Raw genomic sequence first — 140,589 nt, 5'->3', positions numbered from 1 at the left:
TACATGTCACTTATCACATGAAACTTATCACATGACACTTATCACATTACACTTATCACATTACACTTATTACATGCCACTTATTACATGTCACTTATTACATCCCACTTATCACATGTCACGTATCATGTGACACTTATTACATGTCACTTATCACATATCACATGACACTTGTTACATGTTACTTATCACACGACACTTATCACATAACACTTATTACATGACACTTATTACATGACACTTATGACATGACACTTATCACAGGACATTTATTACATGTCACTTATTACATGACAATTACTTATCACATGTCACCTATCACATGACACCTATCACATGACACTTATTACATGTCACTTATTACATGTCACTTATCACATATCACATGACACTTATTACATGTCACTTATCTCATGACACTTATAACATGGCACTTATCACATTACACTTATTACATGACACTTATTACATGTCACTTATCACAAGTCACTTATCACATCCCACTTATCACATGTCACGTATCACACAACACTTATTACATGTCACTTATCACATATCACATGACACTTATTACATGTCACTTATCATGTGACAGTTATTACATGTCACTTATTACATGTCACTTATCACATATCACATGACACTTGTTACATGTCACTTATCACACGACACTTATCACATAACACTTATCACATGACACTTATTACATAACACTTATTACATGACACTTATCACATGACATTTATTACATGTCACTTATTACATGACAATTACTTATCACATGTCACCTATCACATGACACCTATCACATGACACCTATCACATGACACTTATTGCATGTCACTTATTACATATCACATGATACTTATTACATGTCACTTATCTCATGACACTTATAACATGGCACTTATCACATGACACTTATTACATGGCACTTATCACATGACACTTATTACATGAAACTTATCACATTACACTTATTACATGACGCTTATTACATGTCACTTATCACAAGTCACTTATCACATCCCACTTATCACATGTCACGTATCACACGACACTTATTACATGTCACTTATCACATATCACATGACACTTATTACATGTCACTTATCACATGACACTTATTACATGTCACTTATCACATGACACTTATCACATGAAACTTATTACATGACACTTATCACATTACACTTATTACATGACGCTTATTACATGTCACTTATCACAAGTCACTTATCACATCCCACTTATCACATGTCACGTATCACACGACACTTATTACATGTCACTTATCACATATCACATGACACTTATCTCATGACACTTATAACATGGCACTTATCACATGACACTTACTACATGGCACTTATCACATGACACTTATTACATGAAACTTATCACATTACACTTATTATATGACACTTATTACATATCACTTATCACAAGTCACTTACTATGTGTCACCTATCACATGACACTTATTACATGTCACTTATCACATATCACATGACACTTATTACATGTCACTTATCACATGACACTTTTTATATGACACTTATCACATGTCACTTATCACATCCCACTTATCACATGTCACATATCACATGACACTTATCAAATGTCACTTATTACATGTCACTTATCACATGTCATGTATCACATGACACTTATTACATGTCACTTATCACATGAAACTTATCACATGACACTTATCACATTACACTTATCACATTACACTTATTACATGCCACTTATTACATGTCACTTATTACATCCCACTTATCACATGTCACGTATCATGTGACACTTATTACATGTCACTTATCACATATCACATGACACTTGTTACATGTTACTTATCACACGACACTTATCACATAACACTTATTACATGACACTTATTACATGACACTTATGACATGACACTTATCACAGGACATTTATTACATGTCACTTATTACATGACAATTACTTATCACATGTCACCTATCACATGACACCTATCACATGACACTTATTACATGTCACTTATTACATGTCACTTATCACATATCACATGACACTTATTACATGTCACTTATCTCATGACACTTATAACATGGCACTTATCACATTACACTTATTACATGACACTTATTACATGTCACTTATCACAAGTCACTTATCACATCCCACTTATCACATGTCACGTATCACACAACACTTATTACATGTCACTTATCACATATCACATGACACTTATTACATGTCACTTATCATGTGACAGTTATTACATGTCACTTATTACATGTCACTTATCACATATCACATGACACTTGTTACATGTCACTTATCACACGACACTTATCACATAACACTTATCACATGACACTTATTACATAACACTTATTACATGACACTTATCACATGACATTTATTACATGTCACTTATTACATGACAATTACTTATCACATGTCACCTATCACATGACACCTATCACATGACACCTATCACATGACACTTATTGCATGTCACTTATTACATATCACATGATACTTATTACATGTCACTTATCTCATGACACTTATAACATGGCACTTATCACATGACACTTATTACATGGCACTTATCACATGACACTTATTACATGAAACTTATCACATTACACTTATTACATGACGCTTATTACATGTCACTTATCACAAGTCACTTATCACATCCCACTTATCACATGTCACGTATCACACGACACTTATTACATGTCACTTATCACATATCACATGACACTTATTACATGTCACTTATCACATGACACTTATTACATGTCACTTATCACATGACACTTATCACATGAAACTTATTACATGACACTTATCACATTACACTTATTACATGACGCTTATTACATGTCACTTATCACAAGTCACTTATCACATCCCACTTATCACATGTCACGTATCACACGACACTTATTACATGTCACTTATCACATATCACATGACACTTATTACATGTCACTTATCACATGACACTTATCACATGTCACTTATCACATCCCACTTATCACATGTCACGTATCACATGACACTTATTACATGTCACTTATTACATGTCATTTATCACATGACACTAATTACATGTCACTTATCACATGACACTAATTGCATGTCACTTATCACATGACACTAATTGCATGTCACTTATCACATGACACTTATTACATGTCACTTATCACATGACACTTATCACATGACACTTATCACATGAAACTTATTACATGACACTTATCACATGACACTTATTACATGTCACTTATCACATGACACTTATATAACACTTTTCAAATGTTACTTATTACATCTCACTTATCACATGTTACTTATTATATGTCACTTATCACATGTCACTTATTACATGTCACTTATCACACACTTATCACATGTCACTTATTACATGTCACTTATCACATGTCACTTATTATATGTCACTTATCACACACTTACCACATGTCACTTATTATATGTCACTTATCACACACTTATCACATGTCACTTATTATATGTCACTTATCACACACTTACCACATGTCACTTATTATATGTCACTTATCACACACTTATCACATGTCACTTATTATATGTCACTTATCAAACACTTATCACATGTCACTTATTATATGTCACTTATCACACACTTATCACATTGTCACTTTACCAAACAGATGGTGAACAGAAACCAACCAAAATCCATGGCATGCAAAGTGAAAGTCTGTGTCAGAAATTCAATAGTATGCCCCTAGATACACAAGCGAATGCTTATCTGTGAGGGCTATATTGGAGGGCCACCCATTCATGTGGTACAATTCTAATCTCCTGGTTGGGGGCTTTGTGGCCCTCTTAATGGGTCCAGGGTTGGCCCTGTGATGAGGTCAAGAGCTGGCCCTAAATTTTGTAGACACAATTCTTGGGTGAAAACAATGGTCTCTCTTTTATACTCTTATGGAGAGGCACATTTGCATGGTAGTCACATATTATTCTGGCAGAAGTCTCTGTAAAGGTGCCTGGGAGGGCACATGCCCCCCCCCCCAGATGTACTTTCTGTTGTCTGCCGCTAGCAGTGTAGGGAACTGCTCCCAGTGCCTTTCATAGTGCCATAATGCAGTTCCCTACTCAGCAGGCAGAGTGCACCACTGGGCAATGTAACTAAGAGGGCCATTCCATAAACAATTTCTCAGAGGTTTGCCTTTCCTCTCCCAAGCCATAAAATAATGGTCTACTAAACAAATAGTTGTACTTTTATAAATGACAAAAAAATGAATAATTGACAAAATAGAAATAAACATGCAAAAAGTAAAAAAAAAAATAGCACAAAAGCACACTGCTATAACAAAAATAACAATTAGGAAAAATAAAAACTTGTGATCTTAATTTTCTTGGCTAGATGGATACAAAGGGGAATGATTACTGCTGGCAAAGCTTCACACCTAAAAAACAGGAACTTGCCAGACTACAATTCCTTTACTAAACAACAAAGGACCTGTGGTAACGACTGACCTCTGACATACCACGAGATGAAAGGAGTACTATCGTGCAGGACAACTTATCCCTTATCCAAAGGATAGGAGATAAGTGTCTGATCGCAGGGGTCCAACTACTGGGATTCCTTGCCGTCTCCTGCACAGCACCCCTGCTCTCTGCAGAAACGGGACGTGTCGACTCCCGCATGAAGCTATGGCCACTATGGCCCTCTCCATGTATCTCTATGGAAGAGCCGAAGATAAAGCAGTGTAAATAGATTCGGGTATCTCCGGCTCTTGCATATGCAAAATCAAAAAATGTTGCAGTATCTTGTAATACCTTTTTTATTGGACTAACAGAATTTTGTAGAGACAAGCTTTCGGGATTCTTCCCTTTATCAAGTCTAAAGCAAATCTAAGCTCACAAGCAGAAGACACAGGTTACATCTCACAAATATGCAGGGGTTAAGACAATAGATGTGGAGAGGAGTCTTCTTCTCTTACAGCTCTCACATAGAGATACAATACAGACCAAAAGTTTGGACACACCTTCTCATTCAAAGAGTTTTCTTTATTTTCATGACTATGAATATTGTAGATTCCCACTGAAGGCATCAAAACTATGAATTAACACATGTGGAATTATATACAGAACAAAAAATTGTGAAACAACTGAAAATATGTCATATTCTAGGTGGAAAGTGTCCCCAAGTGCAGTCACAAAAACCATCAAGAGCTACAAAGAAACTGGCTCACATGCGGACCGCCCCAGGAAAGGAAGACCAAGAGTCACCTCTGCTGCGGAGGATAAGTTCATCCGAGTCACCAGCCTCAGAAATCGCAGGTTAACAGCAGCTCAGATTAGAGACCAGGTCAATGCCACAGAGTTCTAGCAGCAGACGGATCTCTAGAACAACTGTTAAGAGGAGACTGTGTGAATCAGGCCTTCATGGTAGAATATCTGCTAGGAAACCACTGCTAAGGACAGGCAACAAGCAGAAGAAACTTGTTTGGGCTAAAGAACACAAGAAATGGACATTAGACCAATGGAAACCTGTGCTTTGGTCTGATGAGTCCAAATTTGAGATCTTTGGTTCCAACCACCGTGTCTTTGTGCGACGCAGAAAAGGTGAACGGATGGACTCTACATGCCTGGTTCCCACCCTGAAGCATGGAGGAGGAGGTGTGATGGTGTGGGGGTGCTTTGCTGGTGACACTGTTGGGGATTTATTCAAAATTGAAGGCATACTGAACCAGCATGGCTACCACAACATCTTGCAGCGGCATGCTATTCCATCTGGTTTGCGTTTAGTTGGACCATCATTTATTTTTCAATAGGACAATGACCCCAAACACACTTTTTATATTATGTATATAATTCCACATGTGTTAATTCATAGTTTTGATGCCTTCAGTGTGAATCTACAATTTTCATAGTCATGAAAATAAAGAAAACTCTTTGAATGAGGTGTGTCCAAACTTTTGGTCTGTACTGTACATGGAGGGGGCGTGTAGGATGCTGCTTCGTGCGAGGGTCGACACGCTCCTGGGGAGAGCCGGGGTGCCATGCAGAAGATCGTCGTGGTCCGCAATAAGACACTTGTCCCCTATCCTTTAGATAAGGGATACATTTTCCTGCACAATAACACTCCTTTAAACATTTTTTCCTCTTAGCTTGTAAATATTTGAGCAAACCTTGGGAAGCAACATTTACTGCCTTACAATCTTTACCATATATTGTACGTCATCAGTTCAGATTATTATGTTATTATTGTTTATTATATATAGCTCCTTTGGTTTCATGGCAGCCACAAATAATGAGAGGGGGGCAGTGGGAGCAGCAGTTAGGCGGATGGTGCATGAGGTTTGAGGGGTTGTATGGTATTGGGGAAGTCAGTGACAGGTGGGGGCTATGTGATGGATGGGGTTTGGTGATATGGCCCAGGGTTAGGAGAGAGGTCACCATCAGTAAAGAGAAGCAAGGACAGGGACAGCAGGTGTGATTAGGAAAGTTTTTGAGAAGGATGTGAACATTTGGAAACAAATCTTTTGAGGGACATCTGTAAGTGACCCCTTTAAAGGAAATCTGTCGTCAGTGTCACCTGCACTAACCTGTAGGTAATGCAGGTGGCACTTATGACAACTATACTTTCCTGGTCCCATTCAATGTTCTGGTTCTTCTGCAATCTTCCGCTGTATCTTCTGTTCCAGGGGCCGACTTGGAGCAGGGGCGAAGCTTCGTGATGTCACCATTGCCGTTCTCTGCTGGGTCACAAACTCCACCCCTGCTCCAAGTTTGCCCTGGATGAGAAGATAAGGCAGAAGATTGTGGAAGAACCAGAGCACAGAACGAGACCAGGTTAGTATCGTTGTCATCAGTGTCACCTGCACTATTTGTCATGTACCGAAAGGTTAGTGCAGATGAAACTGATGACAGATTTCCTTTAACCCCTTAACCCTTTAGTGATTCAGCCCATTTTGACCTTAAGGACCTTTTTTGCAATTCCGAACACTGTCACTTTATGCATTAATAACTCTGGAATGCTTTTACCTTTTTTTAATTCTGATTCTGAAACAGTTTTTTCGTGACATATTCTACTTTATGGTAGTGGTAAATATTTGTCATTACTTGCATCCTTTCTTGGTGAAAAATCACAAAATTTCATGAAAATCTTGAAAATTTAGCATTTTTTCGAAATTTGAAACTCTCTGCTTGTAAGGAAAATGTATATTTCAAATAAATTATATATTGATTCACAATGTGTCTACTTTATGTTGGCATCATAAAGTTGACATGTTTTTACTTTTTGAAGACATCAGAGGGCTTCAAAGTATAGCAGCAATTTTCAAAATTTCCACAAAAAATTTAAAATCCGAATTTTTCAGGGACCAGTTAAGTTTGAAGTGGATTTGAGGGGCCTTTCTGAGAGAAATACCCCACAAATGACCCATTATAGAAACTGCACCCCTCAAAGTATTCAAAATGACATTCAGAAAGTGTTTTTAACCCTTTAGGTGTTTCACAGGAACAGCAGCAAAGTGGAGGAGAAAAATAAAAATCTAAATTTTTTACACTAACATGTTCATGTAGCCCATTTTTTTTTTCCATTTTTACATGGGGTATAAGGAGAAAAAGGCCCACAAAATTTGTAATCCAATTTCTCTCGAGTAACGAAATACCTCATATGTTGACGTAAAGTGCTTTGCAGGTGCACAACAGGGCTCAAGAGGAAACGAGCAACTGTGGGATTTTAGAGGGCAAATTTTGATGAAATGGTTTTTGGGGGGCATGTTGCATTTGGGAAGCCCCCATGGTGCCAGAACTGCAAAAAAAAAAACAAAAAAAAACATGTGGCACACTATTTGGGAAACTGCACCCCTCCAGGAATGTAACAAGGGCCTTAACACCTCACAGGTGTTTGATGGGTTTGCGTGAAAATGAAAAAATGTGATTTTTTTTTGCACTAAAATGATGGTGTTACTCCAAATTTTTCATTTTCAAATGGGGTAATAGGGGAAAATGGACCCCTAAATGTGAAGCCCAATTTCTCCCGAATAAGGAAATACCCCAAATGTGGACGTAAAGTGCTCTGCTGGCCCACTACAGGTCTCCGAACAGAAGAGCACCATTGGGCTTTTGGAGAGAGAATTTGTTTGGAATGGGGCCATGTGCATTTACAAAGCCAGAACAGTGGACCCCCCCCCCCCCACATGTGACCTTATTTCGGAAACTACACCCCTCACGGAATGTATTAGGGGGTGCAGTGAGCATTTACACCCCACTGGTGTTTGACAGATCTTTACAAGTTTGCTGTGCAAATGAAAAATTTTATTTTTCATTTTCATTGACCACTGTTCAAAAAAATATGCCAGACACCTGTGGGGCATAAATACCCCTTATTACTTTCCGTGAGGGGTGTAGTTTCAAAAATGGGGTCACATGTGGGGGGGGGGGGGCACTGTTTTGATTTTATTTACTGTTTTTATTTTTTATTATGTTTAAATATTTTTTTAGAGGGAATTGGGGAAAAGGGGGGTGATTTAAACTTTTAAAATGGAAGGGGTTGATGTTTTTTAACCCCCCTCCCATAGACTTGCATTGAGGGGGCGGGACGTTACGTCACACGGGGGCAGAGTCATGATGTTACGATACTCCGGCCTCGTGGTCATCGCGCTGCACACTCGGAGCCTCCAGCGCTGCGGAGAGCTCGCAATGGTGGGTGCTGAATGACTCCTTTAGATAGGGGATAAGATGTATTAGGGACGGAGAACCCTTTTGAAGGTCCCTTTGGACGCCGCTGTAAGCTTTGACAGCAGCGATCTAAAGGGTAAATAGCGGCCGCGGTGATCGCCGCATGTCGGCTATTAACAGTGGCCCCCAGCTACAGGAATCAGCTGGGGGTTAGCTGGTATGGCGCGGGCTCGAGTCGGGAGCCGGCGCCATACACAGTTAACAGCACAAGGACGTGTATACAGGTATAGGAAAGCATAGTCTACATTATATAATGTTCTTCGGACTGCCGGGAGGTGCATTTATTCATTATACAAGGTGCCACAGCATTATTTTCACAGTTTTCCAAATGTGTACCTCCAATGGGGGAAGGGAGGTATGTAAATATTAACTGTTAATACTTGACTGGAATTCCTTTTTTCACAATGGCCACTAAGCTTTTACTGCATTGTATTTTTGTCCAGATCCCATACAAGAATTATTTTTTGAAGAGTGCTCAGTGTGAAGGACTTTGTCTGCAGATAGGAAAACAAACATTAAAGGGGTACTCCGATGGAAAACACATTTTTTTTAATCAAGTGGTGCCACAAAGTGAAACAGATTTGTAAATTACTTCTATTTTAAATCTTAATCCTTCCAGTACTTATCAGCTGCTGTATGCTCCAGCGGAAGTTGTATTCCTGTCTAGAGTTCTTTTCTGTCTGACCACAGTGCTCTCTGCTGACACTTCTGTCCATGTCAGGAACTGTCCAGAGCAGGAGAGGTTTGCTATGGGGATTTGCTCCTACTCTGGACAGTTCGTGACATGGACAGAGGTGTCAGCAGAGAGCACTGTGGTTAAACTGAAAAGAATTCCAGAAAGAAATACAACTACCAATGAAGCATACAGCAGCTGATAAATACTGGAAGGATTAAGATTTTTAGATAGAAGTAATTTACAAATCTGTTTAACATTTTCTGGCCCCAGTTGATTTTAAAAAAAATGTGTAAAAAATGGGAAAAGAGGAATATTTTACATTTATTAGAGGAGAGACTTATGCATATTAAAAAAAATATATATATATATTTGTTAAGAAGCTGAATGTGGATCCTCTAACCTGTGTGGCTGATTACTTGGACCGTATTGGGAAGCGGAGTCTAAGGTGCCGCTGGTCTTCACCAGAGCCCGTCACAAGGCAGGATGGGCTTGCTGCAGCAGGCGACACCCAGTTCGCTACCTCCGACATGGCTCGACCACACAGGTAGCTGTGCTAGGCGAGGTACCAGAGGATAAAGCAGTAGCGTAGTCAAACATAGCAGAAGGTCAAGGCAGGCGGCAAAGGTGCAAAGTCAAATAACGTAGCGGGAAGGTCTGGATACACGGGTAAGGCAAACAGTCAATATGGGATGCTTAATCTTAGGCTAGGGGCACTGAAGATCTGGCAGGCAAGTGTGGAAGGTGCATGGACTTATAGAGGGGAGACAGGTGCATGACATGATTATGGGTGTACTGGCCCTTTAAATTTTAGAGCTCCTTTTAAAGGGGTTGTGCGCTGCCCTGACTTTTGGAGCTCCGCTCAAAGCATCCGGAAGTTCATTACTCCGAACGCTGTGTGCGGTCTTCCGTGTTCGCAGCCGCCGGGCGTGACGTCACGCCCGGCCCCTTGCGATGTCTCGCCCGCCCCCTCGTGACGTCTCGCCCGCCCCCTCAACGAAATTCTATGGGAAGGGGGCGCGAGATCACTTTCCTCCCTCCCACACATCAGCCACCCCATCCATTGAAACACACCTGTGATCCCTTCAATGCAATACACCAGTGTTTTCTTATCAGGGTGCCTACAGCTGTTACAAAATGAACTCTCTCCCACCCAGCAGTAGCTCCACCCATTCAAGCAGGACAGACTCCCTCTGATCACCTGATTAGTGATGTCAGGTCTCAACGCACTGCAACCTGGGAAATCCCCAGACAGGAATAAATATTGGGGCAATAATGACAGAAGGATTGTGAGACCACCGTCACACACAGGTAGAGACACTATATTATGAACTACACTAACTTTACAGCCCTGTAGCATAGTCAAACAAAAAAAAGATCCTGGAATACCCCTTTATACAGTGGTCCCTCAACATACGATGGTAATCCGTTCCAAACGGACCATCGTTTGTTGAAACCATTGCATGTTGAGGGATCCATGCAATGTAATGTATAGACAGTGGTCTACAACCTGCGGACCTCCAGATGTTGGAAAACTACAACACCCAGCATGCCTGGACAGCCGTTGGCTGTCCAGGCATGCTGGGTGTTGTAGTTTTGCAACATCTGGAGGTCCGCAGGTTGTAGACCACTGTTAGAGGAAGTAGTACTCACCTGTCCCCGCCGCTCCGGACCGTCACCGCTGCCCTGGATGTCGTCTTCCATCGCTGTCACCGCGTCCCCGAGGTGTCCCCGACGCTCCAGCAAGGCCTCTGCTTCCCCGGCATCTGCGCTCTCCGTCGCCGCCATCACGTCACTGTGCACGCCGTTCCTATTGGATGACGGGATGGCGTGCACAGCGGCGTGAAGACTTCGATGGAGAGCGCCGACGATGCAGGGGATCCCGAAGAGGACGTGCCGGAGCCCAGAGGACAGGTAAGTGATCGCCAGCAGACCACACGGGGCACCGTAAACGGCTATCCGGTGGCAGCTGAAGCAGTCTGCGCTGCCGGATAGCCGTTTATGCGATTGCCCCGACATACAAAAGCATCGTATGTTGATGCTGCCTTCAACATGCGATGGCCTCTGAGAGGCCATCGTATGTTGAAATGATCGTATGTTGGGGCCATCATAGGTTGAGGGGGTCACTGTATACTCATAGGGGACTTTTACATGTGATCAATAAATTTACATGCGATCATTAGACAGAAAAATGCTATGCTGCTGCACTCTGCTGATAGAGCCTGCCTCAGCAGGCTAATCAGTAGATGAGAGCTGAGACCCCTATGGTGGCGTGCTCTCAAATGGGCAAACAAGCTGATAGATCCCCTGCATATGTGTTACAAGGCTGCCAATCAGTCATTGCTGCGCTTAAATTCCAGGATCTATTGATTAAGGAGTAAAAATGTAAAGAAGCTGATAGCAGCCATAACTTACAGTCTATAAAGACGTAAATGTACCAGGGCACCAGAACGTACATTTACGTCCACTATTCATATGTTTACGTCCATTTTTTTAAACTTATTCTTAGGTTCCAAGAGCCATACCTCTTTTTTTTTTTATCTTTCTGTCCATTTTTGGGGTACATTTATTATTTTTCCTAAATTTTTGGGAGGGAAAAAGGAAAATAGCAGTTCCCCAATTTTTTCGTTTTTTTTTTTATGTTGTTCATCACGCAGAATACATTTTTTGTTTACTTTAAGGGATATTCCAGTTTATATGCTGAGGCTGTAAAGAAATGAACATAGAAGCGAGCTCAGGAGCTGAGCTATCAGCAGCCAGCAGCCTCTGTGCCGTCTGATCTTTAGTTCTGCAGACTAGAGAAACAGAGGATATAAGTGGAAAACACAGCACAGCTAAGTGTTTTATTATCATTAGATTATAGCAGTTTCAATTCCACTGCTCACATCACATAGCTCTAAGTGCAGTGAATGACATAATAGTTTGTTGTATCAAGTGATACAGTAAGCTGGGAAGAAGAGCTGGGAGGAATGTAAGATTTGGTAAGGGGAAATGTGGTAACACTGGTGGGAAAACACAAAGGAAGCTTGGAATATAAGCGCACTTTGGTATAAACCATAACTCAATGCCACAACAACCATGAACCGAGTAGACCAAACATATTCATACACAGGAAGTTTTTGCATGCAAATTCAAACATCTGAAAAAGGCTAAGTTTCCACTTGGTAATTTTTCTGGCAGTTTTTGGAATACTACCACTGCAGTTTTTGAGCCAAAGTCAGAAGTGGATCCATAAGGGAGGAGAAGTATAAGTCCTTCCATTATATGTTCTATTCCTTTTCAATACACTTCTGGCTTTGGCTCAAAAACTGCAGTGGCGGTATTCCAAAAACTGTCAGAAAAAAAAACCCAAGTGGAAACTTAGCCTTAGCTAAATGACTTCAAAGTTACTAAACCAGTCCATATGCAGTATTTCCCATAAGTGAGTTCACTCATTACTTTACATAGTAGCAGAGGGTCATTTCTTCAGTGTTGTCACGTAAAAATATATAATAAAATATTTACAAAAATGCTAGGAATGTACACACTTATGGGAGATACTGAATCATTAACTCTTATTTCAAGAAATAAATTGGGAATATCCATTTTTCAAACAGGACAGCCTGCTTTACAGCAAATAATGACCGACCCAACAAATGACTGAAATTGTGGTAAAGTTGGCCGGTTTTACAGTGATTGTGAAAATCACAGTGAAATGGGACTTTTCTACCTAGCTTCCGCTTATATGCTGTAAAACTCAATACATGCAGTAAATTGTCGCAGTACCGCTAATAAGCCGCAATGTTTCCTCATACAGGGGAAATCTAGTATTACATGTTGTCTGTTCTTATGGGTCTACCAGAGTAAGACCGGCTCTTTGTTAGTGGCTCTCTGCTTGGCCTCATAGAGAAGTCCTGGAGGGAAACACAAGGGGTATGGCAAAACAGGCGTGAGATAAATGCGCTACATTGGGCTGAAGTTTTGGCACCAAAAATTGGTCTAAAGAATGCCAGCCAAATAGTAGCATTTACATAAATAAATAAAAGTGCCTAAAGAGGCTGCAAATTTAACATTCATTCCAAGCCAATGTGATACATTTTATAAATCTTGTCTTGTTCAAAGCTGTTTAAATTTAAGACAGTATAAATAAACTTCCCCCCTCTTACTTACTTATGCCTTATAAGACCTGTAAAAAGAAGTTGACTTGTTGAGACCGTATGTTTATGTAGGTTTCCCTTTTTGCAGAATATATAATGTATCATACTTCTTTACAGTTTATGGTAGCTGCTCAATAAAATGTATGCTACTGTTTATACCTCAGTTCACTCTCACCAAAGTTGGGCGTCCCCATTCCTGACTTAGCTTTGGGGACCTCAAAACTCAATGGCCCTTATTTACTAAGAGTGTTGTGTAGGTTTCTTTGTGGGTTTTAATTCCCTACAATTTATTTTCCACGGTATTTACTAAGGTTTCCCTACAGTTTCCACTTTCCCTACATTTTGCTTTTTTTACACATGTTCTGATCTGTCTGGTTTTCCTCAGCTCAAATCCACCACATTTTCTGTGGAAACCTTAGTAAATATGTAGTTTTTTTGTGAAAATGCCGGGAACACGCCCTCTTTCTGTGACCACGCCCCTTTCCCCAGCAGACACGCCCCTTTTCAGGGTTTCTTAGCAAAATGGAGAGTTAGTCGGGGTTTTTTTCAATTCTGGCACAAATTCTGGCACAAAATCTGCCGCAGACAGAATTTCTGCCGCAATGTGCCAGAATCTGGCACACAACCCGACAATACATGTCGGGTTTCCAATAGTAAATGAGGGCCATAGTGTGTATGTGTGTGTGTGTGTATGTTCCAGCATCACGTCCAAACGGCTGAAGATATTAACATGAATATATGTTATGTCAACAACAAACATAGGATAGGTGATTTAACCCTTACTCATCCCTATTTATCAGGGTCGGGGTTTATGTTTAAAGTCCCATACAAGTCTACGGAAAATATATGTTACTGCATAACTTCCAAATGGCTGGAAATATTTTGATAATACTTGGTCACATGTTACTTATATGTTCACAATATAGGATAGTTAATTTAACCCTTAACTACCCCCATTTGTGAGGGTCTGGGTTTTTGTTTAAAGTCCCATGCAAATCAATGGGAAATGTATGTTCCCACATAACTTCCATACATCTGGAGATATTTCAATAATACTTGGTACACATATTACTTATATGTCAAATAAAAGGATATGATAGTTAAATTAACCCTTACCTAAACTCTTATATAAAAGATGGGTTTTTGTTTTAAGTCAAATGCAAGTGTATGGGACTTCCAGTACCTTACTCCACAAGTCCACTCTGCATCTTCTGGTGAATGTGTCAGTCTGGCTTGCAAGCCACACTCCATCTCACAAAGACGGGACGGGATATCGGGATGGGATATGAGGTCGGGATATGAGGTTGGGATATGAGGTTGGGATATGAGGATGGGATATGAGGACGGAATATGAGGACGGGATAGGAGGTCGGGACATGAGGATGGGATATGAGCTCGAGATAGGAGGACGGGATATGAGGACAGGATATGGGGACAGGATATGAGGTCGAGATAGTTTGGGATAGGAGGTCGAGATATGAGGATGGGATAGGAGGACGGGATAGGAGGTCGGGATTGGAGGTCGGGATTGGAGGTTGATATAGGAGGTCGTGATATAAGGACGGGATATGAGGTCAAAAGCTTCCTCCTTTGTAGATTTTCCTCCCCAACAAGGATTAGGAAGGAAAACTGTGCAACGCCGGATACTCAGCTAGTCTATACAGTATATATAAAACTCAAAGTGTGTGTGGTGTGTATGTTCCAGCATCACGTCCAAACCGCTGAAGATATTAACATGAAACTTGGCACACATGTTACTTATATGTCAACCACAAACATAGGATAGGTGATTTCACCCTTACTTATCCCTATTTGTCATGGTCGGGGTATTTGTTTAAAGTCCCATACAAGTCTATGGGAAATATATGTTACTGCATAACTTTCAAACGGCTGGAGATATTTTTTATAATACTTGGTCACATGTTACTTATATGTCCACTTAAAATATAGGATAGTTAATTTAACCCTTAACTAATCCCATTTTTGAGGGTCAGGGTTTTTGTTTAAAGTCCCATGCAAATCAATGGGAAATGTATGTTCCCACATAACTTCTGTACAGCTGGAGATATTTCAATAATACCTGGTACACATATTACTTATATGTGAAATAAAAAGATATGATAGTTAAATTAACCCTTACATACACCCTTATATAAAAGATGGGTTTTTGTTTCAAGTCCCATGCAAGTATATGGGACTTCCAGTACCTTACTCCACAAACTCCGCTCTGCATCTCCTGGTGAATGTGTCAGTCCGGCTTGCAAGCCACACCCCATCTCACAAAGACATGCCCACATTTAAGCCCCACCCCTTTTATTCTCTACCCTTTTTGTGTATCGGTCTGGCTTGCCCAGTCCCACAAAGCCACGTCCCCTTCTATTTTCAGCTTATAATATCTTCATCACAAATCAGTCCCACCTGAGGACAGGATATGAGTATGGGATATGAGGTCGGCATATGAGGTCGGGATATGAGGTCGGGATATGAGGACGGGATATGAGGAATGGATATAAGGACGGGATATGAGGACGGTGTTAGGGACTGACCAGGGGACAGGGAGAGTGAGCCCTAAACTGACCCTAAGACCACTCTCCCTGCCTACTTGCCCATCCACCCTAACCGGTGGATCGACAACTAGGCGCCGGTCCCTTCCTGAACTAAAATGCAGGGGCCTAATAAAAACACATACTAATAAATAGATCACAAACCAGAAACATAACAGGAACATACAACTCTATATTATATTAAGTTCAGAGGACACAGATCAGTGAGCAGCACAGAGGACACTATCAGCGGACATGAACAGAGGACACTATAGATCATCGGACATGAACAGAGGACTCAGTGGTCGTGAACAGAGGACACTATAGATCCTTGGTCGTGAACAGAGAACACTATAGATCTGTAGTCATGTACAGAACTCCAAATAAATAACTTATAAACATAGAGTTCAAAACACCAGACAGGAAAACGGATAAGTCAACAGACTTTAGGAACAGACAGGAATATAGCATAATCCTCCAGAACATCCAGAAGACACAAAGTCTCCATGGACCAGAAACAGGGATCTATCGCAATCAGGAATATTCGCATTCCCTATGCAAAACCTCCAGTAGACACAAAGGGGGACATTTATCAATGTTTGCTCATGCTTTTTTTCTTACTATTTTTTTTGCTTATGTGCGACTTATTTATCAACTGCTTTCAGCCTGTTGATAAATTTCTTTCAAGTAAGCAAATTTTCTTTTTTTGCTTTGGTAGTGGCTTTTTCTGCTCCAGGTCTGAGCTGGCGTAAATTTAGTAGGTTTTTCCATGTAATGCGACTTTTTTGTGACTTTCGCAGTTGATAAATCTCTGACCACTGCAAGTCAAAAATCACTTTTTGCTTTGGTAAGCAAGATTTTTATTTTTTGCTTAGGGCAAAAAGTGCGACTTTTTTGCGACAATTTTAAGCAAAAAAAACCTACTAAATGCTTTGATAAATGTCCCCCAAAGTCCCCATGGACAGGTAATAGGAATGCCAGATACACACGATATATTTATAGAACACTGTTCACACTGAACACAAGACAGAAATCGCAAACCCTTCAGAGCACCTCCAGTAGACAAGGAGTCCCATGGAGCGGAAACAGGGATGCCAGATAGGACACTGTTCACACTGTACACACAAACTGGACACTCCACTCCGCTATAGGAGTAGCCATTAATAATAAATCCAAATAGACTACTGGCCAGCGGCACACTCCACCGAGGTCACTATGCTGGCCCAGTAGGAAAACAGAAATATAAAACACAGAACTTCACATAAACGGATACAAGAGAAAACACAGTGTGAACAGACACATAGCAGAAAGGATAAACAAATCCTAAAACCGACTAAACAAACACAGCTTAAAATCTACTAAGAGCATGCCACATAACATGGCTAAAACCAGAAAATACAAAGTGCATGCTAAAACAGAGATAGTAGATTAAAAGCTCAAATAAGAAGGGTTTCACCCAGCCTCCATTAGCAGCAAGTCAGGATATAATGAGGATAATCACCAGTGCTGAGGCTAGGCTGGGCTGACTATAAATAGACACACTCAAAAGGCTATTGGCTAACAGAGGCTGAAGCAGAAAAAGCCAGAGACATTAACTCTTCCCTGACCAGGAAACATAAAACTGTTCACACACAGCAAAACCAATAGGCTGTGTGTGAACATAAACCATTACAGACATGACAGACAAGCTATGAGGTCGGGATATGAGGTCGAGATAGGAGGATGGGAAATGAGGTTGAGATAGGAGGTCGGGATATGAGGACGGGATATGAGGTTGAGATATGAGGATGGAATATGAGGACGGGATAGGAGGTCAGGATAGGAGGTCGAGATTTGAGGATGGGATATGAGGTCGGGATATGAGGACGGGATATGAGGTCGAGATAGGAGGTTGGGATAGGAGGTCGGGATAGGAGGACGGGATATGAGGACGGAATATGAGGTCGAGATAGGTGGTCGGGATAGGAGGACGGGATAGGAGGATGGGTTATGAGGTTGAGGTATGAGGATGGGATATGGGGTTGGGATATGACAACAATATATGAGGATGGGATATGAAGTCAAAAGCTTCCTCCTTTGTTGATTTTCCTCCCCAACAAGGACTAGGAAGGAAAAAATGGGAAACGCTGGGTACTTAGCTAGTGTGTGTATATGCACCGTGCAAAAATCTAAATAATTAATTGAAGCACCAGCACTAAAACATAACTTTTAATTACAATTATTTAAAACTGATAATACCCCTTATGGTAAAAAAATACATGAATAAATAACAGATGGGTTCAAGAAAAAACAACTGCTTCTCTTAGCAGTAGATATTAAGATAACTTTGTGGTAAATAATTGATGATAAAGCAGTTCCTCACTGTATCCACATTCTTATAATCCCATTACCCAGCAGAAAAAACTGATGGTCAAATTACATCAACCTATAATAGTTATATACCACTCTCCAACGCATTTCACCCTGTTGGTGACCGGGATCCTCAAGGGACAAGCTGGGACAACAAAAATATACTAGAAGCCAAGTAGCATCAGGCCAGGACATTCCATTATGGTGTCAGATGCTCTCTGCTGACACCTCTGTCCATGTCGGGAACTGTCCAGAGTAGGAGCAAATCCCCAAAGCAAATCTCTCCTGCTTCGGACAGTTCCTGACATGGACAGAGATGTCAACAGAGAGCACTGTGGTCAGACTGAAAAGAACTACTCAACTTCTTCTGTAGTATACAACAGCTGATATGTCCTGGAAGGATTAAGATTTTTTTTATTAGAAGTAATTTAATAATCTTTTGAACTTTCTGGCACCAGTTGATTTGAAAAAATAAAATAAAATAAATTCCACTGGAGTACCCCTTTAACACACACAACCTTAGAAACTCTATACACACTGGTCTAAATGCAAAAAGATAAATACAATTGGCTCCATGTGGAGCATTTCAAACCTCCCATGCCTGTAGGTAACCACATCTGTTATTATTTGCTTGAAGATAACAAGATAAGTGTTTACGTGTGTGTGTGTGTGTGTGTGTATGTGTGTGTGTGTCTGTATGTGTGTGTTTGTCTTGGAAAACCCCTTTTACCTTGTTTAAACGGTTGATGATATTTTACTAGGATAAGCTGTCCCTGTCCCTATATAATGAGTGGGCAAACTGAGTGAACAATATGCCAGAAACCACATCTCCAAAGTAATTTTTTTAAATCTTTCCTCTCTTGAAAGAATGTCCAAGCTAATTGGGTGATTTGAGAGCACTTGCCTTGGTTCTTAAAATCTGTTAAAACCTAATAATAATAATTTATTAACACATAAAAGTTTACCTTTCAACTGTTAATCAATCAGCTAAGAAGTTGTCTAAGAGGAACAGAGAAAGGCTGATAAGAATCTCAAAGAATTGCTTCTCTTACAGTCTTTACTGATAAAATAAGCAGTGAACCTAAACAATAGTACCACCACATAGTGACCATGTTGTGATATCTACCAGTTTTACACAAAGTTATTTTATTTTAAGACCGATGGATAAAGTATATTTTTTCCATAAAAGTACAAAGTAAGGAAATAAACTGTTTTTCAAAGGTGTCCATAGCCTTCAATCATTTTTATGTGCCCCTGCCTTTTTAAGACTACAGCAATGTCCTTGTGAGCCCTATAAATTAGTGCTGGAATTACGGTAGTACTGACTAAATATAACTGTGCAGGGAAAACTTAGAAAGGGCTGCAGAACTTGCTCATTATCAGGATCAGTGAGGGTCTCACAGTACCATATCTGTGCTATATGCTATTACATTGTAAGATTGAAATAACCTTTTAAAGTTCACATTATACATTTAATAAAATATTTTCTTTCAATTCAATCTTGCATTAAATCTTCCAAAGTAACAGTCTCATATTTAAGAATGTTTACACTTTCCCCTAGATATGTATTGCTAAAGATTTATACCCACTTGGCAGTAAAACACAATTATTGTTTAATTTCTTGTCCTGATGCACAAGAAAATAGTATCTAAAATTATTGTGGGGGTGTCCTAGTCAGAGTTTAAGAGACTTAGCATGTACATTGGAATTAGTTTGGAAGTCTTTCTCCTAGAGGCAAAACTTTCAATAACCCTGTAAGCTGAAGAGGAAATGCAAACATTTGGAACACAACAAATTTTAGCCATTCCTGGCCAACATATGAAAGCAAGCAAAACAAAAATTTGGCCCCTTCCTACTACAGGGATTTTATCAAGTAAGTTTTTTATTCACTTTTGAACATAAAGATGCATAAGTACAATGAGATGAAAATGGTTCCATAGAGAGCATATCAACAAAACAGTCAATTACAATGCTATACTACAGTGATTTTAGGCAAAAAAAATGTCATTATTTTCCTCTTCACTTTATAAAGAGACATAGGGGGGGCATGAATCATGGGCTATGACTATGACTTTTGGTGTTTTACACAAACTTTTCGCACCGTGACCTCAAATGGCTGTCGGGAGCAAACTGACAGCACTTGGAGCCCTTGGACCAAATAAAGCAAGTGCCCCCTACTAGACTCTGCCCCTGGACACACCTCTGTCATGCCCCTATCCCACCCAAATCCCTCCTCATGCCCCACCCCTACACACAAAATAAAAAAAATACACCATATAAGTCAGTATAATATACAGATCAGAATCGCCACTGTGAATAAACTCCAGGTCCAATCGGGTGCTCTGCAACTCAAGGCCAGACTCAATGCCCCTTCTCACATATATCCAAAAGCATAGAAGCGGCACTCCAATAAAGTATGCAAAAAGGTTTTTTTAGTCACCAATCCATGTGACATAAAATTTCTGTCACATGGATGGGTGAATAAAGAACCTTTTTTCATGCCTTATTGGTGTGCTGCTTCTCTGCTTTTGGATACACCATATAAGTGATTACAGTTACATCTAGGAACTTCTTTTCTGATCAGCGTCTTCTTCTTTCCTTTTCTTCTCTGTCCGGATCAGACCGCCATGTCCACTTCTTCCAGCCAAAACTCATCTCTTTGCATATGCAGGAAAAACATGTTAGATTCTGCATTTTTCCAGTGCCGTCCCCTCCTCTACTCAATCTTCCCATCTATAGGCCCTGAACTGTTAAAATGCCCTCTTTGGTGTCCTGCGCAGAAAAGGGCAGATATGTAGGTAGCTAGCTAGGTAGTTAGGTAGCCAGGTATGTAAGTAGGTAGTTATGTAGCCAGGTATGTAATTAGGTAGCCAGGTATGTAGGTAGGTAGTTAGGCAGCCAGGTATGTGGGTCAGTTTAGGCAGCCAGGTATGATGGCCAGTTTAGGTAGTCAGTTATGTGGAGGCAGCCAGGTATTTGGGGGCAGCCAGGTATGTGAGGGCAGCCAGGTATTCGGGGTCTTCCTCCCCTTAAAAACCAAACAAAACAAAAACAGATACTGACCTGTCCCATGCAGCGATCTCCTCAGCTCTACCTCCTGCCAGGTTCTTCAGCCTCTAAAGTGCAGGCACCTATGAGTGACGTCATCAGCACCTGCACTGGGCAGAAGTCACTTCTCTTCTCAGTGTAGGCCCTGGATGCTGCTTACACTGAGAGGAGGCTTTAGGGTGCGTTCCCACATGGTGTATACGCAGCGTATTTGACACTGCGCAAAATTTACAGCAGCAGCGGGAAATAGGCTGTGTATTCCTTGCTCACTATACACACAGGGCTTTCCGGCGGCAGCCCTATGTGTGTAGTGAGTTTTGGAGGCGGGGCTGTGTGCCAGCGTGACTGTGACGTGCGGCTCCGTCTCCAAAACTCACTACACGCGTAGGGCTGCCGCCGGAAAGCCCTGTGTGTATAGTGGGCAAGGAATACACAGTGTATTTCCCGCTGCTGCCGTAAATTTTGCGTAGCGTCAAATACGCTGCGTTTATGCCGTGTGGGAATGCACCCTTAAGCTGTATGCGCATGAGCAGTGCATAAAGCAGCGTTAGTCTGCCTGGGGATCCGGGACAAGGGTCCTGGATTCCCAATAGCAGTGGCGATAGGCCCTTTACCTGGCCGAACCCTTGAACATGTCGGTCAGTCCGCCCCTTGCTGGCCGGTATGTGTCAAGAGACATGTGGTAAGAGACATGTAGTAAGAGACATGTGGCAAAAATGCTAATGCTTACACTGTGACTTTTGGATTGCCTGCAGCTCACAGATTTGTGCTGCAGGGTATCCAAATACACTTGGTCGGGCGTAAGCATGATAAATGTATTAGATGCAGTTCACCCGCCACACCTATCTACCACCAGTACACTATCCTTTTAATGCCTCAGCCAGTTTTCATTTTTGCATTTACATTTTTTTCTCCCCTCTTTCTTAAAGCCATAACATAGGTTATTAGGAGTAAGAGTATATACATATTATGTTATTCTACTGTATATTTCTTATGTATGTTTAACTTTTTATATGTACATCGCTTGTATCCCTATTCCCTGTCCACACGTATTGTAGTGAGGGCAAGGGGCTAGACCAGGTAGGGTTGGTCAGGTCAGGTTACTCACCTGTATCCCACACCCCTCCCCTGGATTGGTGTTGATTATTTAGTGTTATTTATGATTTGACACTTTTTGAGCACTTTTTTGTGAGGCATTGTCTTCCTTTTATTGTAATCTTTAATAAAAGTAAACATTTTAGCCTAGTGTGTATATATTTGTGGCCTCATTGGTAGATTCCAGTTGATTTACTACTTTGCTAATTATCTCCAATTATCTCCGTGTATATTATTGGTTGAATGACCATATATTTTCTCTTCTTGACCTTTTGTTGTTAAAGCCATGACCCTTTTAATTTTCCATGAGGCTTGTTTTATGCAGGACAAATAGTAGTTTGTAATGATATCATTCGTTTTAACACAAGCGAAACCAAAATAAAATGTGGGGTAAATGTGGGGTAAAATTGAAAAAAACAACACAATTTTGCAAAGTTTGGGGTTGTTTTTTTTCCTTCCGTTTATATGCAGTGCACTTTACATTTAAAATTACACATGTGTAGGGTTGTATTCGTTGTATGTTTAATAATCCATGCTTTTTTTCCTTATTTATTTACTCTTCTTTGTGTATGTGTGGGTTTTTTGGTGCACTCTGGATTTTTGGCGCACACAGAAAAAATAATAGTTGTATATACATTTTAACCAGGCAAAGTCACTTAAAATTAAAACAACTAAAATTCCCAAGGGTCAGAAGTGAATAGATTATGTAATATGGTTTTGTAGTGTTATTTTCAGACCATCTTTATTTTGGTCATAAATTCTTCCCACAGAATTCATTTTTTTTTTTGTTGGAAACCTTAAGGGTACGTTCACACGTACAGGATCCTGCACAGATTTGATGCTCAGGATTTGTAGCTGCAGATTAGAAGCTGTGCTCAGTCATTTAGTTTACATTGAAATCAACAGCAGAAAATCCTGGGCATCAAATCCTGTCGTGTGAACGTACCCTAATAAATATGTAGGGTCCTTATGCAAATTTGTTGCAATGCCCCTTTTGTTGGGTTTTAGGGCCCAAGCAGATGGAGCAGAGCAGTGATGCAGGCCGTCAATCACCCTGAGGGGGCATCGCTATGGCCGGAGCGACGGGACCAAGTAAGTACAGCTTCCCACCCAGGGGACTACTTAGGGGGTGGTGGGGGAGACTTTATAACTTCATATCCTCACCACCCTTGGGGGCAGGAACATCCCCCAGGGATGGTGCGGATGAAGATTTAACCATATATAACGCATTGCCAAGCGTTATATATGGAAAAATCTAAAGCTTGGGAAAAGGGGGGTGCTTTAAAGTTTTATAATCTGTAAGGGGTTAACAGTATTATATATTTTTTTTATAACACTTTACTAGTCCCCCTAGGTGACTTGTATGAGGACTCATCAGATTCCTTTTTCAGATAAGTGCAGCACATCTGAAATGTACGGTAGATTGTAACCACTGTGCATTGAATGATAAATGCCATGCACAGCTCACTGTGTGGCTTTTAAACAAATTTTTAACAGATGCACATGATAAATCCTGGCATAAATATTATGCCAGGACTATAATGCCCACTGACCACTCCCCGCCCATAAAATGCCTTCTGGATTAACCAGCACAGAAAACAGGGGTTAGGGGTAATTTTTTCAGAAGACTTAGAGGTAGGCAGACAATGTCATAGAGCAGCAGGAAATGCTAGCATAATGCTTGGATGTACTGTATAGGGAGAGGTATTAGCAGTACAAAAAGGGAGGTGCTCATGGGTATATAGGAAGAGGTATTAGCAGTATAAAGAGAGAAGTGCTCATGGGTATATAGGGAGAGGTATTAGCAGTATTAAGAGGGAAGTGCTCATGGGTATATAGGGAGAGGTATTAGCAGTATAAAGAGAGAAGTGCTCATGGGTATATAGGGAGAGGTATTAGCAGTATTAAGAGAGAAGTGCTCATGGTGCTGTGCAGAGCACTGGTGGGACCTCACTTTAAGAATTGTGCGCAGTACTAGACACCAAATCTCCAGAAGGATATAGATACTCTGGAGAGAGTTCAGAGAAGAGCTACTAAACTAGTACATGCAGGGGCGTACCTAGAGCATTTGGCACCCGGGGCGGACACTTTGTTTGGCACCCCCCCCCCTTAATTACACCCCCTCCCTCCCCTCCCCCAGGGGCGGACTGACAACACTTGGGGCCCCTGGACCAAAAAAAAAGGCAAGGGCCCCTGCTAGGCTCTGCAGCTCGTCAATCTTCTGCCACGCTCCTATTCCATCCAAATCCCACACACAAGAAATGAAAATTTATATATGTAAGAAACACTTTAACGTAGGTAAATTTCCATGACCAATAATACTGGTATACAAGGAGCAAATATATACCACCACACAATAACTGGATAATACCGCCATAATGTACTGAATAAAATCACTATACACAGACCAGTATACTATAAAGAATCTGTATACAATAAAAGTGATTATATACAGGACCATATGGCGGTTGACGAGCATATCAGCTGTACACAGGATGTGTATACCATATAAGTGATTACAGTTACATTTTGGGACTCACAATTATGTATTTTCTGATCAGCGGCATCCTCTTTCCTTTTCTTCTCCGTCCGGATAAGACCTCCATGTGGATCTCTTAACATCTGCAGGAAAAACATGTCAGACTCTGCATTTTTTCAGTGCCCTCCCCTCCTCTACACAATCTTCCCATCTATAGGCTCACAAACTGTAATAATGCCCTCCTTGGTGTCCTGCACAGTAAAAGGGCAGGTAGGTAGGTAGCTAGGTAACCCCCTCTTTCCCATAGGTATATGCAGAGTTACATCACCCCTTCTTTCCCATAGGTATATGCAGAGTTACATCCCCCATCTTTCCCATAGGTATATGCAGAGCTACCCCCCTCTTTCCCATAGGTATATGCAGAGTTACACTCCCCCCTCTTTCCCATAGGTATATGCAGAGCTACAACCCCCATCTTTCCCATAGGTATATGCAGAGCTACACCCCCCCTCTTTCCCATATGTATATGCGGAGCTACACCCCCCCTCCCCATAGGTATATGCAGAGCTACACCCCCCCTTCCCCATAGGTATATGCAGAGTTACACCCCCCCTCTTCCCCATAGGTATATGCAGAGCTACACCCCACCCTCTTTCCCATAGGTATATGCAGAGCTACACCCCCCCTCTTCCCCATAGGTATATGCAGAGTTACACTCCCCCCTCTTTCCCATAGGTGTATGCAGAGCTACACCCCCCTCTTTCCCATATGTATATGCGGAGCTACACCCCCCTCCCCATAGGTATATGCAGAACTACACCCCCCCTTCCCCATAGGCATATGCAGAGCTACACCCCACCCTCTTTCCCATAGGTATATGCAGAGCTACACCCCCCCTCTTCCCCATAGGTATATGCAGGGCTACACCCCCCTCTCCCGCCCTTTCCCATAGGTATATGCAGAGCACCCCCCCTCTCCCTCCCTTTCCCATAGGTATATGCAGAGCACCCCCCCTCTCCCTCCCTTTCCCATAGGTATATGCAGAGCACCCCCCCTCTCCCTCCCTTTCCCATAGGTATATGCAGAGCACCCCCCTCTCCCTCCCTTTCCCATAGGTATATGCAGAGCACCCTCCTCTCCCTCCCTTTCCCATAGGTATATGCAGAGCACCCCCCTTTGCCATAGGTATATGCAGACCACCCCCCCTCTCCCTCCATTTCCCATAGGTATATGCAGAGCACCCCCTCTCCCTCCCTTTCCCATAGGTATATGCAGAGCACCCCCCTTCCCTGTAGGTATAGGCAGAGTAAAAAAAAAAAAAAAAGGATGCTCACCTGATAACCCACGCAGCGATCTCCTCAGCAGGGGCCCGCATCTTCTCCCCTCCACAGTACAGGCGTACTGTGACGTCATCGGCGCCTGTACTGCGTGCTGCGTGGGGGCGGAGGTCACGTCTCCTCTGTGTAAGCTGCAGATGCGGCTCACACAGAGGGGATGCCTTCTCCTGTATGTGCGTGTATCGCGCATACAGGAGAATGTAGCGCTGTCTGCTGGGGATCTGGGACCTCAGCAGCAGCGGCGGGTCAGTCCGCCCCTAGCACCCCCCTTGAGAGTGGCACCTGGGGGGGGGGGGCCCCCGCACCCCCCCCCCCCACCCCCTTGGTACGCCACTGAATACAGGGATTGCAGGATAAAACTCACCTGGAAAGGTTACAGGACCTTAACATATATGGCTTGGAAGAAAGATGAAACAGAGGGGATATGATAGAAACTTTTATATACATAAAGAAAATCAACACAGTAAAGATGAAGAGGATATTTAAAAGAAGAAAACTATCACAAGAGGACATAGTTTTATATTAGAGGGGTAAAGGTTTATGCAGTAATATCAGGAAGTATTACTTTACTGAGAGAGTAGTGGATGCATGGAATAGGCTTCCTGCAGAAGTGGTAGCTGCAAGTACAGTGAAGGTAAGTGTTTAAACATGCATGGCATAGAGATAAGGCTATCCTTTATATAAGATAGGACCAGGGACTACTCATCATATTCAGAAATATTGGGCAGACTAGATGGGCCAAATGGTTATCTGCCAGCAAATTCTATGTTCCTATGTTTAAAGCTATCTGCACCGGCAAATACAGGGTTATACATGCGGTGCACGCTGTGTAAAATATTTTATTTTTCAGTTCACATAGCCATATGAAAAGCTGTGATTTTTTATGAAACCCTTCATTTCACCATAGAATGTACCATATTTGTAACCTGTAAAAGACCAAGGGCGTACAGGTACATCCTTGTATCCTGGTACTTAAGGACCAAGGGCGTACCTGTATCCCTGAATCCTTAAGCAGCTTTGAATTGAATACAGGAGTTGCGCTAGCTTCAGACAAGTGAGTGTTGGCTACTATCAGTAGCGATCCTGCGGTCATTAACCCTTTAGACGCCTTGATCAATGCCGATCACAATATCTAAAAGTAAAACATCTGCAGTTACTCAGAGGAGCTCACGGAACCCCTGCAACGTGATTGCGGGGGTTCCGTGAGCTAAAAAAGGAGTGTCCCCTTACCTGGCACCGATCACCGATTCACTGATGTATCCTAGCTTAGCCAGGCTATATCAGTGGATTGCAGATCACACTGTATAATGCTATGCCAAAAATTAACATATTTGTGATCACCGCGTGCGTAAATGTCCAAACTATTAAAATATATTGTTTATGATTCCGCACGATAAACGGCATTAACGTAAAAAATCAAACACCAAAAATACTGATTTTTTTTTTATCACATCATATATAAGAAACAAAATGTAAAAAGCTATGAAAAAGTCCCATCAAAGCTAAAATGGTACAAATAAAAACTACAGATCAGGGTGCAAAAGATGAGCCCTCATACATCCGAGTATTCAGAAAAATAGAAAAGTTATAGGGGGTCAGAAAATGACAATTTTATGCATATGAATTTTGTTTATAAAAATGTTAGCATTTTTTTAAAATAGTACAATAGAAAAACTACATACATTGGGTATTGTTTTAATCGCATTGACCTACAGATTAAAGATAATGCATCATTTTCACCATAAATTGCACTGCGAAAAAACAAACCCCCCAAAAGTAGCAAAATTGCAGTTTTCTTATAAATTTCCACCCACAAATATTAATATTTTGGTTTCATGGTCTATCTTATGGTAAAATGAAAGATATCATTACAAAGTACAATTGGACATGCAAAAAACAAGCCCTCATAAGGGTCTGTAGATGAAAAATAAAAGAGTTAGGGATTTTAAAAGGGAGGAGGAAAAAACAAAAACGCAAAAATAAAAATGTCCCTTACCTCTTAAGGACGCAGGGCATACCTGTACGCCCTGCGCCCGATCCCAGTATATAACCATACCGGGTCGGCTAATGAAAGCCGAGACCCTGGGCTAATAGCGATCGTTGTGCCACGCACTATTAACCCTTTTCCCAGCAGCAGCAAGTCCATCCCACTTTGCGGCGGGCTCTGGTGAAAACCAGCGGCACCTTAGACTCCGCTCCCTGGTACGGTCTGAGTCATTTGCCACACAGGTCCAGCGGATCCACATCCACCAGGGTTCCTGTCTTCAGAAACGTGAGTGTCACAAACATAAAAATGGTACCGATAAAAACAGATCACGGCATAAAAAATGAGCCCTCAAACTGTCCTGTATGTGGAAAAATAAAAAAGTTATAGGGGTCAGAAGATGACAATTTTAAACGTATACATTTTCCTGCATGTAGTTATGATTTTTTTTCGAAGTTATACAAAATCAAACTATATAAGTAGGGTATCATTTTAACCGTATGATAAGATGTAATTTTTACCGAAAAATGCACTGCGTAGAAACGGAAGCCCCCAAAAAGAAATTCTCCGCTTCGGCGGGGATATTTTGGTAAAATGACTGATGTCACTGCAAAGTAGAATTGGTGGCGCAAAAAATAAGAAATAATATGGAATTCTAGGTGCAAAATTAAAGGGTTATGATTTTTAGGAGGTGATGAGGAAAAAATGAAAATGCAAAAATGGAAAAACCCTGCGTCTTTAAGGGGTTAAGGAAATAATATACATTGGTTAAGAAATGTGTATATTTTTGGGTGAAAAAGTTCTGCCAGCTATTGCCATGTCATAATGTAGTAAGATGTCAAACTAATGTAAGATAACATCATAAGTATGTTGATAATAATTATGTGAGATCATATCATAATAATAATGTCACAAAGTTTTTAGATGATGTCATAATAAAGTTAGATAACGTAATAATGTCTGGAACGCCCCAACGTGTGTGGACCCGCTGTGTCATTTACCGGTTTGGCTATGGGCCAAACTTGGGAGCGGAGACCTGTCATGTGGGTTTAGAGTATTAAACTACTAAAACCGCATTATGTGTAATAAAATCAGTACCCCTACCTTGTCTTGGTTAATGATCCCTGTTACATGAGGGTAGGAATATGGCTGCAGGAGTGTAGGAATATGGCTGCAACTAAGGACAGAGCTTTCACTGTAACCTAGCATCTCCAGGTCAGAAGACTTCTACCTCACTCGCTTGCAAATTTCTTGAGCATGACCTTGATTTTCCTTTGTATAAATTGTCGACCTTGTTTCCTGAGACCATTAAAACAACGTACTAGTATTTATTAAGAATATTTGGTAATTTGCATATATATATATATATATATATATATATATATATATACATATAGTAAATTTGAGTAGACGTATTAGTCCAATGATGCAGATGCAAATCAAAAAATGTTGCAGAATCTTGTAATACCTTTTTTATTGGACAAACAGAATTTTGTAGAGACAAGCTTTCGGGATTCCTCCCTTTATCAAGTCCAAAGCAAACCTAAACTCATATGCAACAGTATTCTGGTTGTGAGCTTAGATATTCTTTGGACTTGATAAAGGGAGGAATCCCGAAAGCTTGTCTCTACAAAATTCTGTTAGTCCAATAATAAAGGTATTACAAGATACTGCAACATTTTTTTATTGGCATCTACATATATATATAGTACGACTAAGGCCAGCACCTGGCCGAAACACGTCACTTCCTCTCTGTACCTGTTGCCTCAATGATGTGAATAAAGCCACATGTTCCTGAACCGTGCTGGAGTTTACTTTCTTCATTTCCATTGTTCTGGGTGAGGTCCTCCTTGCTCAGGGTCCAGACCAGGGATAGAGCCGGAATATCTCTATTTTCATACCTTTTTTATTGGACTAACAGATTTTGTAGAGACAAGCTTTCGGGATTCCTCCCTTTATCAAGGGAGGAATCCCGAAGGCTTGTCTCTACAAAATTCTGTTAGTCCAAAAAAAAAAAAAAAAGGTATTCAACATTTTTTGATTTGCATATATGTATATGTATATATATATATATACATGTAATTTTCATATACATATATTGCTGAGGCAGAGAGGGAGAGAAGTGCATGGTTTACAGACAAGAGAGTGGAAAGATGCAGAGATAGAGGGAAGGATGGAGGCTGAGTACATTGGGCGTGCATACACATAAGGTAAGGCACTGGGGCGTGCATACACAAGGGGAATGATACAGGGGGCGTACACAGATACTGAGGATGGGAAGGAGTGATACACCGGGTTTATGATGATGTCACCTCATTCATCTCCCAGACAGTGGCCATATTTACTACTGGAAACAATGCCGATATTACGCTTAAACATGTGACAGAGACTGTTCTTTACTAAAGTTGTTCTTGTTTTTTCTTGCTATTATATAGGCTATAACGTGATAAACCATATTAGTCTAACTGAATAAAACTAGTCGCTCACTTGCTTCGTTTATACCTAAGCAAAGATGGCGGCTGCATAATCTTTTACTCAATCCTTTGTATCCGCCCTTAGAATGTCGCCATCTATTGGTCGGAGGATGGAAGCGGCAGCCTTTCTGGACATCACTTCACTGAAAGGGATAAGAGGGAGGCTGCAGGGTAAGGTCGCTGATGTTTCTTTGCATACATTGTTCTGCTGCTGTGCATGTCATGTAGGGGAATAGCAGGACTGTAAATGATCCTATTAATTTAATGATCATATTGTCTCCTGGGCATGTCTGCAGCACCTGTGTGATAGGGATGACAGCTGGGAGGGCATGCTGCAGCATTGTATTATCATTGGGAAGAAGGAGAAAGCATTATATACTGCCCAGTATCTGTGCCCAGGTACTGTATATGAGGGCACAGGCAATGGCTCTGTATTGTGTATGATGGAGACTGGGTGTGTTCTGCACTGAATGACTAAGACACTTATATATTCTTACTATTCATCTAATCTCCTCTACATCATGGGCAATGACATGATGATTTGTCCCTGTCCTTGGTGAAATCCTATAATAAGTGATCATTGATATTAAATATTGTATAATATAATGTATGATATAATGTATGCACTGGTCGTGGTACTGAAAGTAACCTCCATGCAGCAAGATGAGTGTGTGCTGCAGCATGACCAAGTGATTCCCAGCCCTGAACTCTGCTTCATGAATAGTGCAGTGTTTCCCAACCACGGTGCCTCCAGCTGTTGCAAAACTACAACTCCCAGCATGCCCGGACAGCCTTCGGCTGTCCGGGCATGTTGGGAGTTGTAGTTTTGCAACAGCTGGAGGCCCCCTGGTTGGGAAACACTGGAATAGTGAATACAAGTTGTGGCTGCAGTGATTTCTCATCTACGTGTTACAGTATTTCTTCCTGATTTATTATTATTATCATCTTCTCTGTTATGTATCACAGTTTGATTGTAATAAAGATGGAGTATTTACAAATAATTGTATAAGAATATAAACTAAACAAAATGTATACAATATACAATGTGGACATGATTGGTAAAATATTTATCCTTCTCATTGATAGAATAAGATAACAAAAAAACATATCCTAAGTTTAGGGCATGTACCTACAGACGGAGTACATATATATTATTCTTTCACGTGCTTTAAAAATGAGTTCAGAAATGACACTATGAAGAAATCGTCCTTATCTTATTGGAGAAGACAATGGAGCAAATCATAACTGATTCTAAGGGCAACCAAAAGACTTTAAAGGGGTTATCCAGGAAAAAACTTTATATATATATATATATATATATATATATATATATATATATATATATATCTATCTCAACTGGCTCCAGAAAGTTAAACAGATTTGTAAATTACTTCTATTAAAAAATCTTAATCCTTTCAGTACTTATGAGCTGCTGAAGTTGAGTGCTTCTTTTCTGTCTAAGTGCTCTCTGATGACACGTGGCGTCTCGGGAGCTGTCCAGAGTAGAAGCGAATTACCATAGCTAACCTGTTCTGCTCTGTGCAGTTCCTGAGACAAACATGTCAGCAGAGAGCACTGTTTCCAGACAGATAAGAACAACTCAACTTCCGTAGCTGATAATTATTGGAAGGATTAAGATTTTTCAATAGAAGTAATGTACAAATCTGTTTATCTTTCTGGAGCCAGTTGATCTTAAAAAAATAGTTTTTTCCTGGTATACCCCTTTAAGAAGCAGCTGGGTATATTAATAGAGTAAGGGTGGGATTACACACAATGTTAGTTTTTTTTTTTTTGGCCAGGAAAAAACAAAATACTTTCTAATTTTTCATTCCCAAAATATAGTTTTTGTGGCTTTTGAAAAAAAAAATATTGTGTTAGTATAGAATTTTTTTTTCTTTGACATTTTATTCCCTGCTTTTATTTTATTTTTATTTTTTTTATTACTATAAGTCATGTGATTCTTTCATCATGTGACTCAAGGATTTCTTTTGAAGAATTGTGAGGAAAAACCCCAACATGAAATACACATTGCATTTTTCTGTCTTTTTCTCATCCCATAGAAGTTCATGGGTGAACAAATGGCAAAATTTCATGACAAAATGCTGTACTTTCATCTTGACAGAATTTTGGAAAACTGCCCCTGAGCCTAAAAATGCCACAAAATGATGAAAAAGCACTGTAACAACCCCCCTTCCCTGTCATGTGGGTATGGCATTTACAGAAAAAATTGCGTGCAACGAGTATGGCTTTTTTAGGGGGGCATCTTTTTGACAAAAACACCAAGTGTGATCCCAGCCTTATTAATTCAGTGTACATTACACGTGCAATACAGAAATTTAGGTGCACTACTGTGATAAATGTATAATGACATTGGCTATCCCTCAACACTGATGTTAAAATTGAGACATTAGCCAGTAAATCCTTATATGAAGGACAAACCAGAGCCCGCACACCAACGCCAAGGTTTCTCAAAATGGCGCGGGACCTACGCTAATCCAACCTGTGCGTGATTTGCTTATCATTTTCTTAGTTTAACCCTTTAGGGACATGCGCTGTAAATGTACGGCGCTGCAACGAGTAACTTTGCACACAGCGCCATATATTGCTATGACACAAGCGCAGGGGCTGCGGTCGCTTCATGCACAGCAAGTCAGCAGCCGTGGACCCACCAGTAATGGCGTACATCAGCATTCACACTTATGTGCGCCATTAACCCTCAGATGCTGTGATCAATACAGATCACGTCATCTGCAGCAGTGCAGCACTTAAAATAGCTGATCTGATTGCCTGCGACCCTGCGGGGATCAGATCAGCCAAGATGGCGGACGGAGATCCCCTCCCCTGCCTCCGCCGCTCTCCCGGGGTCTTCTGCTCTGATCTGCCTTTCAGCAGACCAGAACAGAAGATCGTCAATAATACTGATCAGTGCTATGTCCTTTACATAGCACTGAACAGTATTAGCAATCTGATGATTTCTATAAAAAAGTCCCCTATGGGAACTAAAAAAGTGTCAAATAAATTGAAAAAAAAAAAGTTTAAAAAAGTGGGAAAAAAATGTGAAAAAGCCCCTCCCCAATAAAGATTTAAATCACCCCTTTTCCTCATTTTAATGAAAAAAGTGTAAAAAAAAGATAAATAATAAACATATTTGGTATTGCCAGATATCTTTAGTATAAAAATATAATGTTAATGATCCCGTACGGCGAACAGCGTAAACGTAAAAACAAAAAAAAAAAATCCAAAATTTCTGCTTTTTGGTCACATCACATTGCAAAAAAATAAAAAAACTCGATAAAAAGCAATCAAAAAGTCAGATAAGCAAACGTGGTATTAAAAAAAAAGATAATGGCGCAAAAAATTAGCCCTCACACATGCCCGTATACGGAAAAATTAGAATGTTAGAGGAGGTCAAAAAAGGGCAATTTTAAATGTACTGATCTTGTAAAAGAAAAGTTTGATGATTTTTAAAAGCAGAACAATAATAGAAAAGTATGTAAGCATGGGCATCATTTTAATCATATTGACCCACAGAATAAAGAAAACATGTCATTTTTACTGTAAATTGTACAGCATGAAAATTAACCAAACCCCCCCCCCCCCCCCCCCCCCATTAGCAAGATTGTGATCTTTGTTTAAATTTCCTTACACAAAAAAGAATTTTTGGGGTTTAGCATACACTTTAGGTAAAATAAGTGATGTCATTACAAACTACGATTGGACGCACAAAAAGCAAGCCCTCATATAGGTCTGTGAATGGAAATATAAAAGACTTATGGATGAACGCGGAGAGGAAAAAACGAAAATACAAAAATAAAATGGACTGTGTCCTTAAGGGGTTAAAGTAGAAATGCGCTTTTAGTTTTGGCTGGAGTTTTGTTGACCCTCATTCTAAGGCCATGTTCACACAGAGGAATTTCTGAGCAGATTCCGTTGGAAAAATTCAGCACGGAAATTTCCCTGCAATAGTTTCATTGATTTAAATATGATTCTGCTGCTCTGTGCACACGACAGAATTTCCGCCGCAGAAACATCTTTCGGTTCCGATTTCGGCGCCCACAAAAACAATGAACAAGGTAATTTCTGCTGGAAATGCATTGCCATCTATAGAGACAGTGCATTTCCAAACGGTCCCAGCCCGTGTTTTCTGGGCGGACATTTCATGAATTTGACCCTATATGAACATAGCCTTACTGCTCCAGGTGCTCTTATTCCTAAAATAGAGGATAAAGCAGTGTGACTGAGCATTACTGGGGCTTTGTATTAGGCTACTTTCACACAAACACTGTCACACGGTAGTGTGATGGCCGTCGGGGCCGCCGGGGAGAATAGCGGGAGAAAAAATACTTCTTGCACCGTCTTTTTCTCCCGCTACTCCCGCTGAAAAACAATGGCGTCTGACGGACCCCATTGACTATAATGAGGTCCATCAGGACCCGCTGTTGCCCGTTGCGCCCCATCAAAATGACGGCCGTCAAACCCCCCCCCCCCCCAAAAAATAGAGAGTTTGACGATTATTCTTGACGCGTGCAACAGCAGTGTGATAGAAGCCTAAGACATAAATAATGTTTCTGAACAACTGGCCATGAAAACCCCTATTTGGACATTAAACATGGTCACTTATGTAGCCTTTAATAATGTAGATACCATATGTGATTCTTTCCAGTAAATCAATACCTGCAGGAAACACATATGTTTCAGGTCAGTAATGGAAGGTCATATCATATGCATCGCCTGCACTTATAGCTGCTACTACAGTGACAGTAGCTTTGTAGTAAATCAATACAAGCAAAGCTTTATGGAAAAGATGCATATACAGTATATATATATATATATATATATATATATATATATATATATATATATAGCCATTATGTTGCCTTTTCAGATCTGATAAGTTTAAGGTATACATCTGATATACAATATTAGATAAAAGAAGGTGTAGCTCACTCAGTGGGTGAATATACCTGAGGTTAACTGGTGTTACCTTCACCCAAAGGTCTAAATAGTACAGAAAAACGATTTAGTTGATAAATCAACTAGGTACCAGTCCTCAAGGTATATGTAAAAGAAAGTTAGTGGAATGTAAAGAATAAGAATAGATGGAGATCCAGATATTAATTGAAAAAATATAATATATTTATTAAAGGTGATGTTATTCGCTGGTATCTAGTGTCCCATGCAAGGGCCCTGCAGGGACACTAGATACCAGCGAATAACATCACCTTTAATAAATATATTATATTTTTTCAATTAATATCTGGATCTCCATCTATTCTTATTCTTTACATTCCACTAACTTTCTTTTACATATACCTTGAGGACTGGTACCTAGTTGATTTATCAACTAAATCGTTTTTCTGATATACAATATTGTATACAGCATCATGTTTTCTAAATCTGGGGGAGATTTATCAAAGGATATAGACTGGTTTTTCCTGTCTAAAATTGTCGCGCAGAAAGTCACAGTCTAAATATGTGCGACTTTTCTGTGACTTTTGCTTTAGAGGATTTTTAGAACATGATGCATTCTAGTCTATTTTAGACAGAAAAATGCATTGGTGCTGAAATAACCATAGTGACTTTTTGGCGAAAAGTCGCATCGGCTGAAAGTACGCTGAAATGTCAGATCATGCTGGAGCAGGTTTAAATACAGTCTAAAGCATAGATCCCGAAGTCCGTGCGCAGAATTTATCAAGAGCTTTGCGATTTTTGATAAATTAAGCATACAATAGACCGGCCTAACCCTCTGTAGTTTGGTCTATATTGATGTGGGAAATAGACAGCTTTGATAAATACCCCCCCCCCCCCCCCTCTGTCTCCAGCTGTTGCAAAACTACAACTTCCAGCATGCCTAGACAGCCAAAGGCTGTCCGGGGCATGCTGGAAGTTGTAGATTTGCAACATCTGGAGGCACACTGTTTGGAAAAAAAACTGCTTTGAAAACATTGCTTTCTAACCTGTGACTCTTTGCTGGATATAGTTTTTCCACACCTTATAGGCCATTGTGCAAAAAAAAAAAAAGAGTTGCAAATAATAAATATGTTTAAAATATATGTTGCTCCAGTTAGGCAATACCACCAACATCTACCAAAAAGTAAAGCCATTGAGCAAGGTGCTAATTTCCCCCCCTAACATTGTACAGTTATATAGTTAATGGCCATGATAATGATTAGGTATTAGAAAATGGCACAAATTATAGTAAAATATAGGTGCAAGAACCATGGTCAATTCCCCTCATGGTAATTATGCATTTTTTTTATTATGAACACTGCTCAAAAAATAAAGGGAACACTAAGATAACACATCCTAGATCTGAATGAATGAACTAATCGTATGAAATACTTTCGTCTTTACATAGATGAATGTGCTGACAACAAAATCACACAAAAATTATCAATGGAAATCAAATTTATCAACCCATGGAGGTCTGGATATGGAGTCACACTCAAAATCAAAGTGGAAAACCAGACTACAGGCTGATCCGACTTTGATGTAATGTCCTTAAAACAAGTCAAAATGAGGCTCAGTAGTGTGTGTGGCCTCCACGTGCCCGTATGACCTCCCTACAACGCCTGGGCATGCTCCTGATGAGGTGGCGGATGGTCTCCTGAGGGATGTCCTCCCAGACCTGGACTAAAGCATCTGCCAACTCCTGGACAGTCTGTGGTGCAACGTGGCCTTGGTGGATGAGAGAGACATGATGTCCCAGATGTGCTCAATCGGATTCAGGTCTGGGGAACGGGTGGGGCAGTCCATAGCATCAATGCCTTCCTCCTGGAGGAACTGCTGACACACTCCAGCCACATGAGGTCTAGCTTTGTCTTGCATTAGGAGGAACCCAGGGCCAACCGCACCAGCATATGATCTCACAAGGGGTCTGAGGATCTCATCTCGGTACCTAATGGCAGTCAGGCTACCTCTGGCAAGCACATGGAGGGCTGTGCGGCCCCCAAAGAAATGCTACCCCACACCATTACTGACCCACTGCCAAAACGGTCATGCTGGAGGATGTTGCATCAGCAGAACGATCTCCACAGCATCTCCAGACTCTGTCACGTCTGTCACACATGTGCTCAGTGTGAACCTGCTTTCATCTGTGAAGAGCACAGGGCGCCAGTGGCAAATTTGACAATCTTGGTGTTGTCTGGCAAATGCCAAACGTCCTTTACGGTGTTGGGCTGTAAGCACAACCCCCACCTGTGGACGTTGGGGTCTGTTTCTGACCATTTGAGTGGACACATGCACATCTATGGCCTGCTGGAGGTCATTTTGCAGGGCTCTGGCAGTGCTCCTCCTTGCACAAAGGCAGAGATAGCGGTCCTGCTGCTGGGTTGCATGCCTATGGCCTCCTCCACGTCTCCTGATGTACTGGCCTGTCTCCTGGTAGCGCTTCCATGCTCTGGACACTATGCTGACAGACACAGCAAACCTTCTTGCCACAGCTCACATTGATGTGCCATCCTGGATGAGCTGCACTACCTGAGCCATTTGTGTGGGTTGTAGACTCTGTCTCATGCTACCACTAGAGTGAAAGCACTGCCAGCTTTCAAAAGTGACCAAAACATCAGCCAGGAAGAATAGGAACTGATAAGTGGTCTGTGGTCACCACCTGCAGAACCACTCCTTTATTGGGGGTGTGTTGCTAATTGCCTATAATTTCCACCTGTTGTCTGTTCCATTTGCACAACAGCATGTGAAATTGATTGTCAATCAGTGTTGCTTCCTGAGTGGACAGTGTGATTTCACAGAACTGTGATTGATTTGGAGTTACATTGTGTGGCTTAACCCCTTAAGGACCAAGCCCATTTTTACCTTAATGACCAGAGTATTTTTTGTAAATCTGACCACTGTCATTTTAAGCATTAATAACTCTGGGATGGTTTTACTTTTCATTCTGATTCCGAGATTGTTTTTTTCATGACATATTCTACTTTATGTTAGTGGAAAATTTTCGCCAATACTTGCATAATTTCTTGGTAAAAAATTTAAAAATTTGATGAATATTTTGAATTTTTTTTTACTTTGAAACTTTCTGCTTATAAGGAAATTGGACATCCCAATTAATTATATGTTGGCATCATAAAGTTGACATGTTTTTACTTTTGAAAGACATCAGAAGGCTTCAAATTTCAGCAGCAATTTTCAAATTTTGCACAAAATTTTCAAAATTGGAATTTTTCATGGACCAGTTCAGTTTTGAAGTGGATTTGAAGGGCCTTCATATTAGAAATACCCCATAAATTACCACCATTATAAATACTGCACCCCTCAAAGTATTCATAATGACATTCAGAAAGTTTGTTAACCCTTTAGGTGTTTCACAGGAATAGCAGCAAAGTGAAGGAGAAAATTCTAAATCTTCAGTTTTTTACACTCGCATGTTCTATAGACCCAGTTTTTGAATTTTTACACGGGGTAAAAGGAGAGAAATCATCCTAAAATTTGTAACCCGATTTCTCTCAAGTAAGAAAATACCTCATATGTGGATGTTAAGTGCTCTGTGGGTGCACTAGATGGCTCAGAAGGGAAGGAGCGACAATTTTGGAGAGTGAATTTTTCTGAAATGGTTTATGGGCAGCATGTCACATTTAGAAAGCCCCTATGGTGCCAGAACAGCCACAAAAAAAAAAACACATGGCATACTATTTTGAAAACTACACCCCTCAAGGTACGTGACAAGGGGTATAGTGAGCCTTTACACCCCATGTGTAAAAGAAATTGTTTTTTTTTCACTAAAATGCAGTTTTTTCACCAAATTTTACATTTTTACAAGGGGTAATTGTAGAAAATGCCCCCCAAAATTTGTAACCCCATATCTTCTGAGTATGGTAATACCCCATGGGTAAAGTGCTCTGCGGGTGAACTACAATGCTCAGAAGCAAAGGAGACACATTTGGCATTTGGAAATCAAATTTTCCTGAAATGGTTTTTGGGGGGCATGACGCATTTAGGAAGCCCCTATGGTGCCTGAACAGCAAAAAAATGGCATAACATTTTGGAAACTACACCCCTCAAGGAAAGTAACAAGGGGTACAGTGAGCCTTAACACCCCACAGGTGTTTGATAAATGTTCATTAAAGTGGGATGTGAAAAGGAAAAATTAGATTTTTTACACTAAAATGCTTGGGGTTACCCCAAATATTTCATTTTCACAAGTGGTAATAGGAGCAAATGCCCCCATAAATGTGTAAATAATTTCTTCGGCGTAAGGACATACCTCATATTTGGTCGTAAACTGCTCTGCGGGTGCACACCAGGTCTCAGAAGAGCAGGTGCCATTCAGCTTTTGGAGAATTTTGTCAAGGGCCTTGAGCATTTACAGAGCTACCATGGAGCCAGAACAGCGGGTCCCCCGTCAAGTGCCATAATTTTGGAAACCACACCCCTCAAGGAACATAACAAGGGGTACAGTGAGTATTTACACTTCACTGGTGTTTTGAACAGTGGGCCTTTAAATTGCAAAATAGGTTTTTTTTCATAAAAATGGCGTTGTTACCCCAAATTTTTCATTTGCACAAGGGGTAATATGAGAAAATTTCCCCCAAATTTTGTAACCCCATTGCTCCTGAGTATGGAAATGCCCCATATGAGGACGTTACATGTTGCGCGGACGACAGGGCTCAAGAGTCATAGAGCTATGTTTGTATTTGAGGCCTATGGCATATCAGTAGCTGACGGTTACATACATTCATCGGAAAAATAAAAGGGAGGAACACGCACATGTGACCCCATTCCACACAGTAAACCCCCTGGGGAAGGTGTATACGGGGGAACTGGACATTTGGAACGGATGGGTGTTCCCTAAATTTATTTTCCTGGAATGGATGAAGTGAACTTACTATGGGGGGGAATGAAAATTGCAATTTTACTACTGATATGCCAATTATGTTCCCAGAATGATGACCCAGAGTATAGCCAAAAGTAAAAAATATGCCCGCCCCAAACCCTATGCTCTGAATCATCATTCTGGGAATGTGATATGTGTGGCCGTCCCTAACCTGTTGCCTCAAATGCGCACCTCGCTCAGGTGGAGAGAGAGCGCTGCGCATTTGAGGCAACATAAAAAAGTCCTCGATGATAGTGACTCAGTGACCCATGACTCATTTTTGGAAAAAAATTCCCCCAGAGGTCTTATCAGGTTTTTTTTTTTTTTTTTATGAAAGAGGGGTTAAAACTTGGAATGTACTCTGGACTTGGTACAGTGGGGTCAAATTATGGGAAATGAAAATGAAAAGGGAAAATGTAGTACTGCATGGAAGTGTGAAACTCCCTGAAGCAGTTTTTAATGCCGAGGCCTGGATGATCGGGGCAAGTGTCGCACTGAGTGGTGGTATCCTTCCGTATCCCACTCTGCATTTTTTCTGGGATCGTCCCTTCTTTCCAGTGTGGGGGACCTCACCTGGAAAGTGTTGGCCTGGGATGATCCTGGCACCTATATTTCCAGTTCCTTGGGAAGTCCGGCCTGCTCTTTCCCAGTCAACAAAGATCAGGGCCTTTAGGACTTCTTCTTGGAACTGGAGGAATGTCCTTGTGTTGCCAGCGTACTGGGACAGTACAAAAGAGTTGTACATGGCAACCTGTAGCAAGTAGAGCGCAACTTTTTTGTACCATATTCGTGTTTTCCCATTGGCCATGTATGGCTTGAGGACTTGATCAGAGAGATCAACTCCCCCCATATACCGATTGTAGTCCAGAATACAATCGAGCTTGAGGAAGTACAGGCTAAATTTATAGGGCCTAAATATGTTTGTAAACACCCAGAAACACTGATTAAGTTTTGTACAACTATTAAATAATTGTACAAGGTATTTTGGCAGAAATGTCTTGTACCAGCAGAAATTTCTTGTACCAGCATCAAATCACCAATCACTCGGTAACCAGCAAAGTTGATAACATTTAATAAAACATTAATTAGCTAAAACAAATAAGACATACATGCAAGCATTAATACAATAGTACAGTGATCCCTCAACATACGATGGTAATTCGTTCCAAATGAACCATCGTTACTTGAATCCATTGAATGTTGAGGGATCCATGCAATAATAAATATATTAAGTTATACTCACGTGTCTCCGCCACTCCAGACCATCACCGCTGCCCTGGATCGTCACTCTCCATCCCCGCCGTCACGTCCCCGGGGTGTCCCCACCGCTCCTGACTGTCACTGCTGCCCTGGATCATCGATTTCCATCGCCGTCATCATGTCGCTGCGCATGCCACTCTTGGATGAGGGAACAGCGTGCGCGGTGACGTGATGACGACAAAGGAGAGCGATGGCCATGCAGCGGAGCATGAAGAGGATGGTCCGGAACATCGGAGACAGGTGAGTGACACTCACTGGAGCACATGGGGCACATTAAACGGCTATCCGGCAGCAGCTGAAGTAGTCTGCGCTGCCGGATAGCCGTTTGTGCGATGGCCCGACATATAAACAGCCCTACATATTTGTAAATCTTAATCCTTCCAGTACTTATAAGCTGCCGTATACTACAGAGGAAGTTCTTTTCTTTTTGAATTTCCTTTCTGTCTGGCCACAGTGCTCTCTGCTGACACCACTGGAGAGGTTTGCTATGGGGATTTTCTCCTACTCTGGACAGTTCCTGACATGGACAGAGGTGTCAGTAGAGAGCAGTGGGGTAAGGCAGAAATTAAATTCAAAAAGAAAATAACTTTCTCTGCAGTATTCAGCAGCTGATAAGTACTGGTACTCGAATAAGTACGATTTTTTATAGAAGTAATTTACAAATCTCAAACATTTGAGAGAGCATAGAAAATAAGCGGCACTCACCACAGGCAGCTAACGACAACTTCTTTATTTCTTAGGCGTGCAGTTAAAACATGCAGGTTCAGGGAGACAAGGACGCCGGGGAATCCGGCTGACTGGTCACAGCCGTATCGTGCTTCCGCACTTGGTCTGACGAAGTGCGGAAGCACGATGCGGCTGTGACCAGTCAGCCGGATTCCCCGGCGTCCTTGTCTCCCTGCACCTGCATGTTTTAACTGCACGCCTAAGAAATAAAGAAGTTGTCGCTAGCTGTCTGTGGTGAGTGCCGCTTATTTTCTATGCTCTCTCAAATGTTTGACTCATGACTCTGTCCTAGCTGAGCACCCCACAAGCAGCGACACACATACACACCTGTTCCACCAAGAGCGAATATCAGGCTGCACGGTTGGCTGTGCCGAACGCTGTTTCTCACTACAAGCATTAATTTACAAATCTGTTAAACTTTATGGCACCAGTTTATTTGGAAAAATAAATAAATGTTTTCCCCCGGAGTACCCCTTTAAAGGGAATCCGTCAGCTGTTTTTTCTTCTAAGACCTGCAGACAAGATTGGATAGCTGTCAGGTATAAAAGTAAACTGGACCTTTCCTGGAGCTGATGGTGGTTGCCAGACTTTACAATTGCCTTTTTATTTTTCAGCCAAGTGTCAAGTTTGTGGAACGCCTCCCTGCTTTCCCTCACATTCAGACCCTCCTTAATTGACAAAGCCCTGTATATGATTCAGAAAGGGTCTGGGATATGAGGAGGAGCTAGAAGACGCACCAGGCTGTGACACTTGAGCAGCATGGCGCCACCTTCTTGACACTTGACTGAGTTTGGAAACCACCATCAGCTCCAGGAAATATACACTTTGCTTTTACACCCTAACAGTTATCCAATGGCATCTACAGCTCTTAACAGCAAATACAGGTGACAGATTCACTTCAATCAATGCTCTTCACTTCCAAGTTTTGCATTAGAACAAATCCAACTTTAAACTGAAATATATAATACGCAATACACAAATGTATCTAACAGATATATGACAATAACAGTAGAACCTTGTATCATACTTATATCTCAGGAACCTGTATATGTAGACTGACACCTAAATGTATACCTGTCGTTAAGTACTTTTGATATACAGTAATGTAGATAATACCATTATATGTATAATTGTAATATACATTGATTAAAAAAATGTGTATATTTCTGGTTGAAAAATGTTGTCACTGCAGCTATTGCCTGTGTGTCTCTATGAGGAGACCAAATACAGGAAGTGAGGGCAGGACAAGCAGGACTCTGTGCAGACTCATCCTGATGTGTGAGCCAGGAGCATGTCACAGAGCCTCAGTGTATGGAGCCCTACTTGTCCTTAGTGCACAGAGCCCTGCTTGTCCTCAGTGCACAGAGCCCTGCTTGCCCTCACTGCACAGAGCCCTGCTTGTCCTCAGTGCACAGAGCCCTGCTTGCCCTCACTGCACAGAGCCCTGTTTGTTCTCAGTGCACAGACTCCTGCTTGTCCTCATTGTACAGAGTCCTGCTTGTCCTCATTGTACAGAGTCCTGCTTGTCCTCAGTGTACAGAGCCCTGCTTGTCCTCAGTGCACAGAGCCCTGCTTGTCCTCAGTGTACAGAGCCCTGCTTGTCCTCAGTACACAGAGCCCTGCTTGTCCTCATTGCACAGAGCGCTGATTGTCCTCAGTGCACAGAGTCCTGCTTGTCCTCATTGTACAGAGTTCTGCTTGTCCTCATTGTACAGAGTCCTGCTTGTCCTCATTGTACAGAGTCCTGCTTGCCCTTAGTGTACAGAGCCCTGCTGATCCTCAGTGCACAGAGTCCTGCTAGTCCTCACTGCACAGAGCCCTGCTTGTCCTCAGTGTAAAGAGCCCTGCTTGTCCTCAGTGTACAGAGTCCTGCTTGTCCTCAGTGTACAGAGCCCTGCTTGTCCTCAGTGTACAGAGCCCTGCTTGTCCTCAGTACACAGAGCCCTGCTTGTCCTCATTGCACAGAGCGCTGATTGTCCTCAGTGCACAGAGTCCTGCTTGTCCTCAGTGTACAGAGCCCTGCTTGTCCTCATTTTACAGAGCCCTGCTTGTCCTCAGTGTACAGAGCCCTGCTTGTCCTCAGTGTATAGAGCCCTGCTTGTCCTAAGTGTACAGAGCCCTGCTTGTCCTCAGTGCACAGAACCCTGGTTTTCCTCAGTGTACAGAGCCCGGCTTGTCCTCAGTGCACAGAGCCCTACTTGTCCTCACTGCACAGAGCTCTGCTTGTCCTCAGTGTACAGAGTCCTGCTTGTCCTCAGTGCACAGAGCCCTGCTTGTCCTCAGTGCAGAGAGCCCTGCTTGTCCTCAGTGTACAGAGCCCTGCTTGTCCTCAGTGTACAGAGCCCTGCTTGTCCTCATTGTACAGAGCCCTGCTTGTCCTCAGTGTGCAGAGCCCTGCTTGTCCTCAGTGTACAGAGTCCTGCTTGTCCTCACTGTACAGAGCTCTGCTTGTCCTCACTGCACAGAGCCCTACTTGTCCTCAGTGTACAGAACCCTGCTTGTCCTCACTGAACAGAGCTCTGCTTGTCCTCGCTGCACGGAGTACTGCTTGTCCACCCTCATTTTCTGTATTTGGACTCCTCACAGAGACACACAGACAATAGCTGTAGGGACAAAAATATACACATTTTTAACCATTGGATATTACAAACATACATAGAATTGTATTATCTACATTATATAAAAAAAGATTTTGATCTATTCACATGTACAGTATTCTGCGCAGATTTGATGTGCAGGATTTCAAGCTGTGTTCAGTCATTCAGTTTACATTGAAATCTGCAGCAGAAAATCCTGCGCATCAAATCGGCACAGAATGCTGTACGTGTGAATAGACCCTTAACGACAGGTACACTTTAAGTTCCACTGATCAAGTGGGTCATACTTGTCTAGGGTGGCTTTAAAATGATTATCTACTCTTATGAAATAATGATACAACACCCAGAACCCTCTTCAGCCTTCTTCTTGCCGGAGTGCCCCCCTCTTAGAGTCAGTTTACACTACTGTCAAGCTTTTCTTTTTTTTTTGCTCCACCAAAAAGAGCCTAAAACGTAAATGATGTAGTGCCAGATACTTAGCATGATTGATTTTATTCGTTTATAACCTCCCATGGGTTGTGTTGTGGTTTCCATAATTTTCACAAGAAGAATATGATTGCATGCTGTGCTATTGTTCCCATCAAATATGATGGAATTGCCACTGGAGGCTTCTGATGTGTGTGAGAACACAGCATGGCGAGTGTCCAATTAACTAAAGGTCTAAACAGGCCGAGTCATTTAGGGGTTAAGAAGTAAATATATATTATGTGTCATACCCTGTAATGCGTTATTCAGATGGTGCTGATTCAAGTGCCAAATAATACACCCTTTCAGCTGGATTAATGTGTAACGCTCTGGGAAATCTGTTTGTTGCCAAGATAAAGCTGGTTCCATGACACCCCCCTTGCCTATATCTCCACTCCCTATTTCATGTTCGGAACCTGGTGTGGGCAGAAGAGACTATCTTTGATGTAATGGTGGAAAGTTTGGTAGAGTTCTTCTTCATTGAAGGAAAGCTCTGTTTAAGCAGTTTAGCATAAAAATATTTATTAGGGAATATAGAGGACCCCTTAGTAATGTTATTTTTTATGGTTACTAAAGGCAAAGAGGGGCACCAGCAGTAGATTTTGTGCCTCCCGGATTTACTATTAGTAAGGTCAGATTGAGGACTTTCATAAAGCAGAATGACAGCTGAAAATGACTAAGATTTTCATTAAAAGATCATTTTATACAGTCTTACATAAATGTGATTATTGAAGCTTTATTTTAAATAATGATACCTTAATTTAGCAATAGAGCATTTGACAATGAGATCATTGTTATTACCCTAGTTTCCTTATAGACTTCAAAAGATGCCAGCTGTTTTGGGAAAGAAGAGAGCACATGAGTGGCATCTCTAACAAGGCTGTAGTTAAGGAAAATGGCTCAGAATGGGGTCAAGGAATCAGCCACCCACTGCTGAGAACAACTATGTTATTGATGTTAGATGGGAACAGTAGAAGCAGGTGAATTGGAACTTTATTATATATTGCTGGGGACAATATGATAAATGGGTTCTCTTATTCACCAACACCTATTGCCATAAGCGCCTACATTTTTTCCTATTTTTCAAATACAGTTAAAAACTTACCTTGTACAATGCAAAGAACTCCAAACCTATTGCTGTGTAGGTCTAGGTAATGCAAATGACCGTTCTGGATAGCTGTTAGGGTTTGAAAGTAAACTGTAATTTTGCTGGAGATGATTGAGCCTGCCAAGCCTAAATTGCCTTCTCTTTCAGCCAAGTGTCAAGGAGGGGTTGCTTAGCTGCTTAAAGGGGTACTCCGCCCCTAGACATCTTATCCCCTATCCAAAGGATAGGGGATAAGATGTCAGATCGCCACGGTGCCGCTGCTGGGGAGCCCTGGGATCCCCGCTGCAGCACCCCGCTATCATTACAGCACAGAGCGAGTTCGCTCTGCACGTAATGACGCGGAATACAGGGGCCGGAGCATCGTTACATCACGGCTCCGCCCCCTCGTGACGTCACGTCCCGCCCCTTTCAATACAAGTCTATGGGAGGGGGCGCGGTGGTCGTCACGCTCCCAGCCATAGACTTGCATTAAGGAGACGGGCCGTGATGTCACGAGGGGCGGAGCCATGATGTCACGCGGCTCCGTCCCCTGTATCGCCCGTCATTACGCACAGAGCGAACTCGCTCTGTGCTGTAATGATAGCGGGGTGCCGCAGTGGGGATCCCGGGGATCCCCAGCAGCGGCACCACGGCGATCTGACATCTTATCCCCTATCCTTTGGATAGGGGATAAGATGTCTAGGGGCAGAGTACCCCTTTAAGAGCCACAGCCTGGCACACCTCCTTGCTCTCTCTCACCTCCCACCATCTCCCCTTGAGTAATGTACAGAGCTTTGTAAGTAAGTAAAGGAGAGGGGCAGGTGAGGGCAATAGAGAAGTGTCAGGTTGTGGTACATGAGTACCTCAGCCCCGCCTCCTTGACACTTGTCAGAAAAATAAATAAAAAAAGTCACCATCAGCTCCAGGAAAGGTACAGTTTGCTTATATACCATAATTGCTATGCAACAGTGTCTGCAGCTCTAAGTAGCAAATGGAGCTCACAGATTCCCTTTAAAGGGGTATTCCAGGAAAAAACTTTTTTTTATATATCAACTGGCTCCAGAAAGTTAAACAGATTTGTAAATTACTCCTATTAAAAAAATCTTAATCCTTTCAGTACTTATGATCTGCTGAAGTTGAGTTGTTCTTTTCTAAGTGCTCTCTGATGACACCTGTCTCGGGAACTGTCCAAAGTAAAAGCAAATCCCCATAGCAAACCTCTTCTACTCTGTGCACTTCCCGAGACAAGCAGAGATGTCAGCAGAGAGCACTGTTGCCAGACAGAAAATAACAACTCAACTTCAGCAGCTGATAATTATTGAAAGGATTAAGATTTTTTAAAAGAAATAATTTACCAATCTGTTTAACTTTCTGGAGCCAGTTGATATAAAAAAAAAAAGTTTTTTTCCTGGATAACCCCTTTAAGATATATTTTTGTATATTTACCAGGACCTTTGTATGTGTGTCTTAAAGGGGTATACCTATCTCCACTCATGTAGATAAAGCAGAACATGTCAAGGTAAATAATTTTAGCAAATACTGATATTCCTGCTCCTTACCTTCCTGTGTTGCTTAGGTTACAGACTACCACTTCACTCTGGAGGACAGACTTGTGTGTATATATATGTACATATATATATATATATATATATATATATACACAAATCCAAAAAAACACGGCACCAGGAGACCAAGGATCATGCAAAACTGGATAGGTTTATTCCCAATTCAATTGCGACGTTTCGGCAGCAATAGCCTGCTTGAAAAAGGCTATTGTTTCTGAAACGTCGCAATTGAATTGGGAATAAACCTATCCAGTTTTGCATGATCCTTGGTCTCCTGGTGCCGTGTTTTTTGGATTTGCACATAAGATTCCTGGGCTGGCCGCCCAGGTGACCACGAGCACAGAGACCTGGCTCCAGTGCTGTCCTATTTTCCTTTGTATATATATATATATATATATATATATATATATATATATATAGATTGTGGTGTTTGGGGATTATTGCCCATACCTGATAAGTGGAGGCAGCATTGGTGTATATTATGCTGACTTTGTAGCCTGAGTGAGATATAAGTGTGTGATTGAGCTGTGGAGTAGGACAGTTGAACATTATTGAGTCCTGCAAAAAAGACAAGATACACTCAGAAATTGACCAAATGTAGTTACTATTGGACTGTGTTTGGTCCATTGAAATCAATAGATCCTTCGTGGGCACATCATGGTATGTAAGCATAATGTTTTGCCAGTTTGCGGTTGTATACTACACTTTTATGGGGACACAAAATGGGTGTTGTGAAGAATCTATTAGTAGATGACATATAATCCAAAGTCTATTACTTTAGAGAGAACTGGGAGTTCCAATGTAAGTCCTTGTTTCTGTTACATCATTTTCTTATTAAACATGTAGATAGATATTATGTTCATTTATACTTATGAAATAATATTTAAAAAAAACAATTCATTCTGAGATGACAGCAGAGAGTGACATGTAAATCCATATTTATCTCTATGCAGGGAGATTAGTTGAAGGAGTCAGAAAGATGATCATAAACCTGATAATCCATGCCAGCAGAAAAGACAGAGTGGCCTTTATGGGGAAATTTAATGTGAGCTAGCCTCTTTTTCCTATAGAAGATGTATATTGTGACCTTGTAGCTAAATTTGATGCTTTCACCAGACAAGGGATAGTGGTGTAGTTGTTGCGTTCAATATAGTTTTATGTACAAAATAGCGGCAAGCTGTCTCGGCACTAAAGAGGTTTCACTGGGGTAAACTGGAAACAGCTGGGTAGATCGCTGTGGTCAGAGTTGGAGGTGCTCCCGTGTAGAAACCAAAACTATACAGGCAAGTATGTAGAATAAACGTAGCACTCACCTGGTGACCGGTGCAAACATGGAGGTTTTATTGTAGAATTGCGGTACAGGACATCAATGCATCAGGACAGTGAAGACAAGACAAAAAAACGCTCAGAAAGAGCGTGGGGAGCGACGGCTCCATTTCGCGGCAAAACCGCTTGTTCACGCCTACCCCAGACCCTGCCCCGGCACCGCTATAAATGGACACGATCTCCTGGGGGAGGGGTTTCCCTGCTGATGCAGAGGCTGTGAAACCATGGCCATGTGTAAACAACTGCGGAGCCGACAGGAGGCTGGATCAGCCGGGGAGTCACTGCAGCGCATCGCAGTGTGTAGCTCAGTGGCCACAAGGCGGGTAAATGCAACTCGTAGATACATTAAAGTGTATGCAGGAAATACCTCTACCTGGCACATCTGGAGTCCAAGCTCATTTACAACATCAAAAACCTGTTCGCTAAATTCATAAAATTTTATAAGAGATTTGTGGACGATGTGTTCGTGGTATGGAGTGGCACGGACAACGACTTCATAAATTTCCTAAATTTCCTAAATGAAAACAACACCATGAACATGTACTTCACTTCAGCCTTCAGTCATTCGGAAATTCCTTTTCTTGACGTAGTGGTAAGAATTGCGAGTGATGGTATTGAAACCACAGGTTACAGAAAACCCACATCCCCCCTTTTCTACCTATATCATGATTCTTTCCATCCTAAACACACTAAGGAGGCACTTCCTTCAGCCAATTTTTGCGGCTGAAGAAAGTCAATAGTAATCCCAGAGATTTTGAGGTACAAGCTGACGTCTTGAAAGAACACTTACTAGAGAGGGGTTACCCAAAACCAGTACTGGACAAAGCGCTGCAGAAAACTGACAATTTCTCCAGAGATGAACTCATAAATAAAAAGAAGAAAAAAAGAGACTCTAATGCCAACCACTTCACTTTTTTGTTTAGATTCAACAATATGGCGGACACCATACGTAAAGTTTTATTTAAACATTGGCATTTCATAGAAGCAGATCCAGTCCTAAGGAAAGTCGGGACGAATAAACCTTTAATCACCTTCAGGCGTAGCACCACAATCAAAAATAAACTTGTAAGGAGCAAATTTGTGGCAGACCCGGAGGAAAAACGGTTAACGTGGCTGAACAGTACAGCCCCCACTGGAAATCACAAATGTGGACATTGTGCACACTGCAAGTTTATGGCAGTTGGCAAGAATTTACAAATAGGTGGCACAGACATCCAGGTGAAATCTCTGATCACCTGCAGAACCCCATACATTGTATACTGCCTTTTCTGTCCCTGTGGACGCTTCTATGTAGGCTTCACCATCAGACCTGCCTTTATGAGATTGCGGGAACATATCCGCCTTACTAAATTGGGGACAGGAGTCCCACGCCTCGCCCAGCATATCCAAGAGAGCCACAATGGAGATCCGGAATGCCTCCGGTGGTTCAGCATTGAAAGAATACAGAAATCCCACAGTGGAAAGGACCTACATACTTGCCTTCTCCAGACGGAAGCCGTATGGATTTCGAGGATGCGAGCAACAGGAATGATAGGACTCAATGAACGAAACAAACTAAATGCTTTCATTTGAATTATCTTCTTAAACAGAACTTTCACCACGTTCATCATTCCTCATGCATTCTATCCATCCTCTTTTTCCCTATTGGGAGATATTACTCTCTTTTTTGCTCCCTCTCTTTACTCCCGTCCACATTCTGTTCCCCTCTCCCCCTCCCTCTTCTCTCCCGTTCCTACCTTTTCTCTTCTTTTCTCCTGCGTTAATGGCCGATTCATTGTAATTACATAGTATTCACTAATGTTTACCTCTTATTTCCTGCATACACTCCTATGTATCTACGAGTTGCATTTACCCGCCTTGTGACCACTGAGCTACACACTGCGATGCGCAGCAGTGACTCCCCGCCTGATCCAGCCTCCTGTCAGCTCCGCAGCAGTTGTTTACACGTAGCCATGGTTTCACAGCCTCTGCGTCAGCAGGGAAACCCCTCCCCCTCCCCCAGGAGATCGCGTCCATTTATAGCGGGGCAGGGTCTGGGGTAGACGTGAACAAAAGGTTTTGCTGCAAAACGGAGCCGTCGCTCCCCACGCTCTTTCTGAGCGTAAATTTTCCTGCATGAAGTTATGATTTTTTTCAGAAGTAAGACAAAATCAAACCTATATAAGTAGGGTATCATTTTAATCGTATGGACCTACAGAATAAAGATAAGGTCTCATTTTTACCGAAAAATGTACTACGTAGAAACGGAAGCCCCCAAAATGACAAAATTGCGTTTTTTCTTCCATTTTGTCGCACAATGATTTTTTTCCGTTTTGCCTTAGATTTTTGGGTAAAATGACTGATGTCATTGCAAAGTAGAATGTGGCTATGGAGGAAAGTAGAAAGTGGCTATGGAGGAAATAACTAACAATCTGCTTTATAATAATAATCCCAATGCCTATAAAATAAAAAAAAGGCTTTAATATTTAAAGCACACCTGTCATATCACGGAAAATAGAAATCAGAAAACAGAAATAATGCATATATATATATATATATATATATATATATTTACTCACTAGGTCATGCAGATGCTTTATATGTATTTCTTATGTGTCTAGCTTCTGTATTTTGCTCACAAATCCCTTTGTACTGCTGCTGTTTTTGAGGCACTAAGCCTGTCCTGACTCATCATGCATTCACTTTGTCCCTGAGTCTGCTGTGCTGTGCTGGGTTTCTTTATCCAATCACTGCAGGCTGCTCTGTAAACCCCTCCTCTCTGTTTTCAGACAGAACAGGAGTGAGCACAAAGGAGTGCTTGTCCCGCCATTTAATATTCTAAATATTAAATAAGTACTAAACAACTTCAGTGAAACATCAACCCAGCACATCCGTATAAAGTAAAAAGTATGCAGAATGCTCAATAAAGTTTTTAGTTTTGTCAGCAAGCATGTGTAGCACACAAAGTGGTGCAACACTCCAAATTGTGTAATAACAGTAGTACAACATGGAGTTCTGTATTATTTTCAGACCCCTCTCCTTAGTCTCCATCATGGCACTACTTTCTTTTATAGTCTAGAGCAGTGGTCTTCAACCAGCGGACCTCCAGATGTTTCAAAACTACAACTCCCAGCATGCCCGGACAGCCGAAGGCTGTCCGGGCATGCTGGGAGTTGTAGTTTTGCAACATTTGGATGTCCGCAGGTTGAAGACCACTGGTCTAGAGAATAGCTTTGATCTCTTCAGTCCCTAACGTGGCTACCCTCTCTTTAGTTCCTAACATGGCTTCCATCTCCTCTGTCCATAAACTTCACATTTTTGGGGTACAAAATTGGCCAATCCCCAATCATCAGGAACATCACCTGTGCATTTTCCTGTTTCTACAGAAAACACACGTTTCCATGACCAATGCACCAAACCTCACCAAACATTTCTAGAATACTTGGTTTCATGTATTTACCCCGACCCACAATCTAAAGATGTGGCTATTGCTCTTGACAAACATATAACTTTTACCACTAGATACTTCAACAGATTCCAATGGCAGATTTATCTTTGTACAAGGGTAAACTATGGGATCTTTGTTAACTTTACTTACTTTTATTGGTTACAAGATTTTAAGGGACCCTCACCCCTTAAAACCTTGTAACCAATAAAAGTAAGTAAAGTAAGTTAACTGCAAAGGTTCCACATTTTAGCCTTACAAAATTGCACTGCTATGTAATGATGTTCACGTTACCAATGTGTGATGTTGTGGTATTGTAAAGACTGTTTTATGTTATAGTACTGACATTCCCGGTACTTAGACTAGAAGCGGATGAACCATTGTTTCGGTGGGGCTGCCATTCCTATGTTAATTGCAGAAAAAGGTGTCAGTACTTGAGAAAGGCTTGTAGCTGAAGTGTTGCACTGTAATAAACTAGCGCATTTTTTAACCCCTTGGGGACGGAGCCCATTATGACCCTAAGGACGGGAGCATTTTTTGCAAATCTGACCACTGTCACTTTAAGCATTAATAACTCTGGAATGCTTTTACTTATAAATTTGATTCCGAGATTGTTTTTTCGTGACATATTCTACTTTATGTTAGTGGTCAATTTTCGGCGATACTTGCATCCTTTCTAGGTGAAAAATGTGAAAATTTCATGAAAAATTTGAAAATTTTGCATTTTTCTAACTTTCAAGCTCTCTACTTATAAGCAATATGGATATTCCAAATAAATTATGTATTGATTCACATATACAATATATCTACTTTATGTTTGTATCATAAAATTGACGAGTTTTTACTTTTGGAAGACATCAGGGGCTTCAAAGTTCAGCAGCAATTTTCCAATTTTTCGCAAAATTTTCAAAATCGGAATTTTTCAGGGACCAGTTCAGGTTTGAAGTGGATTTGAAGGGTCTTCTGGTTAGAAATACCCGATAAATGACCCCATTATAAAACTGCACCCCTCAAAGTATTCAAAATGACAATCAGTAAGTGTGTTAACCCTTTAGGTGTTTCACAGGAATAGCAGCAAAGTGAAGGAGAAAATTCAAAATCTTCATTTTTTACACTGGCATGTTCTTGTAGACCCAGTTTTTGAATTTTTACAAGGGGTAAAAGGAAAAAAATCCTCTCAAAATTTGTAACCCAATTTCTCTCGAGTAAGCACATACCTCATATGTCTATGTAAAGTGTTCGGCGGGTGCACTAGAGGGCTCAGAAGCGAAGGAGCAACAATGGGATTTAGGAGAGTGAGTTTTTCTGAAATGGTTTTTGGGGGGCATGTCCCATTTAGGAAGCCCCTATGGTGCCAGGACAGCAAAAAAAAACCACATCGCACACTATTATGGAAACGACACCCCTCAAGGAACGTAACAAGGGGTACGGTGAGCCTTAACACCCCACAGGTTTTGACAACTTTTTGTTAAAGTCGGATGTGTAAATTAAAAAAATATATTTTTCCACTAAAATGCTGGTTTTTCCCCAAATTTTACTTTTTTACAAAGGGTAATAGGAGAAAATGCCCCCCAAAATTTGTAACCCCATTTCTTCTGAGTATGGAAATACCCCATATGTGGACATCAAGTGCACTGCGAGCGAACTACAATGCTCAGAAGAGAAGGAGCACCATTGAGCTTTTAGAGAGATAATTTGTTTGGAATGGAAGTCGGGGGCCATGTGCATTTACAAAGCCCCCCGTGGTGCCAGAACAGTGGACCCCCCCACATGTGATCCCATTTTGGAAACTACACCCCTCACGGAATGTAATAAGGGGTGCAGTGAGCATTTACACCCCACTGGCGTTTGACAGATCTTTGGAACAGTGGGCTGTGCAAACAAAAAAATTTAATTTTTCATTTTCACAGACCACTGTTCCAAAAATCTGTCAGACCCCTGTGGGGCGTAAATGCTCACTGTACCCCTTATTACATTCCGTGAGGGGTGTAGTTTCCAAAATGGGGTCACATGTGGGTATTTATTATTTTGCATTTATGTCAGAACCGCTGTAAAATCAGCCACCCCTGTGCAAATCACCAATTTCGGCCTCAAATGTACATATGGGGTATTTCCGTACTCAGCAGAAATTGCGTTACAAATTTTGGGGGTCTTTTTTTTCTTTTACCTCTTGTGAAAATAAAAAGTAAAGGGCAACACCAGCATGTTAGTGTAAAATTTTTTTTTTTTTACACTAACAGGCTGGTGTAGACCCCAACTTTTCCTTTTCATAAGGGGTAAAAGGAGAAAAAGCCCCCCAAAATTTGTAGTGCAATTTCTCCCGAGTACGGAGATACCCCATATGTGGCCCTAAACTGTTTCCTTGAAATACGACAGGGCTCCAAAGTGAGAGCGCCATGCGCATTTGAGGACTAAATTAGGGATTGCACAGGGGTGGACATAGGGGTATTCTACGCCAGTGATTCCCAAACAGGGTGCCTCCAGCTGTTGCTAAACTCCCGGCATGCCTGGACAATCAGTGGCTGTCCGGAAATGCTGGGAGTTGTTGTTTTGCAACAGTTGGAGGCTCCGTTTTGGAAACACTGCTGTACAATACGTTTTTTATTTTTATTGGGGGGGACAGTGTAAGGGGGTGTATATGTAGTGTTTTACTCTTTATTAGGTGGTAGTGTAGTGTATTGTAGTGTTTTTAGGGTACATTCACACTGGCGGGTGTCGGTGAGTTTCCCGCTAGGAATTTGCGCTGCGGCGAAAAATTTGCCGCAGCTCATACTTGAAGCAGGAAACTTGCTGTAAACCCGCCCGTGTGAATGTACCCTGTACGTTCACATGGGGGGGGGGGGGCAAACCAGCTGTTGCAAAACTACAACTCCCAGCATGCACGGTCTGTCAGTACATGCTGGGAGTTGTAGTTTTGAAACAGCTGGAGGCACACTGGTTGGAAAATACTGAGTTGGGTTCTGTTACCTAACTCAGTATTTTCCAACCAGTGTGCCTCCAGCTGTTGCAAAACTACAATTCCCAGCATGTCTGATCACAGAAGGGCATGCTGGGAGATGTAGTTATGCAACAGCTGGAGGTACGCAACTACAACTCCCAGCATGCCGAGACAGCTGTTTGCTGTGTGGGCATGCTGGAATTTGTAGTTTTGCAACATCTGGAGTGCTACAATTTAGAGACCACTGAACAGTGATCTCCAAACTGTGGACCTCCAGATGTTGCAAAACTACAACTCCCAGCATGCCCAGACAGCAAACAGCTGTGTGGGCATGCTGGGAGTTGTAGTTTTGCAAGATCTAGAGGGCAGTATAGAGATCACTGTGCAGTGGTCTCTAAACTGCAGACCTCCAGCTGTTGCAAAACTACAAATTCCAGCATGCCCACACAGCAAACAGCTGTCTGGGCATGCTGGGAGTTGTAGTTTTGCAACATCTGGAGGGCTACAGTCTAGAGACCACTATAGTGGTCTCAAACTGCAGCCCTCTAGATGTTGCTATGCAACTACTCACCGGCTTCCGTCGCATCCGGGAGCCGTCCTCTTCTGCCGCACGCCGCCGCAGATCTCCGTCGCCGCCGCCGATCCCCGTCGCTCCGCTGCCTCCGGAGGGGTAAGTGGACTCCGGCGCCGGTCCTCTTCGTTTTCCCCGTTCTGCCCCGCCTATTGTGGGAGAGCAGGACGGGGAAAACGAAAGTAAACCCCTCCGCCCCAGATCTGCTATTGGTGGTCGCGTCTAGACCACCAATAGCAGAGATAGGAGGGGTGGCACCCATGCCACCTCACTCCTATCGCTTTAGGGGGATCGTGGGTGTCTTAGACACCCGCGATCCCCCTTCTATTCCGGGTCACCGGGTCACCATAGACCCGTAATGACCCGGAATCGGCGCAAATCGCAAGTGTGAATTCACTTGCGATTTGCGCCGATCGCCGACATGGGGGGGTCTAATGACCCCCCTGGACATTTGCACGGGGTGCCTGCTGATAGATATCAGCAGTCACCCCGGCCCGGTCCCCGCCCGGCGCTGCGGGGGCCGAAATTCCCACGGGCGTATGGATACGCCCTTCGTCCTTAAGTACCAGGACGCAAGGGCGTATGCATACGCCCTTCGTCCCCAACAGGTTAAAGGGGTACTCTGGTGAAAACCTTTTTTCTTTTAAATCAACTGGTGGCAGAAAGTTAAACATATTTGTAAATTACTTCTATTAAAAAATCTTAATCCTTCCTGTACTTATTAGCTGCTGAATACTACAGAGGAAATTATTTTCTTTTTGGAATGCTCTGTGATGACATCACGAGCACAGTGCTCTCTACTGATGTTATTATAATAAGAAAAACGCATTATTTATTGTTGTCCTTAGTGGGATTTGAACCCAAGTTCCCAGTACTGCAATGCAGCAGTGCTAACCACTGAGCCACCATATTGCCCTTAGCATACATCTGCTAAAATGGACAGAGATGTCAGCAGAGAGCACTGTGCTCGTGATGTCATCAGTGTTCCAAAAATAAAGTAATTCCCTCTGTAGCATTCAGCAGCTAATAAGTACTGGAAGGATTAAGATTTTTTAATAGAAGTAATTTACAAATATGTTTAACTTTCTGCCACCAGTTGATTTAAAATAAAAAAGGTTTTCACCGGAGTACCCCTTTAAAGAGTACCTGTCGCCAAATTAAACGCTTAACATATCATTCCTTATGTAATTATAAGACACTTTGCTATTTACTTGCTTTTAAATTCTCAACCTTTATATGTTTTTAATGTGATTGAAAAAACGGCCACTAGATGGCTCTGCTCTGTTCCCTGCGCAAGTCAAACAGTTAGTTTGGTCTCCTCCTGGCCTGGCAAGAGACCAAACTCGGGAAGTGCATGCGTGGCATGGTGAGGCCCAGCTCTCGCAGATTTCAGTGACCTCGCGCCTGCTTAGACTTCCCTATTGTCTTGTTGAAAGAGGAATCTACAGACTTGGTGCTTACAATTGTGGCCAGAAAGTTCAATCTTGGTTTCATCAGACCAGAGAATTTAGTTTCTTATAGTTATTGTTACGTCCTTTAGGTGCTTTCTTGTGTCTTTTACTGAGGAGAGGCTTCTTTCTGGCCACTCAGCCAAAAATCCCAAGGCCCTTCTCCCCTGATAGCATAGTTTGGTGGGTGGGCCAGCTCTAGGCAGAGTTCTGTTTGTTCCAAACGTCTTCTGTTTAAAAATGATGGAGGCCAATGTGCTCTTGGGAACTTTCAGTGCAGCAGAATTTTTTCTGGTGTCCTTCTCCAGATCTGTGCCTCCGCACAATCCTATCTCTAAGCTCTACAGGCAGTAAGTTTATGCTTTTTTAACACATTTGCAAAAGTTTCTGAGATTCTGTTTTCATGTTCATATTATGGGGTATTAAGTGCAAAATGATGTTAGAAAACTTGGGAATTTTTGTTGATTTTAGCACAAGGCCTTAATATAACGCTCGGTGCTGCGCCATTTTATGCTAGGGACGTTAGGGACCCACTCTCAATAGGTGGCCTTGACGTGGCGAGTGGGCTTGTACTTTTTGATCAAAAATGTATACTAACAACCTGTTAGTTTTTGATATTATGCTGAGAAGCAATCAGATCATTATACAAGATTGTGGATGTGCACCATGTCTGTTTTTCTACCCGAATTCTTAATATAACAAAGTGGGAAATGATTGAAAGGGTCTGATGATTTTCTGTATGTACTGTAAGTGAATAGCAATCGACACAGGATTAAATTAAATGTGTTCATCCACCCAAACCTTCTCTGGCCTATTAGCCATAGAACAGAATCCTCTTCTCTTTCAGGCAACCTCCATAGTCTGCATTTACTAAAATGAGCAAACAATGATCAATCGACAAACGAGCAAATACTCATTTATTGGCTGATCACATTATTCTTTCGTATACAGGGGATGTGTGGCCAACAATAATGCATCCTTGTATGTAAAGATTCAGCAGACGAGCGCCAATCAGAGAGATCAAAGCTCATTGCTTGCCTCCCGACCTGCCCTAAGTAGCAGCGACTTTGCATGATATAATGTATATACAGTCATGGCCGTAAATGTTGTCACCCCTGAAATGTTTCTAGAAAATGAAGTATTTCTCACAGTAAAGGATTGCAGTAACACATGTTTTGCTATACACATGTTTATTCCCTTTGTGTGTATTGGAACTAAACCAAAAAACGGAGGGAAAAAAGCAAATTGGACATAATGTCACAACAAACTCCAAAAATGGGCTGGACAAAATTATTGGCACCCTTTCAAAATTGTGGAAAAATAAGATTGTTTCAAGCATTTGATGCTCCTTTCAAACTTACCTGGGGCAGTGCGCAACATTATTAAGAAGTTTGCAACCCATGGCACTGTAGTTAATCTCCCTGGGCATGGATGGAAGATAAAAATTGATGAAAGGTGTCAATGCAGGATAGTCCGGATGGTAGATAAGCAGCCCCTAACAAGTTCCAAAGATATTCAAGCTGTCTTGCAGGCTCAGGGAGCGTCAGTGTCAGTACAAACTATCTGTTGACATTTAAATGAAATGAAACAATATGGCATGGATTTTGGGTCGCACTGTACAGCCCAGTGTCAGAAAGCTGGGTTTGCGTCCGAGATCTTGGGTCTTCCAGCAGGACAATGACCCCAAACATACATCAAAAAGCCACCAGAAATGGATGGCAACAAAGCGCTGGAGAGTTCTGAAGTGGCAGCAATGAGTCCAGATCTAAATCCCATTGAACACCTGTGGAGAGATCTTAAAATTGCTGTTTTTGAAAAGGCGCCCTTTTAATAAGAGAGACCTGGAGCAGTTTGCAAAGGAAGAGTGGTCCAACAATCCGGCTGAGAGGTGTAAGAAGCTTATTGATGGTTATAGGAAGTGACTGATTTCAGTTATTTTTTCCAAAGGGTGTGCAACCAAATATTAAGTTAAGGTCGCCGATAATTTTGTCCAGCCCATTTTTGGAGTTTGGTGTGACATTATGTCCAATTTGCTTTTTTTCCTCCCTTTTTTGGTTTAGTTCCAATACACTCAAAGGGAATAAACATGTGTATAGCAAAACATGTGTTACTGCAATCCTTTTCTGTGAGAAATACTTCCTTTTCTAGAAAGATTTCAGGGGTGCCAACATTTTTGGCCATGCCTGTATAACAATGGTGCAGATATACCAATTTTGATGCTTTTTCATTTAAAATACATTTATTATAAAACATCAGTGGAGAAAAGCAGACATGGTCGCTCGTCTACATCTTGCATAAAGATCCTGTGCTTCTCAGCATATATATAAAACTAACAGGTCGTTACTGTACGTTATGATCATAATGTGCAAGCCCGCCAGTCATGTCATGTGTGTAGCAAATCCCTAACATAAAATGGCAAGGCACTGGGTGACGACCACTACTATGCGATACCAGTCGCCATAGGGGGAGTGGCCAAGTGGCAGAGGAGCCCCCGTGTGCCCGTCCTAGCCCTGGGCCTTACCACCCCACAGACACAGTGTTTTGAACATTTTTTGCAGCTCATTCAACAAGGGGCATGATGTAACCTTACAGAGCTTAGAGAGCAAAGAGTGTTAAAGCTTTTCTTCAGTAAAGGCACAAAATGGATCTCAATCCTATTAACAATTCATGGTGAAATGGAAAAATCTTTGTGTATTACAAGGCTGTCAATTGCTCTTCTAGCAAATTGGAACCATTAGATGTGGAATTTTTACATATGTACCTTGTCCGGCTCCAGTCCTACCTCCGTCCTCTTTTTCGTTTACCTGGCAGTAGCCCTGTGTGTGGCACAGAGCTGGCCAGTCTATCAGGAGGTGGGAGCATCGGGCCGATCAGCTTCACCCGTTGGTGGGAGATTTAAACTGACCTGTATATCTCAGTCTATTGCCTGTGACTGTGGTTTGCCCTGTCACTAGAATTGTGGTATTGCAGCTCATCCATTTGTGTAAAATGATGCTAGGATGCAGTAATAAAACTCGGCCCATAGACAAGAGTTTCACTGTTTAAGATGATTTTGCATGGAAAAGTTGCCAATTTTTGCACAAGTCCCCGGCTTGCATAATAAAAATAAATTGCAACCTTTTGCTGGGTTACATTGGCTGTACCTCCTCGAAGTAAATCAGTGTGGCTAAGTGTAAAAGGGTAGAAAAAGGAATTGTAAGGATAGCTCACAGTGCAAAGCCAAAATGTGCTAGAGCGAGCTAACCAAGGATTGCACCTATATACCCTATGTGCAGATGGTTATCAGTACAACTGTCCGTATATTTATAGGCCTAGAGCTCCAAAATTCCTTTTCATATTATTGTCTAAGTGTAAAAGGGGTTTGGTCTAATCACACAAATATTGCAGTATACGATAGCGCAGCATGCCCGGAGTTGTAGTTTTGCAACATCTGGAGGTCCGCAGGTTGAAGACCAGGGGTCAAGTCCTGGGGAAAAAAGAATGGGAACTCACCCATAATTTCCACTCAAGGGCTAGTCTTGCAGGACTCCTGCTAATGGGAACTGTGTTCCTGCTCTGGGAAAAGTGCAGGAACTCCGTTCCTGTGCGTTCCTGCAGGACTTGAGCCCTGTTGAAGTGTATTGTAGCTGAAATCTACGTTTGATCAGAGCTAGCGTAGATTTCAAAGCATACATCAAGGACTTTCTGACATGTTCCCTGTAGGGTGAATAGGACAACCACGAGTCTCCCCACAACACATTCATTTCATTTATGAGTTTTCTTGAATGATTTGATCTTGAATGCAAAAAGTCCTTGATACTGAACTCATATCCTAGCATGTGATATTCAGGGATTGTTTTCAGTCCTGCCAACAGTAACATGATTGTTTTGCTAGGGCTGGAAAGTACAAAGCTGTTGTTGAAGAAGACACTGACATTACACAGACCCCAAACAAACAGATCCATGTACTACATATGTGTTGTTTATTTGCTGTCCTCCAGATCAGGGTAACCAGAGGTCATGTATTCACAGACTAGACCAGTGGTTCTCAGACATTTTTGCCTGAGAACCCCTTGACAGCCCATTCCCAAAAAATTGTACCCCCATATTAGAGACATTTTGTAATGATTATAGTATAATTAATATGCTTTACTTTCCTCTATAACAGGCCCCCTGTTCCTCTCCCTATCTCCCCAGTCCCCCGATTTATAGGTGACGTCTTCTCTAACTGGAGTTGTTTACTTTTCTTTTCTTCTCTATCTGGCCTAGACTGCCATTAAGATTTCTCCCATACAAGACTTCTCCATAGAGCCAGCCAAACAAACATTTTAGGCTTCTTTCTGCAGTACAATACCCACCTATTTACAAACTCCCCATGTTTATTGTCACACACAGTAATAGTCCCCATAAAGTTGTTAGGCCCCCTCTGTGCCCCCAGATATAGCTGCAGGCCCCCAAACTGTCCCCATATATAGTTGTAGGCAGCCATACTGTCCCGCTTCAGTGCTCCACTGCTCCTCTGGTCATGGCTCATAGCAGTAGGTCCCCGGTCTGCAGGGGTAGTGGAGCAACAAAGCTGATGGTAGTTACTGCCCATAGCAGCCCAGAGCCCGCGCTTCCCCTTTGCTGACCTCTTGCTCCGCTCCTCGATGCAGTGACGTCAGCCTGACATTTATTTCAATGTGGTCCAGACCAGTAACCAGTGGCTGTCGCCGACATTATTGATTTTTTTTCAAGTACCCCCTGGAGAACTGCTAAGTACCCCTGGGGGGTACTTGTACCCCCAGGTTGAGAACCACTGGACTAGAATACAGAAACTATTGCATCAGGAAAAGGTACAAGACAAGTCTAAAACTTAGTCTAACAAGTCTATTTTACTTTGTAGTTTTTGTTTGATTTGGTAAATAATTAACATGGATTCCTATGTAGTGGGGTTTGGTTCATGGCCCAGAATCACATTGTAGAAACGCAGGGGGCTTTGCATCTAATTACTGCACAACCAAAGCACATCATCACGCCGCAACAATTCATGGTAAACTACATGCTTGACCATGCAGAGAACTGCAGAGAAGTATATAAAGTGCCTGCAGTGCTGGGGTCTGTGGTTCAAATCCCATCAAGGACAAAATCTGCAGCCAGTTTGTATGTTCTCCCTGTGTTTGTCTGGGTTTCCTCCGGGTACTCCTGTTTCCTCCCACCTTTCAAAAAACATACTAATAGGTGAATTTAGATTGTGAGCCCCAATGGGGACATTGTCCAATTTGAGTGTTGACAAGCTGTGTACAGTGCTGCGTAATAAGTGTTTGCTATATAAATTACAAATTATTATTATATGCAGCGCAGTGTCCACATAAGACCTCACATCCTTTATTTGTGGCAAGCGTAAGTACATTGTGCTGTGGCCTTAATCTCTTCATTCTGTGGATGTATGGGGTGGAGTATGGTCTTCACCTGACACTATGTGCAGAGGATCAGTTGTGATTACCATGAATGGTGGTGCTGTCTGAATCTCTTTGTTTCGGATTATAAGAACTGTGCCACAGCCACACCATATAAATACACCTTAAGATATTCTTTGACAAAAGAGAAAAGTAACCACTGCTTAGAAACATTTACTAACAGTGGTCAGAACTACCTAGATGGCGGGCAGTTTATACAAACGACCATCCTTCTCCCAGTGTAATGATGCACCCCCTTAAAGTCTGTCAACTAGGGAAAATGTCCTCAGGTTCATCATAGAAGAATGTCCAGCAGTCAATGACCCCTTTTTTTGGTTGCTATACATGTTAGTTCATCAAAAATGTTTACAATTGTATGAGGCACAGGACAAGGGTGGGAGACAAGGCTAGGGAACCCCAGGGCAAGATCTTCGGGGGTTTATGGTTCCATGTTGTGTTGCTCACTTATACCAGGACAGAAGATTAGAAGTTTCCCATCTCTTTATCTCCTGTTCTAATCCAAGAACCTGTTGGCTATGGGTCGCACAGCACAATCTGAATTTAGATAGAAAGTAGTTCATATTAAAGGGGTTACCCAGGAATCGAAAAACAGAGATAATTTCTTTGAAAGACCGCTCCCCGTCTGTCTCCAGGTTGGGTGTGGTTCTGCAGCTCAGTTCCATTGAAGTGAATGGAGCCAAGTTATAATACCACACCCAAAGTGGAGACAGACAGAGAGCAGTCTTTGAAAGAAAATAGGTCTGTTTTTCGATTCCTGGATAACCCCTTTAACTAAAAGCTCAAAATTTCTAAAGTGTAAACCTCTGCTACTCAGCTGAGGCAATTTACTCAAGAGAGTTTGTGTCTTTATGGTGTATTCACACATAGCAGCTGAGATGCAGGTAATTGGACACACAGTTTTTACAGATAAAACACTTTGGGGGAGATTTATCAAAACTTGTCGACAGAAAAAGTCAACCAGTTGTCCATAGCAACCAATCGGATCGCTTCTTTATTTTTAAAAAGACCTCTGAAAAATGAAAGAAGTGAACTGATTGGTCGCTATGGGCAACTGATATACAGGTTTTGAAAAGGGGTACTCAGGTGGAAAACATTTTTTTTTAAATTTGTAAATAACTTCCAGTAAATTACTGGTTGACAGTTCCTGACATGGACAGAGGTGTCAGCAGAGAGCACTGTGGTCAGACAGAAAAGAAAAGAATTTACTCTGTAGTATACAGCCGCTAATAAGTACTGGAAGGATTATGATTTTTCAATAGAAGTAATTTACAAATCTGTTTAACTCCTTAAGGACACATGACGTACTGGAACGTCATGTGTCCGCTCCCATTCTATAACGCGGGGCCACGCCGTGGCCCCGAGTCATAGCCGGTCGGGCCCGGCCTCTAACAACGGCCGGAACCCGTGGCTAATAGCGCGCTATTAACCCTTTAGATGCGGCGTTCAAAGTTGAACGCCGTGTCTAAAGTGAAAGTATACCGGTTAGCTCAGTGGGCTGTTAGGGATAGCTGCGGCGAAAGCGCGGCATCCTGAACTGCTTACAGGACAGCAGGAGGGTCCCTACCTGCCTCCTCGCTGTCCGATCGCTGAATGACTGCTCAGTGCCTGAGATCCAGACATGAGCAGTCAAGCTACAGAATCATCGATCACTGGTTTCCTATGAGAAACCAGTGATCAATGTAATAGATCAGTGTGTGCAGTGTTATAGGTCCCTATGGGAACTATAACACTGCAAAAAAAAAGTGAATAAAGATCATTTAACCCCTTCCCTATTAAAAGTTTTAATCACCCCCCTTTTCTCATAAAAAAAACACAGTGTAAATAAAAATAAACATATATGGTATCGCCGCATGCGGAAATGTCCGAATTATAAAAATATATTGTTAATTAAACTTCACGGTCAATGGCGTACGCGCAAAAAAATTCCAAAGTCCAAAATAGTGCATTTTTGGTCACTTTTTACATCATGAAAAAATGAATAAAAAGCGATCAATAAGTCCTATCAATGCAAAAATGGTACCACTAAAAACTTCAGATCACGGCGCAAAAAATTAGCCCTCATACCGCCACATATGCGCAAAAATAAAAAAGTTATAGGGGTCAGAAGATGACAATTTTAAACGTATTAATTTTCCTGCATGTAGTTATGATTTTTTTCCAGAAGTACGACAAAATCAAAAGTATATAAGTAGGATATCATTTTAATCGTATGGACCTACAGAATAAAGATAAGGTGTCATTTTTACCGAAAAATGTACTACATAGAAACGGAAGCCCCCAAAAGTTACAAAACAGCGGGTTTTTTTCAATTTTGTCTCACAAGGATTTTTTTTTCCATTTCGCCCTAGATTTTTTGGCAAAATGACTGACGTCATTACAAAGTAGAATTGGTGGCGCAAAAAATAAGCCATCATATGGATTTTCTAGGTGCAAAATTGAAAGAGTTATGATTTTTTAAAGGCAAGGAGGAAAAAACGAAAATGCAAAAACGGAAAAACCCTTGGTCCTTAAGGGGTTAACTTTCCGGCACCAGTTGATTTGAAAAAAAAATTAAATAAAAGTTTTCCATCGGAGTACCCCTTTAAGCTCCCTCATTTCTTTTACATCAAAAGATTGAAGGAATAAAGCACTCACCCGATGAAGCTTCCGAAATATTCTTTATTCAATCAATACAGGAGTGTGGATGTACACTAGACAGGTGCAGGGGAGCAGTTGGAACACATGAGGCGTGGGGGGTAATGGAAGTAGGGCTACAATTGTTTCACGCTAAGTTAGCGCTTCGTCTGTCCCAAACTCATACATTTATTTTACATGTTTCACCTGAAAAAACTGTGTAGTCAGAGGCCAAGAGGCAGACCCCCATTGATCTGATTGCCTATCCTGAAAATTGATAGGCACACATTTCCAGTGCAGTTTGTATATGTAAATGCTTAGCTTTAGCCTTAGACAAGAGTCTTGGTGTTTCAAGGGCATGTCTGTATGAAACATCACAAAACATTGTGCAATTGGCAATGAAAGTAGGAGATTTTAGCTGCCTTGTCTAAGGGAGCATTCTCCATGGATACACTTCAGAAGAAGGTCTTGGACAATTGCGACACTATTCGCAGGATCATGTTTGGGAAGTCTCACTGTGAACATTCAGCTCTCAGCATTAACTCTCACTGTATTTACTATAGTTTCTTGGTCGGGTATGTTTTCTGTTGCATTTATATAGTAATATTATTATTTAATTATAAGCTTGGTTTAGGAGGATGGCGGGGCACGTGTACAATTTATAGATTCCCTTAATATTTTATCCTGGTTTTCCCTATAGAAATGAGTGTTGGCTGAAATGGTTTGTAAGGCTGAATACTACTATGTTCTTGCTGAATCCAGAATGGTTTTTCTTCCATAACGATGGTACTCATGATATTGGAGGCCATGGCTAGTTTGCATGGCTACTGAAGGCTATAGAGGGCAATCACCTAACTGGGAGGGTGCTCCTAGTGCTCCTGTTCATGAGCTTTTTTCAGTGGGTGGCACCCTGAGTTACCTAAAGTTTTGGCAGGAAAGGTTGCAGAGTTGCTGTCACTAGTGAAGCCAGTGCACCAGAACAGGCAGCACCAGAAAGCTGAGACCGACAAGCACCGTCCTACCTACCTGGCCGAATCCTAGTGCACATGCTCCGGACATACAGCCCATAGCCAACAGGTTCTTGGGTTAGAACAAGACATAAGAGATGAAAAATGATATTCTTCTATTCTGGTATGAATGAGCATCACAGTGTGAAACTGTAAGTGCCAGAAGACCTGGCCTTAAACCTGGATGAACCTGAGTGAATGACAACAGTAACGTGTTTTGTCCATTAATAACAGATTCAGAATTGTACCTCCTATCTTATGTATGCCTGTATCTGTTATCCAGGGTTCCGCAGCCTTGCCTCCCACCTGCGTCCTGCACCTGCTACAATAGTAAAAATGATTGATGAATTAATTATAGCAACCAAAGTATCAGAATATACCCGGTAAAATAACATTGAAATGTAGTGAAATAAAGAACTAGTCTAATCCTTATATATGGCTGGAAAATGACGTCTACATGGTTAACTTGTGTGCATTTATTGGGATTTCTTAAAATTCTAAGACAACAAGATGTTTATGAAGGCCCTTACCTGTTTGGTTGGCTGCAATAGTTTTCAGTGTAGTTAGAATGAGTAAGAATCACTAGAAACCTACAATTCATCAGGCATCATTTTTAGCTGTAAAGTGCTTGAATGTGGCTACTGCTGAACGTGGACGTATTGGCACATTGCTCTCATGTTATGCCAGTATTCATAAATCTCCCCCATTATCCAGATATGTGTAAATGTATAATATTTACTTGTGAGTCCCAGATTATCAAAGCTGTTTCCCCTTTTTATATTTCTGCTGTTTCGAGTCTCTAGTAAATTTACTAGCAAGAGCAGCGAATGTTTATGAATCATTTTTCCTAAGTCTTCTAATAGGCTTAATGGTCTTAATCATCTGTGTATACTTTAGTTAATCTCCAGTTCTTTTACGCATTGGGAGCTAAATATAGTTTTGGTTTTGTCTTGGAATTTATTACTTTCTGTCTCTTCTAAAAATAACACTCACTTTTGGATCCAATTCTTCTGCAATCTGTCTCCACAATCCATGACAGTCATAGTGCCCTCATTATAACCAAAGTGTCTTTTGCAGCCCTATTGCCCAGTTACATTTAGTGTCCCCCTCATAGTTATAGGATATTAGATTTGTACTATAACAACCTACTCAGCTAGTTCTACATGAAAAAAGAATACATTCACGTGAACTGTATCATTTTCTCTCATAATGCTGATCAGAAATCACCACTGGAAGATGTCTGTCTATTAGGAATGATCAGTGATCCACTATGTCTTCTGTGTAGACTACTGGTCATAAAGTAGACTTACCTGTTTGTACATAAGTCCCCTAATTCTGTCTCCTGAGCAATCCAATCGTCAAATTTGGGTAGACCTAGTGAGTGTAGTCAATGTTGACCTATGGAACTGTCACAATAAATTGTACACAAGTTATGAACCTGTCACATGCCTCTTTTGTCATAGGCCCCAAAGCTTTTTACAACTAGATGATATGGGGGGAGATTTATCAAAACCTGTAAAGAGGAAAAGTTGCTGAGTGGCCCATAGCAACCAATCAGATCACTTCTTTCATTTTTCAAAGAGCCTCTCAAAAATGAAAGAAGCGATCTGATTAGTTGCTATGGGCAACTGGGCAACTTTTCCTCTACACAGGCTTTGATAAATCTCCCCCATGGTCTTTAGTCAGAGGTGGATCCCAATGTAATGGGCCTCAGAATCACGTTAAGGGAATGTTAAGCTGCTAAGAGTTGCAGACACTATTGGTTAGCTGCTAGGGTGTAAAAGCAAAGTGTACCTTTTATGAAGCTGATGGTGGTTGCTAAACTTAGAAATTGCCTTTTTATTTCTCACTCAAGTGTCAAGGAGGCAGAGCCGAGCTGCTCAAGTGCCATAGCCTTGTATGTCTCTGTGTTTCTTGCTCTCACCTCCCAACTTTTCCATATTGATGTACAGGTACTGCAAACAAAGAGAGCTGCACGCTTCAAACCAACGACCAATGCAGTCCACCTGTGCAATCGGACCCTCCGGTCCCGCCCCGGCTTCACAGCGACAATCCAACAAGGAAAAAATGTCCAGCGCTAGGAGTGCACTTAAAAGCTTGGTTTATTGCTTGACTGGAGTCACAGTTACTGGTAAAGGAACGTCTGGCGCGTTTCGCACTCGCAGGTGCTTAATCGTAGACTGCGATTAAGCACCTGCGAGTGCAAAATGCGTCAGCGCTGGACATTTTTTCCTTGTTGGATTGATGTACAGGGCTCTGTATATCAGTCATCGAGGGGACAGGAGATGTGGGTGTTACGCCTAGCGCTCCGGGTCCCCGCTCCTCCCCGGATCGCTCACGGCGTCTCTCTCCCTGCAGCGCCCCGGTCAGTCCCGCTGACCGGGAGCGCTGCACTGACATGGCCGTCGGGGATGCGATTCGCACAGCGGGACGCGCCCGCTCGCGAGTCGCATCCCAGGTCACTTACCCGTCCCGGTCCTCTGCTGTCATGTGCTGGCGCGCGCGGCTCCGCTCTCCAGGGCGCGCGCGTGCCAGCTCTCTGAGACTTAAAGGGCCAGTGCACCAATGATTGGTGCCTGGCCCAATTAGCTTAATTAGCTTCCATCTGCTCCCAGACTATATCTGATCACCTCCCCTGCACTCCCTTGCCGGATCTTGTTGCCTTGTGCCAGTGAAAGCGTTTAGTGTGTCCAAAGCCTGTGTTACCTGAACCCTTGCTATCCATCTTGACTACGAACCTTGCCGCCTGCCCCCGACCTTCTGCTACGTCTGACCTTGCCTCTGCCTAGTCCTTCTGTCCCACGCCTTCTCAGCAGTCAGCGAGGTTGAGCCGTTGCTAGTGGATACGACCTGGTTGCTACTGCCGCAGCAAGACCATCCCGCTTTGCGGCGGGCTCTGGTGAAAACCAGTAGTCTCTTAGAACCGGTCCACCAGCACGGTCCACGCCAATCCCTCGCTGACACAGTGGATCCACAACCTGTGAGCCGAATCGTGACAGTAGATCCGGCCATGGATCCCGCTGAAGTTCCACTGCCAGTTGTCGCCGACCTCACCACGGTGGTCGCCCAGCAGTCGCAACAGATAGCGCAACAAGGCCACCAGCTGTCTCAACTGACCGTGATGCTACAGCAGCTACTACCACAGCTTCAGCAATCATCTCCTCCGCCAGCTCCTGCACCTCCTCCGCAGCGAGTGGCCGCTTCCGGCCTACGACTATCCTTGCCGGATAAATTTGATGGGGACTCTAAGTTTTGCCGTGGCTTTCTTTCGCAATGTTCCCTGCACATGGAGATGTTGTCGGACTTGTTTCCTACAGAACGGTCTAAGGTGGCGTTCGTAGTAAGCCTTCTTTCAGGAAAGGCCTTGTCTTGGGCCACACCGCTCTGGGACCGCAATGATCCTGCCACAGCCACAGTCCAGTCCTTCTTCGCTGAAGTCCGGAGTGTCTTCGAGGAGCCAGCCCAAGCTTCTTCTGCCGAGACTGCCCTGTTGAACCTGGTCCAGGGTAATTCTTCAGTGGGCGAGTACGCCATCCAATTTCGTACTCTTGCTTCCGAGTTATCATGGAATAACGAGGCTCTCTGCGCGACCTTTAAAAAAGGCCTATCCAGTCGCATCAAGGATGTGCTGGCCGCACGAGAGATTCCTGCCAACCTGCAAGAACTCATCCATTTGGCCACCCACATTGACTTGCGTTTTTCTGAGCGACACCAAGAGCTCCGCCAGGAAAAAGACTTAGATCTCTGGACACCTCTCCCACAGTATCCGTTGCAATCTACGCCTGGGCCTCCCGCCGAGGAGGCCATGCAAGTGGATCGGTCTCGCCTGACCCAGGAAGAGAGGAATCGCCGTAGGGAAGAAAATCTTTGTCTGTACTGTGCCAGTACCGAGCATTTCTTGGTGGATTGCCCTATTCGTCCTCCACGTCTGGGAAACGCACGCACGCACCCAGCTCATGTGGGTGTGGCGTCTCTTGGTTCTAAGTCTGCTTCTCCACGTCTCACGGTGCCCGTGCGGATTTCTCCTTCAGCCAACTCCTCCCTCTCAGCCGTGGCCTGCTTGGACTCTGGTGCCTCTGGGAATTTTATTCTGGATTCTTTGGTGAATAAATTCCGCATCCCGGTGACCCGTCTCGCCAAGCCGCTCTACATTTCCGCGGTCAATGGAGTCAGATTGGATTGCACCGTACGTTACCGCACAGAACCCCTCCTGATGTATATTGGACCCCATCACGAAGTGATCGAGTTCTTCGTCCTTCCCAACTGTACCTCTGAGGTCCTCCTCGGTCTGCCATGGCTCCGGCTTCATTCTCCCACCCTTGACTGGACCACCGGGGAGATCAAGAACTGGGACTCTGCCTGCCATAGGAAGTGCCTCTCCCCCCCCTCCCAGTCCCGTCAGGCAAGCCTCAGTGCCTCCTCATGGCCCCCGTCCTTGTGTCACCCTGCCCCGTGCCAAGCTTCACCCTCTGCCCTCCCTCCCCATTCCCACTCCTGCTGTACTCCCTGCCTTTGAGGAAACCCTCCATTCACTCCCGGTGTCCTCGTCCCAGGTAAAGCACTTCTCGGACAAAAAAAGGGGGAGACCTAAGGGGGGGGGGTACTGTTACGCCTAGCGCTCCGGGTCCCCGCTCCTCCCCGGAGCGCTCACGGCGTCTCTCTCCCTGCAGCGCCCCGGTCAGTCCCGCTGACCGGGAGCGCTGCACTGACATGGCCGTCGGGGATGCGATTCGCACAGCGGGACGCGCCCGCTCGCGAGTCGCATCCCAGGTCACTTACCCGTCCCGGTCCTCTGCTGTCATGTGCTGGCGCGCGCGGCTCCGCTCTCTAGGGCGCGCGCGCGCCAGCTCTCTGAGACTTAAAGGGCCAGTGCACCAATGATTGGTGCCTGGCCCAATTAGCTTAATTAGCTTCCATCTGCTCCCAGACTATATCTGATCACCTCCCCTGCACTCCCTTGCCGGATCTTGTTGCCTTGTGCCAGTGAAAGCGTTTAGTGTGTCCAAAGCCTGTGTTACCTGAACCCTTGCTATCCATCTTGACTACGAACCTTGCCGCCTGCCCCCTACCTTCTGCTACGTCTGACCTTGTCTCTGCCTAGTCCTTCTGTCCCACGCCTTCTCAGCAGTCAGCGAGGTTGAGCCGTTGCTAGTGGATACGACCTGGTTGCTACTGCCGCAGCAAGACCATCCCGCTTTGCGGCGGGCTCTGGTGAAAACCAGTAGCCTCTTAGAACCGGTCCACCAGCACGGTCCACGCCAATCCCTCGCTGACACAGTGGATCCACAACCTGTGAGCCGAATCGTGACAGTGGGCAAACAAGGAGGCATCCCAGACTGTGGCACTTGAGCAGCTCGGCTCTGCCCCCTTGACACTTGGCTGAGAAATAAAAAGTTGATTTAATAAGTTCAGCAACCACCATCAGCTCCAGGACAGATTCCCTTTCTTTTATAGTACTTTTTAATATATAGTTTCCTTTTATGACTGCACTCTCTATAGTTGACCTTGTCTGTATTACATTTATTAGAAAATGGGGTCTTGCATTATTAGGATGCTGGATATTCTCACCCCGCTGACCACACACACTATACTCTCTGTTTTTACATGGCAAGAGGTTGATGACCTTTATGATCTATCGCTCTTCCAATATGTTAACTTTTATGTTCTCAATTTCCAGTAATGTCTGTGGTTCCAAATGAGATGCCAAGAAGACTTGCAGTAATAATCATCACCCATTTAGGATGCTATTTCAGTTTCTTCCACTTCAGTACATTAGAAGTAAAAGGAGGAGGATTGCAACAAACATTTGGAAGAATATAGGGCCACATTCAGTCTACACCAGTGGCCTCAAACAGTGGCCCTTCCGATGTTGCAAAACGTCAACTCCCAGCATGCCCGGACAGCCGTTGGCTGTCCGGGCATGCTGGGAGTTGACGTTTTGCAACATCTTGAGGACCACAGTTTGAGACCACTGATCTACACCCTTATTCATTGTCATTATATGTGTCTGTGATGCATTAATGATAAGCAGAGGGCTAACATCTCTAGTGACTTTCTTTTATTATTACAGGAGAACCATTCAGTCATGTCGCTGCCATTCAGGAAAGACTTTGACAAGTATAAGAATATAAATGAGGATGAAATTCTGAACAAATTATCGGAGGAGGAATTAAAGCAGTTGGAGAATGTCTTGGAAGAACTGGATCCTGAGGTATGTGCGTTATGTGGGTAGATGCAGTCATTTTCATGGTGCAGCTTGTTTCTACAGCAGAGGTGTTTTTCTTATCTCTTGGGTATGTGAGCTAACCCAACACTTGACAACGCATTTACATCAATGTGTTTTTCTAATACTCATAGATATATTGTGACTGCTTTCTAAGTAGTCCCAAAAAAGTATTATCGATAGGTTGTCCTAAAGGCTAAGGAAGAAGGGTGAGATTTATTAAAACCTGCGCAGGGAAAGAATTGCCCAGTTGCCCTTAGCAACCAATCAGCACTTCTTTTACTTTTCAGAGGTCTTTTTAAAAATTAAAGAAGCAATCTGATTGGTTGCTTGGGGCAATTGGGCACAAGTTTCGATGAATTTCCCCCTCTGTCTTTTTTGAACAAGCTACTGTTATTTTTTGTTGAGATGCACAAATCCTGTAGGGTCTTGTGACATTTATGAAAATGAAGCCCATTGTCTCCATTTCCAAAAGCAAAATGTGATTTGTAAGATGCAAAATGGGATTCGTAGGTCATCATAATAACACTTGGTGTTTGTTATAACTCAGATTCAGTTCAATTTATCCTCTTTACCCCTAAAGGGGTACTCCGCTGCCCCAGCGTTTGTTCCTAACGCTTGGAGCAGGCGGCGGGGTTGTCACGCCATGGCCAAAACCCTTATGGAGTCACACCACGCCCCCTCAATGCAAGTCTATGGGAGGGGGCTTGACGGCAGCCACACCACCTCCCATAGACTTTCATTGAGGGGGGGTGACGTCACGAGGGCGTGGCAGTGACGTCACAAGCCCACCGCAGGCACCCAGTGTTCTAAACTGTTAAGTTCAACCCCAAAGGTCGAGTCGTCTTCTGTCGGTGGATTCCCAATTAGTGCGTTGAAAGCTTGTAAGGGGCTGCAGTCACCCTACCCTCCCCCAACACCTCCTGCCACTCAAATCAAGACACAGACACAACTGCTGTGACTAAGCCGAGACTGGCTCTTTACTTAAAATAAGCTTTCTTATACACGTATATAGGGCATGCGCAGTAAACTTTAAATTGTATGAAAGACAGCAAACCGTAAATCATTTGCGTAGTCAGAAGAAAGATGGATACAAAAATACATAGCTAAGCTGAAATATAACAAGCCATTGTTTCAAGGACACATCTGTGGTAACAAAAGATAAGAGTTCTGTATTCCGTGTCCTGTAGTCTTGAATATAAAACACCAATTGTCTCAAGTCCAAAAATTCAGGAGTTATGTAGAAAAACAAGAATGACAAAAAGACAAAATGGAGTCTCCTCTGCCCAATTCTATCAAATCAAACATCGGGTGCTGCACAGAGATCGTGGGGGTCCTAGCCTCAGGCCCCCCCCACAATCAGACATCGTATCCCCTATGCTTTGGATAGGGGGAATAAGATGTCTAGGGGCGGAGTACCCCTCTAAAAGGAATATATTATCTCCCTACAAGGTATGGATCTGCAGATCCTTACAGATGTGTGCTAGAGGAATAACAAAGCTGAAAAAGACATATAATTTCATAGCTCAGCCTATTATCCTGCAGTATTGGTTCAGGGGAATGCAAAAAAAAAAAAAACCCTATGAGGTAGGAGCCAATTTTCCTCATTTCAGGAAACAAAATTCCTTTCTGGAAATAATAATAATTCCCTGGATCCACAATCCTTCTCCTGAATCTAGTTACTATAACCTGTAATGTTATTACTTTCAAGAAATGTATCCAGCGATGTATTTTGTTACATTACTCCCTTACAATACAGGATGTGAATGCTATCTGGACCTGGTTATTTGTCTATTTTTACTTTTTAGGTGATGCTCCACTTCTTCCTTAGTTAGTCAGGTGACATTTAATGGAGACCTTACCTGGCAATTTGCTCTATAAATACAGTGGAGAAAAATATGTTTAAAGCTAATCTGTACCCAACAAATTTGTCTCTGACTCTCTTGCGTTGTACTGTAGTTTTTTGTTAATTCAGAGCACGGCGGCCATAGTACACAGCAGACCCTTGGCCCTTCCTCCTAGACACTGGCATAAATGATAAAACAGCATTTTTTGTAGAAAAAAAAGACATGGAGGCTACTTTCAAAGATGTGATATGAATGCTTTAATTAAAAACTATAGTACATTGACAGTGGTTCAAAGCTGAAAATCACAATGGTTCCAATAGCTGCCCATCTGCTGCATGAGGAAATCGACATTTGTAAGGTTGAATTCCAGCATGTTTGAATGTTGCTGATTAAACAGTGTTGAGGAAGACCATTTTGGTGCTGTAAGTATAGGAGACATGTTCAAAGACATAAGAACCGCCAAAGCGAATCCAAACTGTTCTAGACATGGCCAGCACATCCTTTAGACAGTGTTCCTTCTGTTATCAATGACCATATTGCCTAGTCTCAGATTACCAGTAGACAGCCAGCATGAGATTTCTTCACAGATCCATGAGACCAACTCCTCCACTTTTTGGCTTTTCTCGCTCAGGACTTTGGACCTACAATGCATTCAGAAATTCTTTAGACCCTTTCACTTTTTTGTTATGTTGCGGTTTTGTGCGAAAATAAAATTCAAGTCGATTTTTTTTTAGCCCACACTCTAATAAAGGGGGCTATCTTAGCCCCCATTATTAGCATTTATTAGTTATGCCTTAGCGATATGAGTGGTGTCTGGAGGATGATTTTTTTTCTGTTATGAGGTCGTTTATGTTTTTTTCCTCTGCACTTCTGATATTAAAAAAATATGATATAATATATACACTTTATGTATTTTAAATAACTGCAAAGCAGAATGGTGGATCAGTTTTGTAAGAATAGTGGATTTGTGTAGAAAACAGTGAACAGTGAATGCCATAACAATGAAACCCAAAAAGGATTAAAAAAAAAATAAGTAGATGATATGGTTTGCTTTGTCAATTGTATAATCTGTATCACAGGTCTGCATTGATTCCCATAGACTAAAGCAGTGTTTCCAAACCAGGGTGCCACAAACTCTTGCAAAACTACAACTCCCAGCATGTCCGGACAGCCTTTGGCTTCGGGCATGCTGGGAATTATAGTTTTGCAACAGCTGGAGGCACCCTGGTTGGGAAACACTGGGTTAAAGCATAATAGGAAGCATGTTTGCAATTGAGGTAAATGTACCGTATGTACTCGAGTATAAGCCGAGTTTTTTCAGCACAATTTTTCGTGCTGAAAACGCCCGGGCCTTCGTCGTCATCCAGACCCCCTCCCCCCTTTAGTTTTGTACTCACCTCCGCTCGGCGGGACTTTAGGGTGAGCTGGTCCAGGCCATCTGTGCTGCAGGGACCGTCCGGTGGGGAGGGATAGTCGTTCTGGGCGCCCGAAGCGCGGAGAAGAGGCACCCCCGGTGAAAATGGACAGCCCGGAACGGCTATCCTTCACCACTGGACTGTCCCTTCAGCACAGATGGCCCGGAACAGCTCACCCTAACGTCCCGCCGAGCGGAGGTGAGTACAAAACTAAAGGGGGGAGGGAGAAGGTCTGGATGACGATGAAGGCCTGGGCAGTGGTCTTTAACCTGCGGACCTCCAGATGTTTCAAAACTACAACTCCCAGCATGCCCGGACAGCCGATGGCTGTCCAGGCATGCTGGGAGTTGTAGTTTTGGAACATCTGGAGGTCCGCAGGTTGAAGACCACTGTTAAATCAGACATTGACAAGTGGTGATGATGAAGGGGGTGGTGTGGGATGATGGCAGGGTAATGATGACAGGGTAATGATGAAGGGGGGGATGATGACAGGGTAATGATGAAGGGGGGATGATGAAGGGGGGATGATGACAGGGTAATGATGAAGGGGGGGTGATGACAGGGTATTGATGATGAAAGGGGGGATGATGACAGGGTAATGATGAAGGGGGATGATGACAGGGTAATGATGATGAAGGGGGGATGATGACAGGGTAATGATGAAGGGGGGATGATGACAGGGTAATGATGATGAAGGGGGGATGATGACAGGGTAATGAAGGGGGGGATGATGACAGGGTGATGATGATGAGGGTGTTAATGATGGGGGTCTGGCTGATGACAGGGGGGGGATGATGTATTTCCCACCCTAGGCTTATACTCGAGTCAATAACTTTTCCTGGGTTTTTGGGGTGAAATTAGGGGCCTAGGCTTATATTCGGGTCGGCTTATACTCGAGTATATACGGTATGCCATTTGCATTTGTTACACACTAAATACAGAAAAGTCACTTGAATGTCACTCTGCCCGTCCCATCGCCCGCTCTTGGCACAGCATGCCCTTGAATTAATACCAGTCATGTTACTTGCGAGACGCTAATTGCACGGCTTTCATTTTACATTCTCTTGGAAATTGTCTACAACTCTCCTGCATGCTGGCAGCTGTTCTTCCTACAGAAGCCAAGAACAACACTGAAATACTCTTTATTGACGGCAAAGTCACCTTAGCTGGGAACAAATGACTCCTCTTGAAATGAAACATGTGTTGGTTTTAGGGAAGGAAACTGCAGAAATTTCCATTCCGTCAGGTAAATCAGTAACCTTGATTTTCTCATAATGGTCTTGAACCAAAAATAGAAAGTAGATATAGTAATGTAGCTGATTCCAGATCAACAAATGTTAACCTTTAGTGCTGCCCAAAAAAATACCTACACCCCAAAGTGGGTTTGCCCACTTTGACAGGTGTCCTTACCACTAGGGAGTAGTGCCTGGCAGGCATTTACTTTTACAGGAAATGAGAAGCATTGCACATTCCCTATTGAAAACAGTGGTCGCTCTAATAGGCAAAGTCTTCTCGTCACACCAGCCATGCCACATTAACCCTTTTACTGCCAGGACAATTTTCAATCTATGACACATACAAGTATAAAGTAATCATGTTATACCCCTAGTGTCATGTTTGTTTTAAGAATGTATAATGTGAAAATGCCTCCCAGCACTTTAAGCTTATTGGTACCTTCATTCAACTTTGCATTAAAGTGCACTATATTCATACATACAGATATATTTACAGAACCACCAGAACTAGAGACCAAGAACCTCTGTAATCCATATGGCAGTAAATATTTGCATCATGAAATCGACAAATGGTCTGGTTAGGCACCGGGGTAGTTAGATACCAAACTGCTCTTAGTCCCATTACTTTAGTTGGATAAAAACAACCCCCACCTAAATGTGACCATCTGAGAGCACAAATCATCTGCAATATATAGAAACGTTCCTGTATCCTAGCTTCATACAGGAGATGGCAGGGGTGTTATTTCTGTCTACTCTGGCTTGCAGTGAAAAGGTTAATGCAGCTAGTTAGTTCACATTTAAAGGGAAACTGTTCAACCGCACTAAACCTGATACACTGGGTTATAGTGCAGTTGATGTTATACTTACTAAACTTGGTTCAGCTATTTTCTAGATATGGTCCCAGTTGCTAGTATGCAAATGAAGTTTTGTGCAATAAAGCCGGAGCTTCCCTGCCTCTGTCGTGTTGGCCGCGCTATGCCCACCCATCTTATGCATATTCATAATTCCTTATGCTCACGTCACTAGAACAATGCAATAAGAAGTACTGATAAAAAATTAAAAAAAAGGAAGAATTGATATAGGAGATTCACTGGAAATTTGCCTAATTTTTTCAAATCTGAATAAATAAAGTAAGTACAGTGGTCCCTCAAGTTACAATATTAATTGGTTCTGGGACGACCATTGTATGTTGAAACCATTGTATGTTGAGACCAGAACTCTATGGAAACCTGGTAATTGGTTCTAAAGGCACCAAAATATCATCCAAAAAATAGGAAAAAGTGAGGATTAAAGAAAAATAAGTAGATAACTGTTACGCCGAGCGCTCCGGGTCCCCGCTCCTCCCCGGAGCGCTCGCTTCACTCCCTCCGCTGCAGCGCTCCGGTCACGTCCTCTGACCCGGGGCGCTGCGATCCCGCTGCCAGCCGGGATGCGATTCGCGATGCGGGTAACGCCCGCTCGCGATGCGCACCCCGGCTCCCCTACCTGACTCGCTCCCCGTCTGTTCTGTCCCGGCGCGCGCGGCCCCGCTCCCTAGGGCGCGCGCGCGCCGGGTCTCTGCGATTTAAAGGGCCACTGCGCCGCTGATTGGCGCAGTGGTTCCAATTAGGGTTTTCACCTGTGCACTTCCCTATATTACCTCACTTCCCTTGCACTCCCTTGCCGGATCTTGTTGCCTTAGTGCCAGTGAAAGCGTTCCTTGTGTGTTCCTTGCCTGTGTTTCCAGACCTTCTGCCGTTGCCCCTGACTACGATCCTTGCTGCCTGCCCCGACCTTCTGCTACGTCCGACCTTGCTTCTGCCTACTCCCTTGTACCGCGCCTATCTTCAGCAGCCAGAGAGGTGAGCCGTTGCTAGTGGATACGACCTGGTCACTACCGCCGCAGCAAGACCATCCCGCTTTGCGGCGGGCTCTGGTGAAAACCAGTAGTGGCTTAGAACCGGTCCACTAGCACGGTCCACGCCAATCCCTCTCTGGCACAGAGGGTCCACTACCTGCCAGCCGGCATCGTGACAGTAGATCCGGCCATGGATCCCGCTGAAGTTCCTCTGCCAGTTGTCGCTGACCTCACCACGGTGGTCGCCCAGCAGTCACAACAGATAGCGCAACAAGGCCAACAGCTGTCTCAACTGACCGTTATGCTACAACAGTTGCTACCACAGCTTCAGCAGTCATCTCCTCCGCCAGCTCCTGCACCTCCTCCGCAGCGAGTGGCCGCTCCTGGGATACGCTTATCCTTGCCGGATAAATTTGATGGGGACTCTCAGTTTTGCCGTGGCTTTCTTTCCCAATGTTCCCTGCATCTGGAGATGATGTCGGACCTGTTTCCCACTGAAAGGTCTAAGGTGGCTTTCGTAGTCAGTCTTCTGTCCGGAAAAGCCCTGTCATGGGCCACACCGCTCTGGGACCGCAATGACCCCGTCACTGCCTCTGTACACTCCTTCTTCTCGGAAATCCGAAGTGTCTTTGAGGAACCTGCCCGAGCCTCTTCTGCTGAGACTGCCCTGTTGAACCTGGTCCAGGGTAATTCTTCCGTTGGCGAGTATGCCGTACAATTCCGTACACTTGCTTCAGAATTGTCCTGGAATAATGAGGCCCTCTGCGCGACCTTCAAAAAAGGCCTATCCAGCAACATTAAAGATGTTCTGGCCGCACGAGAAATTCCTGCTAATCTACATGAACTTATTCACCTAGCCACTCGCATTGACATGCGTTTTTCTGAAAGGCGTCAGGAACTCCGCCAAGATATGGACTCTGTTCGCACGAGGCGTTTCGTCTCCTCGGCTCCTCTCTCCTCTGGTCCCCTGCAATCTGTTCCTGTGCCTCCCGCCGTGGAGGCTATGCAGGTCGACCGGTCTCGCCTGACACCTCAAGAGAGGACACGACGCCGTATGGAGAACCTCTGCCTGTACTGTGCTAGTACCGAACACTTCCTGAGGGATTGTCCTATCCGTCCTCCCCGCCTGGAAAGACGTACGCTGACTCCGCACAAAGGTGAGACAGTCCTTGATGTCTACTCTGCTTCTCCACGTCTTACTGTGCCTGTGCGGATGTCTGCCTCTGCCTTCTCCTTCTCTACAGTGGCCTTCTTGGACTCTGGATCTGCAGGAAATTTTATTTTGGCCTCTCTCGTCAACAGGTTCAACATCCCGGTGACCAGTCTCGCCAGACCCCTCTACATCAATTGTGTAAATAATGAAAGATTGGACTGTACCATACGTTTCCGCACGGAGCCCCTTCTTATGAGCATCGGATCTCATCATGAGAGGATTGAACTTTTGGTCCTCCCCAATTGCACCTCGGAGATTCTCCTTGGACTTCCCTGGCTTCAACTTCATTCCCCAACCCTGGATTGGTCCACTGGGGAGATCAAGAGTTGGGGGTCCTCTTGTTCCAAGAACTGTCTAAAACCGGTTCCCAGTAACCCTTGCCGTAACTCTGTGGTTCCTCCAGTAACCGGTCTCCCTAAGGCCTATATGGACTTCGCGGATGTTTTCTGCAAAAAACAAGCTGAGACTCTACCTCCTCACAGGCCTTATGATTGCCCTATCGATCTCCTCCCGGGTACTACTCCACCCCGGGGCAGAATTTATCCTCTCTCTGCCCCAGAGACTCTTGCCATGTCCGAATACGTCCAGGAGAATCTAAAAAAGGGCTTTATCCGTAAATCCTCCTCTCCTGCCGGAGCCGGATTTTTCTTTGTGTCCAAAAAAGATGGCTCCCTACGTCCTTGCATTGACTACCGCGGTCTTAATAAAATCACGGTTAAGAACCGCTACCCCTTACCCCTCATCTCTGAACTCTTTGATCGCCTCCAAGGTGCCCACATCTTCACTAAATTGGACTTAAGAGGCGCCTATAACCTCATCCGCATCAGAGAGGGGGACGAGTGGAAAACGGCATTTAACACCAGAGATGGACACTTTGAGTATCTGGTCATGCCCTTTGGACTGAGCAATGCCCCTGCCGTCTTCCAAGACTTTGTCAATGAAATTTTTCGTGATCTGTTATACTCCTGTGTTGTTGTATATCTGGACGATATCCTAATTTTTTCTGCCAATCTAGAAGAACACCGCCAGCATGTCCGTATGGTTCTTCAGAGACTTCGTGACAACCAACTCTATGCCAAAATTGAGAAATGTCTGTTTGAATGCCAATCTCTTCCTTTTCTAGGATATTTGGTCTCTGGCCAGGGACTACAGATGGATCCAGACAAACTCTCTGCCGTCTTAGATTGGCCACGCCCCTCCGGACTCCGTGCTATCCAACGCTTTTTGGGGTTCGCCAATTATTACAGGCAATTTATTCCACATTTTTCTACCATTGTGGCTCCTATCGTGGCTTTAACCAAAAAAAATGCTGATCCCAAGTCCTGGCCTCCTCAAGCAGAAGACTCCTTTAAACGACTCAAGTCTGCCTTTTCTTCGGCTCCCGTGCTCTCCAGACCTGACCCTTCCAAACCCTTCCTATTGGAGGTTGATGCCTCCTCAGTGGGAGCTGGAGCTGTTCTTCTACAAAAAAATTCTTCCGGGCATGCTGTCACTTGTGGTTTTTTCTCTAGGACCTTCTCTCCAGCGGAGAGGAACTACTCCATCGGGGATCGAGAGCTTCTAGCCATTAAATTAGCACTTGAGGAATGGAGGCATCTGCTGGAGGGATCAAGATTTCCTGTTATTATCTACACCGACCACAAGAACCTCTCCTACCTCCAGTCTGCCCAACGGCTGAATCCTCGCCAGGCCCGGTGGTCTCTGTTCTTTGCCCGATTTAATTTTGAGATTCACTTTCGTCCTGCCGATAAGAACATTAGGGCCGATGCTCTCTCTCGTTCCTCGGATGCCTCAGAAGTTGATCTCCCTCCGCAACACATCATTCCACCTGACTGCCTGATCTCCACTTCTCCTGCCTCCATCAGGCAGACTCCTCCAGGAAAGACCTTTGTTTCTCCACGCCAACGCCTCGGAATCCTCAAATGGGGTCACTCCTCCCATCTCGCAGGTCATGCGGGCATCAAGAAATCTGTGCAACTCATCTCCCGCTTCTATTGGTGGCCGACTCTGGAGACGGATGTTGGGGACTTTGTGCGAGCCTGCACTATCTGTGCCCGGGATAAGACTCCTCGCCAGAAGCCCGCTGGTTTTCTTCATCCTCTGCCTGTCCCCGAACAGCCTTGGTCTCTGATTGGTATGGATTTTATTACTGATTTACCCCCTTCCCGTGGCAACACCGTTATTTGGGTGGTCGTTGATCGATTCTCCAAAATGGCACATTTCATCCCTCTTCCTGGTCTTCCTTCTGCGCCTCAGTTGGCTAAACAATTTTTTGTACACATTTTTCGACTTCACGGGTTGCCTACGCAGATTGTCTCGGATAGAGGGGTCCAATTCGTGTCTAAATTCTGGAGGGCTCTCTGTAAACAACTCAAGATTAAATTAAATTTTTCCTCTGCATATCATCCCCAGTCCAATGGACAAGTAGAAAGAATAAACCAGATCCTGGGTGATTATTTGCGACATTTTGTTTCCTCCCGCCAGGATGACTGGGCAGATCTCCTTCCATGGGCCGAATTCTCGTATAACTTCAGGGTCTCTGAATCTTCCTCCAAATCCCCATTTTTCGTGGTGTACGGCCGTCACCCTCTTCCCCCCCTCCCTACCCCCTTGCCCTCTGGTCTGCCCGCTGTGGATGAAATTTCTCGTGACCTTTCCATTATATGGAGAGAGACCCAAAATTCTCTCTTACAGGCTTCTTCACGTATGAAGAGGTTCGCGGATAAGAAAAGAAGAGCTCCCCCCGTTTTTTCCCCTGGAGACAAGGTATGGCTCTCCGCTAAATATGTCCGCTTCCGTGTCCCTAGCTACAAGTTGGGACCACGCTATCTTGGTCCTTTCAAAATTTTGTGTCAAATTAATCCTGTCTCTTATAAACTTCTTCTTCCTCCTTCTCTTCGTATCCCTAATGCCTTTCACGTCTCTCTTCTCAAACCACTCATCCTCAACCGTTTTTCTCCCAAATCTGTTCCTCCCACTCCTGTTTCCGGCTCCTCGGACGTCTTCTCGGTCAAGGAAATTTTGGCTGCCAAAAAGGTCAGAGGGAAAAATTTTTTTTTAGTAGACTGGGAGGGTTGTGGTCCTGAAGAGAGATCCTGGGAACCTGAGGACAACATCCTTGACAAAAGTCTGCTCCTCAGGTTCTCAGGCTCCAAGAAGAGGGGGAGACCCAAGGGGGGGGGTACTGTTACGCCGAGCGCTCCGGGTCCCCGCTCCTCCCCGGAGCGCTCGCTTCACTCCCTCCGCTGCAGCGCTCCGGTCACGTCCTCTGACCCGGGGCGCTGCGATCCCGCTGCCAGCCGGGATGCGATTCGCGATGCGGGTAACGCCCGCTCGCGATGCGCACCCCGGCTCCCCTACCTGACTCGCTCCCCGTCTGTTCTGTCCCGGCGCGCGCGGCCCCGCTCCCTAGGGCGCGTGCGCGCCGGGTCTCTGCGATTTAAAGGGCCACTGCGCCGCTGATTGGCGCAGTGGTTCCAATTAGGGTTTTCACCTGTGCACTTCCCTATATTACCTCACTTCCCTTGCACTCCCTTGCCGGATCTTGTTGCCTTAGTGCCAGTGAAAGCGTTCCTTGTGTGTTCCTTGCCTGTGTTTCCAGACCTTCTGCCGTTGCCCCTGACTACGATCCTTGCTGCCTGCCCCGACCTTCTGCTACGTCCGACCTTGCTTCTGCCTACTCCCTTGTACCGCGCCTATCTTCAGCAGCCAGAGAGGTGAGCCGTTGCTAGTGGATACGACCTGGTCACTACCGCCGCAGCAAGACCATCCCGCTTTGCGGCGGGCTCTGGTGAAAACCAGTAGTGGCTTAGAACCGGTCCACTAGCACGGTCCACGCCAATCCCTCTCTGGCACAGAGGGTCCACTACCTGCCAGCCGGCATCGTGACAATAACTAATAGAGATAAAGCAAATCCTTACATATAAAAGTAAGAAAGATCTGCTGGGAGCTGTAAATCACGGTCTATGTCAGTGTTTCCCAAGCAGGGAGCCTCCAGCTGTTGCAAAACTACAACTCCCAGCATGCCCGGACAGCCAAAGGCTGTCCGGGCATGCTGGGAGTTGTAGTTTTGCAACAGCTGGGGCCACTCTGCTTGGGAAACACTGGTCTATGCAGAGGACAGGAGCTTCTTCGGGGTCCTGTACAGTACACCCGGTGTCCTAAAAAGTAATGGAGTCGTGTAATACCTCCCTGTACTGTAGGGGACGCTAACAGACACCAGTCAGTGCATACACTTTAGTAATACAGGGGTTTTTACCAGTGAATGCTCATTCTGATTGGTCAGTTCTACCAGCCATTGACATGTTTCGCAGATCTGGACTGTCCGTAGCATTGTATGTTGAGTCTGGTTTCAACTTACGATGGTCCAGAAAAGACCATTGTATGTTGAAACTATTGTATGTTGAGGCCATTGTAAGTTGAGGGATCACTGTAGTCACTGGCATTTCAAGCTATTATCCTCCATGTGATGTCCTATTTGATCTACAACATATTTTTAAATCACTTCATTTACCAAAAATGACTCCTTACCTAAGGGAAAAAAAGCCCTTATCTATTGGCCACTAGGTGGCTCCCTTCCTTGCAACCTGCTGTCCACTGCCTGTTGTTAGGAGAAATCTGTAACAGCTGTAAACACATAAAAACACAGAAATATATGGAGCTTAGCATGTGCTATGTGCAGGAGAGGGAGAGAGAAAAAGAGCGCCCCTGTGCTGTGTGCCTGCAAACTAAAGCTTTCTCCTTCCCCCAGAAGATCCTCACTGTCCATAAAGGGTAAATCAAGGCTTCTTCTCATCTCAGCAGCAGGTTATGTTTAATGTAACCCCTTCCTTGCTGTGCTGCAGTATGTACACAGTGTTGCCTCCTTTTTCTCATCTCCCCTTCCTCTCCCTTTAGTTTACAGCCTGAACAAATGACATCACTTAACAACTATTTTATCCTTTTAAATTGCTGAATCCAAAATACCCCCTTAATGCACTGTAGGACAAACCTTTTAATGGGGCATCTCAGGTTATGGCAACAAGCTGAGGCAGCATTTTGCTATGGTTCTTGCAGGTGTATAATAGTTTATTCCATCTTATACAATGTGGTGCCATTAGTTTATTATGTCTATGAGCATTCAGTTCTGTGAGATGGGGTTTATAGTACTACTGTTTGATGGTAACAATGTAAATAATAATTCTTATAGGTTTTATACGCATACATTCTATTCATTTCAGAATGCCCTATTACCAGCTGGGTTCAGACAGAAAGATCAGACCACAAAGGAAGCATCTGGAGCATATGACCGAGAGCATCTACTGGCTTATTTACAGAAAGAAGCCATGGAGCACCAGGACAGGGAGGACTATGTGCCTTTTACTGGAGAAAAGAAAGGTAATGCAACCTTAGCCAATAGGTCCTGACATGTGATCATCGGGTAAGAGGAAATCATATTTAAAAGCAGCACCACATCATCTCCTACAACTAGTAGAAACACCTACATGTTGACTAGAGATGAGCGAACTTACAGTAAATTCGATTCGTCACGAACTTCTCGGCTCAGCAGTTGATGACTTTTCCTGCATAAATGAGTTCAGCTTTCCAGTGCTCCGGTGGGCTGGAAAAGGTGGATACAGTCCTAGGAGACTCTTTCCTAGGACTGTATCCACCTTTTCCAGCCCACGGGAGCACCGGAAAGCTGAACTAATTTATGCAGGAAAAGTCAGCAACCGCCGAGCCGAGAAGTTCGTGACGAATCGAATTTACTGTAAGTTCGCTCATCTCTAATGTTGACCTTAAACTTGATGAGATGCAGTGATGGTGAATAAGTATCTGGCATTCAGTGAAGCACAGAGATGCAGAAGTTTCCTTCCTTACCTTGTCTCCCATGGTTCAAGAAATTCTAAGATAGGTGACACAAGATGGCCAGCTTTGAAGAACAGATCCTTAGATTTCTGTCTTATTTTACTTGCTGTCATGAATACAGATTAGCCCTATTTATTGGGGCTAATAGGCATATAGGGGGAGATTAAAGGGGTTAGCCAGGAACAAACTTTTATTTATATATATATATATATATATATATATATATCAACTGGCTCCAGAAAGTTAAACAGATTTGTAAATGACTTCTATTAAAAAATCTTAATCCTTTCAGTACTTATGAGCTGCTGAAGTTGAGTTGTTCTTTTCTGCCTAAGTGCTCTCTGATGACACCTGTCTCGGGAACCGCCCAGTTTAGAAGCAAATCCCCAGAGCAAACCTCTTCTACTCTGTGCAGTTCCCGAGACAAGCAGAGATGTCAGCAGAGAGCACTGTTGCCAGACAGAAAAGAACAACTCAACTTCAGCAGCTGATAATTATTGAAAGGATTAAGATTTTTTTTAATAGAAGTAATTTACAAATCTGATTAACTTTCTGGAGCCAGTTGATATTTAAAAAAAAAAAAAAAAAAAGTTTTTTTCCTGGAATACCCTTTTAAGCAAAACCTGTGTAGAGGAAACGTTGCTCAGTTGTCCATAGCAACCAATCAGATTACTTGGTTCATTTTTGAAAAGGCCTCTGAAAAATGAAAGAAGCGATCTGATTGGTTGCCATGGGCAATTTAGTAACTTTTCCTGTGGACAGGGTTTGATAAATCTCCCCCATAGTGTTTTCCTGAGAATCACACTGAGAACAACTGACGTGTCATTTATTCCTGTGTCTTTAAAGGGGTATTCCAGGCAAAAACTTTTTTATATATATATCAACTGGCTCCAGAAACTTAAACAGATTTGTAAATTACTTCTATTAAAAAATCTTAATCCTTTCAGTACTTATGAGCTTAAGGTTGTTCTTTTCTGTCTAAATCCTCTCTGATGACACCTGTCTCGGGAAACACCCAGTTTAGAAGAGGTTTGCTATGGGGATTTGCTTCTAAACTGGGCGTTTCCCGAGACAGATGTCATCAGAGAGCACTTAGACAGAAAAGAACAACCTTAACTTCAGAAGCTCATAAGTACTGAAAGGATTAAAGGATTAAGATTTTTTAATAGAAGTAATTTACAAATCTGTTTAACTTTCTGGAGCCAGTTGAGTGCATATTCCTCATGAAAACTATGGGGGGGAGGAGGGGGCTTTGAATGATTATCTGGTTCTCATTTTGTCACGTGACACAATAAAACCTCTATGTGAACCAAGCCTAAGCATGTTTGTTCAATAAAGGTAGATGCTGTTGGTCCAAAAACTAGGGTGGCCAACATCCCCATCCATTCTTTAGCCCTCTACTCCTGTGCATTACCCCCCATCACCACAAATACAGTAATCCCTCAATTTACAATGGTCTCAACATACAATAGTTTCAACATACAATGGTCTTTTCTGGAACATTGTAACTTGAAACCAAACTCAACATACAATGCTATGGAATCTGAAAAACGTGTCAATGGCTGGAAGAACTGACCAATCAGAATGGATATTTCACTGGTAAAACCCCTGTATTCCTAAAGTGTATGCACTGACTGGTGTCTGGTAGCGCCCCCTACAGTACAGGGTGGTATTACATGTTCTGTACTCTTTACCTGTACCAGGGTTAGCTGCTCCTTTGTACACCAGGTGAGGGCAGCTCCATTTTCCTTTTTTTTAGGACACTGTGTTTACTGTACAGGACCCTGAAGAAGCTCCTGTCCTCTACATAGACCAGTGTTTCCCAAAGAGGGTGCCTCCAGCTGTTGCTAAACTACAACTCCCAGCATGCCCGGACAGACGAAGGCTGTCCGGGCATGCTGGGAGTTGTAGTTTTGCAACAGCTGGAGGCACCCTGGTTTTTTAAACACTGAAATAGACCGTGATTTACAGCTCCCAGCAGATCTTTCTTACTTTTATATGTAAGGATTTGCTTTATCTGTATTAGTTATCTACCTATTTATCTTTAATCCTCACTTTTTCCTATTTTTTGGATGAAATTTTGGTGGCTTCAGAACCAATTACCAGGTTTCCATAGAGTTCTGGTCTCAACATACAATGGTTTCAACATACAATGGTCGTCCTGGAACCAATTAATATTGTAACTAGAGATGAGCGAACTTACAGTAAATTCGATTCGTCACGAACTTCTCAGCTCGGCAGTTGATGACTTTTCCTGCATGAATTAGTTCAGCTTTCCGGTGCTCCGGTGGGCTGGAAAAGGTGGATACAGTCCTAGGAAAGAGTTTTCTAGGACTGTATTCACCTTTTCCAGCCCACAGGAGCACCTGAAAGGTGAACTAATTTATGCAGGAAAAGCCATCAACTGCCGAGCCGAGAAGTTCGTGACGAATCAAATTTACTGTAAGTTCGCTCATCTCTAATTGTAACTTGAGGGACTACTGTACTGTAAAGATAAGAAACAAAGGAAGATACAAATCCATTGGTCATACCTACAAGGCCAGACCAGTGGGACACCAAAAAACACCATATATGTGTGTGACCAGTTACTAAAGGGTGCGCCATAGTCTGACTATTAATAGTGCCCCCTTCTCCTTCATGGGCAACCTTAAACTACTTTTTTTTTTTTTTTTTTTTTTTTTTTCAATAAACTTTTATTAATTTTCAAATGCATACAAACAGAGAAGTTCAACACTTCAAAATAGTTTTTTTCTCTTTTCTTTCTAAAATGTAAGTCTTATTCCTTATTATAAATATAGTTCTAATTCACCTTAAACAGTAACATATATAAGTAATGATGATGTGCTAACGGCATAGAGCAGTGGTCTCCAACCTGCGGACCTCCAGATGTTGCAAAACTACAACTCCCAGCATGCCCGGACAGCCGTTGGCTGTCCGGGCATGCTGGGATTTGTAGTTTTGCAACATCTGGAGGTCCGCAGGTTGGAGACCACTGGTATAGAGGATACATTTTATAAAAATCTTCCATTTATTCGCACTGAACTGTATAATAGGGATATTGCTTGTTTGTCTATTCTGCAGTTAGAGGAACATGTGGTTTCTATTACGTTGCGAGAGAAACCAAATTTTTCCCATCTGATGCATTATGAAAAAGTGGGATTGGTCAACATCCAGATACGCTTTATGTTTTTTGCCTTTGCTAGAAGCTTTCATCTCCTGACTAGTTATATAAGATGACAGTGCAGTTCTTTAACCCTTTGCTTTAACTCGCTCTCAACAAGATACATTAAAGCACCATATATCTAACAAATATAGATCTGTGGTCTACATATGTCTTTTTATTTAAGACAGTTCCTAATAACATTAAAGGGGTTATCCAGGAAAAAAACTTTTTTAAATATATCAACTGGCTCCAGAAAGTTAAACAGATTTTTAAATTACTTGTATAAAAAAAAAATCTTAATCCTTTCAGTACTTATGAGCTTCTGAAGTTGAGTTGTTCTTTTCTGTCTAAGTGCTTTCTGGTGACACCTGTCTCGGGAACCGCCCAGTTTAGAAGAGGTTTACTATGGGGATTTGCTTCTAAACTGGGCGGTTCCCGAGACACATGTCATCAGAGAGCACTTAGACAGAAAAGAAGAACTCAACTTCAGCAGCTCATAAGTACTGAAAGGATTAAGATTTTTTTATAGAAGTAATTTACATATCTGTTTAACTTTCTGGAGCCAGTTGATATATATAAAAAAGTTTTTTTTCCTGGATAACCCCTTTAACCTCATCCGTATTTTATGTACCCAAATACAACTTTTCTGTAATTATGAAATTTAAAGTTTTATTTTAGAGAACTAGAAAATAGAATTGGGCACAACAAGCTTTGATCCATACATATCACCCCTGCACAGTTTGCTGTATATGTCAGATTTACATGACCTTTTTGTGGCTCAGGAAGTTATTTGTTATACACTGGCTGGATTTAGGTTGACCATAAATCCTATTTTCAACGCTGGTTATGTTAAAGGGTCACTCTCATTAAAATACATTTTTTGCTTTTGCACTCCTTATGGTAAATAAAAAATATTTCTAATATACTTTGTTTAAAAAAATGAAGTTTTCTATGTTTTATTTGTGCTTAAAAAAGCTCAAGAGCATATTTTCCCCATCTTATACACAGACTTAGGACCGATGTCCAAACACATAAAGTGCAGCCTGGAGTGCTGAGGTGGTGTGTCCAGCCTCATCCAATCATAGCTCCTCTCACACTTAACTGCCATATGCTGTTGGTTGGACACACCCCCCTCAGCACTCCAGGCTGCACTTTCTGTGTTTGGACCTCAGTCCTAAGTCTGTGTATAAGATGGGGAAAATGTGCTCTTGAGCTTTTTTAAGCACAAATAAAACATAGAAAACTTCATTTTTTTTAAACCAAAGTATATTAGAAATATTTTTTATTTACCATAAGGAGTGCAGTAGCAAAAAAGAGTTTTAATGAGAGTTACCCTTTGAGGTGGTATATGTCATCTGCAGCAAAGGATTGAGAATCTCTGTATCTAATTGTATCTAACCATCTGCAGCCAATGAAATAGGCTAGGTTCACACGACCGTTATCTTCCATTTTTTCCCGTTATTCAGGTTTACCGACCTTTCTTTTAACAGACAAACAAACTGAAATATACGGATGGAAACGGATGTTATCCGCTTGGATCTGTTATTGTTCAGTTAATTAACAAAAAAAAACTGATCAAAAATGGATTGAAAAAAAGGATGCAAACGGAGGGCATTAAAGGCTCATCCGTTTCCCATAGACTTCAATGTTAAATTTATTATATCCGTTTTTGATCATTAAAGCACCATGTATTTTTTTTATGGAGAAAAAAATACTCCATGCAACATCTTTTCTCTGGCAAAAACAACGGAATAGGAAGCAAACGGGTGACAAAGGACTGTAAAAAAAATATCGAACGGATAGTTCAGTGCAGTGCAGGTGAAGAATGTCAGTATCTGAAAAATGATAAATTACATAAAGCTATAAAGTACAAGGTAAACTAAAAAAGGATTTACAGAGTTTTACTGAAATGTCAGGGAAACAGCAATAATAAAAGAATCCTAGGCAGTCCAGATCAGGAATAGCATGGCAGAAGCATGGTACCAGATCAGGAGACATTGGGGGCAAAAGTAAAATTGGAATTAAATCAAGGCAAAGTTGGAGTTTAAAGGGGATTTTCTAAATGTGGAGGTTTAAGAGTATAGATACCTGATGGGACACAAGATCCCAAAGCACATTAATATATGGCTGTGTGGTGGCCCAGTACGGGAGTTGTTACCCTTGCTGTCCTGTCAGGCTGCCTCCCTACATTGTCTCCTGGGCCCCCTCTACACCCGTCACCTCATGAACATATGTTTTGCCATTTATTATGCTGTAAAGTGTGTAAAGAAGTGTTATAACTTTAAGAAAGGTCCCATGTGAACTTCAGTTGTCAGGTGAGTTATCATGTGATTGTTACCCAGGAGGTATCAGTGACAAGGTGACCAATGGGATCCAACCAGAGTCTCCCCCATAAAAGCTCTGGGTGGAGCCTCTGCTCTCTCTCTTTCTGCTAAGCTGAGGTCCAGTGCAGTCGGGTCTAGGAGTGTGTCTGGAGTCATAGGAGGCCTCAGGTCAAGTCTGCAGCCACAAGCTACAAGTCTACAAGTAAGCTAAAGTCACAGCATTGTCAGTCACAAGTCAGTCAAGTCAAAGTCATCTGTCAAGTCAACGTAGCCTGCACTAAATTGTCGCGTTCTAATACAAGTCCCAACAAGCCCTTAAGGTCTCTGGGAGACATTTATCATTAGAAGTGTATCCTACTCTTTTTTTAACTGTCTTTTTTCCTTCTACCTTTTTGCTTAGCAGCGTGTAATTTATCATCTGTGTCTACCTTAGATAATGAATTCCCCACGGCTGTGCGCGTTTGTTTGTTTTGCGCAGGGTAGAGAGGTTTTGTACGTGTTCTTTTGGTATGCGTACTTTTGTGCCTAGAAATCAGGGTTAGCGCAATATTTTGCGACTTATTACAAATGTTGCATATGATAAATAAAGGTGCAGAGCTGTCTAAATAAGAAAACGGTGTACTGCTACGCAAACCGCTAGGAAACTTCTATTCAAAAAGTCGCATATAAGTCGCTAAATTTACATAACTGCGACATTCAAGCGCCAAGGATAGACGGAAATAAACGTCTATATTGAATGATAAATGTCCCCCACTGAAGTCACTGGTCACCTCCGTGGGCCCGGCTACACTGTATAGACTGTACCATCTGTCACTCAGTAAAGCTACCGTTGTCCGTAACTTAGCGTCAGAGTCATTATTACCCCCGTGCCTAGTCCAGGATCCAGCCATATACCTTCGGGTGGTATTGAGGCTAAACCACGCCCTGGCGTCACAATTACAAGGGGTTAATGCCATCTGCCCTAGGGTAATTCCATCTGCCCTTGGCATGACACCCCGATACCACAGCTGCGTCTGAAGAGTATGGAATCTGACAACATACATCAGACACTTCTCATGTCTGTCAGGCCTATAGAGACCTGGGAGACACTGGCATTTAGAATGCATATCTGCTTATGGAAGGAATACAAAAAGAAGGTTGCAGCAGCACTCTTCAAAAAATAAAGGCCTTAAAACGTGTTCCCCATCCTTGACACAGAGGTGGCCTTACTTTGGATGGGACCCTAAAACGCTCACTCCACGCACCTCTGCTGGGCATATAGCCTCTGACTGGGTGCTGCTGCAACCTTCTTTTTGCACACTTTGTATTTGTCACAGCAGCGTGCGCCCGGGTATTAGATAGTTGTGCTATTCTTCCGTGTTTTTGCGATGCTTATAGAAGGAAGTCTTCAGATTCATTGAGATTTACTCCTTCATGTAAATGATGCTGACACCTAAATTGTCGCTGTGTTACTGATTTTTACAGAATCAGAGATCGCAGTTTGTCTCTAGCTGGTAGGTGTTTATGTGTATAGGTAGAAGTAAGTTTTTACTACAGACATAGTAGTTTCACTACAAAGGTGATGTCATAATATGATGTGCATCGCATCTAGTTACCGTATATACTCGAGTATAAGCCAACCCGAATATAAGCCGAGGCCCCTAATTTTACCCCAAAAACCAAGGAAAAGTTATTGATTCGACTATGTCCCTAGGATGTGAAATACATCATCCCCCCATGTAATCATCCAGACCCCGTCATCATCCCCCCCCTTCATCATCACCGCCTGTCAATCCCTTCATCAGTGGTCTTCAACCTGCGGACCTCCAGGTGTTGCAAAACTACAACTCCCAGCATGCCCGGACAGCCATCGGTTGTCCAGGCATGCTGGGAGTTGTAGTTTTGAAACCTCTGGAGGTCTGCAGGTTGAAGACCACTGCGGTCTTCGTCATCATCCCCCCCCCCTTCATCATCACCGCCTGTCAATCCCCTCATCAGTGGTCTTCATCCTGCGGACCTCCAGATGTTGCAAAACTACAACTCCCAGCATGCCTGGACAGCCATCGCATGTCCGGGCATGCTGGGTGTTGTAATTTTGAAACCTTTGGAGGTCCGCAGGTTGAAGACCACTGCGGCCTTCGTCATCATCCAGCCCCTCCCCCCTTTTGTTTTGTACTCACCTCCCCTCGGCGGGAAGTTAGGGTGAGCTGGTCCGGGCCATCTATGCTGCAGGGACCGTCCGGTGGGGATGGTTAGTCGTTGCAGGCTGTCCATTGTCACCGGGGGGGCCTCTTCTCCACGCTTCAGGCCCAGCCCAGGAGGAGTGACGTTGCCTTGACGACGAAGCACAGGGATGTTGCGCATGATCGTCCCCGTGCGTTGTCGTCAAGGCAACGTCACTAGTCCTGGGCCGGGCCCGAAGCGCGGAGAAGAGGCCCCCCCCCCGGTGAAAATGGACAGCCCGCAACGACTAACCATCCCCACCGGACGGTCCCTGCAGCATAGATGGCCCGGACCAGCTCACCCTAACTTCACGAAGTGGGGATTTGAGTACAAAACAAAAAGGGGTGATTGGATGATGACGGAGGCCGCAGTGGTCTTCAACCTGCAGCCCTTCAGTGGTTTCAACGCTGGGCATGCTGGGAGTTGTAGTTTTGCAACATCTGGAGGTCCGCAGGTTGAAGACCACTGATGAAGGGATTGACAGGCGGAGAGTTCACTCGAGTATAAGCCGAGGGGGGCGTTTTCAGCACGAAAAATCATGCTGAAAAACTCGGCTTATACTCGAGTATATACGGTATGTAACTATCGTTGGCATAGAGCCCAAGTCACAAGATCAATCCTAAAATGAAATTTTTTCATATTAGAGAATTCCTTTCCTGGTACAGTCTGTATGATACATGAAAAGTTTGCTGTAGTTCTATATTTCCTGACCACGGTTGGTCCTATAAGATTATAAGATATACTATATATTTGCTCTGCTGCAGAAGCTTTAGATTTCCTCTATTTACAAGACGTTCTGTATTATTCACTAGACTCCTCTGTGATCTTTTGGCATTTCCTGTGTCAAATTCAGTTCAAGCGCTGCAAAGCCTCAATCTAGGAGGTCTAGGGGCTAGTTTATGTTTTTTGGCTATAAATTAGCTTAAAGTTACAGTAAAGTAATGTTAAATTAATCTATTGTGTCCAACAGAGATTCATGCGGAAACAATATTTAGCAATTGATGCTGGTGAATACTTATACCGGGCCTCATTTGCCTGGTTAATGTTTGTTAAACATCAATAGAAGGAAATTACAATTCTTCCCTAACGTATCTGTACAAATTTGGAATATATGCCAAATAGAGGCAATAAGAATTAACTCTTCACATATTAGGATAATTCTGTTCAGTGGTTTATTAATAATAATGTCAGTGTGAGCAGAGTCTAGTTTGGGTTATTCTAATGCATGGTCATTTGCAAAGGGAATATTCTAACTGTGGAAGACTCCAGCAGTCTGGGTGACAGAGTACTAACTCTGCATCTATTTAGCCATCCACGTACCACATGACAATAGAAGAACTTAAAGGGGTACTCCGGTGGAAAATATTATTATTATTTTTTTTTTAAATCAACTGGTGCCAGAAAGTTAAACAGATTTATAAAATACTTCTATTAAAAAATCTTTATCCTTCCAGTACTTATTAGCTGCTGAATACTACAGAGGAAATTATTTTCTTTTTGGAACACAGTGCTCTCTGCTGACATCTCTGTCCATTTTAAGAACTGTCCAAAGTAGGAGAAAATCCCCATAGCAAACATATGCTGCTCTGGTCAGTTCCTAAAATGGACAGAGATGTCAGCAGAGAGCACTGTGCTCGTGATGTCAGCAGAGAGCACTGTGTTCCAAAAAGAAAATAATTTTCTCTGTAGTATTCAGCAGCTAATAAGTACTGGAAGGATTAAGATTTTTTAATGGAAGTAATTTACAAATCTGTTTAAATTTATATCGGCTGACTCCAAATTATATATTTTTGAAGTAATTCCCTCTTCATATCTTCACCATCTCTTCCAGATCACAGTCACTGTAGTTACCCCCCCCCCCCCCCCCCGTATTTGTGTTCCTATGCAGTAGTAAGGCCCCTATTTGTGTCCACAATGTAGTAAGTCCCCCCCCCCCACACACATTAATAATGCCCCCCTTTGTGCCTCCACACAGTAGTTATACCCATTTTTTGCTTTTACACAGCAGATAGCTCCCCATTAATAGTTCCTCCTTTGCATCAATAATAAACCCCTGAAGCTATCCTTTCTCCATTGTTGTGCTGAGTGCAGTGATGTCTTTATGCCTCCTGTAGGAAGATGCTGAAATCCTCAGCTTCTCTCAACCCCTTGTAGGCCATAGGGGTAAAGCACAACAAACTACACGTACTAGTGCACTCACCAATGCTTTTGTTATATCAAAACAATATTATAAAATATTCTAGGAGCAGTGTTACCAATGTATCATTTGTGGGCTCACCACATATCTGAATCGCAAATGCCCAGAGCACAAAAATCCTTCCTTATAGCCCCCAACTAAAACATAACTTTTATCGGTGTATACACTTTATGTGAGCAATGCGGCATGTTCTGCAATAGATTACGTGATAACCACAGGTACTTCCTCAATGTCGTCATGATTGACATCTTCTGGAGCCAATGTGGTAGTCAAAGCCTGTTCAACATATTATCATCTTTCATGCAATAGCCAATAGAATCGTACAAAAGTACCTTTACGTCCAATGACATCATTATGCCATCCCATCACATCCACATTCCACTACTATACAATACTGGGTCCAATGGATTGCTTGATAGTCAGAGGTACTTCCTCCATTTGGTGATGATTGACATCTTATGGAGCTAATGTGGTGGTCATAGCTTGTTCAACCTATTATCATCTTTCATGCAATAGCCAATAGAATCGTACAAAAGTAGCTGTACGTCCAATGACATCATTATGCCATCCCATCACGTCCACATTCCATTACTATACAATACTGGGTCCAATGGATTGCTTGATAGTCAGAGGTACTTCCTCCATTTGGTGATGATTGACATCTTATGGAGCTAATGTAGTGGTCATAGACTGTTCACCCTATTATCATCCATCATGCAATAGCCAATAGAATCAAGTGGAATGTGATAGGCTGGCATAATGATCTCATTAGACGTACAGGTATTACTGTACGATTCTATTGGCAATTGCATGATGGATGATAATAGGGTGAACAAGCCATGACCACCACATTGGCTGGCATAATGATGACGCCTTGGACTGATTATGACACGATTGGTTAGTGGATTGACATCTCAGCATTCTATGATTCGGTTTGCGGTGGTTATGTCCTGTGACATCACTAACCAAGGCTTTAAAAGACCAAATGGCACCTTTTTGCACAGCATGAGCCCCGACTTCAGAGGAAGGTCTACGAATTATTGTTGATGGGGTGTGGCAGGTGCATTGCTCACATCAAGTATGACACCAATATTAACACCCAGAGCACTGGTCATATGTGATTCTGGTATTGACATACCCTTGTCCCTGAGAGGGTACGTTTTGTGGATTGCTCACTGCATACCGTGCTCAATCAATGCTATGGGGATATGCATGTAGGGGTTCTAGCTATTTTGTAACAATTTATTGTGTAAGCATAGTGAAATCTTAGGGTGCATTCACACCACGTTTTTGCATTACAGTTCCCGTATCAGGTTTTTGATGAAAAACGGATTCCTCAAAACCTGACTTAACTGTATCAAAACGTGTGTACAAATTTCAACCCGTATACAGTTAAAAGCCGTATACGGTTTGAAAAATGATGTCTGCTTGCATCTGTAAGAAAAAAATGTATAGGTTTTTAACTTTTCACTCCATTTTGAATAAAGTTTCACTTGTTTGATTGAAATTCCAAGAAAAAAAACTGTGCAAAGTCAAAAACCGGATGGAACCGTATGGAAACGTATGCACGTACGGTTCCCATTGACTCCCATGTAAAAAAAAAAAACGTATACGGTTTAATACAGTTTTTCGCCCGGACCAAAAAACGTGGTAGACTACGGTTTTGGGTACAGGAAAAAAACTGACAAAACCGTACGGGATGCAAAACGGACACAACCTGATGCATCTTTTGGCATACGGTTTTCAATGGAGAGTCAATGCATACGGCTTTCAATACGGTTCTGTACGGTTTTCACATTGAAAACGTATACGGGAACTGTATTGCAAAAACGTGGTGTGAATGCAGCCTTATTGTTGTATGTCTGAAAAGAGGACGATTGCAGTGATAGTAGGAAACCAAAATGGACTACAGGAAGCCTGCTAGTTATGTTAGCGGGTTTTGCATGGTTAACAGGCCCTTTACAGATGTATCATTCTTTATGTTTAGATTGTAGCTATATAACTATATAACTGCCTTCATGCACTACGATTAAATCTTTTGGTGGTCCCATCCAGCTTGCACAGCTAAATCAAAATGTGTCTCTTGGCCGTGTATCCTGCTAAAATCCTATAGCTGGCAATAATGTAATGGAGATGTGCAAAAGAAGGATCTCCACTGTAATTACTTCCAGATCCAGTTTATATCCACAAAGCCTGCAGGAGTGTTCCACAAACACAGAAATGGAGCGTTCTTCTTCATCTTGTTTACTTTGACTGTGTTAGTTAAATGTTTGACTCCACAAATCTGTTCCCTTACAAATTGCTTAATGTCAGATGTTTGACATTTGTTAGCAGAACTGTCACAAGACCAACGCATAGCAAGTTTTATTATAACAAACAGGAAAATTAGAGATGTCATACATTGTATTATAGTGTAAGCTACGGAGATCATCACCAGCCAATGGGTTATCAGGTTATTGAGATATATGTAATATTGGTAGTTATTATTTGTTTTACATTTTCAGCTTTAGTTTTAAACCTTTTATTATAATTTTTTTAAAATCACAATTTATAGTTTGAATGGAGAAAAATATCTTGTAATCTTACATGTTACCCATACTTACAAAGAGTTAAAGGAGTACTCCACTGATCAGTGTTTGGAACAAACTGTTCCGAACGCTGGAGCCGGCGCCGGAAGCTCGTAATGTCATAGCCCCGCCCCCTCATGACGTTACGCCCCACCTCCTCAATGCAAGTCTATGGGAGGGGGCATGACGGCTGTCACGCCCCCTCCCATAGATTTGCATTGAGGGGGCGGGGCGCGATGTCATAAGCTATGACGTCATGAGCTCCCGGCGCCGGCTCCAATGTTCGGAACAGTTTGGAGAACATTTTCTAAGATATCTGCATTGTGCTGTTCTTCTGTTATTCCTCCTGGAAATATATGGATAAATTGAAGACAGGGTGTTATTATTCCCCTGATCAGGAGTGTCTGTGATCAGTGTTATTGAATGGTAATAACTAGTTGTTAGTTTACTCAGACATTTCCAGGAGGAACAACAAAGGAACAGCACCATGCAGAGTTTACTGTATTTGCTGAGATTCTGACAGTTAGACAAGTCAGACCTGCACTGATCAGAATATTTAAAGGATAAGTCTTCCCTTTCTATGGTGAGAAAACTCCTTTAACACTCAAAGGTAGAGGTCCCCTTATTTTACGCATGTGTATATCAGGAGGGATGCAGCCTACACCAGCGTAGCGTGGGGGGGTGCAGGGGGGGGGGGCGGCCGCACCGGGCGCAACATCTGGGGGGGCGTGCTCGCAGCTCTCTGCCCCTGCCTGGCTCACTCACTCTCTCTGCAGTGCTGGCTGTGCGAAGCGAGCCGCCAGGCCGCCGCCCACTGTGGAGGCAGTGGCGGATCGGAGCAATTGCCCCCCCGAGATTGTTGCCCCTTTTCCTGAACTATCGCATGGTGGAGCGGGAGCTGTCGGCTGTCCCGCTCCACCACCCCTTTCTCTCGCCCGTCACCTTGCTATCACACGCGGCGGCTGCTCCATTCCTGCAGTCAGTGAGAGCCAATCACGGCAGGCCGGCGTCATGACATCACATCATCGCGCCGGCACACGGAGATCACATCCCCGCGGCTCTCACTGACTGCAGGAATGGAGCAGCCGCAGCGTGGGAGAGAGGTGACGGGCGTGAGAAAGGGGAGGGGGGGAGCAAATTATAAGTGAGAGGGGCAAATGGTAAGTAAGGGGCACATGTCAGGGGGGCATTATATGTGGGGGCACATGACAGGGGGCATTATATGTGAGGGGCACATGTCAGGGGGCAATATATGTGAGGGCACATGACAGGGGGGCATTATATGTGAGGGGCACATGTCAGGGGGCAATATATGTGGGGGCACATGACAGGGGGGCATTATATGTAAGGGCACATGTCAGGGGGCAATATATGTGGGGGCACATGACAGGGGGGCATTATATGTGAGGGGCACATGTCAGGGGGCAATATATGTGGGGGCACATGACAGGGGCCCCCTGTCATGTGCCCATATAATGCACATATAATGCCCCCCTGACATTTGCCGCTTACTTATAATACCCAAAGTCATGTGCCTTGGATCATCTCCAGGGTATGGTTCCATTTTGATGTTTAGTTTTTGTTCTTGATATTTTTTGTCGTTTACAATGGTTGTGAGACGACTTATAATAGCGCGGCCCATGCTAGGTTACTACATTTGTAGATTTGTATTCATAGACCTGCTGAAAATGTGGAGAATGTGTAATGCATGTTCGCACTCAATAAAGTGTTTGAAAATAAACTTGTATTTAGATGCATTTTACTTTAATTACATCAGTATTTTCATAACAAACAATACATGTGCTTAGGAGGTAAGGGATTCTTTAACTAATCTAGTGGAAGAGACTCGAGTGCTAAAATCCACGGGTTAGGGGGCGCAAATTACTTGCCTTGCCCCGGGTGCTGACAACCCACGCTACGCCACTGGCTTACACTGGGTAGTACAGTTGCCGAGGCAGCCGCATGACGCCAGCAAGTTCGGTGCATGAGTATCAATTATCAGAAAAGGGCTTATGTACGGAACTCCCTGGTCGTCATGTGGCTGCCTCGGCAACTGTACCATGCAGCATGTGCTGCGTGTCTCTACACCAATCGTTGCAGAATGGGCAGGAGCCTTTTTTTTTCTAAATTATATTTTATTGAAAATTTTCACATATAAGAAAGTATAGAACAACTCCACAACAATCATGCAAGTATAACAAAATAAATAAAGACTTAGAGGGGAATTCATCAAGCTGTTTAGAACGTTCTCTTTAAAGGGGTTGTGCGCTGCCTTGCAGTTCGGAGCTAAGCTCACAGCGTCCGGAAGTTCATTACTCCGAACGCTGTGTGCGGGCTTCTGTGTTCGCAGCCGCCGGGCGTGACGTCACACCCGGCCCCTTCGTGACGTCTCGCCCGCCCCCTCGTGACGTCACGCCCGCCCCCTCTACCAAAGTCTATGGGAAGGGGGCGTGACACGGACGCTGTGAGCGGAGCTCTGAACTGCAGGGCAGCGCACAACCCCTTTAAACTAAAATTGTCACACAAAAAGTCTCAGCCACTTCCGCTGCAACTCTTGTGCGACTTTTGCTATAGATCATATCTGAAAGTGAACTACCAAAAAAGTCGCAGCGCCGTGATTAACACGGAAACTCACGCCATGTAACATTAGCCCTGGCAAGCAGATCTAAACGGATAGCATTGGCATATGAGCCGGTAAATCCATCAAGTAGCGTGCGACATTTGATGAATTGGGTGCAGGAAGTTCAAAAACAAGACGACTTTTCATTACTAAAATAGGATAAAAAGGAGAGCAGAATTGATGAATGCCCCTCTTAGACTTTTATGAAAACAATAGGCACATTCCTAAAAAGTATTGTTCACTTTCCATATGTCCTTTGTGTTATTACATTTCTCCTATGTACTAAGCTTCATTAAAGATCCTTTACTGTTCTATGATCCATGACTAACATCGCCTGTGTGAGGTCATTGTACTTTGATGTATGATCTCTTGATAAATGTGTAAAAGTGGTGCAGAACACAATCATGTCTGAACATCAGAGCTGTACGTAGGATTTTGTAGAGGGGTATGGTAATGCATATGCAGCACACGCACATACAAATAGATGCACAAGCTTATAAACTATAGTACCAGCAAAGCGCCTCCAATGAACAGTGCCAGCTGAATGTAGCATAATTATCTGTGGCAGTCCATGACAATAAAGGGGTTAAAAGGGGTACTCCGCTGTTCAGCATTTGGAACAAACTGTTCCGAACGCTGGAGCCGGCGTCGGGAGCTTGTGACGTCATAGCCCCACCCCCTAAACGTTATACTCCGCCCCTTCAATGCAAGTCTTTGGGAGGGGGCGTGGCGTCATGAGGAGGCGGGGCTATTACATCACAAGCTGCCAATGCCGGCTCCAGCGTTCAAAACAGTTTGTTTCAAACGCTGAACAGCGGAGTACCTCTTTAAAGTCTAATAGTTGGTTGGTGGTAGTGAAGTTAGCATTTGTCTTAAAGAGGCACTGTCATTATGAAAAACGTTTTATATTTTGTAGTATTACCGATACGATGAGTTTTTTCAATATACATTTTTTTTTTTTTTTAAATGACAGTTTTACTAAAAAATGAAAATAGCTGCCACTAGGGGTCATCTATCTTTATGCTGACAGACTACTCTGTATTTTGCAGCATACTGAATACCGGCTGTAAAGTGTGTTGGTATCCAGTATAGGAGATCACCATTGCACCACTACAGCCTTCTTGTCATTTTAGAGTAAAAACTACTTAGCTCAGAGTTGTATGTTAGTTTACTTGAATTATAGTGAAGCTCAAAAGCAGGAGGGTCTGGTCAACATGTCCTACTGGTTTCTATTTTTTTGGATCAAAGGCAGGGACACTCGTTGCTTGCCTCCCCATGAATGACATTAATTAGAATATTAATGATGGGGGCAGGCTGGACGGAGAATATGGAGGAGACAGGGGAGCTGGGTGAGCCTGCTCCCTGCCTCCATTGCACGGAGCTGTGCAATGCAGCAGGAGGATTACAGTGCCATAACTCAGGAAATACTCAACAGATTTAAAGGGGTATTCCAGGCCAAAACTTTTTTTTATATATCAACTGGCTCCAGAAAGTTAAACAGATTTGTAAATTACTCTATTAAAAAATCTTAATCCTTCCAATAGTTATTAGCTTCTGAAGTTGAGTTGTTGTTTTCTGTCTAACTGCTCTCTGATGACTCACGTCCCGGGAGCTGTGCAGTTCCTATGGGGATATTCTCCCATCATGCACAGCTCCCGGGACGTGACATCATCATTGAGCAGTTAGACAGAAAACTTCAGGAGCTAATAACTATTGGAAGGATTAAGATTTTTTAATACAAGTAATTTACAAATCTGTTTAACTTTCCGGAGCCAGTTGATATATATATAAAAAAGGTTTTGCCTGGAATACCCCTTTAAGTAAGTGACCCCTCATTGCAAAGCTGTCCACTCACCCTATAACCCAGTATATTGGGTTTAGTGTGGGTGAACATGGTGTCTCATTTATTTTTAAAACTGACTTAAACAGATCTATGTTGTGGTATGAGTAGTTTAGTGGGCTCAAACCTGCAGACAGGTCCCCTTTAACTTTTTTCAGCTGGAGGCACTGTTTACACCCCTGATGATTGTGAGTCAATGCAAAGTTCCATTTCTGAGTTATACAGGGGTGACAGATCAGAATGCTGATTTCAGCTTGAGTAACATATGTTATAAGCTTAACCCAACCCAACTCATTGCTTCTGTTCTAGTTCTTCTTTGCAAAAAATAATATTTCCTTCAGTCTTGATAATATAAAGGGTGTGTGCAGTTATCGCCCATGGCAAAAATGTTGTGACTTTACAATTAGGAGGAAAGAATACAGTTATGAGTCTTGTGTATTATCGAGAAGAACGCTCCCCCCTCACTCTTAAAGGGGTATTCCGGGCAAAAACATTTCTGATCGCGGGGGGCCCGCTGCTGAGACCCCTGCGATTTCCCTGCGGCACCTGCATTCTATGAGGGTGCTGAATCTCCAGTTTCGGAAACCTCCGGGTTTCCAGGACTGGGGGCGTGACATCATGCCACGCCCCCTCCACACATGTCTATGGGAGGGAGCGTGACGGTAGACACGAATGGAGGGGGCGTGATGGACATGAATGGAGGGGGCGTGGTGTGACGTCCCCAGTCCGGGAAACCCGGAGGTTTCCGAAATTGGAGATTCAGCACCCTCATATAATGCGGGTGCTGCAGGGAGATCGCAGGGGTTCTCAGCAGCGGGCCCCCACGATCAGACATCTTATCCCCTATCCTTTGGATAGGGGATAAAATGGTTTTTGCCCGGAGTACCCCTTTAAGGATGTTGACTGACAGGCTGTGCTAACACAGCAGCCTGTCAATCACTGACCTGATGCTGCCACAATGCTCCTATAAGCCAAAATACATTATTTTTGTCCTCTTTTGGCTACTAGGAGACATATAACTGTAATATGCTGCTTCGGCAAATTTGCTTTGCTTTATAACAAATGTCCTACTTGAAACTGTTTGCCAACCCCCAGTGTCATGAAACAACATGGCCATATTACTCAGCGCCCTTGGCTTTATATGTCAAATTGAATAAAAGAGAAAAGCCATACTGACCAAAGACAGATCTCAGATGCCTGTTGGCAGAAATGAAGTATTTACTCTTGACTGTGTTCAGAAGAATACAGTTCAAATTATGATGGAAATGGACAAATGTATTTTGCTAATAAATATCTGGGACATGGGTGTAACCTTGTTCTATGTAACAAAGAGCCCATACACAGTGTATGTTTCTTATTACGAGGCGTTGAGTCATAACCTAATAAATGAAGTCATTTATTGATTTCCCAGCAGATACACTCTGGAGACTGATAATATGAAGTACATCAGGTTGGGTGAGATCTTCACATGATCAGTGTTTCTAATGTTATGAGGTTTCTTTATTGTCAGCAACAAGGAGAGGTTATGGATGAAGTGTTAGGTGTGAACAGGGTTAATGTCAGCTAGTGTCTTCATCATAAGCAATCTAGTGTTACTGAGTGTAGTCATCGTTATCTTTAGAGCAGTGTGAAGTAAGGGGGCTCAGATTTGGTTCTTTCTGGTAAGTGATTAGCTTTCATTATCCACTATAAGCACTGGTTTGCCTCCTTGGTAGCTGAATAGTTGTCATATGAAGTTTAAAGGGGTATTCCAGTATCAGAAAATTAGTATTTAAATATGACTATCACAACAAGATATACAACTTACTAATACAGTGTTCTCACAAATTGTATTGGCTTCAGCACCATTCAGCCCTGACAAGAAGTTGTGTAGCTCTTTCATTTTTGGCATGGTGGTGTCTCAGCAGCTTCCTATCTCCTCCCTCTCTCCTTAGGCAATGCATCATGCTCTCTCTTAGGAGGTATGGCTGGATATTGTCTTTGGGGTCCAGCCCTGTGTATTTTGGTGAGTCCCCCCCCCCCCCCCATTACTGATCTAGCTTTGGTTGGAGGCAAAATATTGTGCATCCCCCCGGCCTGTAAATGTAAGAGAAGAGCAGTGCATTCAGTGCAGGGTAGGCAGGTAGGTTATTCCCCCTTCCTTCTTGAATAACACCTTAAGTAACTGTGCATTGGATAAACGCCCACCTCTGTATGCTTAGTGCCAAGGATGTAGCAGTATTATGGTCATGTGCAGGGTCTTTTGTTTAGCCTTATATGTATAGCACATATATAGAGTATTGATATCAAGGTATTAACCTTATGGGTGTTAAATAAAAATCAACACAAACCTGGGGCAAAGGATTATAGGGAAGGGAATGTAGGTCCCATTAGGTCCTCTCTCTCTCCTTTTGGCTTTGTGGTAGCCATGGGGTGTTAGTAAGAATACCTGATCACTTTGTGATGCCAAGGCACCGTTATCCTATACCTATACACAGTCTGAGGTTTGAGACAGCTTCTCCTGGGCCAGACACGGGAAGTAAGTGAACACACCGACATCAGGTTACAGAGAACTGTCTTTACTGAGCTGGGTGAAGATGGTAATACACTTACAGCTGGCTTTAGAGAGAGCAGCATAACCCCTTGTGAGCCTTGTTGCCTTGCCGGGACTTGTGGGGTTCTTACACCAAACAGATTAATACTGACTTGAATCCTGGTAGCTACGGTCCTGTCAAGGTACTGAAGATTTTTCCGCAGGGGCATGAACTTCCTCCATGCGAGTAATCCTTGCTGGATAACCAGATGAGAGATTAGAGTTAGGCCTCTCCTCAGAGCACACAACACAGCACACCTGAGCTAAGCTGTTACTCAGGGACTACACTAGGGTGAACTAGCACTGGACTGGGAAACTACTGCCCCCCCCCCCTCCCCCAACTACTCTATATATAGGGAGGACTTTAAGGGTTCCCATTGGCAGGCAGGGTCACATGGGGTTCACTGTTCTCAAAGGTACATTAACATGAAAAACATATACACATATAACAATAATCAAATTAATTTAAGAAAATATATTATCTGACATTATAATATACATATAATTGACAGTCCAAAGCCACAGGACAGCTATTGGTGTTGGGACACCACAGCTTTGCAAGAAATGGGTAGAAGGATTAAAGGAGTACTCTAGTGCAGAGTATTCCTGCTCCGTCCTGCCCGGGCTGCAAAATAAATGAAAATGAACCATCACTCACCTCCCTGGGTTCCCGCTGAGCGCCACTACAGCTGATCGGTCCTCCGGTCCATCCTCTTCATACTTCCGGGTGTAACGAAGCATCACATGGCGCTCAGCCTATCGCCGGCCGAGGCAGAACATCGCGGCGGCCAGCGATAGGCTGAGCGCCATGTGACGCTTCGTTACACCCGGAAGTATGAAGAGGATGGACCGGAGGACCGATCAGGATGTAGTGGCGCTCCGCGGGAACCCAGGGAGGTGAGTGATGGTTCATTTTCATTTATTTTGCAGCCCGGGCAGGACGGAGCAGGAATACTCTGCACTAGAGTACTCCTTTAAGAAACTTGGAACTGTCCTATGACCCGACTGGCAGCCCTAATTTGGAAACAGCACCATGTTCCTCTCGCTATGAAGTCCACTTTGCTCCATGTCTGTTCAAAAGTTGGAAATAAATGGTTAGAGAGCCTGTATTATCTATTACTTGTTAGTTCCGTAGCCACATTTTATCTGCACTTAGTAGTTCACATATGTCGCTCCTATATCTTTGTCACAATTTACAAATGAAAAAAGAAGACACTATTTGCCTCCGCTGTTGAGATCACATGCAAATCTGGATTCTGGGAAACAGCTGAGGTATTCATCCTATCCTTATAAAACATTAATAAACTAAAATAAACATTCCAGCGCAATTGGCATGTTTGGATAGGCTTAGGATGCTTAGAATGGCCAGTCACAGTGTAGAACTGTATCGTTCTATGAAAGGGAAATCAGAATCCAGTTGTAATGAGAATTATTTATGTACCTACATTAAAATCCTATATTGTCTTGTCTTCTTACAGGTAAGGTATTTGTTCCCAAGCATATGCCCCTGGAGCAGGAGCAAGAAGAGAGGGTCACCTTGGAGCCTGAACTGGAAGAAGCTCTTGCAAGTGCCACAGATACAGAGCTGAGTGATCTTGCAAGTAAGTAGCAGAAGTAATGACTATAGTTGATCTACTATATCTTATTTAGCAGCTGCGCCCCTTAGAATATGCAAAAATAGTTAACCTTTTGCTCATATGCCTGGTATGGGAAAAAGCCTGGAAGTTGCATGTTTGCAGACACTTGGCTTGTGTAGTCGGCCGCTACAGGTACAGAAGGGGATCAGTGGAACTAATAAACCTGCTACATTATGGTGCCGTGATGGGGTTTGGAAACCAGAAAATAGATGAAAATGTGAAATAATATTATATTGTAGATATTGGAAAAAAGGTTATTTAGATTCCTTGCGTATGTACAGCAAACTGAGAAATGGTGTTAAGGGTAGTCCAATTACTAGTGTCCAAATAGGGTGGCATATAAGTGGATATTAGCACATAGGAGCAGATTTACTGTTGCAAATTCACCAGAATGATGGGCACTCAATAATCTTGGGGGGAGGGGAGAAATTTGGCACATTTTATATTGGCAGGAAAAGTGCAAAGCTTAAAGGGGTACTCCGCTGCTCAGCCTTTGGAACAAACTTTTCCGAACGCTGGAGCCAGGAGCTTGTGATGTCATAGCCCCCTCATGATGTCACGGTCCATCCCTTTGATGCAAGTCTATGGGAGGGGGCGTGGCGGCTGTACACAGCGGTGGGGAACTATACTGCACCTAATGTGGGGAACTATACTGCACTGAATGTGGGGAAACTGTACTGCACCTAATGTGGGGAACTATACTGCACCTAATGTGAGGGAACTGTACTGCACCTAATGTGGGGAAACTGTACTGCACCTAATGTGGGGAACTGTACTGCACCTAATGTGGGGAACTATATTGCTAACCTAATGTGGGGGAACTATACCGCACCTAATGTGGGGGAACTATACCGCACCTAATGTGGGGGAACTATACTGCACCTAATGTGGGGAACTATACTGCACCTAATGTGGGGAACTATACTGCACCTAATGTGGGGGAACTATACTGCACCTAATGTGAGGGAACTATACTGCACCTAATGTGAGGGAACTACAACCTAATGTGGGGGAACTATACTGCACTTAATGTGGGGGAACTATACTGCACCTAATGTGAGGGAACTGTACTGCACCTAATGTGGGGAACTGTACTGCACCTAATGTGGGGAACTATATTGCTAACCTAATGTGGGGGAACTATACTGCACCTAATGTGGGGGAACTATACCGCACCTAATGTGGGGGAACTATACTGTACCTAATGTGGGGAACTATACTTCACCTAATGTGGGGAACTATACTGCACCTAATGTGGGGAACTATACTGCACCTAATGTGGGGAACTATACTGCACCTAATGTGGGGAACTATACTGCACCTAATGTGGGGGACCTATACTGCACCTAATGTGAGGGAACTATACTGCACCTAATGTGAGGGAACTACAACCTAATGTGGGGGAACTATACTACACCTAATGTGGGGGAACTATACCGCACCTAATGTGGGGGAACTATACCGCACCTAATGTGGGGGAACTATACCGCACCTAATGTGGGGAACTATACTGCACCTAATGTGAGGGAACTACAACCTAATGTGGGGGAACTATACTACACCTAATGTGGGGGAACTATACTGCACCTAATGTGGGGGAACTATACTACACCTAATGTGGGGGAACTATACCGCACCTAATGTGGGGAACTATACTGCACCTAATGTGAGGGAACTACAACCTAATGTGGGGGAACTATACTGCAACTAATGTGGGGGAACTATACCGCACCTAATGTGGGGGAACTATACTGCACCTAATGTGGGGGAACTATACTGCACCTAATGGGGGGGAATGATGGGGGACATGATGAGACAGGGGGAAATGATGGTGGGGGAGGCACTAAATGCTTAATGTCTGTATGGCTAGTGGTGGTCTATGACAGGGGGAAATGATGAGACATGGGGGGTGGCGATGAGAGGGGTAAATGTGGCACAGGGACTGATAAAAGGGAAGGAATGATGTGGCACTGGAGGGGACGGGACCAAACTGAGGTGCAGAAAAAAACAAAGTTGGGGGGATGATGTGGCATTTAGTCCATGTCATTTATTTTACATTACATTTTTTTAACTTAAATTTCCCTGTTAAAATGGGGGTGCGTGTTATACGCCAGTGCGTGTTATACGCCAATAAATACGGACTCCCATATTTAATGAAGACATGGCATTTTCACAGGGGCTACTTCCCATACTTTTTGACACCAGGTCTTGGAGTCTATTCGGCTAGTGAAGGTGTCAAATTTACCATCCAGGCAAACAGTGTCCATTAAGTGGCACAGTTATGTTAATTGCCCCAAATTGGCCACTGGATGCAATAGCTCAGACTGTCGTCTCCTGGTAGTTTGATCAAACAGGATGGATTCTTTGGAGTGTTAAACTAACACAAATAAGGGTAATGGAATTAAAAGTTGTGCATACCGATGGACATTGATGCAGGACATATATCACCAGTAATGAATGACAAGCAATCACAATGCAACATGCATATATATTTTAGCCATTGTATATGACAGGGGGGACTTATACTGCCACCCTAATGTGGGGGAACTGCGCTGCTAACCTAATGTGGGGGAACTACAACCTAATGTGAGGGAACTATGCTGCCAGCCTAATGTGGGGGAACTACAATCTAATGTGGGGAACTACAGCCTAATGTAGGAGATCTATACTGACAACCTAATGTGGGGAAACTATACTGCCAACCTAATGTGGGGGGGAACTATACTGCCAACCTAATGTGGGGAAACTATACTGCCAACCTAATGTGGGGGGGAACTATACTGCCAACCTATTGTGGAGGGGCCTATACTGGCAGCCTAATGTGGGGGAACTATGCTCTTTACCTAATGTGGGGGAACTACAACCTAATGTGGTGGAACTACACTGCCTACCTAATGTGGGGGAACTATAATGCCAACCTAATGTGGGGGAACTATGCTGCCATCCTAATGTGGGAGAACTATGCTGCAAACCTAATGTGGGGGAACTATACAAAAATATAAAATTGTACTATTCTGATCCCTATAACTCTTTTATTTTTCTGTATATGGGGGTGTACGAGGGCTCATTTTTTGTGCTTTGATTTGTAGCTTTTATCGGTACCATTTTTGTTTTGATGGGACTTTTCAATGGCTTTTTAGATATTTTTTTATGGTATTTGAAGTGACCAAAAATGTGCAAATCTGGTTAGTGCACTATTACGACTTTTGGGGCCCCACTTTTGATTTTGGCCAGGGCCGCGCTAAGCCTAAAACCGGCCCTGCATCTGTGTATACAATAATTCTTAGATACTGTAGATAACTTCTGCACTAAGATAAAGGGAATGTTCTTTTAGTTAATGTCACTAGCAATGCTTACAATTCAAGCATTCTATTATGTGTGATGGGTGCAACATGAACAAAAGAAATACCATCATGTGGGTTACAATAGACATCAATACACAAATGTATGCAGGTGATTTTTGGCTTGAGCTGGTATGCTCATTTACAAAAGTTGTTTACTGTATGTCATATCCTTATTATGTTCTTGTATATTTTAGCTGTCCTAGGAGTGCAACATTTTTCCAGCAGACCTCAGGGAAATAAAGATGAATCGGATGGAGCAGATCTTAGAAGTAAGAATATTTAATGTGAGCAAGAAATGTGCGGCTGTTTGGAGGATGCCAGTCTACAAAAACTAACATACCCATCTAATTCTCCAATGACCTTTTGTTGTAGATGTTGTGAAAGCTGAAAAGGTAAAACCTACATTTGAAGATCCCCCAAACCCAACAAATGTGGAGGAGAGCTTACAGAGGATAAAAGCGAATGACCCTTTCCTTGTTGATGTAAACTTAAACAACATTAAGGTTTGTGTTTAGAACTTAATATAGATATTGATTTTTGGATGTCTGAAATATATAATATACATTAGAATATAATAATTATACATATATATATATATATATATATATATATATATATAGATATTAGAGAAAAAGTCATGACTACCACTCACTGCAGAAGATTTACATAAATCAGTAGGAATCAGGATGAAACTAGAAGCCCTGGGCGATAATTTATTATTATTTTATTTAGCTGCTCCACTATGCAGAACTCCGCTTTCACCTGACGTCACATCATGTACATCCACAGGGGGAAGCCTCTCCATTCCCCCTAATCTCTGAATTCATGTTAAAAAATATTTTATGCAGCCCTATGATAGAGCCACAAAGAATTATAAACAGTGCCGTTCATGTGAAAGGTGGCAGTGCTGGCTCTGGTCACACAACATCATTATGTGCGTCCGCGGGGTTACAACCTATACTCGCCGATTTTTCCTGCGTATGCTTGTTAAAAGTTTTATTTGTGGTTCTGTCCAGAAATAAACAGTAAACAGGCTACAACCTACATGGAGACGTGCAGGGGAAGTTGTGGGGTCTGGGTTTTCCAATTTTAGCGTTGCAGTTTCTATTATGTTAGATAATGGCCCACATTTACTTAGAAAATCGGGGTGTAAGTCTATGTTGCTTTCTTACCCGGCTGCTTTTTTCCCCTGGTATTTATTATTATGTCGCATCCTGTTTGTCGCACGTGGGTTTTGTTGGTTTTGGTTTCCAACTCCTCTGAGCTGTCGGGAAAAAATCCACAACAATACAACAAATTCGGGTTGGAAACCTTTATAAATACGTGGGAAAGCTCAGAAATGTCGGGTAACGCCCCTTTTTCGGGTTTGGGAAAATCCACATCGGGTCCGTCGGGAAAAAATGTCGCATCGTGTCGCAGACTGGCGCACGATGTCTGCGACATGGAGCAGACAAAGATGCGACAAATAAACCCGACAAAAGAGGTCGGGTTTAGAATAGTAAATGAGGGCCAATGACTGTACCATAATATTCATAGACACATTATCAAGTGTAAATTAATAATTTAGTGCATTCATTAGCATTAACATATAAACATATTAGAAACTGCAACACTCAAATCAGAAAATGGCTGCTTGCTTCTTCTATTGAATGGGCACTCTCATTAAAACTAATTTTAAATAAATAAACAAATTTTAAATAAAAAAAATCTTTCTAATGTCCTTTATTTGTTTTTAAAAAACTTCCTCCCTAGTTGTCCAGAGCAAATCCCCCCCCCCCCCCCCCATCTTTTTCACAGACTTTGGACTAATGCTGGCCCGGCAGGCGTCCAAACCCAGGGATGCAGCCTTATCCAATCACAGCTCATCTCACACTGAACTGCTGTGGGTTGTGTGTAGCAGAGTGAGGGAGGAAGTTCTCCCCTGTATGGCTTCAGATGATGTCACACCTGCTGAGTAACGCCCCTTCCTGAGCAGAAAATACAGAGCAATATCAAGATAGAAAACTAACAAATAATAAAAATAAAGGCAGGGGGTGGTTTATCATGATGGGGGCAGTGAACTGGGAGGATTATAACATTTAACAAGATCATGAGAGGTACTTATTAAGCTTTTGCATCAGCAAGTCAAATCCCCCTCCCCTCTAATATATACTAGGTTGGTAATTTTTTTCCCAACAGACTCAGTGGACTCTCCGGAGCTAACTACTCACAGGCTGACAATACACTCGGCCTGCACTAGCCTTCATCAGCAGGCCCTAAGCCCTATGATGATAGATGTTGTCACCAGCTCATTGTCAACTCTTCAACATCACTTGCAAAAGCAACACTACTGCTGCCCTAACAAAGAATTCCCCTTTTGAATGGGTCTGTTCCACGTCTCCCAGACTTCGGATCACCTGCACTGTCCTAGCCTTCTGTCCTGCTGCCTTTCCTACAGACTGGCAATCCAGTGCCCTGATGTTCACAGCCAGGCCTGCCTTACACAAACCAACAATACGTCACTCCTTACCCTTGGTGCCACAATCCTTGCCTTTTTTATCTCCTATCTGGATTCCTCCTTAGCGTAGTCAGCTTCTGTCTTTCCCTAGGCTGACACTCGTGTCTGCAATAGTACTGCCAGTCACACACTAGCCCCTTTCTCCTGTTTAGCAGCCTCGTGTGTCACTTACTCCTGAGTCCTGCTAGAACGGAGGCGTCTATTAGCAACGAGGGTAATACAGGGATATATAACATAAACATAAACATAACTTTAAACTACATACAAAAACAACAGTGACCATATATACAATATACACAATTATATGTAGACAGCAGGAACAAATAAATAAACCACTGAGAGGTTCATAAACTGCAAAGAGGGGCATAGAGTGAACAGGACACATGTGAACATACCCTTATAAAGTCTGCAGTGCACGAATAGTCTCCTTTTAAGTAAATGACTGATTACTTTTTTTTTTTTTTTACTGTGAGTCACTGTAGAATTTAATTTCTTGAGAATGTTCCTTATGAAAAAAGGTTGGTACTGTAACCACCCACCAATAACTCTGTTCATACTTAGTGTTTTTTTTATGTTGCCTATTAATGTCCAGAATGCCCAACTATTTTATTTGGTGATAAAAAATACCAATAACACAAGCAGAAAGCTCTACCTGTAGGGGGGGTGGGGGACCTAACACACCTACGTACTCCCAGGGCATAAATGGGTGGACCATGTAATGTCTGCAATAACAGCGGAAAATTACGCACACCAATATAGAAAAAAAGAAAGCTGTAGCAGACTGATATAGAAAACAATGACAACTTTATTGTTAAAAAGACATGATTAGAAAAACAGACAAAGAGGAATGGCAGTTGAAACAGAGGACACCTCCTGAATAAAGTGCATAATAATGCTACAATGGCAAGTACCACACGCTATATTGCTATATAGGGGGAGATTTATCGAAATCTGTCCAGAGGGAAAGTTGCCCAGTTGCCCATAGCAACCAATCAGATCGCTTCTTTCATTTTCAACAAGGCCTCTGCAAACTGAAAGTAGTGATCTGATTGGTTGCTATGGGCAACTGGTCAACTTTTCCTCTGGACAGGACTTGATAAATCTCCCCCATAGTGCTATATAGTGAGGTAGAGAATAGAAGAATGCAGCACTCCCAATTAGTGTTGAAAAAAAACTTGTAGTTTATTCCATGATGCAGACAACGTTTCGGCGATCTCTCACCGCCATTGGCGGTGAGAGATCGCCGAAACGTTGTCTGAATCATGGAATAAACTACAAGTTTTTTTTCAACACTAATTGGGAGTGCTGCATTCTTCTATTCTATACAAGTTGTGATCCGGGACACCGAGGTTCCATTGTGCCTGCACCCAGCTACATAGAATTTATTCCTTGGATGTGCTGCTTCTATTTGAGTTTATATAGTGAGGTAGGTATATACAGGTTGCACGCAACATGCAATTTTCAACAGCCTATCAAAAGTGCATTAGTACAAAAGGTGCAAACTGCAGAAATACCCACACATACAGTGTAGAATCCGCAGCCAGGAGACGTCCACCCCTACGACCGTTTCGGACAGGAGTCCTTTATTTGGGGACAAAAAAATAGAAACCATTTGTATCCATTACAAGAAGCAGGAAAACACAGTTACCAATAGTGTATATTTGTAGGCTTGAGAGATAACTGTAAAAAAGAGAACATTTGGAAATGACTTCTGGTTCATCACAATTTCACCCAGACATTTGCACTGGTTGTGATCTTGAAACCTTACACTAAAGGTGATGGTTGGTGTTTTCCGGCGCCATGTTTAACACCTAACGTCAGATGGCCACCCTGGGCTGGCTGCTAGATGAAAGTTGAGCCTTTGGATTAACAACTTTTGAGGTCATTTTGTATAACTTTTGTATAAATATATGCACATTCTGATTCACATGATTCTTTTTGTTAACTACGTAAATGAAAAAAATGCAAAGGTGCCCATGTTCTCATTTAAATGTTACATAGTATAATGGGTCCCAGGATAACTGGGCAGCATAAAACTCCTCTTTTAGCTGACACTTGCTGGTGTCTAATAACTCGTTTTGGGTTATGTGACAATTAACCTATAGGTCTGTATTAACAAGATAGAAGGCTGTTAAAGGGGTTCTCCTATGCTATTCAAATATCTAGCTGACCAATGGGATCTGACCACTGTGACAACTATGCACGGGAATGGAGGTCAGTTGAGTAAATGGAGCATTACTGTGCATGCTTGGCCACTGCTCCATTCATTCTCTATGGGACTTACTAACATTGCTGAGCACTAAAAGTCCCATAAGGCTAAGTTTCCACTTGGTTTTTTTTCTGGCAATGGCAATGGCCTCAACATACAATGGTCTTTTCTGGACCATTGTAAGTTGAAACCAGACTCAACATACAATGTACAGACAGTCCGGATCTGTGAAACGTGTCAATGGCCGGAAGAACCGACCAATCAGAATGGACGTTCACTGGTAAAACCCCTGTATTACTGAAGTGCATGCACTGAATTCCTGTCTGGTAGCACCCCCTACAGTACAGGGAGGTATTACATGTTCTGTACTCTTTACCTGTGTCAGAGTTACCTGCTCCTTTGGACACCAGGTAAGGGAGACTCCATGTTACTTTTTTAGGACATTGCATGTACTGTACCCCGAAGAAGCTCCTGTCCTCCACATAGACCAGTCTTTCCCAAGCAGGGTGCCCCCAGCTGTTGCAAAACTACAACTCCCAGCATGCCCGGACAGCCAAAGGCTGTCCAGGCATGCTGGGAGTTGTAGTTTTGCAACAGCTGGAGGTTCCCTGCTTAGAAAACCCTTACATAGACAGTGATTACAGCTCCCAGCAGCTCTTTCTTACTTTTATATATAAGGACTTGCTTTATCTATCTTAGTTATCTACTTATTTTTTCTTTTTTCTTTCATTCTCACTGTTTTTCTTATTTTTGGATGACATTTTGGGCCTTTAGAACCAATTACCAGGTTTCAAGTTACCAGGAGTTATGGTCTCAACATACAATGGTCGTCCTGGAACATATAAATATTGTAACTTGAGGGACCACTGTGTACATACATGGGTGTTACATGTAATAATGTATGATTTTCCTTTTGAGAATGTATCACCTCTGTTTTCTTTTTATATTTTTTCAATGAACTGTAGAACATCCCAATTCCAACTCTAAAGGAATTAGCAAAGTCTTTGGAATCAAATACCCATGTTAAGTGTTTTAGCCTTGCAGCAACACGGAGCAATGATCCAGTAGCAATTGTAAGTATATATTATACATGAATTTTCTATATCATTGTACATGAAATCATAAGGTCACACCATAACTATAAAGAAGAATTTTTTTCTGCAAAAGAGGCTATGACAGTATATAGGATCATTAATGGAGGCCATGTTTTGTGATTATATCTGTCATTTGTAGTTTGAGGAAAATATAGGAACATACAATACCCATGCAGTGTGAGCAATAACAATGTCCTAACACTCCTCGGTGACATTGCCAACCAAGGCAGTGGTCTTACCCCATGTGGCTTCATGGGCCATTCCTTGAGTTTACAGAGTAGGCACCTCTGCTTGTGATGACACCTCCCAATGTACCCTTACCTGTGACATAAAAACTCCTTTTGGGATGCAATCCACTGTGAGAGAGCAATGTTGTAGGGTACATGAAAAGGGGTACTCCGGTGGAAAACATTTTTTTTTTTTTTTTTATCAACTGGTGCCAGAAAGTTAAACAGATTTGTAAATTACTTCTATAAAAAAAATCTTAATCCTTTCAGTACTTATTAGCTACTGAATACTACAGAGGAAGTGCTTCTCTTTTTGGAACACAGTGCTCTCTGCTGACATCACAAGAACAGTGCTCTCTGCTGACATCTCTGTCCATTTTAGGAACTGTCCAGAGCAGCATATGTTTTCTATGGGGATTTTCTCCTACTCTGGACAGTTCTTAAAATGGATAGAGATGTCAGCAGAGAGCACTGTGTTCATGATGTCAGCAGAGAGCTCTGTGTTCCAAAAAGAAAAGAATTTCCTCTGAGTACAAAAACAGTAAAACAAGTGTAGATACAAAAAATAGCTTACATGCATTTTAGACACTTTTTAAACACTTTAAGGGTGTGGCTTAGCAAAAAGAAGATGTGACATGAAAGTTTTTGGTGTAAAACTAAGCCAACTAATAGAAGGTGCAAACTAATACTAGACAGTCCAGATTTTGAAACCGCCTGAGCCGCTATTAAACATCTAGTGGAATTATAAGAATTATACAGTTTTTTTTTTTTTATCTTTCCTGTTGTGTTTTCAAGGTTACTCAACCCTCCCTTAGATTTTAATAGTTAAATAACCTTTAATATGGAATTAAGGGAGCATGCATAGCTTTAAAAGGGTACTCCGCTGCTCAGCGTTTGGAACAAACAGCCGTCACATAGACTTGCATTGAGGGGGCGGGTGTGACGTCATGAGGGGGCAGGGTTATGACGTCACGAGCTCCCGGCTCCAATGTTTGGAACAGTTTGTTCCAAACGCTGAGCAGCGGAGTACCCCTTTAAATTTGAATCATACAGTAGATACAAATACATGTTAGACATATGTAGAATAAGAGAAGATGCTTGAAGTATTAATGTTTTTAGCTTACCAGTCTGCTGTTTTTAAGGCTTTTGCAGATATGTTGAAAGTTAATAAAACTTTGCGAAGTCTCAACGTTGAGACAAACTTCATAACTGGAACTGGGATTTTGGCCCTTGTAGAAGCCCTGAAACAAAACCGGGTCCTCACAGAGATTAAGATAGCTAATCAGGTAATGGTATAATGATTTATTTAGCACTGGACAGCATGCTATAGCCCCCATCCATCTGACATCTACCTTCCTGCCTGCAGAGACAGCAGCTGGGGACTGCCGTGGAGATGGAAATTGCTCAGATGCTTGAAGACAACCCAACAATTCTTAAATTTGGATATCAGTTTACACAGCAAGGTCCAAGGACCAGAGCAGCGCAAGCCATTACCAAGAATAATGACTTAGGTGAGTTCTGATGTGATAATATTACCAGCATACAGTGCCCGGCAGTGTGCCTGTAAGTGAGACCAGATATCACTTCCTATACCAGTATGTTCACCAGATGTCAGACATCAAAGATAAGGAAGGCTTTTCAAGCCAGGCATAATGGTGAGAAGAGAAAACAGCTCCTAATGTGACAGAGCGGAGACTAGTCATTGCACTTATGTAAATAACGTCTAATAATCATTGTAGAACAGAGCAGCAGAAATGTATTAGAAATAATCGGAGACTAGTCATTGCACTTATGTAAATAACGTCTAATAATCATTATAGAACAGAGCAGCAGAAATGTATTAGAAATTATCGGAGACTAGTCATTGCACTTATGTAAATAACGTCTAATAATCATTATAGAACAGAGCACCAGAAATGTATTAGAAATTATCGGAGACTAGTCATTGCACTTATGTAAATAACGTCTGATAATCATTGTAGAACAGAGCAGCAGAAATGTATTAGAAATAATAGAAAATTGCTTTATATATTTCTTGGTAATCCTCAATTGTAGCCTGTGTTACATTCTTATAGGAATATTCCTCAGATTAACAGACAGCAACCAATCACAGCTCAGCTTTTATATTACCAGAGCATTTTGAGAAACAAAAGCTGAGCTGTAATTGGTTGATATCTGTGTGAGATATCTCAGACATATTTATAAATGTGGACCAGTGTGTCCAGGGGCGTTGCTAGGTCTCCAAAAGACCAGGGGCTAGAGCCCACAGACCAACCCTTCCCCTAACCACACCTCCAAACACACCCTTAACCACACCCCCAAGCACGCCCCTAACTACACCCAGCCTTCTTCTTTAACAACACACAGCACATACACAACAATAATCCCCTCCCCATATCACCTAGTTATCCCGTTTCCTGTGGATAGGGGGATCATTTAAAATTTTAGAAATACCTCAAGAGCAAGAGCAATAATGTCGTCAGTCTGTCACCTGAGTTTAGGAGAACCTTCTATACTGGCAGACTGACAACAACCACTATAATTACCACCAGCTATTGTACAGCTACAACTCCCATCATGCCTGGAGAGCCTAAGGCATTATGGGAGTTGTAGTTTTGTAACAGCTGGAGAGCCACAGGTTAGGGTACAGTGACACCCATCATCACTGCAGAACTTACAAGTGATTACAGCTCTGATGGGACAGTCAAGAGAATACAGAATGGTATCAGTGACCTGTGCGACATCTTCTCTGTTGTCTTTCCTTTTCTTCTTCATCTTGTCCAGGCACCAGGACTTTTTCCAGCTACATCTTCTCTGCAGAGTCTGAGGCCCAGATATTATAGGTTCCTTAATTTGTCAGCAGATCCTCTGTATAAAGACAAGCATTATAACCCTGCCAGAAACTGTGTCACCTGAATATAACCCTGTCAGACATCATGCCCCCTAAATATACCCCTACCAGAAACTGTGCCCCCGCCACACACTGTACCTGTAATAATACTGCAACACAGTGTTTCTTCTCAGGCTGAATCCCACCCTTGCACTGTCTTCCTTCAGACCCCTCTGTCCTCCTCCCCCAGACCCCTCTGTCCTCCTCCTTCAGACTCCTCTGTCCCCCTTCTCCAGACCCCTCAGTCTTCCTCCCAGCTCCTCTGTCCTCCTCCTCCAGACCCTCAATCTTTTTCCCAGCTCCTCTGTCCTCCTTCTCCAAACCCCTCAGTCTTCCTCCCAGCTCCTCTGTCCTCCTTCTCCAGACCCCTCAGTCTTCCTCCCAGCTCCTCTTTGCACATCCAGACCCATAAGTCTTGCTTCAGGCTATTCATCACAAACATCCCCCCACCACCACCCACTAAAAAGTCCCCAGGCTTCACCCCTCTCCCAGTCACATTTCTCCCCTTTCCTGTCACATTACTCCCCCTCCCTATCACATCCCCCCTCCCTTTCACATCTCCCCTTCCCTCTCCATCACATTTCTCTCCCTCCCTGCCACATTTCTCCCCCTCCCTGTAGCATTATTCCCCCTCCATGTCACATTATTCCTGCTTTATGTTACATTATTCCACCCCCCTGTCACATTTCTTCCCCTTCCTGCCACATTTCTTCCCCTCCCTGTCATATGTCCCCCCTCCATTTCAATTTTTTTCCTCTCCTTGTCACATCCCCCCCCCCCCGTAAAATCCCCCCCCTTCCTGTAAAAAAATACCCTGATTCTTACCTATCCCCAGTTCCCCACAGCTCCCGTTCTCCACTGTAGGGTCTCGGTATCTTCTCTCTGCCCCCGACAAATGCTGGTTTCGGGAACTTTCCTGATGAGCCAATCACTGGCCAGACACATGACACTGCTGCGGTCACTGATTGACTGAGCAGGAAAATTCCTGAAACCAGCACTTGTCAGGGGCAGAGAGAAGATACTGAGACCCCACATAGCAGAACGGGAGCTGCGATAGACCTACAGGGATCGGGGTTGGTGAGCATAGGTTTTTCTATGTTTTCCCCGCACCCCTATTATTACTTAGGACAGTTTTTCCCAACCAGGGTGCCCCCAGCTGCAAAACCACAACTCCCAGCCTTTGGAACCATTGATTTAACATTAAAATTTTGGCAGCAGTCCACATGCACACCTCATACATACATGCACACCTCATACATACATGCACACCTCATACATACATACATGCACACCTCATACATACATACATGCACACCTCATACATACATGCACACCTCATACATACATGCTCACATCATACATATATACATGCACACATCTAAATCACCATGAGGGCTATAGACCTAAGACCTGGGGATATAACCTTGTTAACCCCCCCCCCCCCCCCCCCTAGTTATCCCCCTAAGTGTGGCTAATAAAAACCCCAGATATTAGTGATCAGAATGTAAAAATCTTACCTTTATCTGCACAAAGTATGCAGAACCTGACATTTCACGGTGTCAATTTAGCAATCTTAAATAAACCTGTTACATTGAAAATGTGGTCCAATCGGCAGGCCTTGTGTTTTAGGGCAGGAGAAGCTGAGCAGATTGATATATAGTTTTATGGGAAAAGTTCCAGGATAACTTGTCATTTATTCATGGAAGTATGTGCTCATTCTGGGCTAAGTAGTCAAGTTAGTGGTCCTACTAGTAATCAAGTGGGTGGTCCAACTGGTAGTCAAGTGGGCAGTCCTACTAGCAGTCAGTAGGGCAGTTCTACTAATAGTCAAGTGGGTGGTCCTACTTAGTAATTGACAGCTATCTGTGTTTAATTGTGCATATAGAGAAAGCTGTCAGTCACTGAGTAGGACCATTTAACTACATAGCATAGAATGAGCAGAGATCTATAACATGCTGTCTGCAGATTAGACTGCATTTTTAACGTGGAAGGTTCCCTTTAAACTAGGGCAGAATTCTTTATCTATAACACCAAGTGGTAATGATAAAAGGTTGGAAACGACCGTATTTCCTACTCTGACTAGAAATCGTAATGCTTTCTGGCATCCTGAAACTCTTGTCCACCAACCAAGCGTCTCTTCCAACTGTGTGAGTCATCTACATTTATTTCCAGATTATGTCAGTGAGAGAAGGGGAAGAACCCCCCTCCGTTGCTTCTCATTCTAATTTTAGAAAAGTAACAGAATCAGGACTTTTCCTTCAATATATTTCGAGTTTATTTACGAGGAATGGTGCAACCGAGGATATTAATCCATGAGCCCAGGCAGAAAATAATAATAATGCTAAATGACCCTTTATAATTATTTACAAATAAACCACCACCCCCTGCTATCTGCAGCTGACATCTGCCATTAGTGACTTGCATTAGAGATTAATCTCATGTCCATTGTTTAAATCCCTACATAACGTGGTCAACAGCAACCATAGACAGGCAGTAATATGAGATTCCAGAAATCACAGCACATCGCAATACAGTGTACTGTACAAATGATTGCTTGTACAGGGTGCCAGTGTAAAATAAATAAATAAGTATAAATTACAAAAAATTTTACAAGTTTGGTATCACTCACGACATACGGAAATAACCAATGCCAGAGTAGTTTTTTTCCAGTCACATTTCATCCCAAAGCAATGAAAAAGTCTTATCTGCCCCAAAATGATACCAATAAATCATTTTATGGAGTAAAACAAAAACTATGTAAATTTGGTATAGCTGAAATCAACCTGACCTGCAGAAGAAAGTTTACATAGACATTACCATATAATAGTGAAGTTATAAAAAACTAACAGAACACATTTGGAAAATTGCTTTTTCTGGGTTCTCAAAGCATTATAAGGTAAAGGTGAAGAATGGCATTAAAGGAGTAGTCTACTGCAGACTATTCCCACTCCGTTGTGCCGGGGCTGAAAAAAAAAATAAAAAAGCAATCTTTCACTCACCTTCCTCCCTTCCCCCCGTAGCGCCACTACAGCTGTTCGGTCCACCGCTCCAGTCTTCTTCCTTCTTCCTGTGCACAGATCGTCACACAGTGCTCAAGCCTATCACCAGCTGCAGCAATGTCCCGCCTCGGCCTAGGTGTACTCCAATTCTGTGAAAGAAAGTGGGCTGGATCCCTGGGGATAGCATATGCCTGAAATTGCGCCCTTCTGGATGGAGTGGGCTGTGGTGCCCTAGACTGATACCAACCCTGCCTTTCCCCTTATCCCGGACCTGCCTGTATACCCACTGGCCTCAGTGGTCTTGTGTCTAATATATAGCTGAGGCTAGTGCTTGAAGCAAATATAATTTCTAGTTCTTGAAGCAAATATAATTTCTCTTTGTTTTCTATCTACCATAGCATAGCAACCATACAGTGGGGCAAAAAGTATTTAGTCAGCCACCAATTGTGCAAGTTCTCCCACTTAAAAAGATGAGAGAGGCACCTGTAATTTTCATCATAGGTATACCTCAACTATGAGAGACATAATGAGAAAAAAAATCCACAAAATCACATTGTCTGATTTTTAAAGAATTTATTTGCAAGTTATGGTGGAAAATAAGTATTTGGTTACCTACAAACAAGCAAGATTTCTGGCTCTCACAGACCTGTAACTTCTTCTTTAAGAGTCTCCTCTGTCCTCCACTCGTTACCTGTATTAATGGCACCTGTTTGAGGTTGTGGACAGGTGACTTTTATATTGATAACAAGTTCAAACAGTCACACTCCAAACTCCACTATGGCCAAGACCAAAGAGCTGTCGAAGGACACCAGAAACAAAATTGTAGACCTGCACCAGGCTGGGAAGACTGAATCTGCAATAGGCAAGCAGCTTGGTGTGAAGAAATCAACTGTGGGAGCAATTATTAGAAAATGGAAGACATACAAGACCACTGATAATCTCCCTCGATCTGGGGCTCCATGCAAGATCTCACCCCGTGGGGTCAAAATTATCAAAAGAACAGTGAGCAAAAATCCCAGAACCACACAGGGGGACCTAGTGAATGACCTGCAGAGAGCTGGGACCAAAGTAACAAAGGCTACACTCAGTAACACACTACGCCACCAGGGACTCAAATCATGTTGTGCCAGTACATGTCCGGGCCCATCATAGAAAAAAGAGTCCTGTGTAGACTATTAGGCAATGCTCAGGTGTGGGTATTCACCGACTCCACAATGCAAATCCTTACAAGTAAGACCATGAGCGTGCAGCAATCACTTTAGCTATTAAATTTTAGACACTCGCTGTTAGATTATTTTTTCTTTATTCAACATCTTCATAAAATTCAAGGCTGTGATATTCAAAAGCTTGCAGCAGGTAGATGTAACAATTCGGCATACAACCATCCCAGCAGAGATGGAATTCACTAGTCGAAAGCCATCAGGGTCTGACGCGACGTTTCGGGGGAACGCCCTCTTAATCATGTCCGGGCCCGTCTGAAGTTTGCTAGAGAGCATTTGGATGATCCAGAAGAGGATTGGGAGAATGTCATATGGTCAGATGAAACCAAAGTAGAACTTTTTGGTAAAAACTCAACTCGTCGTGTTTGGAGGAGAGAGAATGCTGAGTTGCATCCAAAGAACACCATACCTACTGTGAAGCATGGGGGTGGAAACATCATGCTTTGGGGCTATATTTCTGCTAAGGGACCAGGACGACTGATCCGTGTAAAGGAAAGAATGAATGGGGCCATGTATTATGAGATTTTGAGTGAAAACCTCCTTCCAGGGCATTAAAGATAAAACTTGGCTGGGTCTTTCAGCATGACAATGATCCCAAACACACTGCCCGGGCAACGAAGTAGTGGCTTCGTAAGAAGCATTTCAAGGTCCTGGAGTGACCTAGCCAGTCTCCAGATCTCAACCCCATAGAAAACCTTTGGAGGGAGCTGAAAGTCCGTGTTGCCCAGCCACAGCCCCAAAACATCACTGCTCTAGAGGAGATCTACATGGAGGAATGGGCCAAAATACCAGCAACAGTGTGTGAAAACCTTGTGAAGACTTACAGACAACGTTTGACCTCTGTCATTGCCAACAAAGGGTATATAAAAAAAAGTACTGAGATTAATTTTTGTTATTGACCAAATACTTATTTTCCACCATAATTTGCAAATAAATTCTTAAAAAACCACACAATGGGATTTTATGGATTTTTTTTCTCATTCTGTCTCTCATAGTTGAGGTATAACTATGATGAAAATTACAGGCCTCTCTCATCTTTTTAAGTGGGAGAACTTGCACAATTGGTGGCTGACTAAATCCTTTTTTGCCCTACTGTATGTAGAAGCAACATTGCATATCCATATACAGTTTTCATTCATGCTATCACCACCTGGTGGACGCAACTGGTACTGCATTTATCCAAATAGATTTTTTTGTCACCCACAATTTCTTCTTCAAAATAAACACAAAAGCCCAGATTGATCAATCTGCATAAGACAAAAATGTGTCTTATGCAGTCTTATGGTGCCAGAAAGTTAAACAGATTTGTAAATCACTTCTATTCAAAAATCTTAATTCTTCCAGTACTTTTTAGGGGCTGTATACTAAAGAGAAATCCAAAAAAGAAATGCATTTCCTGTGAAGTCCTGACCACAGTGCTCTCTACTGACCTCTCCTTTCCATTTTAGGAACTGGAGAAAATCCCCATAGCACACATATGCTTTTCTGGACAGTTCCTAAAATGGACAGCAGAGGTCAGCAGAGAGCACTGTGGTCAGGACTTCACAGGAAATGCATTTCTTTTTGGATTTCTCTTTAGTATACAGCCCCTAAAAAGTACTGGAAGAATTAAGATTTTTTAAATAAAAGTGATTTACAAATCTGTTTAACTTTCTGGCACCAGTTGATTTAAAAAAAAAAAAAAAAAGTTTTCCACTGTAGTACCCCTTTAACAATTCACTGATTGATTCCTATATTCTGTGAATAAAAATATGCATTTTTTAAAATTTATTCGTATTTGTTTTTTCTCTGCAGTTCGTCAAAAAAGAATTGAACGGGAACATCAGTAAAGTAGGCACAGATTCATATGCTGTCTTCTTTTGGAAGAATTGGAGGCCAACCTGCAAGACTGATAGATGCACTAATGTCATGCAGTCCTGTTGGATTTTTTTCTTTTTTTATTATTATTATTATTATTATTATTATTATTGCTGACTTCTAAAAGACTTAAAACAGCACTACATATTTTGTTAAAAAAAAAAAAAACTGCACTTGTACTTTGCATATGAAAACAGGTTTAATGTGACATACAACTCATGATGCTGACATTGCCAACCCTGTGGTGCTGTCATGTGACCTCAGTTACATTTTATATGGGGCGCATGGCACTGCATTGCCGTCTTTCCATAACTTCATAAAATGATCCTTTTTTTTTTTTAAGTTGTATGTTTTTTTCATGTAGCAGTTTTGTAAAAGCAGTGACTGAATTGTTGCTAGGCTCCTTTAAAAAGCTCGAAGCAACCAAATTCAGGCTTGTCCTTTTCTGGCTTATATATATTCCTATAGTATCATGAGCCATAAGAGTCCTGTAAGACTAGGACAATAACTCTTGCCAGACAAAGATCGCCATGTTTAACAGCCAAAATGCTGGATTGCAACTAAAATTGAATGGGGACGGACTTCTGGTCACTGCCACCTGCGACCCCATCTACTTTCATTAGCTGTGATGCAGAAGTGCAATATGGTGACTTTTGGATGTGATTTCTGTTGCAGCCTTAGTGACTGTGTAGCCTTCTTGTAATGAAACAAATGATACATCCTGCTGAATCTGAGGCTATAAGCCAGTGTTTCCCAACCAGTGTGCTTCCATCTGTAGCAAAACCACAGCTCCCAGCATGCCCGGACAGCCAAAGGCTGTCCGGGCATGCTGGGAGTTGTGGTTTTGCGACAGCTGGAGGCACACTGTTTGGGAAACACTGCTCTAAGCTCATATTAAAGGGGTTATCCAGAAAAAAAACAAAAAACTTTTTTATATATATCAACTGGCTCCAGAAAGTTAAACAGATTTGTAAATGACTTCTATTAAAAAATCTTAATCCTTTCAGTACTTATGAGCTGCTGAAGTTGAGTTGTTCTTTTCTGTCTAAGTCCTCTCTGATGACACGTGTCTCGGGAAACGCCCAGTTTAGAAGCAAATCCCCATAGCAGACCTATTCTGCTCTGTGCAGTTCCCGAGACAAGCAGAGATGTCAGCAGAGAGCACTGTTGCCAGACAGAAAACAACAACTCATCTTCAGCAGCTAATTATTGGAAGGATTAATATTTTTTAATAGAAGTCATTTACAAATCTGTTTAACTTTCCAGAGCCACTTGATATAAAAAAAAAAAGAAAAGTTTTATTCCTGGAATACCCCTTTTAGGAGGTCATGTTTACATCTATTTTTCCTCTAATGTCCACAGGGTTTCATGTCATAAGTTTATTTTTGTTCCAATCACTAAGTTAATTCAGGCTTAAAAGGGATTTATTTTTTCTTCACTTTAGACATTTTTGTTATATCTAGGGAATATGTTGTAAGTGTCTAATATGTGGCAAGAACTTGGCTATATCTGTAGCTTCCATAGTTTGTACGTGCACGACCACATATAAACCGTATACAGACCACCTTGAAGGGGTACTCCCGTGAAAAACCTTTTTTTTTTTTAAATCAACTGGTGCCAGAAAGTTAAACAGATTTGTAAATTACTTCTATTCAAAAATCTTAATCCTTCCAGTACTTTTTAGGGGCTATATACTACAGAGGAAATGCTTTTCTTTTTGGATTTCTCTGATGTCATGACTACAGTGCTCTCTGTTGATCTCTGCTGTTCATTTTAGGGACTGTCCAGAGCAGGAAAAAATCCCCATAGCAAACATATTCTGCTCTGGACAGTTCCTAAAATGGACAGCAGAGTTCAGCAGAGAGCACTGTGGTCGTGACATTAGAGAAATCCAAAAAGAAAAGAATTTCCTCTGTAGTATACAGCCCCTAAAAAGTGCTGGAAGGATTAAGATTTTTTAATAGAAGTAATTTACAAATCTGTTTAACTTTCTGGCACCAGTTGATTTAAAAAAAAAAAAAAAAAAAAAGTTTTCCACGGGAGTACCCCTTTAAGTCTGTTCCTATCTGCAGCAGCTCTGGTGTCAGAGGACCCTCTTCCCTATGATCCTTCCAAATCTCATTTTCGATTGCATGACTGGTTGACATGGTATATAGCTCCCAAAACTGTGGTTCTTGGAGCTACATAGTGGGAAGTTGTCGGACAATGTGGAGCATCCTATAGATCAGTGGTCTCCAAACTGTAGCCCTTCTGATATTGGAAAACTCGGCTGTCCGGGCATGCTGGGAGTTGTAGTTTTGCAACATCAGGAGGGCTACAGTTTGGAGACTACTTTTATAGATACACTTTAAAGGGGTACTCCACTGGAAAATATTTTTTTTTAAATCAACTGGTGCCGGAAAGTTAAACAGATTTGTAAATTACTTCTATTAAAAAATCTTAATCCTTCCAGTACTTATCAGCTGCTGTTATGATCGACATGAAGTTCTTTTTGAATTTCCCCAGATAGGAAGAACACTGTGGCACTGAGTATATGTTGCAAATAAAATGTTTTCTTTATTGCCGCATAGCAGGTAACAGAGGTATCAGACCAGAACGCCGACGAGCGCTGGTTTCGCGTCAAATGACACTTTCTCAAGGCATGATGGGAGTGGACGGAGCCCCGTCCATATACCCCCTGTTGGCAATCAGTACAACACCTGATGCAAAACATATACAATATAATAGGTACAAAAAACATATAAAGCTTACATATAAATACAAAGTTACAGCATAGCAAACACAGAGGTATCAAAATATCTTTAAAACATATTCAATCCAAATATTTCACAGGAAAGAAGACAAATCATTGCGATCATTCAGACCCAGAGCACCCGTGGCTCCCGTCCGAATGATCCATTTCGCCTCCGCTTGCAATAACCTGGTATGACATCTATACCCCCTTCTTTAGGCATAATTCTTTGTAGGCCAATAAATCTTAAACTGTTACTGTTGTCTTTTCTTTTTGAATTTCCTTTCTGTCTGACCACAGTGCTCTCTGCTGACACCTTTGTCTATTTTAGGAACTGTACAGAGCAGGATAGGTTTGCTATGGGGATTTGCTCCTACTCTGGACATTTCCTAAAATGGACAGAGGTGTCAGCAAAGAGCACTGTGGTCAGGCAGAAAGGAAATCCATAAAGAAAATAACTTCCTGTGGATCATAACAGCAGCTGATAAATTCAAGAAGGATTAAGATTTTTTAATAGAAGTAATTTACAAATCAAAACAACCACAGAAAACGTAGGTGCACTCACCGCAAAGCAGAGACTGTCGGTTCTAGAAGTCCGGTAACGGGATGCTGGGTCATGGCATAGGCGCTGGTGGAGTGTGGCGCTCGGAGGCTACGCCAGCAGTTTCGCACGTAAGTGCGGGCTTCTTCCGGCCTCTGGACGGAAGAAGCACGCACTTACGTGCGAAACTGCCAGCGGTGAGTGCACCTACGTTTTCTGTGGTTGTTTTGATTTGATGCTTTATATTTGTGTACGTGCACCCCGCAGGAGACTTTGACCGGAGGTCATCGAGGACCTTGCTGCACACATCATTAGGTGATATAGCCCCTTGAGTGCTCTCCCCATTTTTATTGTCTTGTTTTTTGTAATTTACATATCTGTTTAACTTTCTGGCACCAGTTGATTAAAACATTTTGTTTTCCAGTGTAGTACCCCTTTAACATGCCGCTCTCTCATAGAGGTCCTTTACAGCCCAGATTATAAGAAGATGTAGAGTTCCATCCCATTGTATGCTCTCTCGTACAGTGTTGCCTCTCTATATGTTATGTTCAGACACCTATGGATATGTTTACACTGCTCACCGTTTTGCATGGGAAATGACAAAACTATATGCTTTGCTGTGAATGACATTGTATACTGCACTAAATAGAATATCAGTGTTTACTATTATGAGCACCCTGTTATTGTCTATATCTTTGTATGGGATCATGGTGCTATTCATTTATATATTATTGTGAAAGAATATATACAGCTCATATAAGAACATGGCAGAAATAGCATTGATGTGATGTATCCTTATCACAACTGATCAAACCTAACATTTCATTATTCACACTAGCCAGTATATGGCATAACTGCAGCATTAATCCCACAAATGCCAGCAACTGGTGCTGTAGCTTCTGTGATATTACAAGGGAAAATAACACATGTTTTAATATTCTTCTCTGCTAAAAATTCTAAAGTTATCCTGCATGTCTCTATGGAGGACAGGAGGCATAACTATTACACAAAATGCACCAGTTATGCCATTCTCGTGCACTAAAATACCTGGCAGTATTTTTAGTTAATGTGAATATAACCTACATAATAAGACAAGGCCGGTAGATCACTAGGTGCTATTTGTGCCTTTTTTATTGTATGCACATGTTTTATCTATTCGGGGTATGCTTTTCCATAAAGGTACAATCCAGTTACAATACTTTTCTAACCATTATATTTATAATATTCCCTAATAGAATACATACAGTCATGGCCGTAAATGTTGGCACCCCTGACATTTTTCAAGAAAATGAAGTATTTCTCACAGTAAAGGATTGCAGGAACACATGTTTTGCTATACACATGTTTATTCCCTGGAACTAAAGCAAAAAAGGGAGGAAAAAAAGCAAATTGGACATAATGTCACACCAAACTCCAAAAATGGTCTGGACAAAATTATTGTCACTCTCTCAAAATTGTGGGAAAATAAGATTGTTTCAAGCATGTGATGCTCCTTTAACCCCTTAAGGACCCGGGGTTTTTCAGTTTTCCTCCTTACCTATAAAAAATCATAACTCTTTCAATTGTGCACCTCAAAATCCATATGATGGCTTATTTTTTGCGCCACCAATTCTACTTTCTAATCACATCAGTCATTTTACCCAAAAATCTACGGCGAAACGGAAAAAAAAATCATTGTGAAACAAAATTGAAAAAAAAAAACGCCATTTTGTAACTTTTGGGGGCTTCCGTTTCTACACAGTAAATTTTTCGGTAAAAATGACACCTTATCTTTATTCTGTAGGTCCATACAGTTAAAATGATTCCCTACTTATATAGGTTTGATTTTGTCATACTTCTGGAAAAAATCATAACAGCATGCAGGAAAATTTATACGTTTAAAATTGTCATCTTCTGACCCCTATAACTTTTTTATTTTTCTGCGTATGGGGCGGTATGAGGGCTCATTTTTTGTGCCGTGATCTGAAGTTTTAGGGGTACCATTTTTGCATTGATAGGACTTCTTGATCGAGCGGTTTGTTTTTATTTTTATTTACACAGTTTTTTTATGGGAAAAGGGGGGTGATTCAAACTTTTAATAGGGAAGGGGTTAAATGATCTTTATTCACTTTTTTTTCCCACTTATTTTTGCAGTGTTATAGCTCCCATAGGGACCTATAACACTGCACACACTGATCTTTAACATTGATCAGTGGTTTCTCATAAGAAACCACTGATCGATGATTCTGCCGCTTGACTGCTCATGCCTGGATCTCAGGCACTGAGCATTCATTCGGCGATCGGACACCAGGAGGCAAGGTAGGAGACACTCCTCGTGTCCTGCAGCTGTTCGGAATGCCGCGATTACGCCGCGGCTATCACGAACAGCTCCCTGAGCAAACCGGCATGGTTTCACTTTCACTTTAGACGCAGCATTCAACTTTGAACGCCGCATCTAAAGGGTTAATAACGTGCGGCAGCGCGATCAATGCCGCGCGCTATTAGCCACGGGTCCCGGCCGTTGTTAGAGGGCGTAGCCCCGCGTTATAGATCGGGAGCGGACTCATGATGTACCAGTACGTCATGGGTCCTTAAAGGGTTAAACTTACCTGGGGCAAGTAACAGGTGTGGGCAATATAAAAATCACACCTGAAAGCAGATAAAAAGGAGAGAAGTTCATTTTGTCTTTGCATTGTGCATCTGTGTGTGCCACACTAAGCATGGACAAAAGAAAGAGGAGAAGAGAACTGTCTGAGGACCTGAGAACCAAAATTGTGGAAATATATCAACAATCTCAAGGTTACATGTCCATCTCCAGAGATCTAGATTTGCCTTTGTCCACAGTGCGCAACATTATCAAGAAATTTGCAACCCATGGCACTGTAGCTAATCTCCCTGGGCATGGACGGAAGAGAAAAATTGACGAAAGGTTTCAATGCAGGATACTCTGTATGGTGGATAAGCAGCCCCAAACAAGTTCCAAAGATATTCAAGCTGTCCTGCAGGCTCAGGGAGCATCAGTGTCAGCGCGAACTGTCCGTCAACATTTAAATGAAATGAAACGCTATGGCAGGAGACCCAGGAGGACCCCACTACTGACACAGAGACATAAAAAGCAAGACTACATTTTGCCAAAATGAACTTGAGTAAGCCAAAATCCTTCTGGGAAAATGTCTTGTGGAAAGATGAGACCAAGATAGAGCTTTTTGGTAAAGCACATCATTCTACTGTTTACCAAAAACTGAATGAGGCCTACAAAGAAAAGAACACAGTACCTACAGTGAAATATGGTGGAGGTTCAATGATGTTTTGGGGTTGTTTTGCTGCCTCTGGCACTGGGTGCCTTGAATGTGTGCAAGGCATCATGAAATCTGAGGATTACCAATGGATTTAGGGTTGCATTGTACAGCCCAATGTCAGAAAGCTGGGTTTGCGTCCGAGATCTTGGGTCTTTTAGCAGGTTTATGACCCAAAACATACATCAAAAAACATCCAGAAATGGATGGCAACAAAGTGCTGGAGAGTTCTGAAGTGGCCAGCAATGAGTCCAGATCTAAATCCTATTGAACACCTGTGGAGAGATCTTAAAATTGCTGTAGGGAAAAGGCGCCCTTCCAATAAGAGAGACCTGGAGCAGTTTGCAAAGGAAGAGTGGTCCCAACATTCCGGCTGAGAGGTGTAAGAAGCTTATTGATGGTTATGTAAGGAACCAACTGATTTCAGTTTTTTTTCCAAAGGGTGTGCAACCAAATATTAAGTTAAGGGTGCCAATAATTTTGTCCAGACCATTTTTGGAGTTTGGTGTGACATTATGTCCAATTTGCTTTTTTTCCTCCCTTTTTTGGTTTAGTTCCAATACACACAAAGGGAATAAACATGTGTATAGCAAAACACATGTTACTGCAATCCTTTTCTGTGAGAAATACTTAAAAATACTTTCTTGAAAAATTTCAGGGGTGCCAACATTTACGGCCATAACTAATTATAAAACATACCATACAAAATTGTCACATGGGGAGCAGTGTAGCTCTTAACTCACCCCAAACCACTTCCCCTACCTACTTGGATGATCCACCCCAACTGGGGGCCTCTACACTCAAAGCAAACGGACCATAGAGGCAGACCATGTGGCTGCTATGGGGTCCTTGGAGGGAGGGGGGACCAAGCCCCAGTAAGTCTTATTACTTTTTTTTTCTATTAAAGGGGTACTCTGACCCTAGACATCTTATCCACTATCCAAAGAATAGGGGATAAGATGTCTGATCACGGGGGGCCCGCGATCTCTGTGAAGCACCCGGCATTCGTTTAAAATGCTGGGCAGGGGCGGTGGGGGGGTTGTGACGTCACGGGCACGCCCCCTCAATGCAAGTCTATGGGAGGGAGCGTGGCAACTGCCCCTCCCATAGACTTGCATTGAGGGGGTCTGGTGTGACGTCACGAGGGGCGTGGCCATGACGTCACAACCCCTGCCATTTGCTCCGAGCATTCGGAACAAAATGTTCCGAACACTGGAGCAGAGAGTACCCCTTTAATGGGTCATGAAAACCAAAGTGAAATAAAAAAAAACATATCTTTCTGTGGGGCAAAATCTGACCATAAAAGGAGCCCATTTTGACTATTGCTATGGGGCTCCCTTTCTTCTATGTATGCCACTGCTTACTTACTGCAAAACAAATAATAGAAATCAGATAGACCGGGTCAGAACCAAACAGATACGTCAGAGACACCATCAGAATGCAAAGAGGGGTTAGAGGACAAGCCAGGGGTCAGACCCAGGGGAGAATGTCAAAGCCAAATCAAAACCAGAGACAAGTAGATACCAGGAAGGGTTACACCAGGAAAGTATGTCAAGCAGCAGGCATAAAACAGGGTCCAAGCAGAGGGGTCAGGTCCAGGAAGCAATATCAAAAACAGGTAGGTACTCTGAGCCTGGTTGGTCCAGCATCCCGCCTCTCTGATTGGACAGCCTGCCCTGACTCTTGTTCTGATGAGAATAGAGCTGGTCACCAGGACAACACAGAATTGCTCTCATTGGCGCTTCTTGGTTCCCGGGGATTGAAGAAAGCTATTTGTGACACATATAATGGTGAAGGGATCTTCTTAGAGTTAGCTGTGGTAAATGAATGGCAGAATGATTTACTATTGACGTTAGATCATTATATAGTTAGATAATTGGATTTAATTTACTGAAGATGAATATTACAATTAGTTCTTATGAAAATCATCTGATACGTTCTGAAAAGTAGGCCACATTGTGATGGGGATTACGACCTTCTTCATCTCAGGCATACACCTAATGTAAATCACACAGCCATTTTCCACAGTAGCTGTTTACTGTTTTACTGCAAAGTATTGTAATAATCCTACTTACCGGGTTGTAATGTATAAAATATTATGTCAAATGAACTTAGTGTATAAAAGAAAACTATAAAGATGGCAATGTGTCGTTCCTCTTTACATTGTATTTGTTCAGGACGTACTGTAATATGTTTATTCTAGATGTAATAAGCTCTTTTCAATAAATATGACATTTTGGAGAAATGAAGAGTTATGTATGAAATGAAAAATAATGTGTAATCTTATAATACCCTGACAAGAATGATGTAGATTAGAAATTCCTTCAAGGAAAAACTTAATGGGTAACTGCATGTTCAAAACAGCTTTTGAGATGTCTTAGGCTGGGTTCACACTATGGTTTGTAACTACAGCTCCCGTATACGGCTGGAAGGAGGGGGCGGGGCTTAATCGCAGCGCCCGCACTCAGCCGTATTCGGGAACCGTAGTTAATGCATGTCTATGAGCCGACCGGAGTGAACCGCAGCCTCCGGTCGGCTGCTTTTTCGGCCGTATGCGGTTTCCCGACCGCAGGCAAAAACGTGGTCGAAGAAAAGTTGTCCAGTTGCCCATAGCAACCAATCAGATTGCTTTTATTTTTCAGAGGCCTTTTCAAAAATGAAAGAAGCGATCTGATTGGTTGCTAAGGGCAACTCAGCTACTTTTCCTCTGGACAGGTTTTGATAAATCTCCCCTATTGTCTTGTTAAAAGGTGAAACTTTTGCCAAGTCTGAGTTCTAGAGCACTCTGGATCAAGTCTCATTAAGAATACCTCTATACTTTGTTCCATTCGGCTTTCCCTTAAAGGGTACCTGTCAGATCAAAAAAAAAAAAATTTATATATACTACTCAGTACCTAATCCTTACCATGTAGCTCTAATTTTTATGTGTCAAGCATCTTTATTATTTTTTTTTATTACACTTTTACTGTAGCTCACTTGCTTGAAATCCTCTCAAAGGGAGGGGGCGTGGCCTCACTGTACATGCCTCTGCCCCTTCCCTCAGTATGCTGTCTGCTCACCTCTCCCCTAGCATTAGCAAAACTACAACTCCCAGCATGTTCTCACTGTCAAGGCATGCTGGGAGTAGTATTGCTACCCTAGAGGAGATGTGAGCAGCGGGTAGGCAGAGAGGAGAGCTGCAGCAGGCAGTGAAGTGAGAGGCGGGCGGGTGGACGAATAAGCAGCAGCAGCAAGTGGATGAGTAAGCAGCGTCGGCGGGTGGAGAAGTAAGCGGCGGCAGGCGGAGACGTGAGCAGCGACGGAAGTGGGGGCTTATATGTGCGGCGTGATGTGCGGAGCTCTGCATCAGCCGACATCAGTGATGCTTGGAGCGCTCTGGGGGAAAACAGCTGGTGTCGACTGATGCGAAGCTCTGGTGTGGTGAAAATTCCTGTGTCCCTCACAGCTGACAGAATCTGAAGGGAAGCAGGAGTTTTCATCACACAGGCAGTGCAGCTATTTACCGTTCCCGGCAGCTGTGCAGGCAGAGTGACAGGCAGCAAGCGCAGCAGAGCCATGTCCAGTGTGTCCACGCATCATCATGATGCTGCCTCTGGACTCATTGGTGTCCAAGCAGGTATGGGGACCCCTAGTGGCCAGTTTTTAAGCCATGATTTCTATAAAAATGTAATAAAATCTTCTTATGAAGTATATTAGAAAAGTTAATGTTTTGCCAAGATGTACAACATATAAAAAGTTTTTGTATCTGACAGTGCTCATTTAACCCTGACCAGTCTTCCTGCCCCAGCCAGATCTGTGGCTTCACATAATTCTGTCTCTAAACTCTACAGGCAATTCCTTCCACCTTATGGCTTGGTTATTGCTGATATGCATTGTCATCTGTGAAACCTTATCAACTAAATTAACCACAGGTTACTCCAAATAAGGTGTAGAAACATCACAAAGATGATAAAGAGAAATGGGAGACTGCAGAGCTAAATTTCATTTGCCACAGCAAAAGGGTCTGAATATTTATATCCATGCAGAATTTTAATTTTTTTACAAAAGGCCTCAACATAACAAAAAGTGAAGGATCTGGAGACTTTTCCGAACGCATTTTAGATTGTATTTTTTACTGATCAGAACCAAATACTAACATGTTAGTTTTTTATAATTTTATTTCTGATTGTGATTTTCAATTAAAGGGGTACTCCACCCCTAGACATCTTATCCCCCTAGCCAAAGGACTGCCACTGGAAACCCCCGCAATCTCTTCTGCAGCACCCTGGAATGGATAGGGAATAAGATGTCTAGGGGCGGAGTACCCCTTTAAGTTTTTGTACATTATTATGGGGTAAGTCCTCTTTCTTGAGCTTTCTGCACAGTATTTAGAGATATGCTTTAGAGCATGGACAAAGGAAACCATAGACTTGAACTGACCCAAGGAAATCTATGGGATAGGGGATTCTAGACATGCTCTGTGACCTGTGCAGGAGGGGTAGGCTGAGCACTGACTCATAATGTGAATAGTCTGGACTTGTCTTGCCTATATACTGATGTCATTTCTCACTGTAATCCTGTCTGTAATGATGAAAAGGCAGCTTATTATTAGCTTCTGTGGCCTTAAATGGGCACTGTCAGATTTAAAGCGCAACTGTCATGAAATCTGGGTGCAATAACCTGCACACATCCTTTGTACTGTGTGCAGGTGGTGTGTATAGCAATGTTTTTACCTAATATTTGCAAGCTTTCATGACCCCAAAAAATGCTTTTGATGAAAGCCACTGGCGGTCGGATAGACGTGGTGCGAGGTGCGTGATGCCCTGCCGCCACGCCCACCCCCTGTATGTCAGCGCTGGGACCGCTGTGTGATTGACACACAGGTCCCAGTGCATGCGCCCTTCAGCTCATCTAACGTGCGCTCCCCCAGTGAGCGCTCGCTCCCACCGCCATTTTCCACCTCAGTACGCCAGCGCTTTGCTAGGTGCAGAGAGTGCGCTTCCTCTCTGCCCCTAGTATCGGGAACTGTCCTGCTTGCGTGCGCGTCTCCACCAGAGAGAAGAAAGAAGATAACGGGCACAAGTATAATAACCAGCCTAAAAAGGTGAGCTGAAGGGCGCATGTGCTGGGACCTGTGTGTCGATCACACAGCAGTCCCAGCGCTGACATACAGGGGGTGGGCGTGGCGGCGGCAGGCCACGCCTATCCGACCATCAGTGGCTTTGATCAAAAGCATTGTTTGGGGTCATGAAAGCCTGTAAATATTAGGTAAAAATATTGCTATACACACCACCTGCACACAGTACAAAGGCTGCGTGCAGGTTATTGCACCCAGATTTCATGACAGTTGAGCTTTAAAAACATTTTATATGTTGTACATCTTGGCAAAACATTAACCTTTCTGATATACTTAATAAAAATGGAATTTCCTTTTTATAGAAATCTTGGCTTATAAAAAACAAAACTAGGAAAGTCCTTGCGTCAGCACCGGATATCCAGGGAATTCCTATAGGTAGGACGGCCGTAAAGGTAGACCTCCTGCGGATGACCTCCTGCTGTTCCTGGCCAACCCTGAGAGGGATCTGACTACGGTTATGGAATACCTAGAAGACTATGGACTAGTGTCTGGCTTCCGGGTCAATGTCTCCAAGAGCACTCTCTTGGATCTCTCAGCTGGGAATGGTGGGTTGTCGTTGGCATATAGGGATGTCCCAATACAAATAACTCGGACTTCACTGAAATACTTGGGTATATGGATAGGTAGAACACCGAAATCCATATATTCATTAAATTACCCCCCTTTAATACAGCGCATTTGTTCAGAACTTAGACGTAATGAAATTGAACTCAGTTTTCACGAAATTTATTTGGGCGGGGCGCAGGCCGCGTATAGCTCTCAGGAAACTGATGTTACCTAGGGATAGAGGGGGGGGGGGTAGGATTCCCTGACCTCCGGCACTATAACATGACATGTTTGTGTAGACACGGGATAGATTGGCTCAAGGGGATGAGCGTGTACTCTAACTGGGGCATTGAAACAGAAATGGTGCGGCCTTGGTCTTTAGTGGCACTATTACACACCAAATATGAACATCTCCCTAAACATGTGCGCAATAGCCTTCTATTAGGGGACACAATAGCCGCTTGGAAAGCGAGCAGGGCTGTGATGGGGCTTCCATTCTCGGTGAGTAAACATATACCGTTATGGTCACACCCTGAATTCCCGCAAGGTAAAGATAACAGACTATTTAATATGTGGAAAGTATTGGGCATACAGAGGGTAGGTGACCTTTTACACCCATCTGAACCCCGTTACTTAATGTTTCAGGAACTGATAGACCGATTTCAGTTAGGGGCCGGGCAGGAGCTACAATACTCACAGATCATGGCTTTTCTACGCCCGAGAATGAATGACATGTCAACGGAACACAGAGTTACGTCTTATGATCCACTAATATCATCGCCTGATAGCTCACACTCACTCTCTCTCCTGTATAGGAGAATACTCCGTAAGGGGGGTGCGGGCGAGGAGGAGACCTTATTTATGTATTGGGAAAGAAAGTTGGGTACAGAAGTGTCCACTGTCCCGGTGCTGGAGGGTTGGGCGAGGGTCCTAAGATCGGTGGTAAATGAAGTCTGGAGAGAGACCCAATTTAAAATTATGCATCATGCCCTGTACGGGTTTACCTGGCCCAGGACTCCAGCACGCCCGGACAGAATAGAAACTTGTCCGAATTGTGGCGATAGAGGGACTGACTTATACCATGGACTTTTCACTTGCTCCAGAACAAGGGCTTTTTGGATCGGAATACAGGCACTTCTACTCAGACACCTGAAGGTCCACTTACCTCTGGACCCCAAATTGATATTATTGCATATTGTTCAGGATCAGCCTGACATAACTTGTCTTATACATACCTTTATACTGTTAGCGAAAAGGTGTCTCCTGGCACACTGGTTGCAATCGCGTATGCCCACCACGGACGAACTGCTGCTACAAATGAAAAGGTACCTACTTCTGGATCAACTTGAAATAGTCCATACTAAAGAGAGATCAGCTAAATCCTTTTTCAAAAAGTGGAGGACATTCATGGTGTCCTTTCTATCTGATACGGAAATAGCTCACATTATGTCTTCATTTAGGGAGACTTCTTGGTATCTGAGGGGAGACATAGCGGGTACCCTTGGGGGACTGCGAATTCCTTGATGTGGCTACCCTGCCAGATAGCCTTGCTGTAGGTGAGGAGACCGGAGGCCTAATATTTCTATGAGTTCTTGAACAGGAGCTGCTGCACGGGTAGAAAGCGACTTTGCGGTAATATCTAACGAATTGGATGAGTACTTGGTTGTGGATGTTGGGTTAACGTTTTTTTGGGCTGGGGGAGGGGAATAGGGGGGCGTCTTGATGGACTACTCGCTTTCCTAAGTGTTGAGATACTCGGCTAGTGAGTATATCATGTCAAGTATATGAGACTCGAGAGGGTCCCTATTTCTCTATTGTTGGGATGTTAACACATTGGCTAATGTCTGTTGGGAAGAAATCCCGACAGGGCTTATTCTGTTGTACTATGTTTGAAAAAACTAATAAAATGTTTAATTAAAAAAAACAAAAACAAAATTAGCAGTCTTATAGCATCCAGAACATAATCTGGTCTGGCTGCAGAATTGCTAAAGCACTCGCATGGACAAACTCCAGTAAGTGTGGACAGGACTAGAACTTCTCTGTGCTCACTCCTGTCCTTTCAGACTTGCAGAATAAAAAACAGAGAGGAGGGGGTTGCAGAGCAGCCTGCAATGACTAATGAAGAGACACAGCACAGCAGACTC

General features: G+C 42.8%; 1 protein-coding gene across 3 annotated transcripts; it reads left to right on the top strand.

Moving 5' to 3' along the window:
• The first annotated feature begins 30,956 nt into the window (after positions 1–30,956).
• On the top strand, positions 30,957–127,884 carry LOC130368527 (tropomodulin-2-like). 3 transcript variants are annotated; one of them, XM_056572314.1, is made up of 10 exons: positions 30,957–31,040; positions 73,231–73,371; positions 86,150–86,306; positions 107,741–107,863; positions 111,438–111,512; positions 111,616–111,746; positions 116,915–117,022; positions 118,413–118,556; positions 118,637–118,781; positions 126,174–127,884. In XM_056572314.1, the coding sequence occupies exons 2-10, from the start codon at positions 73,246–73,248 to the stop codon at positions 126,206–126,208; spliced, it is 1,044 nt and encodes a 347-aa protein (XP_056428289.1). In that variant the 5' UTR covers positions 30,957–31,040; positions 73,231–73,245; the 3' UTR covers positions 126,209–127,884. The 3 variants fall into 3 exon arrangements, with proteins under 3 accessions (XP_056428289.1, XP_056428290.1, XP_056428292.1); XM_056572315.1 differs by lacking the exon at positions 30,957–31,040 and adding an exon at positions 58,339–58,452; XM_056572317.1 differs by lacking the exon at positions 30,957–31,040 and adding an exon at positions 66,627–66,728.
• The last annotated feature ends 12,705 nt before the right edge of the window (positions 127,885–140,589 follow it).

The sequence above is a fragment of the Hyla sarda genome, chromosome 4, assembly GCF_029499605.1.
Source record: "Hyla sarda isolate aHylSar1 chromosome 4, aHylSar1.hap1, whole genome shotgun sequence".
In the NCBI taxonomy this organism is placed as follows: domain Eukaryota; kingdom Metazoa; phylum Chordata; class Amphibia; order Anura; family Hylidae; genus Hyla; species Hyla sarda.
Note: the sequence above shows the minus strand (reverse complement) of the source record. Positions and strands in the feature narration are given on the sequence as shown.

What these genes read in the sequence shown, in the direction of transcription:
- LOC130368527 (XM_056572314.1), top strand. Translation starts at nt 73,246, where the DNA reads ATGTCGCTGCCATTCAGGAAAGACTTTGACAAGTATAAGAATATAAAT. An exon ending in TTTTACTGGAGAAAAGAAAG is followed by an intron (nt 86,307 to 107,740) that starts GTAATGCAACCT and finishes GTCTTCTTACAG; the next exon opens with GTAAGGTATTTGTTCCCAAG. An exon ending in AGAGCTGAGTGATCTTGCAA is followed by an intron (nt 107,864 to 111,437) that starts GTAAGTAGCAGA and finishes TGTATATTTTAG; the next exon opens with CTGTCCTAGGAGTGCAACAT.